This window comes from Pseudophryne corroboree, chromosome 1 (genome assembly GCF_028390025.1).
Source record: "Pseudophryne corroboree isolate aPseCor3 chromosome 1, aPseCor3.hap2, whole genome shotgun sequence".
NCBI classification, from domain to species: Eukaryota; Metazoa; Chordata; class Amphibia; order Anura; family Myobatrachidae; genus Pseudophryne; species Pseudophryne corroboree.
In genome coordinates this window covers 461,874,592-462,018,770 of record NC_086444.1, presented here as the reverse complement: position 1 = coordinate 462,018,770, position 144,179 = coordinate 461,874,592, and the positions used below count along the sequence as shown (strand labels likewise).

Here is a 144,179-nt window from a genome sequence, read left to right as displayed (position 1 = left end):
ACGAGCTGACATAATAAGGAAGGATTTAGAATCCCGGGTAAGACTCTTACCAGCCACACCAATCACACAGTACAACTCGTGATACTATATCCAGTTTGACAGTATGAAAAACAACTGAGCCTCTCAACAGATGGCTCAACAATAACCCTTTAGTTAACAATAACTATTTACAAGTATTGCAGACAATCCGCACTTGGGATGGGCGCCCAGCATCCACTACGGACTACGAGAAATAGAATTACCGGTGAGTAAATTCTTATTTTCTCTGACGTCCTAGTGGATGCTGGGAACTCCGTAAGGACCATGGGGATTATACCAAAGCTCCCAAACGGGCGGGAGAGTGCGGATGACTCTGTAGCACCGAATGAGAGAACTCCAGGGTATCAAATTTGTAGAATTTTGCAAACGTGTTTGCCCCTGACCAAGTAGCTGCTCGGCAAAGTTGTAAAGCCGAGACCCCTCGGGCAGCCGCCCAAGATGAGCCCACCTTCCTTGTGGAATGGGCATTTACAGATTTTGGCTGTGGTATGCCTGCCACAGAATGTGCAAGCTGAATTGTACTACAAATCCAGCGAGCAATAGACTGCTTAGAAGCAGGAGCACCCAGCTTGTTGGGTGCATACAGGATAAACAGCGAGTCAGATTTTCTGACTCCAGCCGTCCTGGAAACATATATTTTCAGGGCCCTGACAACGTCTAGCAACTTGGAGTCCTCCAATTCACTAGTAGCCGCCGGCACCACAATAGGCTGGTTCAGGTGAAATGCTGACACCACCTTAGGGAGAAATTGGGGACGAGTCCTCAACTCTGCCCTATCCATATGGAAAATCAGATAAGGGCTTTTACATGATAAAGCCGCCAATTCTGACACTCGCCTGGCTGAAGCCAAGGCTAATAACATGACCACTTTCCACGTGAGATATTTCAGATCCACGGTTTTTAGTGGCTCAAACCAATGTGATTTTAAGAAACTCAACATCACGTTGAGATCCCAAGGTGCCACAGGAGGCACAAATGGGGGCTGAATATGCAGCACTCCTTTCACAAATGTCTGAACTTCAGGTACTGAAGCTAGTTCTTTTTGAAAGAAAATCGACAGAGCCGAGATCTGTACTTTAATGGAGCCTAGTTTTAGGCCCATATCCACTCCTGCTTGCAGGAAATGCAGAAATCGACCTAGTTGAAATTCCTCTGTTGGGGCCTTATTGGCCTCGCACCATGCAACAAATTTCCGCCATATGCGGTGATAATGCGTTGCCGTAACATCTTTCCTGGCCTTAATAAGCGTAGGAATGACTTCTTCCGGAATACCCTTTTCCTTTAGGATCCGGTGTTCAACCGCCATGCCGTCAAACGCAGCCGCGGTAAGTCTTGGAACAGACAGGGCCCCTGCTGTAACAGGTCCTGTCTGAGCGGTAGAGGCCACGGGTCCTCTGAGAGCATCTCTTGAAGTTCCGGGTACCACGCTCGTCTTGGCCAATCCGGTACCACGAGAATTGTGTTTACTCCTCGCTTTCTTATTATTCTCAATACCTTTGGAATGAGAGGCAGAGGAGGGAACACATAAACCGACTGGTACACCCACGGTGTCACTAGAGCGTCCACAGCTATCGCCTGAGGGTCCTTTGACCTGGCGCAATATCTTTTTAACTTTTTGTTGAGACGGGACGCCATCATGTCCACCTGTGGTTTTTCCCAACGGTTTACCAGCATCTGGAAGACTTCTGGGTGAAGTCCCCACTCTCCCGGGTGGAGGTCGTGTCTGCTGAGGAAGTCTGCTTCCCAGTTGTCCACTCCCGGAATGAACACTGCTGACAGTGCTAGTACATGATTCTCCGCCCATCGGAGAATTCTTGTGGCTTCTGCCATCGCCATCCTGCTTCTTGTGCCGCCCTGTCGATTTACATGGGCGACTGCCGTGATGTTGTCTGACTGGATCAGCACCGGCTGGTGTAGGAGCAGGGATCTTGCTTGACTTAGGGCATTGTAGATGGCCCTTAGTTCCAGAATATTTATGTGAAGGGAAGTCTCCTGACTCGACCATAGTCCTTGGAAGTTTCTTCCCTGTATGACTGCCCCCCAGCCTCGAAGGCTGGCATCCGTGGTCACCAGGACCCAGTCCTGTATGTCGAACCTGCGGCCCTCTAGAAGATGGGCACTCTGCAGCCACCACAGTAGAGACACCCTGGATCTTGGAGACAGGGTTATTAAGCGATGCATCTGAAGATGCAATCCGGACCACTGGTCCAACAGGTCCCACTGAAAGATTCTGGCATGGAACCTGCCGAAGGGAATTGCTTCGTAAGAAGCCACCATCTTTCCCAGGACCCGTGTGCAGCGATGCACTGATACCTGTTTTGGTTTCAGGAGGTCTCTGACTAGAGATGACAACTCCCTGGCTTTCTCCTCCGGGAGAAACACTTTCTTCTGGACTGTATCCAGAATCATACCCAGGAACAGTAGCCGTGTCATCGGAACCAGCTGTGACTTTGGGATATTCAGAATCCAGCCGTGCTGGTGCAGCACCTCCTGAGATAGTGCTACTCCCACCAACAACTGTTCCTTGGACCTCGCTTTTATTAGGAGATCGTCCAAGTACGGGATAATTAAAACTCCCTTTTTTCGAAGGAGTATCATCATTTCCGCCATAACCTTGGTAAATACCCTCGGTGCCGTGGACAGGCCAAACGGCAGCGTCTGGAATTGGTAATGGCAATCCTGTACCACAAATCTGAGGTACTCCTGGTGAGGATGGTAAATGGGGACATGCAAGTAAGCATCCTTGATGTCCAGGGATACCATGTAATCCCCCTCGTCCAGGCTTGCAATAACCGCCCTGAGCGATTCCATCTTAAACTTGAATTTTTTTATGTACGTGTTCAAGGATTTTAAATTTAAAATGGGTCTCACCGAACCGTCCGGTTTCGGTACCACAAATAGTGTGGAATAATAACCCCGGCCTTGTTGAAGTAGGGGTACCTTGATTATCACCTGCTGGGAATACAGCTTGTGAATTGCCGCTAGCACCGCCTCCCTGTCTGAGGGAGCAATCGGCAAGGCAGATTTTTCTGGGTCCGAAAGGACTGAACCTGATAAAACGGCGCCTTCTTAGGCTGTGAGGGGACATGGGGTAAAAATGCTGACTTCCCAGACGTTGCTGTGGAAACTAGGTCCGAGAGACCATCCCCAAATAATTCCTCACCCTTATATGGCAACACTTCCATGTGCTTTTTAGAATCTGCATCTCCTGTCCACTGGCGAGTCCATAAGCCTCTCCTAGCAGAAATGGACAATGCACTTACTTTAGATGCCAGTCGGCAGATTTCCCTCTGTGCATCTCTCATATATAAGACTGAGTCTTTTATATGGTCTATGGTTAACAGGATCGTGTCTCTGTCTAATGTGTCAATATTTTCTGACAGTTTATCTGACCACGCAGCGGCAGCACTGCACATCCAAACTGACGCAATAGCTGGCCTAAGTATAATGCCTGAGTGTGTATATACAGACTTCAGGATCGCCTCCTGCTTTCTATCAGCAGGTTCCTTGAGGGCGGCCGTATCCGGAGACGGTAGTGCCACCTTTTTAGACAAACGTGTGAGCGCTTTATCCACCCTGGGGGGTGTTTCCCAACGTGACCTATCCTCTGGCGGGAAAGGGAACGCCATTAGTACCTTCTTAGGAATTACCAATTTTTTATCAGGGAAAGCCCACGCTTCTTCACACACTTCATTTAATTCATCTGATGGGGGAAAAACTACGGGTAGTTTTTTCTCCCCAAACATAATACCCTTTTTAGTGGTACCTGTAGTTATATCAGAAATGTGTAACACCTCTTTCATTGCCTCAATCATGCAGTGAATGGCCTTAGTGGGCATCAGGTTAGACTCATCGTCGTCGACACTGGTGTCAGTATCAGTGTCGACATCTGGGTCTGCTTGCGGTAGCGGGCGTTTTAGAGCCACTGACGACCCATGCGACGCCTGGGCAGGCACGAGCTGAGAAGTCGGCTGTCCCACATTTGGCATGTCGTCAATTTTCTTATGTAAGGAGTCTATACGTGCACTCATTACTTTCCATAAGCTCATCCACTCAGGTGTCTGCCCCGCAGGGGGTGACATCCCTTCTAAAGGCATCTGCTCCGCCTCCACATCATTATCCTCATCAAACATGTCGACACAGCCGTACCGACACACCGCACACACACAAGGAATGCTCCGAATGAGGACAGGACCCACAAAAGCCCTTTGGGGGGACAGAGTGAGAGTATGCCAGCACACACCAGAGCGCTATATAATGCAGGGACTAACTGAGTTATGTCCCCTATAGCTGCTTTTTCTATATATTATATACTGCGCCTAAATTTAGTGCCCCCCCCCTCTGTTTTTACCCTGTTCTGTAGTGTAGACTGCAGGGGAGAGCCAGGGAGCTTCCTTCCAGCGGATCTGTGAAGGAGAAATGGCGCCAGTGTGCTGTGAGAGATAGCTCCGCCCCTTTTCCGCGGACTATTCTCCCGCTTTTTTCCATATTATGGCAGGGGTATTTTCCACATATATAGCCTCTGGGACTATATATTGTGGAATTTTTGCCAGCCAAGGTGTTATTATTGCTTCTCAGGGCGCCCCCCCCCAGCGCCCTGCACCCTCAGTGACCGGAGTATGAAGTGTGTATGAGGAGCAATGGCGCACAGCTGCAGTGCTGTGCGCTACCTTGGTGAAGACTGATGTCTTCTGCCGGCGTTTTTCCGGACCTCTTCTTGCTTCTGGCTCTGTAAGGGGGACGGCGGCGCGGCTCCGGGACCGAACACCAAGGACTGGGCCTGCGGTCGATCCCTCTGGAGCTAATGGTGTCCAGTAGCCTAAGAAGCCCAATTCGGCTGCAAGCAGGCGAGTTCGCTTCTTCTCCCCTTAGTCCCTCGCTGCAGTGAGCCTGTTGCCAGCAGGTCTCACTGAAAATAAAAAACCTAAATCTATACTTTATTTCTAAGGGCTCAGGAGAGCCCCTAGTGTGCATCCAACCTCGGCCGGGCACAAAATCTAACTGAGGCTTGGAGGAGGGTCATAGTGGGAGGAGCCAGTGCAGACCAGGTAGTCATAAATCTTTCTAGAGTGCCCAGCCTCCTTCGGAGCCCGCTATTCCCCATGGTCCTTACGGAGTTCCCAGCATCCACTAGGACGTCAGAGAAAAGGTGTTTATGTAAAAGAGGTGGGTATTATATATTTATATATAATAAAGAGGGATTTACAAACTTGTCCATTTTGCAGGGACTACAGGGATGGGAAAAAATAATTATTCAAACTATCAAAGCCCTTGGGTCAGAAAGTACCCCAACTTTTTCATCACAGGTTTGATTGCCATTATGGAAATGATTGTGTGCAGGTTGTGGATGTTGCAGAGTTACATAGGCACACATCAGTGTATGACTCAAGCTATGAATAGTTACCTAATCAGTCGTGAGGGTTTATTGAAAGACAGCAGGTAAAGCTGTACTCACTGTTACATGTACACTGGTGATGGAGCACAGCTTGAGTGGAATGGGGTTCCATACAGCTCACAAGCCGTGCTCACTATTGTGTTTTCTGCAAGTGGCACTGGCATACCTATAATGCATGCAGTGTGTGCAGTGGCGTCAGCAGCGCTGTGGAATCAACGTGAAAATGGTGCGGTGGCAATTTTCACAGTGTACTGCACATGCGTAGTAGAGAAATCACTGGGAAAATGGCAGCTGTGCCATTTTTTCCGGTGATCTGCGCATGTGCTCAAACAAAGAGGAGGTGGCCCGAATGGAAAAGGCAGCACATGGGTCTCCGCCTTCCTTAAAGCGCCCCTGGCAAGAAGGTAGCGGTGCAGAGATGCTAAAACATCTTTTTATGCGGGTAATCAAAGGTCTCTCTGGAGCTAAGTGGAAGACGTGCCCCACTGGAAGCCCTGCTAAGCTAAAAAAAATTCAAGCAAAAGAAGACTAGTCCTATACCTACTTACCCTGTGCGACGATCCCTGCGATGCTGGAGCCGGCTTTAACGTCAGACATCCGCCCTCCGCTCTCAAGGAGATGCCTGCGTTTTCCTTACCACTCCCCGAAAACGGCAGCCAACGTCCGGATCCGCCTAGGAACGCCTTCTTCTTGTCAATCTTCTTGCGGTCGGCTCTGCGACCGCTTTCTTCGTAGGACGCGTCGCAACCCGGCGACCCTGGTGGCCGGGCAATGTCGCGCACGCGCATTGCGGCCGCCGCGCATGTGCATTCCAGACCCGTTCGCACAGCAGCGATAAACTGCTGCATGTGAATGGGTTGGAATGACCCCATAAATACGGTGATATTTTATTGCATCTTAAGGTGGTCATTAAAAAATATTATCACTGCAATTTATCATTAAATCTCGCTGTGGTGCTGAATGATAGTATGTAAATAACGAAATACTATGTAGCAGGGCTGTATTAAGGTTTGTAGTCCCCCACGGCAACTAACTTGTGGGGGCCCTACCAATAAAATTGTCAAATATATGCTGGTGATGTTATTAAAAAACAGTGGCGTGCGGTGAGGTCAGTGGCTGGTGAGGCACTGCAGCCATAATGTCCACCAAATCCTGCTGATGACCCCTACCACCACTGCCGCCAATGCCCGCTGCCTGCCTGCTCATTATACTTGTGATATATTGTACATTTTTAGAAAAAAAAAAATTAGTGTTTGGGACTGGGAAGGGGTGGGAGGAGGACATGAATGCAATTTTGTTGTCCAGGGCTTCCATTAACTTAATAGCACCGTGGATGCAGCGTTATTAAGTTAATAGAAGACAAACACTGCCGCGAAAGCATAGAATTTGTAAAAAAAAAAATGGAGCTTTCAAATAGACCTGCTTTTTGCTGGCTTGTTGTGATAGTCATGCACGGATCAGCGAGATCCGTGCATGCTTATCTGTGGAAAAGGCTATGAATTGGTTAAAATTTAAAAAAAGAAATGCGTGAGGTCCCCCCTCCTAAGTATAACTAGCTCCGGGCTCTTTGAGCCGGTCCTGGTTGTTTAAATACTGGGAAAAAATTGGACCGGGGTTCCCCGTATTTAGACAACCAGCACCGGGCTCTTAGTCCAGTCCTGGTTCCAAAAATACGGGGGACAAAAGACGTAGGGGTCCCCTGTATTTTTAAAACCAGCACCGGCTCCACTAGCCAGGGACATAATGCCACAGCCGGGGGATACATTTATGTAGGTCCCTGCGGCCGTGGCATTACCCCCCCAACTAGTCACCCCTAGCCGGGGTTCCCTGGAGGAGTGGTGACCCCTTTAATCAAGGGGTCCCCCCCTCAGGCCACCCAAGGGCCAGGGGTGAAGCCCGGGGCTGTCCCCCCCATCCGTGGGCGGTGGATGGGAGGCTGATAGCCATGTGTGTAAAAAAAGAATATTGTTTTTTGTTGTGGAACTACAAGGCCCAGCAAGCCTCCCCCGCTTGCTGGTACTTGGAGAACCTCAAGTACCAGCATTCGGGGAAATAACGGGGCCACTGGTACCTGTAATTCTACAACAACAAAAAATACCCAAATAAAAACACAACTCACACACCGTGACAGTAAAAGTTTATTAAAAACACACTTACACACTCACACATACTTACCTACATCCCACGCCGATCACGTCCACTTGTCCAGTAGAATCCAATAGGGCCGGTACCTGTAAAAATGAGAGACAGATTACTTACCTACATCCAACGCCGATCACGTCCACTTGTCCAGTAGAATCCAATAGGGCCGGTACCTGTAGAGGAGAGAGGGCACACAATTTGTTCTTCGGCAGACTTACTTACCTATACACTCAGGCATATGCATTTAGGAGTTTGGAAAGAGAGAGAGAGAGAGGGAGAGGAGAGAGAGGGGAGAGCAGGGGCAAACGCAGGATTCAGTGAGGGGGGTTTCCATGTGGGGGTGTGTGTATGTATGTATGTATGTATGTGTGTGTATGTGTGTATGTATGTATGTATGTGTGTGTGTATGTGTGTGTGTATGTATGTATGTATGTATGTATATATCGTACGCACATGTGTGTGTGTGTGTGTGTGTATGTGTATATATATATATATATATATATATCCTCCTTATATGTAATAGATGGCATGCCCCTCTCCGTGCAGTAGAAACCAGGCGGCACTCAGCGGTCTCTGTGAGTAAATCAATGTATTAAAGTACAAAAGGCATAGTGTACCGACGTTTCAACGCCACACAAAGCGTTTTTTTTTCTTCAAGCCTATAGTAACGCACCTTGAAAAAAACAGCCATTGAAACGTCAGTACACTATGCCTTTTGTACTTTAATACATTGATTTACTCACAAAGACTACTAAGTGCCACCTGGTTTTCACTGCACGGAGGGGTGCATGCCAGTCTTCACCCAGGGAACTATTGCACCATATACACACACACATATACACAAACACACACCCGAACATACATACATACATACATACATACACACATACAAAAATTACTACAAATGCAAACATACACACAGTTACAGTATGTGCATACATTTCCACCAGGCGCTAGCAGCAGTTTGCGGACGGAGGGAACTTGCGCAGCCAGCAGCTCCCCCATTCACTCCAGACTGTCTGTAGTAGAGAGCTATGGTAGCTCTCTGTTACTGCTGCAGTGCAGCGGCTCCGCGGTCGCGATCGCGAACGCGTCTTTTACCTGAGATGGAGACAACTGTGTCTCCGTCTCAAAAACAGAAGATTCAGCTCATCGGGGGGGGGGGTTCCAGGTAGTTGGAAACCCCCCCTGCGTGCGCCACTGGAGAGGGGAGAGGGAGAGAGAGAGAGAGAGACACAAACCTGGATTGAATCTGTTTGCGCCCTCCAGCTGCACTTGCCGGCGGAGGGAGCAGCTCTGACACTGACAGCGGGGGATCTTCTCAGCGGACCTGCCACTGATAGCGGCTCTTCTCTGTGACGCCCGGCGTGGACAGACTAGGAGGGGGGACATGCGGCAGCACGAACCTCGGCTAACTCATTTCCGCCCTCCAACTGCTCCTGCTGAGCAGGTCTGACAGCGGCTCTGCTCAGCGGCGACAGCGGCTCTTCTTAGCGGCGCCCGGCGCGGACAGAGAAGGAGGGGAACATGCGCCAGGAGGGGGACTGTGCCTGACAAGGAAGCGGCCATGCTGGGGAAGGTGAGCACTCATTTTTTAGCTTATAGGTGATTGGACCAGCGGATCCAGCCCTGGATCCGCTGTCCAATCACATCTAGCCCTATCGTCGCGGCACTTCTATTAGTGCCGCTTCCTCGTTGATTTTCTATGGGCTTTTACAGCCCAGTGCTTGGCCACGCCCCCTGCTTTCTCCTCCGTCCCATTCACAACGGGAGGCACTGTTATCGGTGCCTCCTAACCTGCTACTTCCATTTCTTACAATGGTTAAAATAATATTACGAAGTTACTTATGACACAGAACATGTCATAAGTATCTTCCTTCTATTATTTTACTAAATAATGACAGGGGAGGCACTGCCTCCCCTGACTGCACGTCCCTGTTAAAAAGTGCGGTATTATGTGTAAGTACTCTCAGAACCACAAATATGTTAAACACACTGTAGTAGCCCCAGTTCACATAATGCCACACAGATACCCCAGTTCATACCACGGTGCCCCTCATGCTGGTGGCTATATGTGAGGACCCTGGGGAAACTGCCCCTGATGCCCTGTTGTTTATCCATCTCTGCAAAGGAGTCAGTGTCAATTCAGTGATTATCACCAAGCCATTGAGACACTGCTGAATTTTACTGCAACCATACTGTATACTGGATGTGTTCAATAAAAAAGTTGATTTTACCAAGAGATATTGAGGTGCCCATTACAGAGCCACAACTAGACATTTTGGTGCCTTGTGGAAAAAAGAGTGTTGCCCCCCCCCCCCCCCCCCCCCCCACACACACACATTTTTTTTAAAAAAAGGCCATTAGGTGCATACCGAACTGCATACTGAAAAATGTGAGTGGCTTTGTGGAGAAAGTGGCTTTGTGGAGAAAGGGGCATGGTCTTTTTATGGGTACTAAGCCTTGGAGAGAGATAAAGTGGATGGAGATAAAGTACCAAACAATCAGCTCCTAACTGTCTTGTTACAGGCTGTGTTTGACAATTATAGGTAGGAGCTGGGTGGTTGATACTTTGGGCTAGATGCATCATCGCTTGGAAAGTGATAAAATGGAGAGTGAAAAAGTACCAGCCAATCAGGTCCCACCTGCCATGTAACAGGCTGTGTTTGAAAATGGCAGTTAGGAGGTGATTGGCTGGTACTTTTTCACTCTCCATTTTATCTCTCTCCAAGGCTCAGTATAAAGGAGAGAGAGCAAAATTAGGCATGAAAGCATACAAGGGTCTTTGATTTTTGTGATTGGTTAGTTTAGGCTTGTTGCTAGGCAGCTCAAGGGTATTTAGTGTGTTATCATTGGTTGAGGTTGGGCCTATCAGTAGAGATGAGCGGGTTCGGTTCTCCGAGATCCGAAACCCCCCCCCCCACCACCACCAACTTCACCTATATTACACGGGTCCGAGGCAGCCTCGGATCTTCCCGCCTTGCTCGGTTGACACGAACGTCATCATCCCGCTGTCGGATTCTCGCGAGATTCGTATTCTACATAAAGAGCTGCGCGTCGCCGCCATTTTCACTCGTGCATTGGAGATTGAACGGAGAGGACGTGGCTACGTTCTCTGCCTGAAAGCTCCATATCTGTGCTCAGTGTGCTGCAAATATCTGTGCTCAGTGTGCTGAAAATATCTGTGCTCAGTGTGCTACAAATATCTACGTTCTCTGCCTGAAAAGCTCCATATCTGTGCTTAGTGTGCTGCAAATATCTGTGCTCAGTGTGCTGCATTTTGGTGACCAACAGTATATGTTTGTACAGTACAGTGGGCCATTGCTGTATCTTGCAGCTCCGAGTCACTGCAAGTATCCATTCCATATCTGTGCTGCATTTTTGTGAGCAGAATATATAGTAGTACAGTGCAGCATTTTGGTGACCAACAGTATATAGTTGTACAGTACAGTAGGCCATTGCTGTATCTTGCAGCTCTGTGTCACTGCAAGTATCCATTCCATATCTGTGCTGCATTTTTGTGAGCAGAATATATAGTAGTACAGTGCAGCATTTTGGTGACCAACAGTGTATAGTTGTACAGTACAGTAGGCCATTGCTGTATCTTGCAGCTCTGTGTCACTGCAAGTATCCATTCCATATCTGTGCTGCATTTTTGTGAGCAGAATATATAGTAGTACAGTGCAGCATTTTGGTGACCAACAGTATATAGTTGTACAGTACAGTAGGCCATTGCTGTATCTTGCAGCTCCGTGTCACTGCAAGTATCCATTCCATATCTGTGCTGCATTTTTGTGAGCAGTAAATATAGTAGTACAGTGCAGCATCTTGGTGACCAACGGTATATAGTTGTACAGTACAGTAGGCCATTGCTGTATTTTGCAGCTCTGTGTCACTGCAAGTATCCATTCCATATCTGTGCTGCATTTTTGTGAGCAGTATATATAGTAGTACAGTGCAGCATTTTGGTGATCAGCAGTATATAGTTATACAGTACAGTAGGCCATTGCTGTATCTTGCAGCTCCGTGTCACTGCAAGTATCCATTCCATATCTGTGCTGCAATTTTGTGAGCAGTATATATAGTAGTACAGTGCAGCATTTTGGTGACCAACAGTATATAGTTGTACAGTACAGTAGGCCATTGCTGTATCTTGCAGCTCTGTGTCACTGCAAGTATCCATTCCATATATGTGCTGCATTTTTGTGAGCAGTATATATAGTAAATAGTGCAGCATTTTGGTGACCAACAGTATATAGTTGTACAGTACAGTAGGCCATTGCTGTATCTTGCAGCTCCATCTCACTGCAAGTATCCATTCCATATATGTGCTGCATTTTTGTGAGCAGTATATATAGTAGTACAGTGCAGCATCTTGGAGACCAACAGTATATAGTTGTACAGTACAGTATGCCATTGCTGTATCTTGCAGCTCTGTGTCACTGCAAGTCTCCATTCCATATCTGTGCTGCATTTTTGTGAGCAGTATATATAGTAGTACAGTGCAGCATTTTGGTGATCAACAGTATATAGTTGTACAGTACAATAGGTCTTTGCTGTATCTTGCAGCTCCGTGTCACTGCAAGTATCCATTCCATATCTGTGCTGCATTTTTGTGAGCAGTATATATAGTAGTACAGTGCAGCATTTTGGTGACCAACAGTATATAGTTGTACTGTACAGTAGGCCATTGCTGTATCTTGCAGCTCTGTGTCACTGCAAGTATCCATTCCATATCTGTGCTGCATTTTTGTGAGCAGTATATATAGTAGTACAGTGCAGGATTTTGGTGACCAACAGTATATAGTTGTACAGTACAGTAGGCCATTGCTGTATCTTGCAGGAGGATTCTGATGGTGAGGTGGTTTGTTTGTCAAGCACCCGGGAGACACCTGTTGTCCGTGGGATGAATATGGCCATTGACATGCCTGGTCAAATTACAAAAAAAAATCACTTCTTCGGTGTGGAATTATTTCAACAGAAATGCGGACAACTGGTGTCAAGCCGTGTGCTGCCTTTGTCAAGCTGTAATAAGTAGGGGTAAGGACGTTAACCACCTAGGAACATCCTCTCTTATACGTCACCTGGAGCGCATTCATCAGAAGTCATTGACAATTCAAAAACTTTGGGTGACAGCGGAAGCAGTCCACTGACAACTAAATCCCTTCCTCTTGTACCCAAGCTCCTGCAAACCACACCACCAACTCCCTCAGTGTCAATTTCCTCCTTAGACAGGAACGCCAATAGTCCTGCAAGCCATGTCACTGGCAAGTCTGACGAGTCCTCTCCTAACCTGGATTCCTCCGATGGATCCTTGAGTGTAACGCCTACTGCTGCTGGTGCTGCTGTTGTTGCTGCTGGGAGTCGATCGTCATCCCAGAGGGGAAGTCAGAAGACCACTTGTACTACTTCCAGTAAGCAATTGACTGTCCAACAGTCCTTTGCGAGGAAGATGAAATATCACAGCAGTCATCCTGCTGCAAAGCGGATAACTCAGGCCTTGGCAGCTGTGTTGGTGTTAGACGTGTGTCCGGTATCCACCGTTAATTCACAGGGACTTAGAGAATTTCTTGAGGTACTGTGTCCCCGGTACCAAATCCCATCTAGGTTCCACTTCTCTAGGCAGGCGATACCGAGAATGTACACAGATGTCAGAAAAAAACTCACCAGTGTCCTAAAAAATGCAGTTGTACCCAATGTCCACTTAACCATGGACATGTGGACAAGTGGAGCAGGGCAGACTCAGGACTATATGACTGTGACAGCCCACTGGGTAGATGTATTGCCTCCCGCAGCAACAACAGCAGCAGCAGCGGCACCAGTAGCAGCATCTCGCAAACGCCAACTTGTTCCTAGGAAGGCTACTCTTTGTATCACCGCTTTCCATAAGAGGCACACAGCTGACAACCTCTTACAGAAACTGAGGAACATCATCGCAGATTGGCTTACCTCAATTGGACTCCCCTGGGGATTTGTGACATCGGACAACGCCACCAATATTGTGCGTGCGTTACATGTGGGCAAATTCCAGCACGTCCCATGTTTTGCACATACAATTAATTTAGTGGTGCAGAATTTTAAAAAAAATGACAGGGGCGTGCAAGAGATGCTGTCGGTGGCCCTAAAAATTGCGGGCCACTTTCGGCATTCAGCTACCGCGTGCCGAAGACTGGAGCACCAGCAAACACTCCTGAACCTGCCCCTCCATCAGCTGAAGCAAGAGGTGGTAACGAGGTAGAATTCAACCCTCTATATGCTTCAGAGGATGGAGGAGCAGCAAAAGGCCATTCAAGCCTATACATCTGCCTATGATATAGGCAAAGGAGGGGGAATGCACCTGACTCAAGCGCAGTGGAGAATGACTTCAACGTTGTGCAAGGTTCTGCAACCCTTTGAACTTGCCACACGTGAATTCAGTTCAGACACTGTCAGCCTGAGTCAGGTCATTCCCCTCATAAGGCTTTTGCAGAAGCAGCTGGAGAGATTGAAGGAGGAGCTAAAACGGAGCAATTCCGCTAGGCATGTGGGATTTGTGAATGGAGCCCTTAATTCGCTTAACCAGGATTCACGGGTGGTCAATCTGTTGAAATCAGAGCACTACATTTTGGCCACCGTGCTCGATCCTAGGTTCAAAGCCTACGTTGTATATCTCTTTCCGGCAGACACAAGTCTGCAGATGTTCAAAGACCTGCTGGATAGACACTAGTCAACTCAAGCGGAACGTGACCCGTCAACAGCTCCTCCTTCACATTCTCCCGCAACTGGGGCTGCGAGGAAAAGGCTAAGAATTCCGAGCCCACCCGCTGGCGGTGATGCAGGGCAGTCTGGAGCGAGTGCTGACATCTGGTCCGGACTGAAGGACTAGCCAACGATTACTGACATGTCGTCTACTGTCACTGCATATGATTCTGTCACAATTGAAAGAATGGTGGAGGATTATATGAGTGACAGCATTCAAGTAGGCATGTCAGACAGTCTGTACGTATAATGGCAGTAAAAAGGCAATTTGGAGGCCCTTGCATAAACTGGCTTTATTTTACCTAAGTTGCCCCCCTCAGTGTGTACTCCGAAAGAGTGTTTAGTGCAGCCGGTCACCTTGTCAGCGATTGGCGTACAAGGTTACTTCCACAAAATGTGGAGAAGATGATGTTCATCAAAATGAATTATAATCAATTCCTCCGTGGAGACATTCACCAGCAATTGCCTCCAGAAAGTACACAGGGATCTGAGATGGTGGATTCCAGTGGGGACGAATTAATAATCTGTGAGGAGGGGGATGTACACAGTGAAAGGGGTGAGGAATCGGAGGATGATGATGAGGTGGACATCTTACCTCTGTAGAGCCAGTTTGAGCAAGGAGAGATTGATTGCTTCTTTTTTTGGTGGGGGCCCAAACCAACCAGTCATTTCAGCCACAGTCGTGTGGCAGACCCTGTGGCTGAAATTATGGGTTTGTTAAAGTGTGCATGTCCTGTTTATACAACATAAGGGTGGGTGGGAGCACCTCTTTCTTTTATCTTTGCATCATGTGATGTTTGGGGCCAATTTTTTTAAGTGCCATCCTGTCTGACACTGCAGTGCCATTCCTAGATAGGCCAGGTGTTTGTGCCACCCACTTGGGTCGCTTAGCTTAGTCATCCAGCGACCTCGGTGCACATTTTAGGACTAAAAATAATATTGTGAGGTGTTCAGAATAGACTGGAAATGAGTGGAAATTATGGTTTTTGTGGTTAATAATACTATAGGATCAAAATGACCCCCAAATTCTATGATTTAAACTGTTTTTGAGGTTTTTTTTTAAAAAAAACACCCGAATCCAAACCACACCCGAATCTGACAAAAAAAATTTCATGGAGGTTTTGCCAAAACGCGTCTGAATCCAAAACACGGCTGCAGAACCGAATCCAAAACCAAAACACAAAACCCGAAAAATTTCCGGTGCACATCTCTACCTATCAGTAGGGTGAAGATGGGAGGATTTTTAGCAGCCTTTATAGGGAGTATTCTGAGAGAAAATAACCCTCTTGTAGTTTGGAAGGCTGAGTACCATTGTGTCTTGCTACTGCATACTGTGCCTCTTCCTTCCTTTAAGTGCCTCTATATATCAGATTATTTCTGGTCCTTATACCTATTCTGCCTTTTCTTTCAAATCTGGCTCCCTCCACACCAGCTGTTAGGCGGGGTGTGCTGAGTGCCACGGCTGGGGAACAGGTGACAGGCACGGCTGCGCTTCCTGGGCCGGCTGCGGTATTAGCCACCCAGGTTCCAAGCACATCGGACAGCTCGGCGGGTCCTGTAGTCAGCGGGACCCGCCATGCTTCTTCCGGTGGAGGTGGTGGTGACGCAGCTGATGCTACAGGGCAGAGGGTGCAGGCTTCCCGTCCGTCCATGTGGTGGCTGCGGCACCTGCACCCGCCAGTGCCGGTATTATTGCGGCGGCCGCGGCTCATGTTAATGGTCCCCTGGGGTTCTGGGGGCCAGGAAGCGGGCCTGGTGATCAGGTGGGGGCTTCTTGCCCAGCTACAGTCACTTCCCCTGCGGCCACCATTTTAGGCCCTCTCTCCCAGCAGCATGGACAGCAGATGGCAGGCACCATTTTAGGTGGTGTTACTGCGCTACCTGCTGTTCATCCTGGTAGTTTGCAGCTGACACACACTGATACCTCGGTGGCAGCTGCTCTTGCTTTGCCGATTCAGCCGTGGCTGCATATGGGCACATGGCCAGTAGTGGTCACCTGATGTCCGGTTCAGGTTTACAGACGTCCACCACGACCAGTAGCGTGAGTCAGCATTACTATCAGCTGCCTTTGTTGCATACTGGTGCACCTATGTTGTCCCCATTCCGGGTGCTCAACAACTTGGATGTTAGCAGGCAATTCTCTAAATGCCTGGGGACAACCATCATGAAATTGAAGTGGATTTATTTTCGATAGATCATATATTGATAAGTAAACTAGGCACGGTTTCCATTTCTACTACAATAGCTGTAGTTGTTATGTGCATCATCTTACATGGTGTTACATCATCTTACATGGTGTTAGATTATTTATGAAAGTACTGCAGTTCAGTGTGGTTTGGGATGGAATCAATTGAGATGGAGAGGACAATATATAGCAATATAATAACTAAGCAGAGGTAAATTAGTAACAAATAAATCTATGGAGGAAACTGCAGAACAAATGCAGCAACTATGGAAAGACCTCGTGCTCACTGTACCTGTAATAGGCGTGTGGTTCTGGGGTGACAACAAGCCATGTTGTGAATCATCCTGCGCTGTAATCACTTACTGTGGTGGGGCACAATCCTCGTTCCAATTCAGAGAGTACTGGAGGCTCCATGCTGCTGTAGAAGGGAGAAGTTGCAGCACAGGGAGGATAAGAAGGGGACAGCTGGGGGAGAAGGAGGTGGCATTGGGAGAGGGAGAAGGAGGCGTCAAAGGATGAAGAAGGAAGTGGCATGTGGTGAAGGAGATGACATGGGGAGAGGGAGGAGGCAGCCAGAGGGAAGGAGGTGGCATGAGGAGAAGGAGGCAGCATGGGGAGGAGGAGAAGGAGGCAGGCTGGTAAAAAGCCACTTGAAAGCAGAGGAGGAGTCAAGATAAAGTAGGGGAGGCTGCAGGGCAGCTACGTTGTGCCACCCCAAGGGCTCTGAGTTTGTGCAACAGTACTTTTTTCACACCCCTAGTTATGGCGCTGGCCCATTTAAATACTGTGATGTGAGCTGAATTGATACACATGGAGGTGATTCAACTGAGTGCAAATTATCTTGCATATGCTTTTAACATGGGTAAAGGGGCGTGCAAAATTCAATTACAAGTCCTGCTATCAGCATTGCTCCCTGGAAGAGGACTTAATAATGCTCATTTTAAACATTAAAACACCGCAAAATAACATAGCAACAAAGCTTACAGTAAGTGCAATACACAACAGCTATCCATAGTACTTACATACATTTCCTTCAAAACTACAGCCTGGATAGGATAAATAACAGGGGAGCACATATGAAACATTATTATGTATAATAATTAGTGATGTGCACCGGACATTTTTCGGGTTTTGTGTTTTGGTTTTGGGTTCGGTTCCGCGGCCGTGTTTTGGGTTCGAACGCGTTTTGGCAAAACCTCACCGAATTTTTTTTGTCGGATTCGGGTGTGTTTTGGATTCAGGTGTTTTTTTCAAAAAACCCTAAAAAACAGCTTAAATCATAGAATTTGGGGGTCATTTTGATCCCATAGTATTATTATCCTCAATAACCATAATTTCCACTCATTTTCAGTCTATTCTGAACACCTCACACCTCACAATATTATTTTTAGTCCTAAGATTTGCACCGAGGTCGCTGGATGGCTAAGCTAAGCGACACAAGTGGCCGACACAAACACCTGGCCCATCTAGGAGTGGCACTGCAGTGTCACGCAGGATGGCCCTTCAAAAAAATACTCCCCAAACAGCACATGACGCAAAGAAAAAAAGAGGCGCAATGAGGTAGCTGTGTGACTAAGCTCAGCGACCCAAGTGGCCGACACAAACACCTGGCGCAGCGAGAGGATGAGTGCTTCCATCCTCATCTGAAGCTAAACCACTAGCCATGAACATAGGCCAGGGCCTCAGCCGTTCCTTGCCACTCCGTGTCGTAAATGGCATATTGGCAAGTTTACGCTTCTCCTCAGATGCTTTTAATTTAGATTTTTGGGTCATTTTTTTACTGATCTTTTGTGTTTTGGATTTTACATGCTCTGTACTATGACATTGAGCATCGGCCTTGGCAGACGACGTTGATGGCATTTCATCGTCTCGGCCATGACTAGTGGCAGCAGCTTCAGCACGAGGTGGAAGTGGATCTTGATCTTTCCCTATTTTTTTAACCTCCACATTTTTGTTCTCCATATATTAATGCGCACAACTAAAAGCCACCACAGGTATACAATGTAGATGGATGGATAGTATAGTATTATATTACTTATGGAGGACGACTGACGACACAGAGGTAGGTACAGCCGTGGCCTACCGTACTGCTATATATATATATATATATATATATATATAAAATATACTGTATAATAATAACGGACCTGGTGGACACTGTCAGCAGACTGCTAAACTAGTATGAAGAAAAAAAAAGCCACCACAGGTATACAATGTAGATGGATGGATAGTATAGTATTATATTACTTATGGACGACGAGTGACTGACGACACAGAGGTAGGTACAGCCGTGGCCTACCGTACTGCTATATATATATATTATACTGTATAATATAATAACGGACCTGGTGGACACTGTCAGCAGACTGCTAAACTAGTATGAAGAAAAAAAAAGCCACCACAGGTATACAATGTAGATGGATGGATAGTATAGTATTATATTACTTATGGACGACGACTGACGACACAGAGGTAGGTACAGCCGTGGCCTACCGTACTGCTATATATATATATAATATACTGTATAATATAATAACGGACCTGGTGGACACTGTCAGCAGACTGCTAAACTAGTATGAAGAAAAAAAAAGCCACCACAGGTATACAATGTAGATGGATGGATAGTGTCAAAGTCAGAAAAATATCACGATGCACACTGCCATATTTGCACCTTATATGTGTCCCTGCTGCGCGTGCGTGCGCTCTCCCGTGCGTGCGCATACTCGCTGTTGCGGGCACCCGCAGGCGCACGGTATGCGCATTTACGGTAGAGATTGTATGCGTCTAGCGGGCGACTCTTTCGTTACATACTTCCACTATATAATGTATTTTGTAGATCATGGTCCCTTTGATAGATTCTGAAAGTTTGGTTAATGTAGCATGTTCATGGACAGAGAAATCCCTCTTTGTTTGATACGAAGGGTCAGACAGGAGTAATACTGTGGTGTTTAGTATCCATCGGAAGAGTATTTAATTAGCAATATTCCGGTGTTGGTTTGAAGCGGATTAATCGCTCGTGCGAATAGTTATGGACATAAGAAGTTTATGTCCATTTACTATTATTTGCACTTACTTATCCATGCGGCGGGAAACCCAGTTTCCCACCCACCTGAGCAGTTGGAAATCGTCACAGCCCACCTGTATGAATCAACCTATGACCTTTTGTTATAATGCGAGGAGGAATTCCTGTGTCCAATGAACAATGAGATTGTAGGGACCATTGAATTGTATTGTGTGTGGGGCATAAATAGACAAGCCGATCACATCCAACTCACTCTTCAACGGTTCTCATTGCTGAAAATCGGGAGCTGGATGTCCAGAGGCGCATGCGATCGTTCCCCTTTGTGCGTAAGTTTTCTCCGCAATCATATTGTCTTTCTTGTTATTATGGGCCATATCTCTCTCTATCTCTCTTCTCTTTCTCTCATTTTCCCTTAAACGTAATTGTATTGTATTTCATGTGTAGTTACCTGGTTAGTTAGTCTATGTTATATTGTAGTGTGTGACTTGTATTGTATTATTCTTTTTGCAAGTATAACATTCCTATAAGGCGTTAGACCCTAAGCACGGTATCTGTGTATTTCTTATAGTGTTAAGTATTCACAGAGCGTCGGTGACGCTCAAACAGCTTTTAAGTTAATAAGGTTACACTGTGTTGCATCTACACCCTATCTCTACACTAAGGTTTTACAGCATATTACATTGTTTATGGTTTAGATATAAAGGTTTAACATTGTGAGCGTCTGCGCCGCTCGTGATCTCCTTGTGGTCTCGAGCGTCTGCTACGCTGATAGCGTAGCATTAAGGTAGTCGCTCACCTATAGTGTTTCCGATACCAACAGCGTATTATCGCGAGCGTATGTATCACTCGAGCGGCCCGCTCCCGATACAGCGTCCGCTACGCTATAGCGAACCATTATGTTAGTCGGCAGCCAATAGTGTGCCTGCCTGTGATCTCTTGGCCGTGAGCGAACGTGACGCTTGAGCGTCTCGACCTCGGCTAAGCGATCGCTACACAACGTGCGTACCCTTACGGTACTCCATACGTCAATAGCGTACAGTGTTCTTAGGCCTCTTAAAGGGTTTTAAATAAGATAAATATTTAGCTTTATCAATTGGCGGCTCGTCCTGTCCTTCACATATCTCTGCTAGGTAATTTCAGCAGACATTATCCAGCAGCAAAGGGCGGGAGGTCATATTCCTCGTAGTGCTGTTTGGATAAGTGTCTGCTTCGCTTAGTAAAGGGTGCTGAAGGAATCCGGAACCGGAGGTAAGAACAAAACGCTAGTGTCTTTTAAAACTGTTTATTTCTATCTTGCGTACGCACGCACATATCTGCATTTCTTTTCATTCGTGTATTTTCATATATCACTCTCCTGTTTGCCATTTTATAATTGATAAAACGTGCTAAGAGAGATTTGTCGCTATTTCATAGTTAAAGTGTAAATGTAATATATAAAGGGATAAAGTGTAAAACCCACACGCAACTCTACCTAAGGTATAAGGAGAGATTGGTGTGTTGCGCGGTAGACGATCGAGGATCATCTACATTGATAAAACGTGTTAGTTGTGTTACGGTGGATATTTGCTTTGCGTACACGTGTCTCTAACAAAGGGTGAGACTCGCGTACGCAACTCAAAGGCCGACGCACGCAGCGTAAATTACGCAACGGAGCGTCCGGGTACGCCCACGTAACTCAAATCACACGATAGTGTTATTGCAACAGGCGGAAAGGTGGCAACGTGGTAAGTAGCGCAAGTCTATTTTTAGTGTCCGAAATTTAGATTAACAGATCCTTCTCCAAATTCACAACACATCTGGTTTAAAGAAAATTTCTGCGCAGAAATAGAAATAGAAACAAAAGTGTACATGTGGTGAGTGAGTGTTTTGTATATATAAGTTTATACAATTTTCCAGGTTGAACCACAAGAAGTCGAGTTCTCGCAGGAGTACATACATGTAAGTGACGTGCATGGTGGCTAGGGAGGCACCTCTGGTTAAACATAAAATTTGAGCAGTAGAGTATAGTAGACCAGGAGGTCATACTACAGACCAGGAGGTCCAGGTACAGCAGACTAAGAAGTCTGCCATAAATAAGAGAAAAGGGCACAACCCAGGGGGTTGGTGCAAAACCCATATAGGCCAATAAAGCTCTGGCTGAAGGAATTCGCAGCCGAAATTTTCGATTCCACTGGTCGCTCAGCACATAAGATTAGTTGCTTATGTACTGAACGATTGTACCGCACGTAATTGTGTACATTAGTTAATCTGACCAGTACCATTTGTGTACGAACCCGGTCATAAAACTATTTCTCTATCGTCCTAGTGGATGCTGGGGTTCCTGAAAGGACCATGGGGAATAGCGGCTCCGCAGGAGACAGGGCACAAAAAGTAAAGCTTTTCCAGATCAGGTGGTGTGCACTGGCTCCTCCCCCTATGACCCTCCTCCAGACTCCAGTTAGATTTTTGTGCCCGGCCGAGAAGGGTGCAATCTAGGTGGCTCTCCTAAAGAGCTGCTTAGAAAAAGTTTAGCTAGGTTTTTTATTTTACAGTGATTCCTGCTGGCAACAGGATCACTGCAGCGAGGAGATACAATAATGTGGGCGCTCTGAAAAATACAATTACCGACAACTGCTGGTTTTATAAAATATAAAGATATTTTTATTATTAATATAACTCCTGGTTTCTATATCTCATGTGTATCATAATAAAACATTTATCCCGTTATTAAAACATTCAGAGAGAACTAATGTCCCAATACTCAAGACTTGCTGACAGTCCTGCAGGTAAGCTGGTGATTAATAGAGTTAGTACATGAATGCCAGCTGTTAGTAATTAGTAATATTTAGCATGCAATTTTGGCTTGGTGCCAAATTAGTATAGGCAGTTCGTTATATGTATAGCTTTCAATACTTCACCAAGTCCGGACTGGTTGGTTGGATCCAATATTAAGTGGCATATATTGCAAACAGTTCTGCGTCTGTGTTGTATCTGGATTTAAATCTCACTCATATTTCAGACAGATCGCTCGGTGTTTCCCCAATGCTGGGGTGTTGTTTCAAGAGGTATTGGTGTTTTTGTACCTTCTTGCACCGCTTGGCCGTCTGATGGAGTGGTGGGGCAGCAAGCCCTGGATTGCAGAGGACGCCGTGCTTAGCCGCGGTTCGCGGCTTCCGGGTTCGGTGCTTCCGGCTTCCGGTTTTTGCGTTCCAACTGCGTTCCACGTCCGAAGATCAGTCACCTGAATTACCGGTGAGTAAATTCTTATTTTAGTTCCCTATTCCTCCCCCCCCCAAAAAAAATATTTATATTTAAAACATTGCATATTTTAAGAAAAAGGCTGGTCCTTTTTTCTTGATCTAATGTGCTTGGTGCTGTACGTAAATGTATGTAATTCCAAGAAGCAAAATTGGTATTACAAATTTTCACAAGACAAGTTATTTTTATGTGTAATGTTTGAGTGTAAAAAGATAAATGTCTGTCTCATTTGTGTCACCTTATGGAGCATATTTCTTTTTTTATTATCATATAATTTCTCTATCGTCCTAGTGGATGCTGGGGTTCCTGAAAGGACCATGGGGATAGCGGCTCCGCAGGAGACAGGGCACAAAAAGTAAAGCTTTTCCAGATCAGGTGGTGTGCACTGGCTCCTCCCCCTATGACCCTCCTCCAGACTCCAGTTAGATTTTTGTGCCCGGCCGAGAAGGGTGCAATCTAGGTGGCTCTCCTAAAGAGCTGCTTAGAAAAAGTTTAGCTAGGTTTTTTATTTTACAGTGATTCCTGCTGGCAACAGGATCACTGCAGCGAGGGACTGAGGGGAGAAGGAGTCAACTCACCTGCGTGCAGGATGGATTGGCTTCTTGGCTACTGGACATCAAGCTCCAGAGGGACGATCACAGGTACAGCCTGGATGGTCACCGGAGCCGCGCCGCCGGCCCCCTTGCAGATGCTGAAGTCAGAAGAGGTCCAGAATCGGCGGCTGAAGACTCCTGCAGTCTTCTAAAGGTAGCGCACAGCACTGCAGCTGTGCGCCATTTTCCTCTCAGCACACTTCACACGCGGTCACTGAGGGTGCAGGGCGCTGGGGGGGGGCGCCCTGGGAGGCAAATGTAACCTATATAAAGGCTAAAAATACCTCACATATAGCCCCTAGAGGCTATATGGAGATATTTAACCCCTGCCTGATTTCTCTAAATAGCGGGAGACGAGCCCGCCAGAAAAGGGGCGGGGCCTATCTCCTCAGCACACGGCGCCATTTCCTCTCACAGCTCCGCTGGTCAGGACGGCTCCCAAGTCTCTCCCCTGCACTGCACTACAGAAACAGGGTAAAACAGAGAGGGGGGGGCAAATTTATGGCGATATTTTGATATAACAAAGCAGCTATAAGGGAGCACTTATTATAAGGCTATCCCTGATATATATATAGCGCTTTTGGTGTGTGCTGGCAAACTCTCCCTCTGTCTCCCCAAAGGGCTAGTGGGTCCTGTCTTCGTTAGGAGCATTCCCTGTGTGTCTGCTGTGTGTCGGTACGTGTGTGTCGACATGTATGAGGACGATATTGGTGTGGAGGCGGAGCAATTGCCAAATATGAGGATGTCACCCCCTAGGGAGTCGACACCAGAATGGATGCCTTTATTTATGGAACTACGGGATAGTGTCAACACGCTAAAGCAGTCGTTTGACGACATGAGGCGGCCGGACAATCAATTAGTGCCTGTCCAGGCGACTCAAACACCGTCAGGGGCTGTGAAACGCCCTTTGCCTCAGTCGGTCGACACAGACCCAGACGCAGGCACTGACTCCAGTGGTGACGGTGACGAATCAACCGTATTTTCCAGTAGGGCCACACGTTATATGATTTTGGCAATGAAGGAGGCGTTACATTTAGCTGATACTACAGGTACCACTAAACAGGGTATTATGTGGGGTGTGAAAAAACTACCTATAGTTTTTCCTGAATCAGAAGAATTAAATGACGTGTGTAATGAAGCGTGGGTTGCCCCTGATAAAAAGCTGATAATTTCAAAGAAATTATTGGCATTATACCCTTTCCCGCCAGAGGTTAGGGAGCGCTGGGAAACACCTCCTAGGGTGGACAAGGCGCTAACACGCTTATCTAAACAAGTGGCGTTACCCTCTCCTGAGACGGCCGCACTTAAAGATCCATCAGATAGGAGGATGGAAAATATCCAAAAAAGTATATACACACATGCAGGTGTTATACTACGACCAGCTGTAGCGACTGCCTGGATGGGCAGTGCTGGGGTGGTTTGGTCAGAGTCCCTGATTGAAAATATTGATACCCTGGACAGGGACAATATTTTACTGTCGTTAGAACAAATAAAGGATGCATTTCTTTATATGCGTGATGCACAGAGGGATATCTGCACACTGGCATCACGGGTAAGTGCTATGTCCATTTCGGCCAGAAGAGCTTTATGGACGCGACAGTGGACAGGCGATGCGGATTCAAAACGGCATATGGAAGTTTTGCCGTATAAAGGGGAGGAGTTATTTGGAGTCGGTCTATCAGATTTGGTGGCCACGGCTACAGCCGGGAAATCCACCTTTCTACCTCAAGTCACTCCCCAACAGAAAAAGGCACCGACTTTTCAACCGCAGCCCTTTCGTTCCTTTAAAAATAAGAGAGCAAAGGGCTATTCATATCTGCCACGAGGCAGAGGTCGAGGGAAGAGACAGCAACACGCAGCTCCTTCCCAGGAACAGAAGCCCTCCCCGGCTTCTACAAAAGCCTCAGCATGACGCTGGGGCTTCTCAAGCGGACTCGGGGACGGTGGGCGGTCGTCTCAAAAATTACAGCGCGCAGTGGGCTCACTCGCAGGTAGATCCCTGGATCCTGCAGATAATATCTCAAGGGTACAGGTTGGAATTAGAGACAGATCCACCTCGCCGTTTCCTGAAGTCTGCTTTACCAACGTCCCCCTCCGAAAGGGAGACGGTTTTGGAAGCCATTCACAAGCTGTACTCTCAGCAGGTGATAGTCAAGGTACCTCTTCTACAACAAGGGAAGGGGTATTATTCCACTCTTTTTGTGGTACCGAAGCCGGATGGCTCGGTAAGGCCTATTCTAAATCTGAAGTCCTTGAACCTGTACATAAAGAAGTTCAAGTTCAAGATGGAGTCACTCAGAGCAGTGATAGCGAACCTGGAAGAGGGGGACTTTATGGTATCCTTGGACATCAAGGATGCGTATCTCCACGTTCCAATTTACCCCTCACACCAGGGGTACCTCAGGTTCGTTGTACAAAACTGTCACTATCAGTTTCAGACGCTGCCGTTCGGATTGTCCACGGCACCTCGGATCTTTACAAAGGTAATGGCCGAGATGATGATTCTTCTTCGAAGAAAAGGCATATTAATTATCCCATACTTGGACGATCTCCTAATAAGGGCAAGGTCCAGAGAACAGCTAGAGATGGGATTAGCACTGTCTCAAGAAGTGCTAAAACAGCACGGGTGGATTCTGAATATTCCAAAATCCCAGTTAATGCCGACAACTCGTCTGCTGTTCCTAGGGATGATTCTGGACACGGTTCAGAAAAAGGTTTTTCTCCCGGAGGAAAAAGCCAAGGAGTTATCCGAGCTTGTCAGGAACCTCCTAAAACCAGGAAAGGTGTCTGTACATCAATGCACAAGAGTCCTGGGAAAAATGGTGGCTTCTTACGAAGCAATTCCATTCGGCAGATTCCACGCAAGAATTTTCCAAAGGGATCTGTTGGACAAATGGTCAGGGTCGCATCTTCAGATGCACCTACGGATAACCCTGTCTCCAAGGACAAGGGTGTCTCTTCTGTGGTGGTTGCAGAGTCCTCATCTATTGGAGGGCCGCAGATTCGGCATACAGGATTGGATCCTGGTGACCACGGACGCCAGCCTGAGAGGCTGGGGAGCAGTCACACAAGGAAGAAACTTCCAGGGAGTATGGACGAGTCTGGAAACGTCTCTTCACATAAACATTCTGGAACTAAGAGCAATATACAATGCTCTAAGCCAGTCAGAACCTCTGCTTCAGGGAAAACCGGTGTTGATCCAGTCGGACAACATCACGGCAGTCGCCCATGTGAACAGACAGGGCGGCACAAGAAGCAGGAGTGCAATGGCAGAAGCTGCAAGGATTCTTCGCTGGGCAGAGAATCATGTGATAGCACTGTCAGCAGTGTTCATCCCGGGAGTGGACAACTGGGAAGCAGACTTCCTCAGCAGACACGATCTTCACCCGGGAGAGTGGGGACTTCATCCAGAAGTCTTCCACATGCTGGTAACCCGTTGGGAAAGACCAATGGTGGACATGATGGCGTCTCGCCTCAACAAAAAACTGGACAGGTATTGCGCCAGGTCAAGAGATCCGCAGGCAATAGCTGTGGACGCGCTGGTAACGCCTTGGGTGTACCAGTCGGTGTATGTGTTTCCTCCTCTGCCTCTCATACCAAAAGTATTGAGAATTATACGGCAAAGAGGCGTAAGAACGATACTAGTGGTTCCGGATTGGCCACGAAGGACTTGGTACCCGGAACTTCAAGAGATGATCACGGAAGATCCGTGGCCTCTACCTCTAAGGAGGGACTTGCTTCAGCAGGGTCCCTGTCTGTTTCAAGACTTACCGCGGCTGCGTTTGACGGCATGGCGGTTGAACGCCGGATCCTAAAGGAAAAAGGCATGCCGGAAGAAGTCATTCCTACTTTGATTAAAGCAAGGAAGGAAGTAACCGTGCAACATTATCACCGAATTTGGCGAAAATATGTTGCGTGGTGCGAAGATCGGAGTGCTCCGACGGAGGAATTTCAACTGGGTCGATTCCTACATTTCCTGCAATCAGGATTGTCTATGGGTCTCAAATTGGGATCTATTAAGGTTCAAATTTCGGCCCTGTCGATTTTCTTTCAAAAAGAATTGGCTTCAGTCCCTGAAGTCCAGACCTTTGTTAAGGGAGTGCTGCATATACAGCCTCCTGTGGTGCCTCCAGTGGCACCGTGGGATCTCAATGTGGTTTTGGACTTTCTAAAATCTCATTGGTTTGAACCACTAAATAAGGTGGATTTGAAATATCTCACTTGGAAAGTGACCATGCTTCTAGCCCTGGCTTCTGCCAGGAGAGTATCAGAATTGGCAGCTTTATCTTACAAAAGCCCATATCTGATTTTCCATTCGGACAGGGCAGAACTGCGGACTCGTCCGCATTTTCTCCCTAAGGTGGTGTCAGCATTTCATCTGAACCAGCCTATTGTAGTGCCTGCGGCTACAAGTGACTTGGAGGACTCCAAGTTACTGGACGTTGTCAGAGCATTAAAAATATATATTGCAAGGACAGCTGGAGTCAGAAAATCTGACTCGTTGTTTATATTGTATGCACCCAACAAGATGGGTGCTCCTGCGTCTAAGCAGACGATTGCTCGTTGGATCTGTAGCACAATCCAACTTGCACATTCTGTGGCAGGCCTGCCACAGCCTAAATCTGTAAAGGCCCACTCCACAAGGAAGGTGGGCTCATCTTGGGCGGCTGCCCGAGGGGTCTCGGCATTACAACTTTGCCGAGCAGCTACGTGGTCAGGGGAGAACACGTTTGTAAAATTTTACAAATTTGATACTCTGGCTAAGGAGGACCTGGAGTTCTCTCATTCGGTGCTGCAGAGTCATCCGCACTCTCCCGCCCGTTTGGGAGCTTTGGTATAATCCCCATGGTCCTTTCAGGAACCCCAGCATCCACTAGGACGATAGAGAAAATAAGATTTTACTTACCGATAAATCTATTTCTCGGAGTCCGTAGTGGATGCTGGGCGCCCATCCCAAGTGCGGATTATCTGCATAAATTATACATAGTTATTGTTAACTAATTCGGGTTATTGTTGAAGGAAGCCATCTTTCAGAGGCTCCGCTGTTATCATACTGTTAACTGGGTTTAGATCACAGGTTGTACGGTGTGATTGGTGTGGCTGGTATGAGTCTTACCCGGGATTCAAAATCCTCCCTTATTGTGTACGCTCGTCCGGGCACAGTACCTAACTGGAGTCTGGAGGAGGGTCATAGGGGGAGGAGCCAGTGCACACCACCTGATCTGGAAAAGCTTTACTTTTTGTGCCCTGTCTCCTGCGGAGCCGCTATTCCCCATGGTCCTTTCAGGAACCCCAGCATCCACTACGGACTCCGAGAAATAGATTTATCGGTAAGTAAAATCTTATTTTGTACACTCTGATGTGATTTGTGTAATTTTTTATTTTCTGAAGGGAAGTTCGCTGGTCACTCAGGAATTGTCCAACAACCAATAGTTACTCGAAAGAGTAAGTGTTCTGCGGATATCCCTCGCATGTTCCAGTAAACAGAGGTTCATAGGGGCCCTGGGTCGAGTACGCCAGCGCTAAGGCAGTGTGTGGGTCGTATTGGTCGGCGTGGGCGGGTGAGTGGGGTACTCGGTAAACCGCCACCGTCAGCCTATCGTGAACATTTTGGTTTTTGTAAGGGTTCGCTGAAGACCCTGATTGAAGGTCAGAGGTGGTGAAAGCAACGCCTGCAAGTTATGGGGGCCAATTGTTCAGGAAGGGGGCGATCAACCTCGGTTCGGGTTGATTCAGTAAACCGACCAGTCGGGTCGGCAAGGTACGTAATGTGTGAAAAATATGGTTCACATACAGAGGTTTTATGTGATGAATGGGAGAGAATGACAGTGCATGACGGGGAGAAATTCCCAAGAGTAGGTAGCTTTAGCCCAGAAGTGTTGCAAAATTTAAGGAGGAGGATATGTCTCATTAAATCAACAAAGAGACGAATCCAACATTATGATTATTTGCAGCTATGGCAACAGGAGGGTGAAATACAGAGAGGATTGGCTCTGGCGGCGGGATCTAATCCTATCAAGAAATTGATAGCGACGGCCCCGCCGCCACCATACATATCAGGAGAGAAATTGGTTGCGGAGAATGACGCATTAGGGTGTAACAAACAAACACTTAGCAACTGTGTAAATGTTAATAAGTTAACTAATGCAAGTATTAACCCGTGCAAGTTGTACCCTGTTTTGAACTTTCCCCAGGAGTGTGATCAAGAGGACGAATCGGCAACAATATCGGCGCACTCTCTAGCAGCCACCATAGCAGAGACAACAGTAGGCACGGCTCCACCCACGAGATTAGTAACAAAAGCCCCTAGCGGAGGGATAGGTGAGGTCGTATCTACAGGTAAGTACGGCACTATACACTATGCTGAAACCATTTCACCACAGGCTGTAGAACCTACACAGAGTGATGTTAGTAGACTTAATCCTGTTAGGGTAATAGCAGTGCCAAATAGGAAAACTGACACGACAGGAATCACACCTGTTAGGAACATTGCCATGTACAGCCCATTTTCCCGAATGGAATTAAGAACCATAGTGTCTGAATTCCCTGATCCTAGAAAAGATTTAGTTGCTAGCCAGAAATACATCAGAGACCTAGGAAACACTTTAGAGCCCAATAACAAAGACTGGCAGGTATTGCTGAGGGCATGTTTACCCTCCAATGTCGACGCAGCTCAATTTTTAGCTGACTGTGGATTAGATCAGGATGTACCTCTTACAGATGTGTACAACAAAGATAACGTAAAAAGAATAAGTTTACAGTTAAAGGAGTATTTTCCAGCGGTAGTTAAGTGGAACAAGATTTTCTCCATTAGACAGAAAGAGTCAGAAACTGCTGCAGAATATTTTCACAGGGCATTACTAGAAATGGCAAAATACACAGGTATAGAAGACATTAAAACAAACATAAACCATCGAGAAGTAGCAGTATCTGTACTAATGGACGGTTTAAAAGAGACATTAAAGACAAGGGTACAGACCACGCAACCATGTTGGCGAGGTCTGTCGGTGGCTACTTTGAGAGAGGCTGCAATTGATCACGACCGGAATATCACCCGACACAGGGAGTCACAAGGTGATAAGTTAATGGCCGTAAGTATACAGGCCCTGACCACAAGGCAGCCTTTGTATAAATCACCAAACCCTGTGGGTAAGTCAAATGTGGTAACTTGTTTTTCATGTCATAGACAGGGACACATGGCACGAGACTGTAGAGTGAAAAATTCACAAAACTCATATCAACCCCCTAGACAACGACACGACACACGACATTGGGAGCAGGGTCCGCAGAAACGGAGTTATGAGCCACATGCAGGGGAAACAAAAAGATACCCCCCGAACAGAGACTGGCAAACTCCTGGCAGTTCCCATTTAGCCCCTTCACAAGTAGTTGCTGCCAGCGGGATTCAGGGAGGTCACCATACCCAGTAGGGGTGTGGCCATACCTGTAATCTGCAGCCAGTAAAATTGATTGCAAGTCTTGGGAGTGAACCTGAAATTGCAATCAATGTAGCTGGTAAATCATTAAACTTTCTTGTAGACACAGGGGCGGCCAAATCAGTGATAAATTCGACAGTGGGCATGAGAACCACTGGTAAGACAATTCCAGCCATAGGGGTAACAGGAGTAGTCCAGCACTACCCTGTTAGCAAACCAGCCGAGATTACAATAGGGCCTTTACATACCAAGCATTCCTTTTTGCTGGCTGCATCGGCACCGACTAATCTCCTGGGAAGAGACTTATTGTGTAAAATGGGGTGCGTCATTTATTGTACTCCTGAAGGTGTATTCTTGGACATACCTGAGAATCACGCTCAGGAAGTGCGAGACATGTTAGACTCCCCATCAAAATTAATGTCACATACCATTATGACAAATAGGACTCCATCCCAAGTAGAAGAAATGACATCCCAGATACCAGAGTCACTTTGGACTAAAGACGGACAAGACACTGGATTGATGGCAAACGTAGCTCCAGTAGTTGTACAAGTAAAAGATGGTAGGATAGCTCCAAAAATCCCACAGTACCCTCTGAAGCCAGAGGTGGAGTTAGGAGTGTATCCCGTAATAGAGCGCTTGCTACAACAGGGCATTCTGGTAAGAACGTCCAGCACTGCCAATAGTCCCATCTTCCCTGTGAAAAAGAGTGGGGGGAGGGGTTACCGGCTAGTGCAGGATCTAAGGGGGATTAACAAAATAGTTGAGAGTCAGTTCCCCGTAGTGCCAAATCCAGCTGTCATCCTTATGCAAATCCCTCCCACTGCGAAATTTTTCACTGTTATTGACCTCTGCTCCGCTTTCTTTTCGGTACCTCTGCACCCTGACAGCCAATATTTGTTTGCATTCACATACAGAGGAGTCCAATACACATGGACTCGATTTCCACAAGGTTTCATAGACAGTCCAAGTATATTTTCCCAGGCTTTGCATGATTGTTTACAGTCTTTCCAACCAGAGAGTGGATCAGTATTAATACAGTACGTGGATGATCTACTACTGTGTTCTGATTCATTGGAAGCATCCCTGAAGGATACGAAACAGCTCCTGTTTCATCTTTCGGACACAGGACACAAGGTTTCCAAAGACAAGTTGCAATTATGCCGAACTAAGGTAAAATATTTGGGACACTGTCTAACACAAGGACTGAGACACCTGACCGCTGATAGAATTCAAGCAATTAGAGACATGACTCTGCCACAAACCCAGCAACAGATCAGAACATTTTTAGGAATGTGTGGGTATTGCCGTAACTGGATCCCAGGGTTTTCCATTCTAGCGTTACCTTTGCAGGAGATGGTTTCCTCAAACAAACCTGACCGGATTTTGCATACAGACGAGTCCGAGATGGCATTTGAGAGACTTAAACAGTGCCTAACGCAGGCACCAGCATTAGGTATGCCAGACTATGGGAAACCCTTTGAGCTGTACGGAACAGAAAGTGCTGGTTGCGCGGCAGGCGTCTTAACCCAAAAGCACGGTGATGCCAGCAGGCCAGTAGCATACTACAGCGCTCAGCTAGACACGGTAGCGCGATCCCTCCCCACATGCTTGCGAAGCGTTGCTGCGATAGCATTGCTAGTAACGAAAAGCGAAGATGTAGTGCTAGGTCACAACCTCACAATTCATACACCACATGCAGTGTCAGCCTTGCTAAATTCTGCCCAAACCAGGCACGTCTCATCAGCGCGGTTTACAAGATGGGAATTGGCACTAATGGCCCCCGTAAACATCACCATAAGGAGATGCAGTGCATTAAATCCTGCAACATATCTCCCAGGTGTGCCTGGACAGGCACAAAGGGTGGAGGATGAGAGTGGTGGGGAAGGAGAATTTAATACAAAGGAGGACACACATGATTGTATGGAATATTTGACCCAAAATTTTACCGCAAGGCCTGACATCAGTGACAACCCACTGGAAGATGTAGATCTAACTTTCTACACGGACGGTAGTTGTCACAGACAGTCAGACTCAGGAGACTTGTGTACTGGATACGCAGTCGTAGATGACCAAGGCACCATAGAAGCAGAACCGCTAGGCCCACCTCACTCAGCCCAGGTTGCTGAACTGGTCGCCCTAACCAGAGCATGTGAATTGGCTAAGGGCAAATCAGCCAATATCTACACCGATTCTAGATACGCATTCGGGGTAGTCCATGATTTCGGAGCCCTATGGCGCCTCAGAAATTTCATGACGGCAGCTGGTACACCGGTAGCGCATGCAGCTCACATCAAAAGGCTTCTAACAGCGATACAGGAACCCGACAGAGTGGCTGTTATCAAGTGTAAAGCACACACATATAGCCAAGACCCAGTATCACTTGGTAACAGCCGAGCAGACGAAGCAGCTAAGTTAGCAGCTGGGACCCCCAGACAGACAGACACCACACAACTGATGGTATTTAATACCATCAACACACAGAAGTTGTGTGAGATGCAAAATTTGTGTTCCACACAGGAAAAGGCAGTCTGGAAGGCAAAGGGATATGGCCAGGAGTCCTCAGGACTCTGGACAGATGGACAAGGTAAACCGGTGGCCCCCAGAGCATATCTCCCATGTTTAGCTGAGGCAGCTCACGGGCTGACTCATCTGGGCAAGGAAGGAATGTGCAAGCTGGTAAGAGCATATTGGTGCGCCCCAGGATTTTCATCTCATGCAAGTAAGAGAGCAATGTCATGCCTTACATGCTTGAGAAAGAATATCGGAAAGGCAATACCAACAGAACCATCTCATATCCCACCTACAGGCGGTCCTTTTCAGGTAATACAGATTGACTTTATTCAATTACCCCCTTGTCGAAATTTGAAATATGTACTTGTTTGTATAGATGTATTCTCAAATTGGGTCGAAGCATTTCCTGCGGCCACAAATACCGCCACGTTTACTGCTAAGAAAATTGTGCAGGAATTTGTATGTAGATATGGTATCCCTAGAATAATTGAAAGTGACAGGGGTACCCATTTTACAGGTGATGTCTTTCAAGGAATGTGTAAGTTGATGGGAATTGATAGCAAGCTGCACACTCCATACCGTCCACAGGCGAGTGCGAAGGTGGAAAGAGTGAACAGCACTATTAAAAATAAACTGAGCAAAGTTATGGCAGAAACTGGATTGACATGGCCAGAAGCTCTACCCATTGTACTGTACAGCATCAGAACCACTCCCAGGTCCCCTCTTAATCTGTCTCCCTTTGAAATCTTGTTTGGTCAACAACCGCATGTTATGATTAACCCTCAGGATGATTTGAAGTGTAACAATGAAGTGACTGTAAAGTACCTGGTTAATATGAGTAAACAGCTAAGGAATCAAAATGATAATTTGAAGTTAGTGATTCCTGATTTACCAGATAGTAATTGTCATGACATCGAACCTGGGGATTATGTAATGATACGGAATTTTCTACGCTCAGGTTGCCTTATTGACAGATGGGAAGGACCATACCAAGTCTTATTGACTAGCACTACAGCATTGAAAGTTGCCGAGAGAGAGACTTGGGTTCATTCGTCCCATTTTAAGAAGGTTGCTGATCCAGAGAGGTCCCGTGATAAGGAACAGACGGTAGAGGAAGTTGTATCACTGGAGTGTCTGTTCCAGGAGGACTGAGGCGGCACCTGAGCATCGAGAATCACAAGATCAAAAGCAGTTGTCGATCCCCATTTCCCTTTTATTGTTTTTCTCCACTTCCCATCCCCTCTCCCTCAAATTATTTTTTCCCCCTTCTCATTCTTCTTCGTTTCCTCCTAAGATGGACTTGCCTCAAGAGACTGTGATCCGGATTTTCCTGTTGACCATGATGTTGACCAGAGCAGTCTGTTCCGGCGAGAGTATCATGGAGGTCGAGAGAGGTTCTGGAATGGGTTCTGATGACAGAGATGGAGGCGTAGTTTTCCGAGAACAACATAATCAACAAGCAAAGGCGAGTATCAGAAAACGATCCGATAGCATTGACCATAGAAGGAATTGTGAAGGATTGTTAGCTGAAGAAAACTGTATCTGTAGGCTCTGTGACAATGTAGTTGAGGATGGATGCATCAAGAAATGCCAATCCAGTTTTAATATCCACATGGACCGGCATCCCTTGAGTGACTATCACTCCTTAGTGGGTAGTGTGCTAAATCAAACAGATTGTTGGGTATGCTCTCAAGTACCTCAAGGTCATAGCAAATCAGGACTAGTACCATTTCCTTTAACGATAGGGGAGGTACTTGAGCTAAGTGGTGGGAGGCCGGTGGACAGGAGGTTTAATATCTCCAGTCCTCCTAGTTTGAAGCTCCACCAATATCATGTGGATAGATCCCTCATATGTTTTAACATTTCCAATCCCCGAAAGCCGGGAAATTGGGAAGTGTCATGGAGTAACCAAACCATGACCTTTTCATATAGAGCAGATAGAATGCCGACAGATACAGAGCTTATACGCCACATAGCCAGTAGAGGAAAATCTTTCCGATATAGGTATACCCTAGGAAATAGGATTACGAGAGTTGGAGAGGTATCACCAGGATACTGTGCACATATCGTACAAGCTGATACGTGTACTAGACAGATGGGAGAATTAGGGTTAGGAGATTTCACATGGAAGATGTGTAATATGGTTATGTCCTACTCCGTCCCATATGTTCTCCCCGATGATGCATATTTCATATGCGGGAGGAAGGCGTATAAGTGGCTTGCCCCAAACTCTGAAGGATTGTGTTATATTGGAAAAGTATTGCCTGAAGTAATGACTGTATCACATGCCAAAATGAAAGATATACACCGTGTTGCCCAAGCTCCTTATACTCACACCCATTACGAGCACGTAGTTAAACGGCACCTGATAGAAAGAACAGAGCATCCGGCCTCTGACATGATCCATGAATCCACCGGGATTCAGTTTCTAATCGCGTTAGACATCACTCGCACCGCTAGAGGAGTGTTGAATTATAAATACATATCTGCGCTCGCAAATTTTTTAGACAATATCACAGAAATGTATGATGACACATTTAGGTATACTGGAAGAGAGCTTCAAGCTTATAAAACAGAACTGGTTCAGCATAGAATGGTTCTCAATTATCTCACGGCAGTGACAGGTGGATATTGTGTCACACTGGCAACACAATACGGCGTGAAATGTTGCACATATATTACAAATAGTACCGAGGACCCGGTCGAGGTCATAGACCAAAAGATGGACGATATTCTCTAACTGAAGTGGGAATTTCGCAGGAGACACAATCTCACTCTTGCTGCTGTAGGTAATGAGCTGACTGGTTGGGTGTCATGGTTGAACCCGCGAAATTGGTTCTCTGGTTTAGGAGAATGGGCTCAAGGAGTCATAATGGATGTTGGGAAGTTTCTCCTATGTATCTTAGGTGTTATCATAACGATTGGCTTGATATTTAGATGCGGTCAGGCTTTAACGAAGTGTAAACGAAGTACCAGGGTGATGAGTTTAAGGAGTGAGGGAATTGTAATTCCAATGGATCTGATTTATGACCCAACAGTAGAAACAATGATGTGATGAAAATGCGATTTCTACGGTCCGTTTCTTTCACCTGTTTTTCCGGTTTCTCCAAGGTAACAAGACCTACGTTTGACGAGGAATTTGATGATCCTGTATACAGACAACTGATGGATTAAAGAAGAAGTTTTGACAACCTTATACACAGATATTTGATGAACTTTGCCATAGACCCCCAGTTTCCCTAGAAATTTTAAAATTACGCTAGCCCAACACTTTTGTAAGTCTATGGACATTGACAAAGCATTTTGCCCACACGCCTTTTGGCAAAAGCACAAAGAAGACTGCATTCAACAGACACCGAACAAGACTTCAACCGACAAATGTTCATTTACCTGACATAGAATACCACTGCATTTACCGTAATTATGTATTTTCTTCATCTCTACAACCTTCAGGTAATTACACACATAGTCGATAGGGAATACAGGCACAGATATCAGCAATCACATATTCCCCCATTCATGTATCATCAACTAAAATGTGCTCCCCATTTTGTTACAACCACAGCCGAAAAGAGCTCGGTAAAGTTTGACAGCCCATCCACAGACCCGTACCATGGGATAAGAAGGAATTCAAATGTATACTTCGCAATGCCTCGAAGCTTGATTTAAAACACGTACGGCACGATGATACATGACCCCCAAACACGGATTCATACACACATGCTTCTGCTATCTCACTAGGTCATACCCTTTTCCTACCTTCTCCTCTCCTCCCCTACCCAACCATGTAAATGTATTAACCCCTGACATATATTTTTCTCTTTTTGAAATGTTTTAGGAAGTGGCAGTTATTGTTGACTGCCAAAGGGTGGACTGTCAAAGTCAGAAAAATATCACGATGCACACTGCCATATTTGCACCTCATATGTGTCCCTGCTGCGCGTGCGTGCGCTCTCCCGTGCGTGCGCATACTCGCTGTTGCGGGCACCCGCAGGCGCACGGTATGCGCATTTACGGTAGAGATTGTATGCGTCTAGCGGGCGACTCTTTCGTTACATACTTCCACTATATAATGTATTTTGTAGATCATGGTCCCTTTGATAGATTCTGAAAGTTTGGTTAATGTAGCATGTTCATGGACAGAGAAATCCCTCTTTGTTTGATACGAAGGGTCAGACAGGAGTAATACTGTGGTGTTTAGTATCCATCGGAAGAGTATTTAATTAGCAATATTCCGGTGTTGGTTTGAAGCGGATTAATCGCTCGTGCGAATAGTTATGGACATAAGAAGTTTATGTCCATTTACTATTATTTGCACTTACTTATCCATGCGGCGGGAAACCCAGTTTCCCACCCACCTGAGCAGTTGGAAATCGTCACAGCCCACCTGTATGAATCAACCTATGACCTTTTGTTATAATGCGAGGAGGAATTCCTGTGTCCAATGAACAATGAGATTGTAGGGACCATTGAATTGTATTGTGTGTGGGGCATAAATAGACAAGCCGATCACATCCAACTCACTCTTCAACGGTTCTCATTGCTGAAAATCGGGAGCTGGATGTCCAGAGGCGCATGCGATCGTTCCCCTTTGTGCGTAAGTTTTCTCCGCAATCATATTGTCTTTCTTGTTATTATGGGCCATATCTCTCTCTATCTCTCTTCTCTTTCTCTCATTTTCCCTTAAACGTAATTGTATTGTATTTCATGTGTAGTTACCTGGTTAGTTAGTCTATGTTATATTGTAGTGTGTGACTTGTATTGTATTATTCTTTTTGCAAGTATAACATTCCTATAAGGCGTTAGACCCTAAGCACGGTATCTGTGTATTTCTTATAGTGTTAAGTATTCACAGAGCGTCGGTGACGCTCAAACAGCTTTTAAGTTAATAAGGTTACACTGTGTTGCATCTACACCCTATCTCTACACTAAGGTTTTACAGCATATTACATTGTTTATGGTTTAGATATAAAGGTTTAACATTGTGAGCGTCTGCGCCGCTCGTGATCTCCTTGTGGTCTCGAGCGTCTGCTACGCTGATAGCGTAGCATTAAGGTAGTCGCTCACCTATAGTGTTTCCGATACCAACAGCGTATTATCGCGAGCGTATGTATCACTCGAGCGGCCCGCTCCCGATACAGCGTCCGCTACGCTATAGCGAACCATTATGTTAGTCGGCAGCCAATAGTGTGCCTGCCTGTGATCTCTTGGCCGTGAGCGAACGTGACGCTTGAGCGTCTCGACCTCGGCTAAGCGATCGCTACGCAACGTGCGTACCCTTACGGTACTCCATACGTCAATAGCGTACAGTGTTCTTAGGCCTCTTAAAGGGTTTTAAATAAGATAAATATTTAGCTTTATCAATAGTATAGTATTATATTACTTATGGAGGATGAGTGACGACACAGAGGTAGGTACAGCCGTGGCCTACCGTACTACTATATATATATATATATATATATATATATATAATATACTGTATAATAATAACGGACCTGGTGGACACTGTCAGCAGACTGCTAAACTAGTATGAAGAAAAAAAAAGCCACCACAGGTATACAATGTAGATGGTTGGATAGTATAGTTTTATATTACTTATGGACGACGAGTGACTGACGACACAGAGGTAGGTACAGCCGTGGCCTACCGTACTGCTATATATATATATTATACTGTATAATATAATAACGGACCTGGTGGACACTGTCAGCAGACTGCTAAACTAGTATGAAGAAAAAAGAAGCCACCACAGGTATACAATGTAGATGGATGGATAGTATAGTATTATATTACTTATGGACGACGACTGACGACACAGAGGTAGGTACAGCCGTGGCCTACCGTACTACTATATATATATATAATATACTGTATAATATAATAACGGACCTGGTGGACACTGTCAGCAGACTGCTAAACTAGTATGAAGAAAAAAAAAGCCACCACAGGTATACAATGTAGATGGTTGGATAGTATAGTATTATATTACTTATGGACGACGAGTGAATGACGACACAGAGGTAGGTACAGCCGTGGCCTACCGTACTGCTATATATATATATTATACTGTATAATATAATAACGGACCTGGTGGACACTGTCAGCAGACTGCTAAACTAGTATGAAGAAAAAAGAAGCCACCACAGGTATACAATGTAGATGGATGGATAGTATAGTATTATATTACTTATGGAGGATGAGTGACTGACGACACAGAGGTAGGTACAGCCGTGGCCTACCGTACTGCTATATATATATATAATATACTGTATAATAATAACGGACCTGGTGGACACTGTCAGCAGACTGCTAAACTAGTATGAAGAAAAAAAAAGCCACCACAGGTATACAATGTAGATGGATGGATAGTATAGTATTATATTACTTATGGACGACGAGTGACTGACGACACAGAGGTAGGTACGGCCGTGGCCTACCGTACTGCTATATATATATATATTATACTGTATAATATAATAACGGACCTGGCGGACACTGTCAGCAGACTGCTAAACAAGTATGAAGAAAAAAAAAGCCACCACAGGTATACAATGTAGATGGATGGATAGTATTATATTACTTATGGAGGACGAGTGACGACACAGAGGTAGGTACAGCCATGGCCTACCGTACTGCTATATATATATAATATACTGTATAATAATAACGGACCTGGTGGACACTGTCAGCAGACTGCTAAACTAGTATGAAGAAAAAAAAAGCCACCACAGGTATACAATGTAGATGGATGGATAGTATAGTATTATATTACTTATGGACGACGACTGACGACACAGAGGTAGGTACAGCCGTGGCCTACCGTACTGCTATATATATATAATATACTGTATAATAATAACGGACCTGGTGGACACTGTCAGCAGACTGCTAAACTATTATGAAGAAAAAAAAAGCCACCACAGGTATACAATGTAGATGGATGGATAGTATAGTATTATATTACTTATGGACGACGACTGACGACACAGAGGTAGGTACAGCCGTGGCCTACCGTACTGCTATATATATATAATATACTGTATAATAATAACGGACCTGGTGGACACTGTCAGCAGACTGCTAAACTAGTATGAAGGGAAAAAAAGCCACCACAGGAGTGTTTTTCAGGCAGACAAACGTATACTGGACTGGTGGTCACTGTCAGCAAAACTGTGCACTGTACTCCTGCTATAACTGCTCCCCAGTCCCCACAATTAGGCAGTGTGAGCAGCAGTGCACTCAGCACAGATATATCATGCAGCAGTGCAGCACACTGAGCACAGATATGGTGGAGCGTTTTTTTCAGGCAGAGAAACAACGAATTAAACTCACTGGTGGTATTATAATCAAAACCCTGCACTGTACTCCCTAACAGCTGCTCCCCGTCCCCAATCCTCCCCACAATTATAACTAAGTCACTCTTTTCTACTATAACGGAGAGGACGCCAGCCACGTCCTCTCCCTATCAATCTCAATGCACGTGTGAAAATGGCGGCGACGCGCGGCTGCTTATATAGAATCCGAGTCTCGCGAGAATCCGACAGCGGGATGATGACGTTCGGGCGCGCTCGGTTTACCCGAGCCACACGGGAGAATCCGAGCACGGCTCGGACCCGTGTAAAAAGGCTGAAGTTCGGGGGGGTTCGGTTTCCGAGAAACCGAACCCGCTTATCACTAATAATAATATAGCGCTTTTCTCCTAATCATCTACAGTAGACAGAATTAGATGTAGAAAGTGATATTCTGGAAAGACAAGAGAGTGTAATGATTATAAAATGAGAAGCGCTTTAGCAGACATTAATTTCTTTGAGTAGTCTACTAAGAAAGCAGATGAACAGGCGAGCTGTCATTAAACACCTTGTGACTCTTTGTATGGCCTACATTTAGCATTTATTAGCATATCTATCATTAGATTACCCAGATTAACTGGCCTGCAGAACAGTCTGTTTTATCTGTTGAAGAACTGTGTCACTAGATTCAGGGTCACTCAGTGACGTTTCTTACTTTCTTGTTACAGTTTCATTGCAAATTCCAAATGTACGCAGTACCGTGCATGGGAAACACATAGTAACACTGTTACTTGACACATCATACAAATGCAATACAAGGTAAACTGATAAATCTAGGAAACACACATAGATTAGGTAGGGCAATAATACAGGACGAAGATAGGGCAACTCACTGTATCTTGTGGTAAGTCGCACGGAGAGCAGTTTGGCATAAAAATACCCTGTACACAATGGTGAGCATACAGTATCATATACTTGGAGATAAAAGACAAGGTGGAAAAGGTGAGAGATTACATATATAGTGTTTTTATGCACTAAAGGGAAGGGTGAACAGAGCATGGGTTTACTGAGAAGAAGAGCAGATCAAACACTGCGATATACTGTAAAGTAGTAATTTAGGAGGAGACTGGCAGAAAGTCTGATTTGGTGAGGGATTGAGGGGCAGATTTATTAAGCTTGGTGAAGTGATAAATTGGAAGGTGATAAAGGACCAGCCAGTCAGCTCCTAACTGTAATTTTTAAACCCAGCCTGTGACATGGTAGTTAGGATCTGATTGGCTGGTGCTTTATCACCTTCCACTTTATCACTTCACCGAGCTTAATAAATCTGCCCCTGAGTTCCAGAGGAAAGAGACAGAGTGGTAGAAATTTTGGAGGGGAAAGGAGATAACCAGTTGGAGGTAAGTTAGTAATAGTGGAAAAGCAGAGTGGATGGGAGAGAGTGAGGACAGAAATTAAGGATGCAGGAAGAAGATTATATATGTGAGGGTGATGAATGTAAACTGGATTCTGTGGGAGATAGGGAGGCAGTGAAGCAGCTTTCAGAAGAGATACTGTATCCCTCCATTTGTTAGCAATAGAAATGATTCCCAAATGCCATAATTTTCTAAAGGTTATGGAGTGTGAGTGCTGCAAGCAATATGAAAATTGGCAAAATGCAAAGTGAAGAAACTATTTCAGAACGCATGTGTACACTGCACACGTCCAGTCGCTTACATCATTTTACATTTGGTCAGCAGGAAACATTAACACAAAACATATTTTAGTCATAAATACAAATCAGCACAGTTCACAATTAGTACAGAGCATTGTATTCTTTCACAGATCTCTTACATTATTAGCAGCTGACATAACAGCAGTACTAAAAGTGAAAGGATGTCCTTATACATTAAGCTAAATGACAAAAACAATCCAAGTCAATGTGTACTTGTTCTAGCTCGGTTGCTTCTTGTTCAGTCTACTGAACTATTAAAAGGGACAAGAATCACAAAGCTCTCTTTTATTACTCCTGTAATGAAATACACAGCACATTCTGGAAATACATTGCCTTCTAAATAAAACAAGCTGTTCCTAGAAGAACCCTCTAGCCACTGTGAACACAAACGTTATGTTTAATCTAACACAGGGGCAGATGTATTAAGCCTGGAGAAGTGATAAAGCAGTGATAAGTGTACAGTGATAACGCACAAGGCAGTCAGCTCCTGTCATTTTTTGAATGTGTAACAATTGGCTGGTACGTTATCACTTTCCACTTATCACTGCTTTTAGTGGCAAATGCAGGATTTCTAGAGGGGGGGGGGGTTTCCAAATGCAGTCCACAACCTCCCACTCTGTGGAACACTGGAGTAAGTGCAGGAGTGGCAGAAGAACCTAGTAATAACTCTGGACATTAATGTAAACACTGGTCTATTTATAAACTGGATACTGTATAGCATACAGTATTAATATTTAACACCATAGGTGGTCTATAGTATAGGCTGTATCAAACATATTTAAATAATATAAATAAATGGTCAGGAAAGGTTAAACATACCATAGTAAATAAATGCACCAACATAACAGAACCTGTAGGAGACAGAACTGTATTTCTCTTACGTCCTAGAGGATGCTGGGGACTACGTAAGGACCATGGGGTATAGACGGGCTCCGCAGGAGATATGGGCACTCTAAAGAACTTTTAGTATGGGTGTGCACTGGCTCCTCCCTCTATGCCCCTCCTCCAGACCTCAGTTAGATTCTGTGCCCAGAGGAGAATGGGTGCACTACAGGGGAGCTCTACTGAGTTTCTCTGATAAAAGAATTTTGTTAAGTTTTTTATTTTCAGGGAGCACTGCTGGCAACAGGCTCCCTGCATCGTGGGACTGAGGGGAGAGAAGCAGACCTACTTAAATGATAGGCTCTGTTTCTTAGGCTACTGGACACCATTAACTCCAGAGGGATCGGAACGCAGGTCTCCCCCTGCCGTTCGTCTCAGAGCCGCGCCGCCGTCCTCCTCGCAGAGCCGGAAGATAGAAGCCGGGTGAGTATAAGTAGAAAAGAAGACTTCAAGGCGGCAGAAGACTTCAGATCTTCCCTGAGGTAAGCGTGCAGCGGTAACGCTGCACGCCATTGCTCCCACACGTTACACACACGGACAGGCACTGATGGGTGCAGGGCGCTGGGGGGGCGCCCTGGGCAGCAATATATACTTCTGTTTTGGCATGTTATTACACATATGGGCTGCGGAGTCAGTGGATATGTTCATCCCCCGCCATTAATTGTGAATTTGAGCGGGACCGAAGCCCGCCACTAGAGGGGGCGGAGCTTGGTCGCACAGCACTAACCAGCGCCATTTTCTCCACAGTGTGCTGAAGAGAAGCTGGCTCCCCGGACTCTCCCCTGCAGAACGGTGATACAGGGCTGAAAAAGAGGGGGGGGGGGGCACATTTTGGCGCAGTGAGTGTATTACACGATTGAATATAAAAGCGCTATATCTGGGAATTGTTTCCAGTGTCAGTTGGCGCTGGGTGTGTGCTGGCATACTCTCTCTCTCTCTGTCTCTCCAAAGGACCTTGTTGGGGAACTGTCCCCTTATAGATATATCCTTGTGTTTGTGTGTACGGGTGTCGGTACGCGTGTGTCGACATGTCTGAAGCGGAAGGCTCGTCCAAGGAGGAGGTGGAGCAGATGATTGTGGTGTCTCCGTCGGCAACGCCGACTCATGATTGGTATGATATGTGGAAAATTGTAACTGCTAATGTGACCTTATTACATAGGAGAATGGACAAAGCTGAGTCCAAGGAAACAGCAGGGAGTCAAACCGCGGATTTGACTGGGTCACAGGGACTGTCAGGGTCTCAAAAGCGTCCCTTATCACAACTAGTAGACACTGATACCGACACGGATTCTGACTCCAGTGTCGACTATGATGAGGCAAGGTTGCACCCTAAGGTGACCAAAAGTATTCATTATATGATTATGGCAATAAAAGATGTTTTGCATATCACAGATGACCCCTCTGTTCCTGACACGAGGGTACACATGTTTAAGGGGAAGAAACCTGAAGTAACGTTTCCTCCATCTCATGAACTGAACGAATTATTTGAAAAAGCTTGGGAAACTCCAGACAAAAAACTGCAGATTCCCAAGAGGATCCTTATGGCGTATCCTTTCCCAGCAAAGGACTGGGTATGTTGGGAATCCTTGCCCAGGGTTGACAAGGCATTAACGTGTCTGTCCAAGAAGGTGGCACTACCGTCTCCAGACACAGCAACCCTTAAGGATCCTGCGGATCGTAGACAGGAGACTACCTTAAAGTCTATTTATGCACATACGGGGGCTTTACTCAGACCGGCAATAGCATCGGCATGGGTCTTTAGCGCTGTTGCAGCATGGACATATATCTTGTTGGCTGACATGGATACCCTGGACAAGGATACCATTGTCCTGACTTTAGGTCACATTAAGGACGCAGTCTTGTATATGAGAGACGCTCAAAGAGACGTGGGGCTGCTTGGTTCCAGAGCCAATGCCATGGCAGTTTCGGCAAGACGAGCTCTGTGGACCCGCCACATACTCAAAAAAGCATATAGAGGTTTTACCTTACAAGGGTGAAGTTTTGTTTGGGGATGGTCTCGCGGACCTGGTTTCCACAGCTACCGCGGGTAAATCTAAATTTTTGCCTTTTGTGCCCCCACAGCAAAAGAAAACCCCACAATATCAGATGCAGTCCTTTCGGTCGCATAAGTCCAGAAGAGGTCGGGGCTCCTCTTTCTTCGCCAGAGGTAAGAGAACACCTGCTTCGGCTAGTTCCCAGGAGCAGAAGTCCTCCCCGGCTTCTGCTAAATCCACCGCATGGCGCTGGGGCTCCACGGAGGGAGTCCGCACCGGTGGGGGCACGTCTTCGACTCTTCAGCCAGGTCTGGGTCCTATCAGGCATGGATCCTTGGGAGTTGGAAATTGTATCCCAAGGTTACAAACTGGAGTACGAAGAGGTGCCCCCTCGCCGATTTCTCAAGTCGGCCTTGCCAACCTCTTCCCCGGAGAGGGGAGTGGTATTAGATGCAATTCAAAAGCTGTGTCAACAGCAAGTGATTGTCAAGGTTCCCCTAGGCCAACAGGGAAAAGGGTACTATTCAACACTGTCTGTGGTCCCGAAGTCGGATGGTTCGGTCAGACCAATTTTGAATCTAAAATCCCTAAACCTATACTTGAAAAAGTTCAAATTCAAGAAGGAATCACTCCGGACTGTGATATCCAGTCTGGAAGCAGGGGATTTTATGGTGTCGCTGGACGTGAAGGATGCCTACCTTCATGTCCCCATGTTTCCTCTTCATCAAGAATACCTGCGTTTCGCGGTACAGGACTGTCATTACCAGTTTCAGACGTTGCCATTTGGGCTTTCCACAGCCCAGAGGATTTTCACCAAGGTAATGGCGGAAATGATGGTGCTCCTGCGCAAGCAGGGTGTCACAATTATCCCGTACTTGGATGATCTCCTGATAAAGGCGAGATCAAGGGATCAATTGCTGAAAAGCGTGTCACTCTCCCTGAGAGTGTTACATCAACACGGTTGGATTCTCAATCGGCCAAAGTCTCAGTTGCTTCCAACGACTCGACTATCATTCCTAGGCATGATTCTGGACACGGAACAGAAGGGGGTTTTTCTACCAATAGAAAAAGCCCAGGACATCCAGAACATGGTCAGGGACCTGCTAAAACCAAAAAGAGTGTCTGTTCATCAATGCACTCGAGTTCTGGGAAAAACTCGAGTGCAGGTTCCATGCGAGGACGTTTCAGTGGGACCTTCTCGACAAATGGTCGGGGTCCCATCTACACCTTCATCAAAAGATAAGCCTGTCCCCCAGGGCCAGGGTGTCTCTCCTGTGGTGGCTGTAGAGTGCTCACCTTCTAGAGGGTCGCAGGTTCGGCATTCAAGACTGGGTTCTGGTGACCACGGACGCGAGCCTCCGAGGATGGGGAGCAGTCACAAAAGGAAGAAATTTTCAGGGGATATGGTCAAGCCAGGAGGCTTGTCTACACATCAACGTACTGGAATTGAGGGCCATATACAACGGCCTACGACAAGCGGAGTATCTTCTTCGCGACCTACCGGTTCTGATTCAATCAGACAACGTCACAGCAGTGGCTCATGTAAACCGCCAAGGTGGGACAAGGAGCAGAGTGGCAATGGCGGAAGCCACCAGAATTCTGCGCTGGGCAGAAAAACACGTAAGTGTTCTGTCAGCAGTCTTCATACCGGGAGTGGACAACTGGGAAGCAGACTTCCTCAGCAGACACGATCTCCATCCAGGAGAGTGGGGACTTCATCAAGAGGTCTTTGCAGAGATAGCAAGTCTTTAGGGACTTCCTCAAATAGACATAATGGCGTCACGCCTCAACAAAAAGCTTCGGAGGTATTGTGCCAGGTCAAGGGACCCTCAGGCAGTAGCGGTAGACGCCCTAGTGACACCATGGGTGTTTCAGTCGGCCTATGTGTTCCCTCCTCTACCTCTCATCTCAAAAGTGTTGAGAATCATAAGACGAAACAGAGTTCAAACAATACTCGTGGTTCCAGATTGGCCTCGAAGGGCCTGGTATTCGGATCTTCAGGAAATGTTTACAGAAGATCCATGGCCTCTTCCTCTCAGGGAAGATCTGTTACAGCAGGGACCTTGCATGTTCCAAGACTTATCGCGGTTGCGTTTGACGGCATGGCGGTTGAACACCGAATCCTAGCAGAGAGAGGTATTCCGGAGGAAGTTATCCCTACTCTGATAAAGGCTAGGAAGGAAGTAACGGTGAAGCATTATCACCGTATCTGGAGGAAGTATGTATCTTGGTGTGAATCCAAGAATGCTCCTACGGAAGATTTCCATCTGGGCCGTTTTCTCCACTTCCTACAGACGGGAGTGGATATGGGCCTAAAATTAGGCTCCATTAAGGTACAGATTTCGTCCCTATCTATATTTTTTCAAAAGGAATTGGCTTCTCTCCCAGAAGTCCAAACTTTCGTAAAGGGAGTGCTGCACATCCATCCTCCTTTTGTGCCACCAGTGTCACCATGGGACCTTAACATGGTGTTACAGTTCCTTAAATCACAGTCGTTTGAACCTCTTCAAACGGTGGAATTAAAATTTCTCACCTGGAAGGTGGTTATGTTATTAGCCTTGGCATCTGCACGGCGGGTGTCAGAGTTGGCGGCCTTGTCTCACAAGAGCCCCTACTTGATTTTTCATGTGGATAGAGCAGAGTTGAGGACTCGTCCTCAATTTCTGCCTAAGGTAGTCTCTTCTTTTCATATGAACCAACCTATTGTGGTGCCTGCGGCTACGGGTGACTTGGAGGACTCCAAGTCCCTGGATGTGGTCAGGGCCTTAAAAATGTACGTAGCCAGGATGGCTAGGGTTAGGAAAACAGAGGCTCTGTTTGTCCTGTATGCAGCCAACAAGATTGGCGCGCCTGCTTCTAAACAGACTATTGCTCGCTGGATCTGTAACACGATTCAGCAGGCTCATTCTGGATTGCCGGTACCGAATTCGGTAAAGGCCCATTCCACTAGGAAGGTGGGCTCTTCTTGGGCGGTTGCCCGAGGCGTCTCGGCATTAAAGTTGTGCCGAGCAGCTACTTGGTTGGGTTCAAACACTTTTGCAAAATTCTAGAAGTTTGATACCCTGGCTGATGAGGACCTCGCGTTTGCTCAATCGGTGCTGCAGAGTCATCCGCACTCTCCCGCCCGGTTTGGAGCTTTCGTATAAACCCCATGGTCCTTACGGAGTCCCCAGCATCCTCTAGGACGTAAGAGAAAATAAGATTTTAAACCTACCGGTAAATCTTTTTCTCCTAGTCCGTAGAGGATGCTGGGCGCCCGTCACAGTGCGGACTAAATCTGCAAGACTTGTATATAGTTGTTGCTTACATAAGGGTTATGTTACAGTTGGAATCGGTCTTTGACTGATACTGTTTTTTCGTTCATACTGTTAATTGGTTGCGTATATTCTACGTTATATGGTATGATTGGTGTGGGCTGGTATGAATCTTGCCCTTAGATTTACAAAATCCTTTCCTCATATTGTCCATCTCCTCTGGGCACAGTTTCTCTAACTGAGGTCTGGAGGAGGGGCATAGAGGGAGGAGCCAGTGCACACCCATACTAAAAGTTCTTTAGAGTGCCCATATCTCCTGCGGAGCCCGTCTATACCCCATGGTCCTTACGGAGTCCCCAGCATCCTCTACGGACTAGGAGAAAAAGATTTACCGGTAGGTTTAAAATATTATTTTTCTAAGCACACATTCTCCCACCTCATGGTAAGGCTCCTGTCTCTTCTTCCTGGTAGCTACTCTCTGGTGCAGAGCACTGATTGAGGACTCAGATCCACACACACAGCAAACTGGGCATGTGCAGCAGCTCTTCTCTGTCCTTTAAACTGCATGATGTGGTGGCAGCTAGTAATCGTATTATATACCATTGCTATAATTGTCAAAATTTGAGCCACTTTCAAAGAGGAGGGGGGTTTTCGTGCAACAAGAACTCCTCCCCCTTCTGCATTTGCCTATGGCTTTATCGCTTCTTTATCCCTTCTCCAGGCTTAATACATCGGCCCCACAGTTCTGCCCCAAAGCTACAGCTCAAGCTCCATCAAAGTGAACCAATTCTAAATCAAAATAAAACATAATGGGGGGAATGTAATAGGGTTTGAGAATCAGAAAGTGAGAGATTTTGGGAGAGTTAACCTGTTTTTTTTTAAAGAGGCAATCGTTTATATTGCAAAATCAGCCTGGTTTTGCCATGACAATGATTGCCTCTTTAAAAAAATCACAACTCTCCCAAACTCTCTCTTTCTAATTTTCACACCCTATTACATTCCCCCCATTATGTTCACATTGCAGTACGTTCTAACTCAAAGTATATGTTCTAACCCAAAATAAAACATTATAGTTCACATTATATATTATGGTAGATTGACAGGTCTTCAGCTGTGCCAGGCATTTGCACAGGCTTATGTCACAAGGCAGTAAGCAACAAGTTATTCAGTGCTTTTATAGTTGCCTATCTCTGTACAATTATTACTATTCTAATTTCCATTACCGACCATGGCTCATTAAAGTGACAACCTTTGATTGCGAGCTTCCATGAACTTTGAACTAGTGCAAATTACTAGTGGCAAAGAGGTGTGTTTGACAACGAGACCATTCTGATGACTAGTGTGTAAATTAGAGCACCTTCCTATAAATAGTATGTAACACCTACTCATCTGTAGATGGAGTTTGGTTGACAGGCTATACCAGGAAGATCAGTTTCTTCTCTATTACTGATTGTGCCTCCACCTGAGTTGTTGATTGAAGAAGAAAATCCACTAGAGGTCTACTCGGGAAACCCCTTTGCTTTGATGCATCTGTGTGGTAGACTATGTCCTGAGCCTCTTGACTTATCAATAGTTAACAGTGAATGGAAAGAAACAGTGAATGGAAAGAACGTACCTAATACAGTAAGAGTATTTTATTCAAGTATGTCAAAAGGGTTCATGTTTAAGACAACAACCATAATATTACAATTAACAATTTGAATTTTCACTTGAATAGATGGACAGATACGTAAAGCTCTTTATATTAAAACTGGTACACCATTTAAACTACACCTTTAAACAAAATATGGTAAAGTATCACTTGTTAGTCTTATTAATTAATTAACAATTCCCTATGGGGGTATTCAACAGTTGATACTGTAGTTACCCAATACACACATTCACATAACTCCATCCCTCACCCAAAGCAGTAAATAGTTACTTCTAGAAACTGATACCTTTATAATGTAAATGTAAAAGTCAATTAGTTCAACCTGGCCAAATAGGTTTGTTAGTGCACATAGAACAACTCAGCATCACCCGGGAATTGAACCTGTTCTGAAGGTGTCATTAGACTGGTTGATGTTCAGTCTTTCCTTGCAAATTACCACTTATTGATGAGCCTAAATACCGTTTTTAGTTGTATCTCCTTGGAGGGTGTAGAAGGCTCTTTGGATTAGTCCTTATAAAGTAACTGGAAATAAACTCCACTGTTTCTGTGCGATCCAGTTAGAGTTTCGGTGGTCAGGATCCTGGCTGTCAAAATACCGATGCCGGAATCCCGACACGTAACAGAGTGCCAGGGCTGAAATCCCAACAGGGATCACCGGAGAGGTAACCTCTGGGGGGGGAGTTAGGTTTAAGCTGTGGGGGGAGGGTTAGAGTTAGGCTGCAGGCTGGGGTGGGTAGGGTTAGGTGGCCAGGAAGGGGGGGAGGGTTAGGCACCACTGGAGAGGGTTAGGGTTAGGCTGTGGGGAAGGGGGGTAGGGATAGGGACCACAGGGGAGGATAGGGTTAGGCTGCAGGGAGGGGGGGTTTAGGTTTAGGCTGCAAACAGGGATGGTTAGGGGGCCATTGTTGAGATTTTGATCATCGGGATGCAGCGGTCGGTATTCTGACCATTGGCATCAAATCCGCCGGGATATCAATTACAACCTATTTCTGTGGCTTTGTGTTATATACTGTAACTGCACTGCAACTACAATCAAAATCTCACTAGCTTTAAGTACAGTATATTGCATATTGGACTTGCAATAATGACACCATTTATTATATAATGACAAAGTCTTGCTGAGGTGATAACATGTAAGAAGAAGAATATATTTATAAATGGAGCATCCTACTCTCAGAGATTTTGCCTCATCAAATGTTAGCAAGTTGTTACTAGCTTGAGGGAACTAAATTTATGCTAACTGAGGTACAGTACCTGTACTTAGTCTCAAGGAAATACAAACTCATATACATGCAGTATGTATATCTTTTGCTTCAAAATGATTTACTCCATTAAACACCACTTTCTCCAAAATAAATATACATGTACTGACAGGCTCTCTTATAGTTCTTCTCCTGTTTCTGCCACTTTCTCTTTCACTCTCTTCCCTTTATACTGATTGACCTCTCTGACTGACATGACAGCTATCACTCACTGTACTGAATGACATGACATCTCACTGCTGATTACTCCCCTCTTCCCTCTCAAATTTCCTTCTGTTTTTAATAAGGGGGACATTTACTAAGCAGTGATAAGAGCGTAGAAGTGAGCCAGTGGAGAAGTTGCCCCATCAACCAATCAGCAGCTCTGTTCTATAGTATGCAAATTATAGATGTTACTTCAGTGCTGATTGGTTGCAATGGGCAACTTCTCCACTGGCTCACTTCTCTGGTCTTATCACTGCTTAATAAATGTCCCCCTTAGTCAATTTCCTTGTAGGAATATGATTGTGGCCACTGCTCTTTTACCACAGAACTCTGGGGAAACTACAATATGCCACTTATTTTTTCTCACAGATACCTTCATTCCTTCATATTATTCCCAGTAGCAGACAGTGGCGCCGAGAGAGTGGGGGGGGAGGGTACAGATGACCTGGGCCCAGGTCTGATGGGGGGGCCCAGTGAGGGTCCAGGTCTCCCCCACCCCCCTTACCTGGAAGCAGCAGCTGCAGCTTTTCTTCTCAGCCCAGCACACGCTGCAGTGTGGCCAGGGAAGTGCTTAAAATACAATTTCTTCTGTATTTTTTTCTAAGGGTGCATGGCTATGCCTCCTGTGATTAGGCCACGCCCCTTGAAAAGTACCTGGTCCCAGCCAGGCTCCCTACTACCCTGTCTGGGAGGCATGCCATGCTCCTGTGAGTGGATACTTCTCATGTGCTAGACACGCCCCCAAAGACACGCCCCCTTCCCATGTGCTGTGGTCACACCCCCTCCAGGGAGGGCCCAGGAAGTTGTTGTACCAAGGCTCAGGATTTCTCTTTTTTGAGATCTCTCTCAGCAGCTATCTCCTCCACTGTCTTGTTAATTCTCCACCAGGACTCCCCCTTTAGTCACCTCAGTCTCTCCTCATAACTGTCTGCAGTGGGCTGTATGTAAACACAGTTTCTCTTACGTCCTAGAGGATGCTGGGGTCCACATTAGTACCATGGGGGTATAGACGGGTCCACTAGGAGCCGTTGGCACTTTAAGAGTTTAACAGTGTGGGCTGGCTCCTCCCTCTATGCCCCTCCTGCCAGACTCAGTTTAGAAAATGTGACCGAAGGAGCCGGTCACATCTAGGGGTGCTCCATAGGAGTTTTTCTAGTTTTGTTGTTTTCATTAGAGTTAAGGACAGGGAGGCTGCTGGCAACAGCCTCCCTGCTTTGTGGGACTTAGGGGGGGAGTAGTGTCCAACCCTGAGAGGTTAATGGCCACTATCTCCGCTGACAGGACACTGAGCTCCTGAGGGTTATGATCGTTAGCCGCCCCAGGCGACCGCTCGCTTCCACAGCATGCCGCCACCCCCTAACAGAGCCAGAAGATTCCGGTGGAGAGTGAGTCAACAGCGCCCCAGCAAACTGGGAGCTGGTGTGAAGATGGCGGCAACAGGGTGGGAGCGCAGTACTGACTGCGCTCTGGAGGCTCATCAGTACATAGTGCGGCGCTATGAGTGGCGCCCTGAACCAGCGCCTATACCCTACACTGGTCACCAAGGCTGTCAGGGACCTTTGTAACGCTGCCAGCACTATTCCTAAGGCCAGTATAAAGATGTGAAGTGCGGGAAGCAGTGCCATGTTCAGGGGGCGGAGCTTCTCCTCAGAGCGGACCCAGCAGCGTTCAGCGCCATTTTCCTGCCTGCAGATCCAACTACAGAGACGCTGACAGGGAGTGCTGTCCATCGACGCAACTCCAGCTATCCTGTGCGGTACCAGGGGTTTGTAGATGGGGGGAGGCTGTGTAATTACTGTGTAGTCTATTAAGGTACACAGTCAGCACCAGGTAGTTGTATTATATCTACCTAGCGAAGCGCTGTGTGTGTGCTGGCTCCAAGCTCTGTGTTTCCCTGTGGCATACTTGGGGGAAACTGTGTCTGACATTTTACTGTGTGTGTGGGTGTATGTTTTCTCACATAGCCATGTCAAGGGATTCAGTGTCTTATGCTGCAAAGGAAATTTCTTCTCCAAAGGAATCAATTCCATGTACCCAGGAATGTAATGTCTTGTCTCAGATTCCCATTACTGAGCCGCAATGGCTAACTTCTATTGAGGGAATGATCTCTCATATATCTACTAGGGTAGCTCATACTGAATCTGAAACTCAAGTTTTAAAGAATTCTATGGCTGTTTGGTCAGGTTCTGTTCCTATTTCTTCCAAATCCTCTTAAATACACATAGAAACGTGCTCTTGCCCAGATTATGCAAAATGACACGGATACCGACTCTGACAGTAGACGTTTATGGGGATGTGCTGAGGGGGGCGGCATCCCTGGCAAAGGGGGCGCAGCTCATGATTGAGGCCATGAGAGATGTGTTAAACATTGCGGACTCACCACCTGAGTAGGTTGAGGAGGCTTACTTCACAGATAATAAGAAAGCCTCGCTAACCTTCCCTGCATCAAAAGAATTAAACCCTTTATATGAAAAATCCTGGGAAACCCCAGAGAAAAAATTCCAGATCTCCAAAAGGGTTTTGGTTGCTTTTCCCTTCCCTGAGGAGGATAGAAAAAAATGGGAAAACCCACCCATAGTTGACGCATCTTTGTCCAGACTGTCAAAAAAGGTGGTTTTACCTGTCCCTGGATCTACCGCGTTAAAAGAACTGGCTAATTGTAAGATTAACACTGCGCTCAAATCCATATACACTGCTTCAGGGGTGGTGTTAAGGCCTACTATTGCCTTTGCATGGATTTCTAAAGCTATAGTAAGGTGGTCAGGCATGTTACTGGAGGAGTTAGATACAATAGATAGAAGTGACATTGAACTGTATTTACGTAATATACAGGTTTCTGCGGTGTTCATGATGGAGTCCATAAAGGACCTGGGTACGCTGAATGCAAGGATATCTTCCATGTCTGTCTAAGCTCGCAGGGGACTCTGGCTACGCCAATGGTCTGCAGATGCGGAATCCAGGAGAAGTGTGGAGAACCTACCCTACACAGGTCAGGCTCTATTTGGGGAGTGTGGATGCGTGGATTTCCACGGCAACCGCGGGTAAGTCACTTTTTCTTCCCACAGCTGCTACTCCTACGAAGAAACCCTTTTCTTCATCTGCATCGCAGTCCTTTCGGACCGCTAAGACAAAAAAGTCCAAACCTACTACCACTTTCTTTAGAGGTGGTCATGCAAAATCCAAAAAACCTACACCTGCAGGCTCCCAGGATCAGAAGCCTGCTTCTGGCACCTCAAAATCCTCAGCATGACGGTGGACCACGAAGCCTGGAAGACGGACTGGTGGGTGCGAGATTCAGATGTTTCAGCCACGTCTGGGTGTCGTCCGGCCTGGATCCCTGGGTCCCAGGGGTACAGACTAGAGTTTCAAGAACTTCCGCCTCACCGATTCTTCAAATCAGGCTTGCCAGCTTTACTGACAGACAGGGTTATCCTACAGGAAGCCATCCAAAAATTGGAAAAGTCACATGTCATTGTCCCAATTCCACCTCATATGCAAAATAAGGGTTATTGGGGGTAATTCTGAGTTGATCGCAGCAGCAAGTTTGTTAGCAATTTGGCAAAACCATATGCACTGCACGGGGGGAAGATATAACATTTGCAGAGAGAGTTAGATTTGGGTGGGTTATTTTGTTTCTGTGCAGGGTAAATACTGGCTGCTTTATTTTTACACTGCAAATTAGATTGCAGATTGAACACACCACACCCAAATCTAACTCTCTCTGCACATGTTAAATCTGCCTCTCCTGCAGTGCACATGGTTTTGCCCAACTGCTAAAAAATTTCCTGCTGCGATCAACTTGGAATTACCCCCATTATTCAAACCTTTTCATTGTATCGAAACCGGGTGGTTCGGTCAGACCGATTTTGAACTTGAAATCGGTAAACCCTTACCTGAGGGAGTTCAAATTCAAAATGGAATCTCTGAGAGCGGTGATCTCAGGGCTGGAGTAGGGAGAGTTTCTGGTGTCCTTGGACATCAAGGATGAGTACCTTCACATTCCGATTTGGCCGCCGCATCAGGCTTATCTCAGATTTGCACTGTTAGACAGTCACTATCAGTTCCAGGCACTGCCATTCGGTCTCTTCACGGCACTGAGGGTGTACACCATGGTGATGGCAGAGATGATGGTCCTCCTCCGCAGACAGGGAGTGAACATAATTCCATATCTGGACGATCTGCTGATAAAGGCATCGTCCAGGGAGAAGTTGTTGCAGTTCATTGCTCTCTTGACTCATCTGCTCAAGGAACATGGTTGGATCCTGAATCTTCCAAAGTCACTGTTGGAGCCGACAAGGAGATTGTCTTTCCTGTAGATGATCCTCGATACAGATGTGCACAGGGTGTTTCTACCGGTGGAGAAAGCGTTGGTGATACACACAATGGTCTGGGATGTCCTGAAGCCAACCCGGGTATCGGTTCATCAGTGCATTTGCCTTCTGGGGAAGATGGTTGCCGCCTACGAGGCTCTTCAGTACAGAAGATTTCATGCAAGGTCCTTCCAACTGGATCTCCTAGACAAGTGGTCGGGATCTCACCTACACATGTACCAGAGGATACGTCTGTCACCGAAATCAAGGATTTCACTTCCCTGGTGGCTGCAAATGCGTCACCTTCTGTAAGGGCGCAGGTTCGGAGTTCAGAACTGGATCCTTCTAACCACGGATGCAAGCCTCAGTGGTTGGGGCGAAGTCACTCAGGGGGAAACCTTCCAAGGAAGGTGGTCAAGTCTGGAATCTATTCTTCCAATAAACATTCTGGAACTATGAGCCGTATACAACGGTCTTCTTCAAGCGGAACGCCTTCTGCGAAATTGGGCCATTAAAGTACAGTTGGACAATGTAACGACGGTGGCCTACATAAACCAACAGGGAGGAACAAAGAGCAGAGCTGCTATGTCAGAGGTAACAAGAATCCTTCTATGGGCGGAAAAGCACGCAGTGGCATTGTGTCACAACTGAGGGCCTGAGCTGACGGGAGGCAGCCTCAGTTGTAGGGGCTGAGATGTACCGGAACCTGGGATGTTGTATCAGACCCCTGGACATGTAAGTAACATGAATAATAACTGCCCGAAGGCGTGACCACGACAACTTGGATAAAAGTCAATGATGTTTATTATGACAACTCCGCAACACAGCAGCAGTAAAAGAAAACGTAAAAGTCAGCAAAGAATAAATACAGTTCCTGGGTACTACAGGATGGCAGGAGCCACAGGGCACTGGTAGTGTGAGATAGTTCTTATAATCTTCTAGATGGAAAGTCCTTACCAGGCCCGACTGTAGCAATGGAGATAACCCAGGATTGTACCAGCTGGTGTTCCAGGAAAAGCTGGGTTGCTGAAGATAAAACGGCTGCTGTGGATACTGGCTGGAACCAGACTGTTGTTAGCACGGAGTGGATACTGGCTGGAACCAGTTAAATAATAAATGAACTTGGGAGCGATGAAATATGAGCTGAAATGTAGAACTTGAGAGCGGAGAAATAATAATACCGGTGGAGAGTGGTAAAGTGTAGAAAGGACACCGGCCCTTTAAGAGAAGCTGTACTCTGCTGGAAGCTGGGCTGGAAGCAGGTAATGTTGTAGCTGGAAACAGATGAATCCACAATGGATTGGAGAGTCAGGCTACACCGCAGGTGGAATGCTGGTGCGGGTCTCTATGGTGGAAGTCTTGAGACAGGAGCTGGAACCTGGAAGACAATCACAGGAGAGAGACAAACAGGAACTAGGTTTGACAACCAAAGCACTGACGCCTTCCTTGCTCAGGCACAGTGTATTTATACCTGCAGCAAGGAAGGGATTGGCTAGGCAATTATGCAGATTATCAATACTGAGAACAGATTGGTGGAAATGATCAACTGACAGAATCCAAGATGGCTGCGCCCATGCAGACACTTGGAGGGAAGTTTGGTTTGTAATCCATGTGGTAATGAAAACAGTAATGGCGGCGCCGGCCACCGGAGACAGGAGGCGCCAGGCTGACAGATGCACATCCAACCACGCGGACACAGCGGAGGCCGCGGCTGACGTAATCGCCACTCAGACACTCTGCATGCAGAAGTTCAGGGACGGCGGCGGAGGCCGCGGGAGACGCCATGCCAGGTGTAATATGGCGTTTACTGTGACAGCGTCCCAGAGTGACAGGAGAGGATACAGGAATGTACACATCAGGATAACAGATGGGATCCGGTCCTGGAGCGCTGAGCCAGCCTTAGGAGGCATCTGATGGGTAAGAAATGGCGTCCAGATACCCGGATCGTGACAGCACCCCCCCTTTAGGAGTGGCCCCAGGACACTTCTTTGGCTTTTGAGGAAACTTGGAATGGAATCTCCGGACTAAGGCAGGAGCATGGACATCAGAAGCATTGGTCCATGAACGTTCCTCAGGACCATAACCCTTCCAGTCAATAAGATATTGTAGTTGACCATAACGGTGACGTGAGTCCAGGATCTTGGCCACTTCATACTCAACGCCTCGTTGAGTTTGGACTTTCGGAGTTGGAGGAAGTGAGGAATGAAACCGATTCAAGATCAGCGGTTTCAACAGGGAAACATGGAATGTCCTGGGTATTTTTAAGAAGGGAGGCAACTGGAGTCTGTAAGCAACAGGATTGATGACTTGTTCAATCTTGAAAGGACCGATATAGCGAGGTGCAAACTTCATACTGGGAACTCTTAACCTCAAATTCTTCGTGGATAACCATACCCGATCACCCACCTTGAGAGCAGGAACTGCTCGACGCTTCTTATCCGCAAACTTCTTGTACCTGAACGATGCCTTGAGCAGAGCTGATCGTACGCTCTTCCAGATATTGGCAAACTGATGCAAGGTGATATCCACTGCGGGAACAGAAGTTGCTGGAAGCGGTTGGAACTCAGGGACTTTAGGGTGGAATCCAAAGTTAGTGAAGAATGGTGTTGAAGCAGATGAAGAATGATACTGGTTGTTATGACAGAACTCGGCCCAGGGAAGTAATTGAACCCAGTCATCTTGAGAGGAGGACACATAGATGCGGAGGAAGGCCTCCAAGTCCTGATTCACCCTCTCGGTTTGACCATTGGTCTGAGGATGGTAAGCCGTGGAAAACTTTAGCTTGACTTGGAGGACTTGACATAAACTTCGCCAGAATTTGGCTGTGAATTGAACTCCTCGATCTGAGATAATTTCTTCAGGAAGACCGTGGAGTCGGAAGATCTCTTGTATGAATACTTGAGCCAACTTGGAAGCTGACGGAAGACCGGTGAGAGGAATGAAGTGTGCCATCTTGGTGAACCGGTCAACTACCACCCAGATGGTATTGAACTTGTTGCACATGGGTAAATCTGTAATAAAATCCATCGACAAATGGGTCCAAGGTCGACGGGGAACAGATAGTGGAACCAGTTGCCCCGCAGGCGACTGGCGGGATACCTTATGTTGAGCACACTTTGGGCAAGATGCAATAAACTCCAAGACGTCCTTTTTCAGAGTTGGCCACCAATAGGACCTAGAGATAAACTCCAGGGTTTTTTGGATACCTGTATGTCCGGCAAAACGGGAAGCATGGGCCCAATGCATGAGCTTCTTCCTTAGCATCGGTTTCACAAAACTTTTCCCTGATGGGGGCGTAGAGTCCATCCCTACCGTGGAGAATGCCAACGGATTTATAATAGGATGCTTGTCTGAAGACTCTGACTCATTTTCTTGCTCCCATGAGCGGGAAAGGGCATCGGCCTTGCGATTCTGAGAGCCCGGACAGAACTGGAGTTTAAAGTCGAACCTGGAAAAGAAAAGTGCCCATCTGGCCTGACGAGGGTTGAGACATTGTGCGCCTTTCAGATATAAAAGGTTCTTGTGGTCTGTAAGTATGGTGATTGAATGAGAAGCTCCCTCCAACAGATACCTCCACTCTTCTAGAGCGAGCTTGATGGCTAGCAACTCCTGGTCGCCAATGGCATAGTTGCGCTCAGCTGGGGAGAACTTCCGGGAGAAGAAACTGCAAGGGTGTAAATGGCCATCTTTAGCCCTCTGAGATAACACCGCTCCTACTCCAACGGAGGAGGCATCCACCTCTAAGATGAAAGGAGAGTCGATGTCAGGCTGTTTCAGAACAGGCGCAGAGATTAACCTTTGTTTTAAAAGATGAAATGCTTGCATGGCTTCTTCAGACCACTTGGACGGGTTAGCACCCTTCTTAGTGAAAGCAGTAATAGGCGCCACAATGGTGGAAAAGTCTCGTATAAACTTTCGGTAATAGTTGGCGAACCCTAAGAACCTCTGGACCCCTTTGAGGGTTAAGGGTACCGGCCAATTTTGGATTGCTTGTAGTTTCTCAGGATCCATCTCTAGTCCGGAACCGGACACAATGTACCCTAGAAACGGAATGGACTTGACTTCAAAGACGCATTTCTCTAATTTGCAATAGAGATGATTGACACGGAGACGGGACAGAACCTCTTTAACCCAAAAACGATGTTCCTCTAAATCGTTGGCAAAAATGAGAATATCGTCTAGATAGACCACGACATGACGGTATAGAATGTCTCTGAAGATCTCATTGACAAAATGCTGGAAGACAGCTGGAGCATTGCTCAATCCGAAGGGCATGACGAGGTACTCATAATGTCCGTCACGGGTGTTAAAGGCGGTCTTCCACTCGTCACCCTCACGGATCCGGATGAGATTGTATGCACCTCTCAAGTCCAGCTTTGTAAAGATGGTAGCTCCGCTAACTCTGTCAAAGAGCTCAGTAATCAGGGGTAAAGGATAACGGTTCTTGATGGTAATGTCGTTCAAACCTCTGTAGTCGATGCACGGCCGCAGACCACCATCTTTCTTTTTTACAAAAAAGAAGCCTGCGCCGGCTGGAGAAGAAGAAGGTCGAATGAACCCCTTTGCTAGGTTCTCTTTAATATATTCCTCCATAGAATGCGTCTCAGGCAGAGACAACAGATAAGTTCGGCCTCGAGGTGGAACCTTCCCTGGAACGAGATCAATCGGGCAGTCCCATTCTCTATGAGGAGGAAGGATATCAGCAGAAGCTTTACTGAACACATCTGTGAAATCTTGATATGGAGGAGGTGGAACATCAGACGACCTGGGGGAGGAAGAACAGACAGGCAATACTTTAAACAAACATGTCTCAGCACAGGAGGAACCCCATGCCAGGATTTGCGTAGTCGTCCAATCAATTGTAGGATTGTGAAGACGGAGCCATGGAAGGCCCAGGACCACAGGATGTGTGGCTCTTGGAATCACTAAAAAAGAAATAAGTTCGGAATGAAGAACTCCCACTCTCAGACGAACTGGTAGAGTCCTTAAAGAAATAACTGCATCAAAAATTTTGCTGCCATCCACGGCAGTTAAAGAAATGGACGAAGGAAGTCTCTCGGTGGGTAGGGACCACCGTTTAACATAGGCTTCGGTAATAAAGTTCCCAGCTGCTCCGGAATCAAGGAGGGCAATGACGTTCCGATAACGTTGAGCAACTTGAAGCGAGACTGGGAGATTACAATCTTGAGGAGATGGAGAGGAGATCATTACTCCTAGCCGGCCCTCTCCTTGGCGAGCTAGGATTTGGAGTTTCCCGGACATTTGGGACAGGCATTAATGGTGTGAGACGGAGCTGCACAATACAGACAGAGAGACTCGGAGAGACGTCTTCGGCGCTCAGCAGGAGTTAAACGGGAACGGCCAATTTGCATGGGCTCATCTTTAGTTGGTGACAGTTGGCGAGGAGGAGGAGCAGATGATCTGGAGCAGATGATCTTCCACGCTCAGTTGCTCTCTCTCTGAAACTTAAATCAACTTTCGTGCAGAGTGAGATTAGCTCATCTAACTTAGAGGGTAAGTCTCTGGTAGCTAACTCATCTTTAATACGCTCAGATAAGCCATGCCAGAATGCAGCATACAGGGCCTCGTCGTTCCATGCCAGTTCGGATGCCAGGATCTGGAACTGTATCAGATATTGTCCTACAGTACATGACCCCTGGCGTAAACGGAGAATCTCGGATGAAGCTGAGGTTACCCGGCCTGGCTCGTCGAAGATGCGCCTGAATGTTGAGACGAATGCAGTGTAAGAAGATAGCAGGGTGTCGGACCTCTCCCATAACGGTGATGCCCAATCAAGGGCTGAGCCACTGAGAAGAGAAATAATGTAGGCAATTTTTGTACGGTCACTAGGAAAATTGCCAGGTTGTAGCTCAAACTGAATTTCACACTGGTTGAGAAATCCCCTGCAGAATCTTGGAGATCCGTCAAATTTTGCTGGCGTTGGAAGATGAAGACGTGGAGCAGAAATGGGTAAGGTGGGTGGGGTTATAACTGGAGTCACTGTGGTTGACGCACCAGAAGCGCCTGATCCACGGAGAGTTGTCTGAATCCCATCCAGCCGAGTAGAGAGATCCTGGAGACAGCGGATGATGTGGCCCTGTGCAGCCTCCTGATGTTCTAGTCGGGCTGCCAGTTCTTGCATCGGCCTGGCCGCTTGATCCTGGTCTCCGGCTGGATTCATTAGGTCAGTGCTTACTGTCACAACTGAGGGCCTGAGCTGACGGGAGGCAGCCTCAGTTGTAGGGGCTGAGATGTACCGGAACCTGGGATGTTGTATCAGACCCCTGGACATGTAAGTAACATGAATAATAACTGCCCGAAGGCGTGACCATGACAACTTGGATAAAAGTCAATGATGTTTATTATGACAACTCCGCAACACAGCAGCAGTAAAAGAAAACGTAAAAGTCAGCAAAGAATAAATACAGTTCCTGGGTACTACAGGATGGCAGGAGCCACAGGGCACTGGTAGTGTGAGATAGTTCTTATAATCTTCTAGATGGAAAGTCCTTACCAGGCCCGACTGTAGCAATGGAGATAACCCAGGATTGTACCAGCTGGTGTTCCAGGAAAAGCTGGGTTGCTGAAGATAAAACGGCTGCTGTGGATACTGGCTGGAACCAGACTGTTGTTAGCACGGAGTGGATACTGGCTGGAACCAGTTAAATAATAAATGAACTTGGGAGCGATGAAATATGAGCTGAAATGTAGAACTTGAGAGCGGAGAAATAATAATACCGGTGGAGAGTGGTAAAGTGTAGAAAGGATACCGGCCCTTTAAGAGAAGCTGTACTCTGCTGGAAGCTGGGCTGGAAGCAGGTAATGTTGTAGCTGGAAACAGATGAATCCACAATGGATTGGAGAGTCAGGCTACACCGCAGGTGGAATGCTGGTGCGGGTCTCTAAGGTGGAAGTCTTGAGACAGGAGCTGGAACCTGGAAGACAATCACAGGACAGAGACAAACAGGAACTAGGTTTGACAACCAAAGCACTGACGCCTTCCTTGCTCAGGCACAGTGTATTTATACCTGCAGCAAGGAAGGGATTGGCTAGGCAATTATGCAGATTATCAATACTGAGAACAGATTGGTGGAAATGATCAGCTGACAGAATCCAAGATGGCTGCGCCCATGCAGACACTTGGAGGGAAGTTTGGTTTGTAATCCATGTGGTAATGAAAACAGTAATGGCGGCGCCGGCCACCGGAGACAGGAGGCGCCAGGCTGACAGATGCACATCCAACCACGCGGACACAGCGGAGGCCGCGGCTGACGTAATCGCCACTCAGACACTCTGCATGCAGAAGTTCAGGGACGGCGGCGGAGGCCGCGGGAGATGCCATGCCAGGTGTAATATGGCGTTTACTGTGACAGCGTCCCAGAGTGACAGGAGAGGATACAGGAATGTACACATCAGGATAACAGATGGGATCCGGTCCTGGAGCGCTGAGCCAGCCTTAGGAGGCATCTGATGGGTAAGAAATGGCGTCCAGATACCCGGATCGTGACACATTGTCAGCAATATTCCTTCCAGTAGTGGACAACTGGGAAGCAGACTTCCTCAGCAGACACAATCTCCATCCGGAAGAGTGGGGCCTCCATCCAGAGGTGTTCACAGAGGTGACAAGTCTTTGGAGCGTACCTCAAATAGACATGATGGCCTCCTGTCTCAACAAGAAACTTCGGAGGTACTGTTCCAGGTCGAGATATCCACATGCAGTGGTGGTGGACGCTCTGGTAACTCTGTGGGTGTTCAAGTCTGTGTATGTGTTCCCTCCACTTCCACTCATCCCATGAATTCTAAAACTCATAAAGAGAACAAGAGTTCAGGCGATCCTCATTGCTATGGACTGGTCAAGAAGGGCTTGGTACGCGGATCTTCTGGAGTTACTGCTGGAAGATCCGAGGCCTCTTCATCTACGAGAGGACCTTCTGCAACAGGGGCCGTTCGCCTATCAAGACTTACCATGGCTACGTTTGATGGCATGGAGGTTGAGCGCCAGATATTAGCTCGGAAGGGCATTCCGAATAAGGTTATTCCTACCCTGATACGGGCTAGGAAAGGAGTAACGTCTAAACATTACTATCGCATTTGGAAAAAGTATGTATCTCGGTGTGAGTCCAAAAAGTTTCCTACGGTGGAGTTTCAACTGGGACGGTTTCTCCTCTTCCTGCAAGCAGGTGTGGATATGGGCCTGAGGTTGGGATCCGTAAAGGTCCAGATTTTGGCCCTATCCATTTTCTTCCAGAAACAATTGGGCTTCCCTCCCTGAGATTCAGACTTTCTTGAAAAGGGTTCTGCACATCCAGCCTCCCTTTGTGCCACTTACGGCACCCTGGGATCTTAACGTGGTGTTACAGTTCCTCCAATCGGATTGGTTTAAGCCTATACAGAAGGTTGAGGTCAAGTTTCTCACGTTGAAGGCTGTCACTTTGTAGGCCTTAGCTTCTGCTAGACGTGTGTCGGAGTTGGAGGCTTTGTCTTGTAAAAGTCCCTACTTGATCTTCATAAAGATAGGGTTGAGCTCCGGACACGTCAGCAGTTCCTTCCGAAAATTGTGTTGGCATTTCATATCAACCAACCTATAGTGGTGCCAGTGTCCACTGACTCTTCAATTACATTAAATTACAAGGATGTTATAAGGGCTCTGAAAATCTATGTGACGAGGACTGCTCGTCACAGAAAATCAGACTCTCTGTTTGTCCTGTATGAGCCAAAGAAACTTGGGTGTCCTGCTTCTAAGCAGACGATCTCTCACTGGATCAGGTTCACTATCCAGCATGCATATTCTACGGCAGGATTGTTGTGTCCAAAATCCGTAAAGGCCCACTCCACTCGTAAAGGTGGATTCTTCCTGGGCGGCTGCCCATGGTGACTCGCCTTTACAGCTTTGCTGAGCGGCTACTTGGTCTGGGTCAAACATGTTTGCGAAGTTTTACAAGTTCGATTCTTTGGCCTCTGAGAACCTGAAGTTTGGTCAATCAGTTCTGCAGGAGCCTCCGCACTCTCCCTCCCGTTCTGGGAGCTATGGTACATTCCCATGGTACTAATGTGGACCCCAGCATCCTCTAGGACATAAGAGAAAATAGGATTCTAAATTACCTACCGGTAAATCCTTTTCTCGTAGTCCGTAGAGGATGCTGGGTGCCCGCCCAGAGCTTCGTGATCCTGTAGTGGTTACTTAGTTCAGTACTGCTTGGTTCTTGGTTAAGTACTGTTTTGTTACTTGGTTAAGTAATTTGCTCAGCTGTTGCTGAGTTTTCAAGCTGGTTAGCTTGGTTTGCCTTGTACAGTGGGGCAAAATAGTATTTGGACAGACACCGATTGTGCAAGTGGACCCACTTAAAAAGATGAGAGAGGTCTGTAATTTCCATCATAGGTACACTTCAACTGTGAGATACCGAATCTGAAGAAAACCAGGAAATCACATTGTATGATTTTTAAACTATTTATTTTTATATTCTTGCAGAAAATAAATATTTGGACAATTAAAACTCAATACTTTGTAATATTACCTCGGTTGGCAATTACAGAGGTCAAACGTTTCCTGTAGTTCCTGACCAGGTTTGCACACACTGTAGCAGGTATTTTGGCCCACTCTTCCATGCAGATCTTCTTTAGATCTGTCATGTTTTGGGGCTGTCGCCGGGCAACACTGACTTTTAACTCCCTCCACAGATTTTCTATTGGGTTGAGGTCTGGAGACTGGCTAGGCCACTCCATTCATAATTCTTCTCCCTCCAAACACGGCGAGTGGAGTTTATACCAAAAAGTTAGATTTTGCTCTCATCTGACCTCATTACATTCTCCCAATCCTCCTCTGGATCATCCAGATGGTCACTGGCAAATTTTAGATTTGCCTGGACATGTGCTGGCTTAAGCAGGGGATCCTTTCGGGCGCTGCAGGATTACAATCCATGACGACGTAGTGTGTTACTAATGGTAACCTTTGTGACTGTGGTCCCAGCTCTCTTTAGGTCATTGACCAGGTCCCCCCATGTAGTTCTGGGCTGATTCCTCACCATTCTCAAGATCATTGATACCCCACGAGGTGAGATCTTGCATGGAGACCCAGGTCGAAGGAGATTGTCAGTGAGCTTGTATTTCTTCCATTTTTTAATAATTGCACCAACAGTTGATCTCTTCTCACCAAGCTGCTTGGTTATTGTCGAGTAGCTCATCCTAGCCTTGTGCAGCTCTACAATTTTGTCCCTGGTGTCCTTAGATAGCTCTCTGGTCTTGGCCATGGTGGAGAGGTAGAAGTCTGACTGTTTGAGGGTGTGGACAGGTGTCTTTTATACAGATAACCAGTTCAAACAGGTGCCATTAATACAGGTAACGAGTGGAGGATAGAAGAGCTTCTTAAAGAAGAAGTAACAGGTCTGCGAGAGCCAGAAATCTTGCTGCTTGATAGGTGTCCAAATAATTATTTTCCACAAGAATATACAAGTAAATTGTTTAAATATCATACATAGTGATTTCCTGTTTTTGTTTCAGATTCTGTCTCTCACAGTTGAAGTGTACCTATGATGGAAATTACAGACCTCTCTTTTTAAGTGGGTGAACTTGCACAATCGGTGGCTGTCCAAATACTTTTTTGCCCCACTGTATGTGTGAGCTGGTATGAATCTCGCCACTATCTGTGTAAAATCCTTCTCTAAAAGTTGTCTGTCTCCTCGGGCACAGTTTCTAGACTGAGTCTGGTAGGAGGGGCATGGAGGGAGGAGCCAGCCCACACTGTTAAACTCTTAAAGTGCCAATAGCTCCTAGTGGACCCGTCTATACCACCATGGTACTAATGTGTACCCCAGCATCCTCTACGGACTACGAGAAAAGAATTTACCGGTAGGTAATTAAAATACTATTTCTCTTACATCCTAGAGGATGCTGGGGTCCATTTTAGTACCATGGGGTATAGACGGTTCCACAGGAGACTTTGGCTCTTTAAGACTTTTCAAGGGTGTGAACTGGCTCCTCCCTCTATGCCCCTCCTCCAGACCTCAGTTTAGAAAATGTGCCCAGGAGACTGGATGCACACTAGTGGAGCTCTACAGAGCTTTGCTGGAAAAAGACTTTCTTAGGTTTTTTATTTTACAGGGAAGCTGCTGGCAACAGCTTCCCTGCTTCGTGGGACTTGGGAACCAACTTTTCAATTAGTTAATGGTTCTGCTTCCGCTGACAGGACACCATTATCTCCTGAAGGGTACTGAACACAGCCCAAGCCTGGCCAGTGTTCACTCCCACAGCACTGCAGCCACCCCCTAACAGAGCCAGAAGTTAGAAGGCTGGTGAGTATATTACCAGAGTCCTGCAGAGAGGGTTCCTCCGGTCATCATTGGCGGCATACAGGTACACGCGCAAGCGGGACGCTGCGAGCCATGTCTCTCAGCACAAGGGTGCAGAGCACAGGGGGGGGGGGGGAGGGCGCTCTGAGGGCATGTATTAAAACCTTACTCTCACTGGCAAAAAGGGTACATACATGTACAGCTGCTGATGTGCCATCCCCAGCCAGTATAAATATTACATTGCTGAGGCTGAAGGGCGGGGCTTCTCCTCAGACTTGCTAGAACACTCACTGGGTGCTATTTTCTCCTGCAGAAACTCCAGTGTGAAGCTCCTGAACGCTGTTTCTCCTCATGACAACGCTGATACAAGTACAGGGAGTTATAGAAGGGGCAGAGAGTGTTCATTATAATTAGGTCTGTGGGCCTATTATTGGTATATGCGCTGTAAGTGGGTAATATTTCCACAATTCACAATAAGGCGCAGTGTGTGGACTGGCAAATCCCTCTGTGTCTCTCTGACAGACTTTAGTGTGGGTCTGTCCCCAATAGCTCCCCTGTGTGATAGGTGTGTGTGTGTGTGTGTGTGTGTGTGTGTGTGTGTGTGTACAAGTGTGTACGTGACAGACATTGGGGAGGGTTCTTTCCAGGACGAACCCATTATAGATGCACAAGAGGGTAATGTGGTCGCCCTTCCCTCTCAGAAGGAGCCGGAGTGGGTGAGAATGTTGCAAAAGAATATGTCAATGTTTGCAAAGAAATTCTCTGAGTCTGAACAACAGACTAAATATTGGAGGCAGTCTGTGGAGGATGCACTGTTTACTGACCCCTCCATATCATCCACTCGGATCCCATCCAGTTCCCAGAAAAGGTCTCTGGCCCAGATAATGCAAGGGGACACAGTCACAGATTCCGACTCTGACGTCGACACTGGGGATTTGAGAGGGGTAGACCCCAAATTAGCCAAAAGCATACAATGTATGATAGTTGCTATAAAGGAAGTGTTGGAGTTTCCTGAAACATCTGGTCCCAGTGGAAAAGGATTATTTTAAATTAAATAAAAAGCAGGTTGTGACTTTTCTTCCTTCAAAGGATTTGAATGCGTTCTTTGAAGAATCCTGGGCTAACCCTGAGAATAAATTTACCCTTCCCAGAAGGATACGTGTAGCGTACCCTTTCCCTGAGGAAGACAGGCACAAATGGGAGACACCCCCAATGATAGACACCTCAGTTTCTCGGCTGTCTAAGAAAATAGTTTTGCCTGCCCCTGGTTCAGCCTCTTAAAAAGATCCAGCTGACCGTAAATTAGAAACAACCCTAAAATCCATATATACGGCTAACGGAACGGTGCTCAGGCCCACTATTGCTTGTGCGTGGGTAGGTAACGCTGTGCAAAAATGGTCTGACAACTTGTTTGTTAACATAGATACAGTTGACAGGGATGAAATAGGCCTAACTCTCGGCCATATCAAAGATGCTGCAGGTTACTTAGTTGAAGCTATGAAGGATATTGGGTTGCTGAGTTCAAGATCCTCCGCTATGGCGATTTGAGCCCGCAGGGCGCTGTGGATCCGCCAATGTAATGCTGATGCGGAATCAAATAAGAATATTGAGGCACTCCCATACAATGGAGAAGCCCTCTTTGGAGACAAGCTGGATGCCATGATTTCAACAACTACATCAGGTAAGTCAGCATTTCTGCCTTCCGCAGCTGCTCCACCTAGGAAAGGATTTCATTCTCATACGATGCAATCCTTTCTGCTCAACTAGTCCAAAAAGGCAAAGGGTACCCCCTTCTTCGCAGGAAGAGGGCGAGGAAGAGGTAAAAAATCTACAATACCATCAGGCTCGCAGGAGCAGATGTCAAAGCTACTTCTTCTAAAACCTCAACATGAGGCTGGGACTCCCCTGCCGGAGTACGATCGGGTGGGGGCACGTCTACTGTCTTTCAGCCAGGTCTGGGTTCACTCAGATCTGGATCCTTGGGTATTGCAGATAGTATCCCAAGAGTACAAATTGGAATTTCAGGACCTTCCCCCATGCCGATTTTTCAAATCAGCCTTACCAGCTTTTGTTCAGGACAGAGCAAAAGTGCTGAACGCAATACAGAAATTATGTCAAGACAACGTAATTTCCTTAGTTCCTGTGTCACAACAGGAAAAAGGGTTTTATTCAAGCCTGTTTGTAGTGCCGAAACCGGATGGCTCGGTCAGACCGATTTTAAACCTAAAGACTCTGAACCTTTATTTGAAAAGGTTAAAATTCAAGATGGGAGCGGTGATCTCCAGCTTGGAGGAAAAGGAATTTCTGGTATCGATGGACAACAAAGATGCTTATTTACAAGTTCCCATCTACCCGACGCATCAGGCATACCTGAGGTTTGCGGTGCAGGACTGCCACTACCAAATCCAAACATTGCCTTTCGGGCTCTCCACGGCTCCGAGAATATTCACCAAGGTGATGGCGGAGATGATGGTTCTTCTTCGCAAGAAAAGAGTCAAAGTCATCCCATACTTGGACGATCTCATAAAAGCGAGATCCAGGGAGAAACTAGTGCAGAACATTGCCCTTTCCCTGATGGTGCTTCAACAGCACGGTTGGATCATAAACCTTCCAAAATCACAATTGGAACCCACAATGAGGTTATAAATTCTGGGAATGATATTGGACACGGAAGCACAGAAAGTATTCCCATCGGTGAAAAAGGCTCTGGAGATCCAGAGGATGGTCAAACAAGTTTTAAAACCAGCATGCGTATCGATTCATCAATGCATCCGCCTGCTGGGGAAGATGGTAGCGGCCTACGAGGCTCTACAATTTGCCCGATTCCATGCCAGGGTGTTCCAATGGGACCTACTGGACAAGTGGTCCAGATCGCACCTACACATGCACCGGAGGATAATCCTGTCAACAAAAGCCAGTATTTCACTCTTGTGGTGGCAGAGCCGGCCCTAACCAATATGATGCCCTAGGCAAGATTTAGGCTGGTGCCCCCAGCACCACCGCTGGTTCCGCCTCTGACCTTGCACCTCTTTCCCAGCGCCATCACCCCTCACCCATAGCAGTCCTTGTACCCCCTATATTTTAAATAGGAACAGTTCGCACATTTGACGCACAGCCCAAAAAGGGGGATCTTCTTGCTGGGAAAGGGCATGGCCACACAATAGTAACCCCAATTCCAATTACACCACACAGTACTGCAACTTTATTCACATTTTATCTTGCGATAGTGTCCATAATTCATATTACATCCCACAGTAGTATAATTTTACCTTATAAACGTTACTCCTCACAGTAGAGCCCCTTATTCACATTACATCACACTGAATTGCTCCTTATTCACATTACACCACACCTTATTGCTCTTTATTCACATTAGACGACACAGTAGTGCCCTTTCTATATGCAACGCCACATAGTAGAGCACCTTATACACATAATGCCACACATTAGTAATGCATTTATACACAATTCCACACAGTAATGCCCCTTACACATATGAGACACATTAATGTCCTTATAAACATAATGCACCTTACACATTATGACAACCTTTATTAATGCCCTTTTACACATAATGTCCATAATGACACACATAGTGCCCCCTACACATTTGCTGCACATTATTAGTGCCCCTATACACATAATGACACACATACAGTAGTACCCTGTTACACATATGCCGCACATTATTAATGCCCTTATACACATAATGACACACATAGTGGCCCTTTACACATATGTTGCACATTATTAATGCATTTTTACATGACACACATAATGCTCCTTACACATATTCCGAACACTACTGCACAACCAACCCACTAACATGCACACAGCACTCACACTGCCACTAACACTGTGACCTCTGTCTCTGCTCGGATACAGATGTGTCCTCACAAATCTTGCATCAATGCTAACGTCGGGCACCTTTTTTTTTTAATGAAAATGCATCTTATTTGCATTTCTATGTGGCTAGGATGCACAAGCAGCTTCTGCTGAATAAACTGATATGCAGCATGCCTATATACTGTGTGAGACTGTGGCTGTATCTGCATATGAAATGCTACATACAGAATATAGGCATGCCGCATATCATTTTAATCATCAGAAGCTGCTGATGCCCCTAGGCATATCAAATGCCCTAGGCAATTGCCTAGTTTGCCTATGCCTATGGCCGGCTCTGTGTGGTGGCTTCAAAGTTCTCATCTCCTTGAGGGACGCGGGTTCCGGATTCAGATGCAAGCCTCTGAGGTTGGGGAGCAGTCACGCAAGGGGAAAGCTTCCAAGGACGATGGTCAAGTCAAGAAGTACTCCTTCACATAAACATTCTGGAATTGAGAGCTTTGTACAACAACCTTCATCAAGCGGCACACCTTCTTCAAGGTCATCCCATACAGATCCAGTCAGACAATGTAACGGCAGTAGCTTACATAAACCGCCAGGGCGGAACAAAAAGCAGAGCGGCAATGGCAGAGGTGACAAAGATACTCCTCTAAACAGAAAGACATGCAAAAGCTATGTCGGACATTTTTATTCCGGGAGTGGACAATGGAAAGCAGACTTCCTCACCAGACACGATCTCCATCCAGGAGAATGGGGCCTCCACCCAAAAGTCTTTGCAGAGGTAGCAGATCGTTGGGGCATTCCTCAAGTAGATATGATGGCATCACGTCTCAACAAGAAGCTTCAGAAATATTGTTCCAGGTCGAGAGACCCACAAGCAATAGCAGTGGATGCACTAGTGACCCAGTGGGTGTTTCAATCGGTGTATCTGTTCCCTCCACTTCCACTAATACCAAATGTTCTCAAGATCATCAGAATAAAAAGGGTTCGAGCAATTCTCATTGCTCCAGACTGGCCAAGGAGGGCATGGTATCCAGATCTTCAGGCGTTATTACTGGAAGATCCTCAGCCTCTTCCTCTTCGCGAGGACCTGCTTCAGCAGGGGCCGTTTGTTTATCAAGACTTACCGCAGCTGCATTTGACGGCATGGCTGTTGAGCGCCAGATCCTAGCCCACTTATTCTGGCCAGGAAAGGGGTAACGTCCAAACATAACCATTGTGTTTGGAGAAAATATGTATCTTGGTGTGAATCCAAGTAGTCTCCAGCGGTGGAGTTTAAATTAGGACGTCTTCTCCTATTTCTACAGGCGGGTGTGGATGTTGGCTTGAGATTAGGGTCTATCAAGGTCCAAATTTCGGCATTGTCCATTTTCTTTCAGAAACAGTTGGCTTCCCTTCCTGAGGTCCAGACGTTCGTGAAGGGGGTTCTGCGCATCCAACCTCCCTTTGTGCCTCCTGCGGCGCCATGGGATCTTAATGTTGTGTTGCAGTTCCTTAAATCGGACTGGTTTGAGCCTCTACAAGAGGTAGAGTTGAAGTTTCTCACTTGGAAAGTGGTCATGCTGTTGGCCTTGGCCTCTGGCAGATGAGTGTCTGAATTAGGGGCTCTGTCACACAAGAGTCCTTATTTGATTTTTTATGAAGATAGAGCTGAACTGCGGACGGGTCAGCATTTTCTTCCAAAGGTTGTGTCTTATTTCCATATCAACCAACCTGTGGTGGTGCCCCGAGCGTTGAGGGCTTATGTTGCAAGAACAGCTCAGATATGGAAAACAGAAACTTTGTTTGTCCTCTATGACCCCAACAAGATTGGGGGTCCTGCTTCTAAGCAGACTATTACGCGCTGGATCAGAGGTACCATTCAGCACGTTTATTCCATGGCAGGATTGCCGTTACAGAGTTCGGTAAAGGCCCACTCTACAATGAAAGCGGGTTCTTCCTGGGCGGCTGCCCGGGGTGTCTCGGCGTTGCAAATTTGCCGAGCAGCTACTTGGTCAGGGGCAAACACGTTTACTAAGTTTTACAGGTTTGACACCTTGGCTGCTGACGACCTTCAGTTTGGTCAGTCAGTTCTACAGGAACCTTAGCACTTTCCCGCCCATACTGGGAGCTTTGGTACATCCCCATGGTACTAAAATAGACCCCAGCATCCTCTAGGACGTAAGAGAAAATAGGATTTTAATTACCTACCGGTAAATCCTTTTCTCGTAGTCCGTAAAGGATGCTGGGCACCCACCCAGTGCTCATTTTTCATGCAGAATTACGTTTTATACAGGTTCTTATGTGTTAAGATGTTCACAGCTGTTGCTGATGCGTTATGCATGCACGTTAGCATGGGTTATGTTGAAAGCCATGTTAGGCGGCATGTTTTGTATGGTGTGAGCTGGTGTGAATCTCACCACTAGTTTAATGTAAATTCTTCTCTCGAAGTTGTCCGTCTCCTCGGGCATAGTTCCTATACTGAGGTCAGGAGGAGGGACATAGAGGGAGGAGCCAGTTCACACTGTTGAAAAGTCTTAAAGTGCCGAAGTCTCCTGCGCAATCGTCTAAAATGGACCCCAGCATCCTCTACGGACTACGAGAAAATCCTATTTTTTTTAAATCCTATTTTTTTGTGCTACCACGAGCTAGCCTCTTTGTTCCCCTTTGGCTGCTTCAGAGCTCTCTTTCTGGTCACCTGTGCCCAAATGTATTTAGCCTTAAAAAGTGTTAAAGTATAGACTCATAAAGAGTAAGAAAAGTGCCAGCCAATCAGCTCCTAACTGTCATGTTTCAAACGCAGGCTCAGATTTATCAAATCTTGGACAGTGATAAATTGCACAGTGATAAAGTACCAACCAACCAGCTCATAACTGCTGTGTTACAGGCTGAGGGCCAGATGTACTATGCCTTGAAAAGTAATAAATTTCAGTGATAAAGTACCAGTCAATCAGCTCATAACTGTCATTTTTCAAACCCAGCCTGTAACATGGCAGTTACGAGATGATTGACTGGTACTTTGTGGTCTATTCATGAAGCAGTGAAAAGGTTGGAGTAGTGAGCCAGTGGAGAAGTTGCCCATGGCAACCAATCAGCATTGAAGTAACATTTATAATTTGCATACTATGCAATTGTACGGAGCTGCTGATTGGTTTCCATGGGCAACTTCTCCACAGGCTCACTTCTCCACTCTTTTCATTGCTTCATGAATAGACCCCTGTATTACCATGAAATGTATCACTTTTCAAGGCTTAGTACATCACCCCCTGTGCTTGAAAAATGACAGTTACATGCTGATTGGCTGGTACTTTATCACCACACAATTTGAGGCTTGATAAATCTGGGCCACAGCCTGTAACCATGGCAGTTAGGAAGCAGATTTTCTGGTACTTTATCACTAATTATGAGCATACTTGACTCCTGGAATGGCCGGGAGGCTTCCGAAAATCGTGTGGCTCTCCCGGACCCCAGAAAGGTGGGCACGTCCAGGGCCGAAACTAGGATTTACGTCACTCGGGGCAAGGCATTAACTTGGCAACCACCCCCACCCGCGCATGGAACTATGTGTGCATATATATATATATATATATATATATATAGTATATATATAGAGAGAGAAATTCAATATCTCAGCAGAGACAAGGCGGCACTCGAAGTCTTATTCAAACGAAACTTACTGTATTGTTCTCTACGTTTCAGGGGACGTACCCCTTTCATCTCCTGACGAAAGGGGTTCATCCCCTGAAATGTGGAGAACAATAAACTTTGTTTGAATAAAGGCCAGTACTCACCGGCAGATGTGGGGAGAGATGTGTGCTGAGCGAACCGCTCAGCACACATCTCTCCCCCCGCTAAGCACAGCGCGATGTGTGCTGAGCGTGCGGGGGAGCGGGGGGGCGCTCATTTCACCCAGCAGGCCAATCTAGCACCAGCGATAGCGATGCGCGGGGCTGCGCATCACTATCGCTGTGAGGGGTACACACGGAGTGATCGCTGCTTAAAATCTACGCAATCTAGTCAGGTTGCTTAGATTTTAAGCAGCGATCGCTCCGTGAGTACCCCCCTTTAGACTTCGAGTGCCGCCTTGTCTCTGCTGAGATATTGGATTTCTATATGCTTTGGAGGAAGGCAATAAACAAGGGAATAACAAGACATTGATACATACATAAAATCACTCACCTAATTACATACACACTCGCATGCATACATACATACACACACACACACACACACACACACACACACACACACACACACACACACACTCACATATATACATCTAGCCACACACCTGTATACATACATATATAGAGTCACACATATACACACAGTGACATACAAGCACACATACAGATATGTATGTGACCCGGCAAATTCCTTGGTCACATGTCTGAAAGCGGCATAACCCTCCCCACGTCCTACAAGTAATACCGCACTGACCTTCAAATTGCTGCAATTCAGTTATATGTATATATATATATATATATATATATATAGAAGCATATCCTTCCCCACCTGTGGCTCAGGTGTATGCGGCACTCCAAAGGAAACGAGGCGGCACTCCAAGGTCTTTGTAAAAGATTGTATTCAAATCATGGTGCAAACAAGGCAAATGTGTTAATAACAATAAAAAGACATGGCAGGCTTACGACGTTTCAAGGCATCAAGCCTTTTCCTCAGGTATGAATACCCATGTACAGTGAAAGCAAAAAATAGTGAACAAACCAAAACCCGAACGTGAAACACTCACCTTTTAAGCAGTGTGCAGAAGCAGGTGTTCCCGGCGTCTGTGTCCGGGACTTCCGGGTACGTCACACGGGCGGCGCATAGATGACGTGTCAGTTGCCAAGCAACGGTTGCGCTAACAGGCGCCGGGGAAACCCGACAGTGAACTGTGAACAGATAGAAGCCTGTGAAATCAGGCATGCAGGAGACATGCATATGACACCTAAAGACGGGCGACTAATGTGTAAAAAGTGCAAAGAATTAAGAACATAGAGATTAAAAGTTACTTTTAGTCAGCTGAAGAGTGACCAATGTGTGAAAAAAGAGCCCAAAAGCATTACCATAGCAACATAGAGCAATAAACCAAACAACATAAGATCAGATGAACTCATAACTTAGATATTGTTTAGAAGTATATGGTATATTGGTGGGCTGAAACATAGTTACTGGGTTTAAATTGGATCCCAAATGGTTACATCACATCAAAAGAAGAGAGGGGTAAGACCAGCAGGAAAAAAGAGGGGAAGGGGATGGGAGGGGAAAGGGGGGGGGGGGGGAGGGGAGAAAAAAGGGGGAAAGAAAAGGGGAGGGGGGGGTGGTAGGAAGGGGGAGGAAAGAAGGAAGGGGGGAAGAGGGAAGGGGAAGAAACAAAAACTGAAAACTGGAGCAGAAGCGCTTAATATAATGGCAGGTATTAGAGAAATACATTCCAAGTGAATTTTTCATTCAATCCATTGGGTGACAATGTATCAAGTAAGAAGATCCATTTGGATTCACATCTAGATAGTGCAGTGTGTCGATTGCCATCTCTCACTGGGCTCGGGATGTGATCGATGATCTTATATCGTAAACTGGATAGCGGATGGCCCTTTTGTTTGAAGTGGCGTGCTACCGGTTGGTCTACCGGTTTGCCGTCGAGAGATGCTTTAATGGCCGATCGGTGTAACGCCATCCTGTCCCTGAGGTTTCTGATGGTCTGTCCCACATACAGTAAGCCACATGGGCAGAAGATGATATACACGATGAATGATGTCGTGCACGTAAGTACGTGTCTAATTTTGTATTGCTGACCAGTATGTGGATTATTAAAGTTATGGCCAATTTCAAGGTATATACACGCACATATATATACACACAAACACACATAAAATAGAAGTCTAAAATTATTATTAATAGAAAATTGTACTTACCTGCCATGTTTCAGACTATGTGGCGCTGTTCATGGTCTTGCTTCTATTGTTCTGTGCCTCTTCCGATGACAGCCGCCAGCCATGGAGGGGAAGGGTAGGTATAGGCACGCATGGGGAGGTAGCAGAGGAACAGATTGAGAAAGGTAAAGAGGCACACAGGGGGGGCGGGCAGAGGTTCTCAATGGATAGTGAGCAGAGGTACGGGAGGTGTATTAGAGACACAGATAGAGGGGACAGAGACATGGATGGGGAACATATCAAATATATATAGACTGTACAGTGTATAGGAAAGTGAGCAGAAGCACTGATGGGAAAGGGACTGAGGCATAGAAGGGGAGGAGCAGAGAAAGAGCATGCCCTCCAACATTTTACACATAAAAATCTGTACAAATTAGTAAAGGGTGTGTGGCCACGGGTAAAGGGGGCGTGGTCACTCCCCTTTTCCTATAATTTTGATGGAAGTTTGGAGAGCCAAAAATCGGTACAGACCATAAAAAAATGTACTGTACCTATTAAAAAGTTACAGTTGGAGGGTATGGAAGAGGTTCACATGAGGTGAGGAGCAGAGACACACAAGAGGATATAGGGAAAGAGGCACACATGGGGGTGTAGGAAAAGAGGCACACATGGGGATATAGGGAAAGAGGCACACATGGGGGTGTAGGAAAAGAGGCACACATGGGGATATAGGGAAAGAGGCACATATGGGTATATTGGGGTAAGAGGCACACCTGGGGATACAGGGGAGAGAGGCACAGCTGGAGAACTTCTGATGGCCTCTCTAGCTTAGCCTCAGCTAGAGGAAGCATGGGGAGAACGGAGGAGCAGCAGGAGACCTGGGGGCGGGGCAACATGCATTTAGGATAGAGGAGTGAAGAGGGGAAGCTGAGCTGCTGGGAGATTTAAGTGATTCCCCTGCGAGGCTTTGACTGAAGAGTGGGGAATGCTGGTAACTAGAAAGTGAATCTAATGATAAATACTGCTAGAGGAGGCCATTGGCACTGATGATACTAGCCCCAGCTGCTGCTTCATACTCACAGACAGATGCATGCAGCCGCGATCATCAGCACCAGCGGGCCTCTGGCCTGCACTGTACTTCCTGTAGTCCCCCCCCCCCCTTTCTTCACTTAACCCCTGTCAGCTGTACCTGCTACCTGCCTTTTCAATGCCCAGCCCCTCAGCTGGTTAACTTAGTAAACAGCTGCTCTCCTCCTGCCCCACATAGCACTGCCGCTGTCTGTCTCTGAAGGGAGGGGAGAGGAGACCTGGCCAGGGAGATCACGCTGAAACTGCTCCCTCATTCACTGCCGAACACTGCTTATGCTTGCCGCTGCCTGTCAGCTGTTTGACATGCTAAGCAAGTGGCAGAGTTCCCCACTCTGCTGTTGCTGCGCCTGTCAAACAGCTGACAGGCAGCGGCAAGCATAGGCAGTGCAGGAGGGAGCAGTTTCAGCGCAATCTCTTTGGCCAGGTCTTCTCTCCCCTCCCCTCCCTTCAGAGACAGACAGCGGCAGTGCTATGTGGGGCTGGTGCCTCCCTACATCGCGGACCATGCTCAGTGGGTAGTGCCGGCTCTGGTTAGGGGGTCTCGGCACCCCCCTCCAATCCGGCTCCCAGGTCGCCTGCCCCCCCTAGTCTCCCCCCTAGATGTGGCCATGGCACGTCTCCTGCTTTCCCTGCCAGGCCCCCCTTCCTCGGCAGAGAACAAGTGGTTGTTGGTCCAAGGGGATCCGATGACAAAATTTGCACTGAATCACATCATCGTAGCTCGACCCCCGCTCTACAGTGTCTGTTTTCTCAGCATTGTAGAGCAGGGGCGGAGCCACGATGACACTGGGCCGCCCAGACCTCCAGATTGCCTCTCTTTCTGCCGGCCCCCATGCACCTACCACGCTGCCACCTCCATGAGGAGAGGGCAGGAAAGTAGGGAAGCATGATTATGAGTCTCATATGAGAAAGAAAAAAAAAACTTTATAAAAGTAAAAGTGTAAAAAAAAAAAAAATGGAGCACTGTCTACTAACAATAAGGCACACTGCTAAAAGAGCACATAATGACCACATAAGGGTGGTCATTCTGAGTTGATCGCATCAGCAAGTTTGTTAGCAATTGGGCAAAACCAAATTGCAGGGGAAGCAGATATACCATTTGCAGAGAGAGTTAGATTTGGGTGGGTTATTTTGTTTCTGTGCAGGGTAAATACTGGCTGCTTTATTCTGCCTAATTCTGAGTTGATCACAGCAGCAAATTTGTTAGCAGTTGGGCAAAACCATGGCCCTCATTCCGAGTTGTTCGTTCGCTAGCTGCTTTTAGCAGCATTGCACACGCTAAGCCGCCGCCCTCTGGGAGTGTATCTTAGCTTAGCAGAATTGCGAACGAAGGATTCGCAAAATTGCGAATAGAAATTTCTTAGCAGTTTCTGAGTAGCTCGACACTTACTCTGCCACTGCGATCAGTTCAGTCAGTTTCGTTCCTAGTTTGACGTCACAAACACACCCAGCGTTCGCCCAGGCACTCCCCCGTTTCTCCAGCCACTCCCGTGTTTTTCCCAGAAACGGCAGCGTTTTTTCACACACACCCATAAAACGGCCAGTTTCCGCCCAGAAACACCCACTTCCTGTCAATCACACTCCGATCACCAGAACGAAGAAAAATCCTCGTAATGCCGTGAGTAAAATACCTAACTTTTGAGTAAAATAGCTAAGTGCATGCGCTCTGCGAACATTGTGCATGCGCAGTAAGCGACTAATCGCAATATAGCGAAATTTGGCAACGAGCGAACAACTCGGAATGAGGGCCCATGTGCACTGCAGGGGGACAGATATAACATGTGCAGAGAGAGTTAGATTTGGGTGGGGTGTGTTCAAACTGAAATCTAAATTGCAGTGTAAAAATAAAACAGCCAGTATTTACCCCGCACAGAAACGAAATAATCCACCCATATCTAACTCTCTCTGCAAATGTTATATCTGCCCCCCTGCAGTGCACATGGGCCCTCATTCCGAGTTGTTCGCTCGCTAGCTGCTTTTAGCAGCATTGCACATGCTAAGCCGCCGCCTACTGGGAGTGAATCTTAGCTTAGCAGAATTGCAAACGAAAGATTCTCAAAATTGCGAATAAAAATTTCTTAGCAGTTTCTGAGTAACTCGACACTTACTCTGCCACTGCGATCAGTTCAGTCAGTTTCGTTCCTGGTTTGACGTCACAAACACACCCAGCGTTCGCCCAGACACTCCCCCGTTTCTCCAGCCACTCCCGCGTTTTTCCCAGAAACTGCAGCGTTTTTTCACACACACCCATAAAACGGCCAGTTTCCACCCAGAAACACCCACTTCCTGTCAATCACACTACGTTCACCAGAACGAAGAAAAATCCTCGTAATGCCGTGAGTAAAATACCTAACTGTTGAGTAAAATAACTAAGCGCATGCGCTCTGCGAACATTGTGCATGCGCAGTAAGCGACTAATCGCAATATAGAGAAAATCGGCAACGAGCGAACAACTCGGAATGAGGGCCATGGTTTTGCCCAATTGCTAACAAACTTGCTGCTGCGATCAACTCAGAATTACCCCCAATGTTTTAGCAGTCATGAGGAGGATTTGTGGTAATGGAAGTGCTGTGTGTCACCCAAACATCAACAATGTCCTGCAATATTCCCTTTACAGCACCTTCACACTCTGGGTCTAATAACAAAAAGACACAATTTGTCTCAATAGAATGGGCCTTATTCAGAGATTGACACTATTGCACAGTTGCTGTGACTTTCATGCAGGGGCTGTGTAATCTTGTGTACATAGACACCTCCTGATGTCTTCTCTGATCCTCTGCTGAGTCCGAAGATGCATCATTGGTTCATCTACGTGCAAATTTGATCATCTGAGTAAAGATGTGTGTGTACACACGATGAGATTTTTACTTGCGATTTTGTCTATGGGGGTCATTCCGAGTTGATCGCTAGCTGCCGTTGTTCGCAGCATAGCAATCAGGCTAATAATCGGCATTTCTGTGCATGCGTATGGGCCGCAGTGCGCACGCGCAAAGTGCTTTCACAAAAAGCAATGCAGTTTTACACAAGGTCGAGCGACGCTTTTCAGTCGCTCTGCTGATCGGTGAGTGATTGACAGGAAGTGGGTGTTTCTGGGTGGTAACTGAGCATTTTCCGGGAGTGTGCTAAAAAACGCAGGCGTGCCTGGGGAAACGAGGGAGTGGCGTGTTTGTGATGTCAAAGCAGGAACTAAACTGCAGTGATCGCAAGGTAGGAGTAGGTTTGGAGCTACTCAGAAACGGCATGAACATTTTTTCGAGCAGTTCTGCTAACCTTTCGTTCGCACTTCTGCTAAGCTAAGATACACTCCCAGAGGGCGGCGGCGGCTTAGCGTTTGCACTGCTGCTAAAAGCAGCTAGCGAGCGATCAACTCGGAATGAGGGCCCATATAGTCAAAATCGCAAGGAAAGTTAGTGCAGATCGCTAGGTGAAAGTCACATCGCACATAGGTGGTCATTCTGAGTTGATCGCAGCCAGCAACTTTTAGCTGCTGCTGCGATCAATAGTCTACGCCTATGGGGGAGTGTATTTTAGCTTAGCAGGGCTGCGATCGCTTGTGCAGCCCAGTTAAGCTAAAAAAAATTCAAGCAGTATCAGAGTAGCCGTGGACATACTTACTCTGTGCGATGCTCCCTGCGATGCTGAAGCTGCTTCTGACGTCAGACATCCGCCCTCCGTTGGTCTGGACACGCCTGCATTTTCCGATCCACTCCCCGAAAGCGGCCGCCAATGCTGTGGAGACGCCCAGGACCGCCTTCTTCCTGTCAATCTTCTTAGCGGTTCGCTCTGCGACCGCTTTGTTCTTTGGACGCGTCGTAACCCGGCAACGTCGCACACGCGCAATGCGGCCACCGCGCATGTGTGTTCCGCTCCCGTTCGCACCGCAGCGAAAAACCGTAATGACCCCATTAGTCAGTATCGCAAGCACAGTCATCTATGCTTGAGATACCGACCACAGTCCCTATAGCATAGTGAGAATGGGGGTTAGCCCGAATCTCACCGTGTGTATGCACCTTTACTCTGATTCAGGACAGCGTGTTTACATGCTGTGGGTTGACATGCCCCTGTTTTCTGAAACCCTGACCTTTGGTGTCTCTTCTCTTTCCCCAAACATGCACCGCTTCTGTGCTCCAGTCCTTACAGAGCCTGCACATACGCAGATTGCATAACATCGGAGATGTACATAAACCATTGTGTTTTCGTACATCTCTGAATTAGGCCCCGTGTACGTAATTATGCTTCAGTCAGGAGAATGTCTTTAAACATTTCTCCTCTGAGGGGGACTGCTCTCACATATATTTCTTTAGCTCTAATCGATAAGTAGAGACTTTATTCTGAGGGCAATATCTTGATTACAAATGGTATAAGTGTAATTTTTCTCATCCTATGGTTACAAATTAAATTGTATTATTCTGGTATATTGCACAACATGCTCTTTGAAATATATTGTCATTGTCAATCATGTGAGTGCATTCAGAACATGACACAAGTAAATAAATGAAATCAGATGACTGTCAGGTATTACTCTTCTCCTCTTCCAGGAATTTGTCTCCCACACATCTAGAACAGCTGTCAGAATATTTGACTTTGTAAACTGTTAAACCATGTTCCTCCTCTCCCTCTTCTGATTAAGGGTGATCAATAACATGACCTTAAGTTGAATGTCCCTGGCTTGTGACACTACTATGTTGATTTCTCTTTGGCACAAATCTGTGTGTTCAGTTCTAAAGCCTATGTAGTAAGACAAACAATAACACATATCTGTGAGAAGCTGTTCACATATACCTACCATGGCACTGACTAACAGCAGTGAGCTGTCATTTGTATGCACCATTACAGAGGCTAAGTGATATATTATGCCAAATCATTGCATGATATTTCACATTTAGTTAAATGTGGCATACACCTGGATAAGTAAAACATAGACCTTTTGATAACGATAGCAAACATTTCATTTTTAGTATTTTCATTATGCCTATATTTGGAGCTTATTTGTCTTAGCACGGCAGCAAGAGGCCAGAGGAGTAACCAATTATAAAGGAATTATTGAGGGAGGCCAGAAATGTATCAGTTAGTCATTAGGTCTCCATTAGTGGATCATTGGGAGGAAAGTTGATGACCTTCACAAAAACATGGAGGCGTTTTATCTGTCTGCGTGTGTAATTTGTATTGTATGAAATCTGAGCACTCAGGAAAACAATGCTATGCCTGTGTTATTTTATTGCCAGTGGTGCAAAACATTACACATTGAAGCACTTAAGGTCAGGTGTTTATCACATGTTTAGTGCAGTAATATGTAGTGCAGAGGTTCCCAAACACCGTCCTCAAGGCACCCCAACAGTCCAGGTTTTAGGTATATCCATGACTCAGCACAGATGGTTAAATCAAATTGACTGAGGTGCTAATTAAGTCACCTGTGGCCAAGCATGTATATATTTAAAACCAGGACCGTTGGGGTGCCTTGAGGAGAGCGTTTGGGAACCTCTGATGTAGTGTAATAACTTCTTTCCACCAATTACAAAACAACAACTTTGTGACTTGCTCAATTATTCCCTTCTTTTTTGCTTACTTTTATAAAAGTGAGTGGATTGAAAAAGACGTGTTGTTGTGTTGTGTTTTGTATTGTGTAGTTTATAATCTCTATTATATTTGTTGGCTGGAATAGATTATGGGGGTATCCAATTATCTCCAAGAAGATGGCCCGAACAGCGGCTTATCAGGGATTTAGTTTCACCTGCCTCAGGCAGGTGAAACAAAATCCTTTAAAAAGCAGCTTTGTTTTCAGAGTTTGCGGTCGCAAAAACACAAAGGTTTCACTGAGACTGTGTGTTTTTGTGGGAAAATTTATTTTTTTATGGGCGTATATCCTGTAAAAAACAAATTGGTTAAACATTGGGAAAAATTGCGAAAACTGGGCGTTTTCGCACCCAATGTTTTATCATGCCTAATTAGATACCCCCCCTTAGAATCACATACATGTCAGAATTCGTATATATATATATATATATATATATAGCTTTAGCTGCTTAACTGGTATATAGGGATGCAGTCAATATACCGGCTGTCGGGATTACCGCGTTCAGGAAACTGACTCCGGAATCCAGACAGCGGGTGAAATACCAATACACAGAATCCCGACACATGTTGGGTATTCCTACTCGGTTGGTGTGCCCGCCCCATCAAGCAAGTGGAAATAGAACCTGTGGCGAGCAAAGCGATCCACCGGGTTTGATGCCTGGCGAGCGTGGCGAGCCTGCGAAGGGACTTGCACCACTGATGGGATTTGGGCAGACGGTCGCAGTCGGTATAGTGACAGCTGGCATCCTGTCTGCCGGGATATCATATGTATCCCGTTATATACTGTATTCTGTTAACCTTAGCAGACCAAAAACTAATACTGCAACCACCAGCAAAGCGGGCACTCTTAGGAATATGCAAGATGGCAGCTGATCACTTACCTTCTAATTAGCAACACATTTTCTCTACTTTTTTCAGTCAAGTGCTAAAGGCAATTTTGGAACATTTCACAATTTTATTTTCTTCCTGTTCATCATGATACGTACACTCGCGAGTACATGGAAAGGACATAACGAGTACACTATGGTAAGTACACAGTAAGGACAATACGTGAGGCATACCTTGGGCTGAACCCACATTTTGCCCACTATCTGATTCCCATGCCTTCCACTCCTGACTCTAATTTGGAAAATGTCTGCCTCCGCTACTCGCTGCAGAGTGTTAAAGTGGGTGCTGGACCCTCCCAATTGTACTTTACCAATCTTTTCTTACAGCAAAGTAACAATTTTGCCATTTCCCAGATGAAAACTGATTGGACTCGGGTGTGATCACTTTATTACCCCAAATAATGACTTATCATTTATGAGGGGATATGCAAATGTGAAATGACCCCAAATTGGAAGCTGACATTTATCTTGTCAATAGGTGCTAAATACTATTAAATGGTACATTATTGTTAACTTTGCTTCTTGGCATAAATGGCCATGTTTGTGTTTGTACGGAGAATCATTATAAAAAGTGATATATGTGAAAGTAAAACATTGGCAACTGACCAAATAAGCGTTTTGTTGTACAAACAAATCAGGGTGGTCTGCGGGAGCTGGAGGAGCTTTTACTGCTAGATGCCTCAGATAATGTGACAGTGTCCTGTGGTGGCTTCCCACACTCACACTGCCTTTTGCTGCTTTCCTCCTATCATGTCACCTGTTGCCTGTGAACTCACTGTGCCCCAAAGTTACATTCATAAATTACTAGTAGAATTCATTTCCTTCTGCTATGGCTTTGGAGTAGCAATACAAAATGACCTCCTTAGCTTTGCACAGGTGCATAGTAAAAAGACTGAAATGATTTGTTATAACCACTGTAGCAGGTATTGAGCTCATGTAGAACCGAAACTAGACTTCTCGGTGAACTGTGCCAGAGAGAAAATTGGCGACCCCCCCCCCCCCCCCGCCCTTCACACCACACCACATTTTTCCAAGAGGGATATAAGGCGCATCTTATCTTGCCCCTTCATGGGGAAGGGGCAAGATAAGATTGATCAGATAGAAAGCTCATGCTATCATGCTCCTTCCCATATATTTATATATTTGGGTTTGGACACGAATCCTCTTTATACCACATTCATACACATAACTTGAGAGCTCATTGTTATTCAGTTACAATACCCTTTATTAAATAACACATTTGTATATACTGCCATACTCAAGATTTAAACCTGTAACCTTCTGAATTCTAACCAAACACCCTACATAAAAAGTATGAACACTATATGAAGCTACTGGTACTTTGTAAAAAAAAAAAAACCAGCATTGCAGTTGAGCAGATCTATGTAGTGTGCAGCCACAAATCCAATCTCTTGCAGCTACACACTACATAGTTCTGCTCAGCCATAATGCTGATCATTTTTTCACAAAGTACAAGGTAAGCTTCAAATAGTTAGAATTCTCTAGCTTAGAATTATCTACCTTTCTATGCAAGGGCAGATACAGGGGTTAAAGTGAGCCGAAACAGAGCGGAACCGCATTCCGTCAGTTTCATTTGGAGATGGAACGCAGTTCTGCCTCCGACTCACCTAACCCGACGTCAGTCCGGAACCACAGGGAATAGTCTCCTTCCCTACAGCGGCAGCTGGAGGCAAAAGCTCACTATTGAGCTCCGGCTCCCGAGTCCCGTAGGGTAACTATGGGAAAGACGTCACTACCATGGGGGAATTCTAAAGGGGGCACTACCAAGGGGGAATACTAAAGGGGGCACTACCAAGGGGGCAATATTAAAGGGGGCATTACCAAGGGGGCAATATTAAAGGGGGCATTACCAATGGCGCAATACTAAAGGGGGCACTATCAAGGGAGCAATACTAAAGGGGGCACTACTAAAGGGGCACTACCAAAGGGGCAATACTAAAGGGGGCACTACCAAAAGGGGCAATACTAAAGGGGGCACTACCAAAGGGCAATACTACAGGGGGCATTACTATGGCCACTACAAAAGAGGCAATACTACAGGGGGCATTGCTAGGGGCACTACTACAGGGGCCATTACCAAAGGGGCATTAATACTGGGGGCACTACTAATGGGGGCAGGAGTGATGCCAGTTATGCAGTGGGGCATGGGGCATTACCACTGAGGGTTTTACTACAGGGGGCATTACTGCTGGAAGCACTACTACAGGAGGCATTACTACTGGGGGCACTACTAATAGGGGCACTGCATAACTGGCATCACTCCTGGGGGCATAAGGGGCACTGCATAAGGGGCACCACTACTATGGGCTCTACATAAGGGGCACTACCACTGTGGGCATTGCATAAGGGGCACTACCACTACAGTGGGCATTGCATAAGGGGCACTACTGCTCTGGGTATTATGTGATTAGTGGCATTAATACTGTGGGCATTGTGTATAAGGGGCACTACTGTGTGTCATAACATGAATAATGTGGTGTAATGTGAATAAGATTGTGCTACTGAGCATCGTAATGTGAATTGGGGATACTATTGCATGACCACGCCCATTTCTTTTTGAGACCACGCCCCTTTTTGCAGCAAGGGGTGGGGCTGAGTTCCACCACCTCTCTAGGACCACTTTAAGCACTGGTAAGATAGCTCAATGAATAGGTTGTCTGACTGCAATGGGTTAGAATCCTGGGTGTGTCAGCAAATTGAAATGTAATAAAGGACAGTGTGACTGAATAACAAAGAAATCTCAAGCTGTGTTCATGAATGTTGCATAGGTATTAGCGACAGTAGGGGTCAGGGTTGGTGACAGAAGCAGTCAGGAGATTCTGGGCTGCACGTGAAAGTAATTAAAACAGATTATTGACAAGTGCCGTCAACAGCGCCCCCTACCTTGCAGCGCTATTTGTGGTGCCCCCTTCGCACACACCTAGTTACGGCCCTAAGCTCATGAAAGGAATTTTGCAGTTATTAGTAAAAATAGTGCAACCAAACACTATTTCTACCTCTAATCACTAGTTTAGGTAATGAGGGGTATGATTCCATTCCAGGCAATGTATATCAAGAGCCTCCGGAGCGGTTATGAAGAGCACTACACAATCATCTATCTTCGCTGGTTTTCTTTCGCACCCAAAAAAGCCGCCAAAATCTGCAAATATTTACTACTGCAATAGACCTTAATGTGCGCAATGGTGATGATCGATGTCATATTGGCAAGAATTGTATCAGCCACACATAGATAAACTAATATGGCTGTTGCACCTTTTCAGGAGGCACATTCATATCGTGTTTTAGGCACAATATCTATAATTTCTTATCGTCGCATTAAAGATCACCTGGTTTTACCAAAACAACACATGCTCGGTCCCTGCAGTGTGTAAGAATAAAGTGATCCCTGATGGTCTATGTCCAGGTTTGGCTCTGGGAGGAACCCACTCCCCGAGAGGAAATCTGTTCTAGAGCGCCATCATGGCAACATGTCTCTACTAGTGCAAATGCAACCTGGAATATCAGAATAGTGACTATAAAACTCTGATAGTACAGGACAGCAGATTGCTAGCAGAACAACAAAAAATATACATGAAACAAAAACACATCAGTAACACTGCTTGCTGAGTACATGCGCATGTTATCTGCATTTTTCTTTAAATCTTTCATAAACCGATACATTATCTTTTTGGAAGCTGTTCAATAAAACAATATTTAAACTGCATGATATTTGAACTTGTATTGGAATGCACTTACCTTTAACTTCCTCCTTACATGCTGAACTCATCATTGAAGACAATGTAAAGCAATACATATATTTATAATGAGGTAAAAAGTAAATCGAACAAAATAAATATTTCTTTAGTATTGCCATTGTTAGCTTTGACATTCTTTTTTTTTTAATAATATGTTTATTGAAATTTTTCATTTACATATAAGTATATATGAAGAGACATATAGAATAAACTAAAATGTTGAAGATTGCATGGAAATACAGAACATAATATACAAACAGAGGTATCCTAGTGTAAATCGGCCTGATGTGAAAACATCGTCGTATATAAAGAAGCTTTTTACATACACCGAGCCATAATGCAACTGGAAAAACTAGAGGTATGAAACCGCATCAATTGTAACCGGTTGCTACCGAAATCTAACCAATCACACCCCATGACTAAAAAGGGGTGGTAAACCGTATATAACCGCATAATGCATCAGCATTTCCATACAGTATTAACTGATACTAAAAAAGAGAGAAGATCAAAGAGACAGAAAAAACAAGAAATAAGAAATAAAATATAAAAGTATTTGTGGGGGTGGAACACACGAGGGAAGAGGGGGGAGGGAAGTGATGGGATGAAGATGAGTGTGAGGGCCAGCCCATAACACTCATTATAACCATGTAGAGTGCCAGATAGAGGAGAAAGGCAGATACATACTCTAAAAGAAAACAGTGAGGCTATTTAAACATTTGTATATGATCCATAGGAGGACAAGGAGCAATCTAGAGTTTTCAAAATATGTTGTTTGGTAGAGGGGGGTAAAGTATCCAGGAAAGGGCTCCATTTGAGGCAGAATTTCCGTGTGGCAAAGGAAGGCGAAGTCAAAACCGTTTTTCTATCATAGTTCAACAGTTGCAATAATTTTTGCTGAATTTCTGAAATGGAAGGGGCAGAACGTTTAACCCATTTAATCAGTATACATTTTTTGCCAAGCGTGAGAATTACACTGAGGAGAGCAAAGCTTCTTGGATTAATCTGCCAGTTTGTAAAATTGAAAGTAAGACAGGCTAACTGATCCGGTATAACATTCGAGGAGAATAATCTATTAACATAAGCACTAAGTTTACAACAAAAACATCTAATTTTTCTACATTCCCATACGCAGTGTAAAAATGTTGCTAAGGACTTTCCACACTTAAGGCAATCACCTGATTCCGAGGGTAGCATATGAGATCGTTGTGAGGGTGAGATGTATGCTCTATGTAAAAATCTCAAGTGAACTTCCTGAAAATATACTGAAGATAAAAATTTTAGGGACCTCTCACAAGGACGTGTAATATCAGTAATGCTGGACAAAGTGGGTATATCAGTTTTCCATTTAGAGAGTAAGTTATCCCATTGTACAGTAGGCAAACAAGAAAGCAAAATAGAATACGCATATTTCACTTTATATGGACGCACCTGGGAAGATTGCAGGAGATTATCAATGGCATGAGAAGCAGGGTTTACGCTATGGGGGTCACTCAGTTGAGCTTTAGAAACACAAGAAAGTACAAAGTGACGCACCTGGAAGTACATATACATGTGGCGTGGAGATAAGTCAAATTTTTGGCAAAGATCCGAATAGGAGTAAAGAACTCCTCCAGGATCAAATACTTTGTGGAAGGAATCTAGACCCTTCTCTTTCCAGAGGAAGTACGTGGCATTATGTAGCGAGGGTGGGAATGCCGGGTTGCCCCACAACGGGATATATTGAGAGAAACGAGGATCACGTTGACAGTGTTTATTAATAGCAACCCATGCGGAAAAAGTGTCCCTGAATAAGATATGGCTCTTTATTTGAGAAGGTATCTAAGTTGGATGCAAGTGTATCAATGCGCTAGGAGCAAATGGGGAAAATATCGCTAACTCCAAGTCATGATCGATATATTGTGTAGTGTAATAGAGCCAGTCAACAATGTATCGAAAATGGACTGCTAGGGAATATGCCTGTATATCAGGAGCCACAAAACCACCATTCGCTTTAGGAGATTTTGATTTCTGCCTGGCTATGCGTGGTCTTTTACCTTGCCAAAGAAACCTTGAAAAAAGTGCCTCAAGCTTGAGTGTATCAGAATGCGTCAATGAAATGGGGAGCATTTGCATTAAATAAAATAATTTGGGGAAGATAATACACTTAATCACCTCAAGTCTTCCTAAAAGAAACAAGGGTAAGTCCTTTCAAGATTCCAATTTTAGGGCTAAATTGTCTATAGTATGGGAATAATTAATTTTATAGAGATTTGTAAGATCGGAGCAGACATTAATACCTAAATATTTGAAGTGGGACTGCGTCATTTTAAAGGTAGGAATGTCAGGGTGGGAGATTATAGAAGAAAATAAATTACCCAATAATAAAAGTTCCGATTTATTAACATTAATTCTATAACCGGCAATTTTTCCAAAAGAATAAATCATCTGTAATAAGGATGGCAATGATTGCTCTGGATTTGCTAAAAATTAAAGAGTGTTATCAGCAAACAGTGCAATTTTCAAAACCTGCGATCCAATGGTAATTCCATGGATATGGGGTGATTTACGAACAGCTATTGCTGAGGGTTCAATCGATAGATCAAAAAGGAGAGGGGAAAGTGGGCAGCCTTGTCTCGTCCCCCTCTGTAATATGAAGGGGGAGGATAGAAGACCGTTACAGGAAATAGAAGAAGGGGAAGAATATAAGGTGCGAATAATGGATACAAAAGAATCAGGGAAGCCAAATCTGTGTAGGGTTTTAAAGAGATAGGGCCAAAGTAAAAGGTCAAAGGCCTTTTCCGCATCTATAGATAAAATGAGTGCAGGGGGAGAATTTGCAGAGGAGGTCGAGTTAGCATGCTGGATGACCGAGGGGACCCGTCTGAGATTTACAACCGAATGCCGACCAGATATGAATCCTGTTTGATCTTTATGAATAATTAGCGGCATAATTGGTTTCAGTCTCTGTGCTAGGATAGAGGTAAAAATGTAAAAGTCAACATTTAATAATGATGAATCCTGTTTGATCTTTATGAATAATTAGCGGCATAATTGGTTTCAGTCTCTGTGCTAGGATAGAGGTAAAAATTTAAAAGTCAACATTTAATAATGAGATAGGCCTATAGGAGCCCGGTAAGGAAAGGTTCCTGCCGGTTTTAGGGAGGACTTTGATCATGGCGTCTGTAAATCTATCGGGAAGAATCCCTTCGGTCAGAATTTTGTTGAAAACAGCCTGCAAAGTCAAGCTTATCTTATGAGACATTAGTTTATAAAATTCATTTGTGAATCCATCTGGCCCTGGGGCTTTACATGGCTTAAGTCGTTTTATAGTCCCTAAGATTTCAGTAAGGGTAATGGGGGATGTTAAAGAAGATATTAACTCAGCAGGCACTTGGGGTAAGGGTAGGTTGTCCCAGAATTGGGGGGGTAAACATCATGAGAAGAAAAAGTGTCTTTCGGATCAGGAGAAGAATATAAAGAGACATAATAATCACGCATAATGGCTGCAATTTGAGTATTAGAAGAGGAGAGGGAACCATCCGAAGTTTGTAGGGGATGAACCACCATTGGTTTTCTAGATCCCTGCAGTAATGAAGTAAGAAGTTTACCCGCCTTGTTCCCAAAGCGGTGAAACTTATAACTTACATTAAACTGGTATTTATCTCCTGCTAATTGCAGAAGATCGTTAAAAGTAGATTTAGCCAGGAGATAAGCTGTTTTATTTTCAATTGAGGGATGTAATTTAAAAGCCTGATAGGCTGTGGATAGGGTGGTTTGTGTTTCCAGATATGCCTGGTTAGGAGTAGTGATGAGCGTGTTCGGTTCGGCGGAATCCGAACCCCCCCGAACTTCACCCATTTTACACGGTTCTGAGGCAGATTCGAATCTTCCCGCCTTGCTCGGTTAACCCGAGCGCGCCCGAACGTCATCATCCCGCTATCGGATTCTCGCAAGATTCGGATTCTATATAAGGAGCCGCGCGTCGCCGCCATTTTTCACTCGTGCATTGAAAATGATAGTGAGAGGACGTGGCTGGCGTCCTCTCAGTTTTATTCAGGTGGCTGCAAATATCTGTGCTCACTGCTTTATTGTGGGGACTGGGGACCAGCAGTATTATATAGGAGGAGTACAGTGCAGAGTTTTGCTGACCAGTGACCACCAGTATTATACGTTCTCTGCCTGAAAAACGCTCCATATCTGTGCTCAGTGTGCTGCATATATCTGTGCTCACACTGCTTTATTGTGGGGATTGGGGACCAGCAGTATTATATAGGAGGAGTACAGTGCAGAGTTTTGCTGACCAGTGACCACCAGTATTATACGTTCTCTGCCTGAAAAACGCTCCATATCTGTGCTCAGTGTGCTGCATATATCTGTGCTCACACTGCTTTATTGTGGGGACTGGGGACCAGCAGTATTATATAGAAGGAGTACAGTGCAGAGTTTTGCTGACCAGTGACCACCAGTATTATACGTTCTCTGCCTGAAAAACGCTCCATATCTGTGCTCAGTGTGCTGCATATATCTGTGCTCACACTGCTTTATTGTGGGGACTGGGGACCACCAGTATTATATAGGAGGAGTACAGTACAGAGTTTTGCTGACCAGTGACCAGTGACCACCAGTATTATACGTTCTCTGCCTGAAAAACGCTCCATATCTGTGCTGCATTGTAGTATATAGTAGGAGTACAGTGCATAATTTTGCTGACCACCAGTATATAATATATAGCAGTACGGTACAGTAGGCCACTGCTCTACCTACCTCTGTGTCGTCAAGTATACTATCCATCCATACCTGTGGTGCATTTCAGTTTTGCACAGTTTGCTGACCACCAGTATATAATATATAGCAGTACGGTACGGTAGGCCACTGCTCTACCTACCTCTGTGTCGTCAAGTATACTATCCATCCATACCTGTGGTGCATTTCAGTTTTGCACAGTTTGCTGACCACCAGTATATAATATATAGCAGTACGGTACAGAAGGCCACTGCTCTACCTACCTCTGTGTCATCAAGTATACTATCCATCCATACCTGTGTTGCATTTCAGTTTTGCACAGTTTGCTGACCACCAGTATATAATATATAGCAGTACGGTACAGTAGGCCACTGCTCTACCTACCTCTGTGTCGTCAAGTATACTATCCATCCATACCTGTGGTGCATTTCAGTTGTGCGCAGTATATATAGTAGTAGGCCATTGCTATTGATACTGGCATATAATTCCACACATTAAAAAATGGAGAGAAAAAATGTGGAGGGTAAAATAGGGAAAGATCAAGATCCACTTCTACCTCGTGCTGAAGCTGCTGCCACTAGTCATGGCCGAGACGATGAAATGCCATCAACGTCGTCTGCCAAGGCCGATGCCCAATGTCATAGTAGAGAGCATGTAAAATCAAAAAAACAAAAGTTCAGTAAAATGACGCAAAAATCAAAATTAAAAGCATCTGAGGAGAAGCGTAAACTTGCCAATATGCCATTTATGACACGGAGTGGCAAGGAACGGCTGAGGCCCTGGCCTATGTTCATGGCTAGTGGTTCAGCTTCACATGAGGATGGAAGCACTCATCCTCTCGCTAGAAAACTGCAGTGCCACTCCTAGATGGGCCAGGTGTTTGTGTCGGCCACTTGGGTCGCTTAGCTTAATCACACAGCTACCTCATTGCGCCTCTTTTTTTCTTTGCATCATGTGCTGTTTGGGGACTATTTTTTTTAAGTCCCATCTTGTCTGACACTGCAGTGCCACTCCTAGATGGGCCAGGTGTTTGTGTCGGCCACTTGGGTCGCTTATCTTAGTCACACAGCTACCTCATTGCGCCTCTTTTTTTCTTTGCATCATGTGCTGTTTGGGGACTATTTTTTTGAAGTGCCATCCTGTCTGACACTGCAGTGCCACTCCTAGATGGGCCAGGTGTTTGTGTCGGCCACTTGGGTCGCTTAGCTTAGTCACACAGCTACCTCATTGTGCCTCTTTTTTTCTTTGCATCATGTGCTGTTTGGGGACTATTTTTTTGAAGTGCCATCCTGTCTGACACTGCAGTGCCACTCCTAGATGGGCCAGGTGTTTGTGTCGGCCACTTGGGTCGCTTAGCTTAGTCACACAGCTACCTCATTGCGCCTCTTTTTTTCTTTGCATCATGTGCTGTTTGGGGACTATATTTTTGAAGTGCCATCCTGTCTGACACTGCAGTGCCACTCCTAGATGGGCCAGATGTTTGTGTCGGCCACTTGGGTCGCTTAGCTTAGTCATCCAGCGACCTCGGTGCAAATTTTAGGACTAAAAATAATATTGTGAGGTGTTCAGAATAGACTGGAAATGAGTAAAAATTATGGTTATTGAGGTTAATAATACTATGGGATCAAAATGACCCCCAAATTCTATGATTTAAGCTGTTTTTGAGGGGTTTTTGTAAAAAAACACCCGAATCCAAAACACACCCGAATCCGACAAAAAATTTTCAGGGAGGTTTTGCCAAAACGCGTCCGAATCCAAAACACGGCCGCGGAACCGAATCCAAAACCAAAACACAAAACCCGAAAAATGTCCGGTGCACATCACTAGTTAGGAGATTTCTTAAGATGTGAGTTATAGGAGATCACTTCCCCCCTCAAAACCGTCTTAGCAGTTTGCCAAAAAAGGGAAGGGTTATCCAATGCATGAGCAGAGTTATCCAATCGAAAATTCTCCCAAATATCATCACATTTATGTTTGAAACCATCCGATTTTGCTAAATGTGAAGGAAATTTCCATAAAGGAGGAGAAGTTTTTTCCGTTGCATAAGTCAATTCAATCCACACCATTTCATGATTTGAGATAGAAATCGGTTCAATGGTGGCTTGGCGAATATTAGGGAAGAGTAGGGAAGCAACCAGGATATAGTCTATATGAAACCAAGTGTAATGGGCCATAGAAATGCAGGAATACTGTTTTTCGATTGGATTCAATGCTTGCCAGACATCTACGAGGTTAAGTCTTTTGGCAAGCCAGGGAACACCTAGTTTGGGGAGGGGCCGAGATCGACTAGTATCATGGGATTTATCCATATATAGAGAGGAGACTAAATTAAAATCTCCACAGAGAAAGAACACGGAGGGAATTGATATATGACAGAAGTGTCATAAACCTCCTGGCCAGTGAACTCATACTCTTATCAGGCACACAAAGGGTTAGCAATTTTGTTGGGAGGGCTTAAAAAGTGTTGACAGGTTTATGATTGGTTTAAGTGTATAGGGGAAGGGGTTTAGGGTTGCTAAGTAGGGAATGTTCTAGTAAATCAGCCTCTCTTCGTTTGGACGTTGGACAGAGAAGTACAGTATTAAATAAGTGTATTTTCTCTGGTGCTTATTCTCTCATTAAACTTTCTCCTTTTTCTATTCCTTTTCTACTCCTTTTCCTACTGTTCAGTATCTTATATCATCTTTTTTCTTCATTTTCCTGTCTTTTCTTTCCTCTAAATATCTAATAAAATGTCTGTGGTGCGCGGTAGAAACAGCGCTGCTAGGCCGCGCAGGGCCGTAGTCCCCCCCCCCCCCGCCCATTACCTCATGCGCTCTGATAGCGGTCCTGCGCAGGGAGCCGAGGATGGCGACGGAGCGGGCCGTGGGCGCTCACAGAGGCGGGCGATCGGTGCGGCTGGTGTGCCCGGAGGAAGCCGGCCGGCGCAGAGATGGTAGCTACCGGGAGGTCGCGGTCGCTCGCGGAGGCGGGCGGCTGCATCTCCTCCTGGGGCTGCAGGATGCATACAGCATGTGCGCGGCAGAGGTCATCCCAGGGACCGGGCGGCTGTACGCGGCCTCTCCGGTTCCCTGGGACGCGGTGCGGCCGTGGCCTCCGCCGGCGGGTCTCGAGTACTGGGACGGGCCCGCGGGGGTCTTGTGGCTGAGGCACATAATTATGTGGTGTCTGGGGGGCAGCGACTTGTGGGGGCTCGCGCTGTTAGGCAACGGTTGCCCAGGAGGGGGGATCAGGTCGTTAGTATAATTTCATGCTCTGCGAGGTGTGCGCAGGGGGCACGTTTTCCTCACGATGGATGGCGTGCCGCCGGTTGGCAATGCTAGGGACCGTCGCCGTGTTAGGCGTCAGAGGCAGCGTGAAAGCGGGAGTGAGTCAAGCGACGGCACCCCTTCCGTGGCAGGGCGGTCGTCGCAGAGCGGCTCGGTCGTGGATGCTGCTCCCACCTCCAGGAATAGAGGTGGGGCGGGTCCCTCTTGGCGTGACGAAGGTCATATGCGGCAGTAGTAAGGGGTTCTGACGGGGCGCAGCTCTGGCAGACAGAGGTCAGCAGCGACAGGGCAGGTAACGGCTGCGCAAGGAGTGGCTGCGGATGCAGCGGGTGTGTCGGCCATATGTGCCGCAGTGGTGGCAGCCTTGGTCCCCCTGCTTACCACCGGACCCGGTGGGTTGCTGGGGGGCGGGGCATTAGACGCTGGGGCAGTTTCGTCCCGATTGGCACAGGCGCTGGGAACGGCAGTGGCGTCAGCTGTAACTAGCGCGGCTAGTTCAGGTCAGGTCACGGCTCCTAGTGTCAGTAATGTACCTGGCAGGTCTGGAGTATTCTCTTCTCTCACATCTGCAGCTGAAGCGAATTGAGCTGACGACGGGATGGATCAAGTTCCAACTGTGAGATCAAGAAGGAGCGAGGCTGTGACGGAGCGTGTGGTAGACGCATTAGGTGAGTCCGCATCTGATCCGGATTGAGCTGGCTCGGGGACAAGTGCCGCTGGTTCGTCTGCGTCGGCAACGGAGGGGTCTTCTTCTTCCTCTGCGCGTTATAGAAGGCGTAGGCATAGAGGGCATAGACGGAGTCATGAAGAGGATAGTTTGTCTTCCACATCCTCAGGGTCCTCGGGATCGGCTCGGGAGCACAGGAGGCACTCTAGGCGTAGAGGTAAGAAGAGGCGCAGGCGATCGTCCACTTCAAGTATGTCCGTGGAATCAGGACAGTCAGATGAGGTCCGCTGCGCTAACACGGCAGTGCTTAGAGGTTTAAGGCCGCATGTGAAGGATCAGATTAGGAAGGGCCGCTATGTAAACATCTTCGCCCTAGCAGGCAAGTACAAAAAAGCGCTTGCAGCGGCCAGGCAGAAAGGAGAAGCGGCTGAGGAAGCATACATGTCATACCAGAATTGGTTAAACGGTATGTGTATGTTTACAACTTGCTATTTGGGAACGCGACCGAATGAACATATCGACGCACAGTAATACGTTATATGTTCTTGATGCATAGGCTATCCACAAAGGGCTCGGCCGGGCGGTATTATGACGAATAGTTTAGTCGTGAACAGCGCGGTCGTGAGGTGATGGACCTCTGGAAGAAAAATGTAGAGCTTTATTTGGCTGTGACTAATAATGATGAGTCACCTACGGAGGCGGTTCCGATACGGCGGAGAAGTCGCGGTTTCTGGAACCCCCCCCGCAAAAGGCATTTGCAGGTAGTGCAGGTGGCGCGAGAACGGGACATGGAAAATGTTTCACTTTCAACAACTGGCAGTGTTCCTTGGGAACAAAGTGTGTGTTTATGTTAGGGTCTCCTGCTCTGTGCTGCCACGTCGTCATGGCAACCGGGAGACAAGTGCTAGCGGAGTAACCTGAGCGTAGCTGATACTCCGGTTCGGGTCTTTTGCTGTGCAGTGGTTACAGGCTCTGTGCACGGCAGGGGATCCGGTGCTGGTTTTTGTGCTCACAGTCTGTGAGGTCTGAGTGGGGCGTGGACAGCACCTGCTATATAAACCCTCTTCTCAGGTTAGGCAGATGCTGCTGAATCTTTGTTGGTTAGTCAGTTCCTGAAAGCTAGCTAGTACTGTGTAAACTTTGTATTTGTTTGTTGCTTACTGCAAATAGGCCTTGGGATTTGGTATTACACTCTGCCAATCCAGACCTAGCAGTAAGACTGGAGTCAGTCGTTTAACCTGCTGGGGTTCTTTTGCTACTCTGTGAACCTAGCAAGTTTGCGGCTGTATTCTCAGACTTGCCTGCCAAAATCCTTTCTCACTGTGCAAGGTGTTCAGGTGTCAGTTTAGTGGCAGTAAGCTGAACCAGTGCACTGCAAGTGAGGACTAGGATTGTGGAGACTCTCCTTGTGTCTATTATTCCATCTCTGACCAAGGAGTTTACTGCCACACCCGTTGGTAACCCTTTAGGGTTTTGCTGTTGCCCTTAGCAACAGCATTTCGGGTTTTCTACGTATTAAATCACTACATCTCGCTTCTTTCCATCTGAGCATTCCTAATACTAGGGAGACACCCAGTTTCTTAGCCTTTGGGCTTCTCTGTTCACTTTGTGTTTATTTTGTTACCCTATCACCTTCTGTGTATGTAATGTCATATTCCCCAGTCTGTCTGTGAGTTCATTTGTTTTGCATCCCTCACCGTTCAGACACCAGTACATTCCTGCTGGCACTGGTGTGCATAACATATTCAGCAGCCTTATACTCCTGTTGAAATTTTGTGGGAATATGGAGCATACCCCTCAAAATATTTTGCAACAGGTGGTCGATCAGGTGCAGGTCCTGACTCGACAATTTAATGATTTGTCCATTAAAATGCACACCTCGCAGGCCGCTGGCGGAGCTCCCGCAGCAGCAGTACCTTCAGGGGTTAAGGAGCCGAAAGTAAATCTCCCGGATCGTTTTTCTGGAGATCGCTCGCAGTTCTTTCAAGGAGAGCTGCAAGCTATATTTCCAGCTTAGGCCTCAGTCTTCTGGGTCGGAGATTCAGCGGGTGGGCATAGTGATTTCCTTGCTACAAGGAGACCCACAGGTCTGGGCATATGGGTTGCAGCCTGACTGTCCGTCGCTTAAAAGTGTTGATGTTTTTTTTACGGCACTGGGCATGTTGTATGATGACCCTGACAAGACAGCCTCAGCCGAGGCTCAGATTTCGATCCTTAAGCAAGGGCGAAGGCCAGTTGAGGTTTATTGTACGGAGTTTCGGAAGTTGGCCCATGATACCCAGTGGAATGACCCAGCCCTGAGACACCAGTACCGAAGAGGTCTTTCTAACCAGTTAAAAGACCAACTGGTACAATATCCCTTGCCTGATAGCTTGGATCAGCTCATGCAGTTATCCATTCGGGTGGATAGACGGCTGAGAGAGCGCAGGCTTGAAAGGGAGACCGAGGTTTCCTTCTTTCCCAAGGGAACCTCAGACTCTGAGGAATTTTCCGAGGAGCCTATGCAGATTGGGGCTACCCGCCTCTCCTCGCGTGAGAAGACGCGGAGGAGACAGCAGGGGTTATGTTTGTACTGTGGGAATAAAGGTCATGTGGTAGTATCATGCCCAGAAAAGCCGGAAAACTTCAGGGCCTGAGGGTGATGGGAAATATCCTGTCAGGTCAGAAGTCGGAATTTCCCAAGAAGACTTTTATCATTCCGGTGACCTTGAAGATCCTCGGTCAAACTGTCAAGACTGAGGCCTTTGTGGACAGTGGGGCCGACGGGGTTTTTATGGACCGCCAATTCGCCCTGAAACACTCTGTTCCCTTAGTACCCTTGGCATCGGAAATTGAGATTTGTGGGTTAAACGGGGAACCATTATCCCAGGGTAAAATTACCTCTTGCACTAGCCAGATTTCTTTGTTTATTGGAGCCACACACTCTGAAAAATTGTCCTTTTATGTGACTGTCTGTACTTTTGCCCCATTGGTGTTGGGGTTACCCTGGTTAAGGGCCCACAATCCTCAATTTGACTGGGTCTCTGGGGAGATTCTTAGTTGGGGTACTGATTGTTTCAGGAGTTGCTTGAGCCTTCCAGTCAGGCTTTCGCAGCTAAGTTTGCCAGGATTGCCAGGATGTTATGCAGATTTTGTGGACGTGTTCTCCAAAAGAGTTGCAGAGGTACTACCTCCCCATCGCCCCTATGACTGTGCCATTGATTTGTTGCCGAGTGCTAAGCTTCCTAAGAGCAGGTTGTACTCCCTGTCACGTCCTGAGACTCAGGCTATGGCAGAGTACATTCAGGAGAACTTGGCTAAGGGATTTATCAGACCTTCACAGTCTCCAGTTGGGTCGGGGTTCTTCTTCGTGGGTAAAAAGGACGGTTCGTTGCGACCCTGCATCGACTTCAGGGAATTGAACCGTATCACGATTAAAAACTCATACCCACTGCCTCTCATTTCGGTCTTGTTTGACCAGCTTCGTACTGCCACCATTTTTTCTAAGATTGACCTACGCGGTGCGTACAATCTAATCCGAATAAGAGAGGGGGATGAATGGAAGACTGCCTTTAATACCCGCTCAGGGCATTATGAATATTTGGTGATGCCTTTTGGGCTCTGTAATGCCCCGGCAGTCTTCTAGGACTTCATGAACGATGTGCTCAGGGAATATTTGGATAGATTCTTAGTTGTATACTTAGATGACATCCTAATCTTCTCCCATTCCCTGGAGGAACATCGGAAGCATGTACGCTTAGTCCTCCAGAAACTCAGAGACCACCGGCTTGGGGCGAAGCTGGAGAAGTGCGAATTTGAAGTTTAGCAAATTGCATTTCTAGGATATATTATCTCCCCAGAAGGTTTCCAAATGGAGGGTTCCAAGGTACAGGCAGTCCTGGATTGGGTGCAGCCCACTAGTTTGAAGGCGCTTCAGCGTTTTCTGGGCTTTGTGAATTTTTATAGACGATTTATCGCTGGATTTTCGTCTATAGTGGCGCCCTTGGTGGCACTCACTAAGAAAGGGGCGGATGAGGACTTCCTGTTCCGGCTGCATGGAGTGAGCAGCTCGTCTCACTGCTCCCCTCCGTATGAAGCTTATCTGACACTTTTACAAGGCTTATTTAGCCTCCAACCTCCCCCTAATACATCACCCTCTTGTCAGCAGCCACTGTGAGAAATTCAGCCCGAATCTCTCCCCCCTCCTCCTTCAACACACAACGAGGAGAGACACGCTGCAGGCACCAGGCATCAGACGGAGTCACAGCTCACCTCTACGAAGCCCACCAACGTATACACACAGTGCTAGCAGGCGCTTCACTGCACATAATTAAGGCTCCCCTTCCTGAGTAAAGGGTGCAAGGGCACATTAAGAAGAGAGACACACGCTGCTGTTACGGATCACGTGTCACACACCACTGAGCTCCGTGCTGAGACAACAACAGACGGAGAGATAAACAGCTCCCAGGAGGTAAGACACATACCCTGTTCTACTTAAGACTGCACACTGGCTAGTGAAATGGAAAAATACATCACATACTCACAACCTGCCAGATCACAACAACAGTCACTAAGACAAATTAAAAGGAGTCCTGACCCAGTTATGAGGCCAGATACAGAAACACTGGCAGTTTCCCCAGCCTCAAAGAAAAAAATTGCACCTGCCCCATTGGATGAAGAACAGGTCTCCCAGCTCAGGGAACGCAATACTCCTCTCACATATGGAGATCTGGTTGATGCTATAGCCTCTACAGTGGGCCCAATGCTTTCCAAAGCAGTCAGCGACATCTCTACCCAATTGAACCAACTCTCAATTAGAGTCACCACTGCTGAAAACACGATTGGCACAGTGGCTCACCATTTAGCAGACTTGCAAGGTGAAGTTAAAAGGCTAGAGAAAGAGAACTACCATATAATTAATAAACTAGAAGAAATAGAGAATCGATTACGGAGGAACAATATACGCGTAGTGGGACTACCTGAAACATTCAAAGGGCCAACTCTAGAGGATTTTGTCAAAACCACCCTACCCCAAATCTTAGGGATTCAGGAAATCTGCAAAGACTTAGTAATCGAAAGAGTACACAGGATAGGCCCTCTCCCAAGACCGAACGACTCCCGCCCTAGAGTTAAGTGCCTCAGTTATACCCACAAAGTGGAATTGTGGAAAGCCTCCCGAAAACAACCCATACTGAAATGGGAAGGACTGACGCTACGACTATTTCAAGACTTCTCAGTCGAATTGACCAAAGCCCGCAGAGCTTTCTCCCCCATCTGCTCACGCCTTATTGCTGATAAACAAAAATTCGCTATAATCTACCCAGCTAAGCTACGCATCTTTTATAAGGACAAACACTATGACTTTAATTCTCCTAATGATGCTACTGAATTTCTCAAAGATTCAACCAACTCCTTGGAATCAGACATCGCCGACCATGACTAACAGAGACTCACAATAGACAATCCCACCTCAATAAGAACTCTCCACTCCCAGGAAAAACGTATCCAGATCCATGCCAACACTAGGGGGGCAGGGAAAGTTACCTTAGATTAGGCTGATTACGGAGTCAGCATGCTCCGGGTTATTGATGGGATTTTTCCCACGACAATTGCACTGTTTATTTTTATTTTTTTCTCTATGGTTACGGAAGTTACATGACTGTTTATTACTTCGATCTGATATGTTTTTCAGATCTCGTTCTGAGACAAATTTCTCACCCAATTATGTCTGTCTCCCCCCCCCCTTCAATGTTCTCTTCCTCCCCCCAAACTTCCCTTTCCCCCTTCCCCCACGTATCTGGTTTAGGATACTTGACGATGTTAGGCTTGACCGAAGTTATGAAGCATGGCGACACTTAAGATAGGATCATTAAATGTGGGCGGGTTTAATTCCCCTGCTAAACGCAGGAAGATTCTGGTATACTGTAATAAACTAAAACTGGATATAATCTTCATTCAAGAAGCACACCTGATTCATTCTGAAATGCTAAAGCTCCAGATGATAGGCTGGAAACTAGTAGCTTGTGCCCCCTACTCATCAAAGGCAAGGGGTGTTGTAACCTTGATACAACGTTCCCTCCCTCTTGAAATATTTAATACAACTTCAGATCCTGAGGGCAGGTTTTCTGTAGCTCATGTCTCCATTTACGCTAAACCATATAGCCTGTGCAATGTCTATGCTCCCACAATTTACAAAAAATACTTTTTCATGCATCTCATCTCTGAACTTTCACAATACTCACACTGCTCCTTAATAATCGGAGGAGATTTCAATCTAATCTCGGACAAAACCCTAGACAGATCAGCCACCCCCAGAAGAGGCTTCTCTCTACCCAAACTAGGAATACCACAATTCACTGAACAACTGAACTTGGTAGACGTGTGGAGAGCCTCCAACCCCACCACAAAAGACTTTACTTGTCTCTCGGCGGCCTATCACACTCTATCAAGAATAGATTACATACTGATTTCTCAGACCCTGTTCACAAGGGCATCCTCCCCCACTATCGAACCAATCACGATTTCAGACCATGCACTGCTATGGCTTGTCCTACATGTCTCTGAAGAGCAATCCTCCCAAATCATCTGGCGATTCCCATCACACCTAACATCTTCCTCCGATTTTAAATCGATGTTGACAGACAGTTGGAAAACCTACCTTTCCAACAACCAGTCTCAGGCGATCTCCAACCCCTCCTTGTTCTGGCAGGCGGCTAAAACTGTCATGAGGGGTGACATAATTTCATACACTGCAAAATTGAAAATAAATTACACAAAAACATTTCTTAAACTACAACAGGATGTATCTAAAACCTATACTGACTTTCGCATTACACCTACTCTACATAACAAACAACAATATCTGACATCTAAAACGCATTTTAACGGATATCTTAATAAACAAGGGAATAGACAATTATATAATATCAATTATAGATACCACAAATTTGGCAACAAATCTGGGAAACTGCTCACTAATATACTTAATGGGGATAGATCCTCTGCGACAGTTTACCCTCTGAGACGCCCAGATGGTTCACTCACCTCCTCCAATAAACAAGCAGTAACAATTAGAGATGAGCGGGTTCGGTTTCTCTGAATCCGAACCCGCCAGAACTTCATGGTTTTTTTCACGGGTCCGAGCAGACTCGGATCTTCCCGCCTTGCTCGGTTAACCCGAGCGCGCCCGAACGTCATCATGACGCTGTCGGATTCTCGCGAGACTCGGATTCTATATAAGGAGCCGCGCGTCGCCGCCATTTTCACACGTGCATTGAGATTGATAGGGAGAGGACGTGGCTGGCGTCCTCTCCATTTAGATTATAAGAGACTGAGAGAGATTTACTGGAGCTGACTAGGAGGAGTACTGTTACTGTAGAAGTGTAGAGACTGAGTGGAGAGAGTTTACTAGTGAGGACAGTGCAGTTTACTTTATAATCCGTTCTCTGCCTGAAAAAAGCGATACACAGCACACAGTGACTCAGTCACATACCATATCTGTGTGCACTGCTCAGGCTCAGGCCAGTGTGCTGCATCATCTATTATCTATATATAATATTATATATATCTGTCTGACTGCTCAGCTCACACAGCTTATAATTGTGGGGGAGACTGGGGAGCACTACTGCAGTGCCAGTTATAGGTTATAGCAGGAGCCAGGAGTACATAATATATTATATAGTGAGTGACCACCAGACACACAGTGCAGTTTATTTAATATATCCGTTCTCTGCCTGAAAAAAGCGATACACACAGTGACTCAGTCAGTCACATACCATATCTGTGTGCACTGCTCAGGCTTAGGCCAGTGTGCTGCATCATCTATTATCTATATATAATATTATATATATCTGTCTGACTGCTCAGCTCACACAGCTTATAATTGTGGGGGAGACTGGGGAGCACTACTGCAGTGCCAGTTATAGGTTATAGCAGGAGCCAGGAGTACATAATATATTATATAGTGAGTGACCACCAGACACACAGTGCAGTTTATTTAATATATCCGTTCTCTGCCTGAAAAAAGCGATACACACAGTGACTCAGTCAGTCACATACCATATCTGTGTGCACTGTGCAGTGCACTGCTCAGGCTCAGGCCAGTGTGCTGCATCATCTATATATATTATATATCTGTCTGACTGCTCAGCTCACACAGCTTATAATTGTGGGGGAGACTGGGGAGCACTACTGCAGTGCCAGTTATAGGTTATAGCAGGAGCCAGGAGTACATATTATATTAAAATTAAACAGTGCACACTTTTGCTGCAGGAGTGCCACTGCCAGTGTGACTGACCAGTGACCTGACCACACTGACCACCAGTATAGTTAGTAGTATACTTATATTGTGATTGCCTGAAAAAGTTAAACACTCGTCGTGTGACTTCACTTGTGTGTGTTTTTTTTTTTTTATTCTATAAAAATAAAACTCATTCTGCTGACAGACAGTGTCCAGCAGGTCCGTCATTATATAATATATAATATATACCTGTCCGGCTGCAGTAGTGATATATATATATTTTTTATATCATTTATCATCCAGTCGCAGCAGACACAGTACGGTAGTTCACGGCTGTGGCTACCTCTGTGTCTCTGCACTCGGCAGGCAGTCCGTCCATAATTGTAATACCACCTAACCGTGGATTTTTTTCATTCTTCTTTATACATACATAGTTACATAGACATCTTCTCTTTATCAACCAGTCTATATTAGCTGCAGACACAGTACAGTACGGTAGTTCACGGCTGTGGCTACCTCTGTGTCTGCACTCGGCAGGCAGTCCGTCCATAATTGTATACCACCTAACCGTGGTTTTTTTTCATTCTTCTTTATACATACATAGTTACATAGACATCTTCTCTTTATCAACCAGTCTATATTAGCTGCAGACACAGTACAGTACGGTAGTTCACGGCTGTGGCTACCTCTGTGTCTGCACTCGGCAGGCAGTCCGTCCATAATTGTATACCACCTAACCGTGGTTTTTTTTCATTCTTCTTTATACATACATAGTTACATAGACATCTTCTCTTTATCAACCAGTCTATATTAGCTGCAGACACAGTACAGTACGGTAGTTCACGGCTGTGGCTACCTCTGTGTCTGCACTCGGCAGGCAGTCCGTCCATAATTGTATACCACCTAACCGTGGATTTTTTTCATTCTTCTTTATGCATACATAGTTACATAGACATCTTCTCTTTATCAACCAGTCTATATTAGCTGCAGACACAGTACAGTACGGTAGTTCACGGCTGTGGCTACCTCTGTGTCTGCACTCGGCAGGCAGTCCGTCCATAATTGTATACCACCTAACCGTGGATTTTTTTCAGTCTTCTTTATACATACATAGTTACATAGACATCTTCTCTTTATCAACCAGTCTATATTAGCTGCAGACACAGTACAGTACGGTAGTTCACGGCTGTGGCTACCTCTGTGTCTGCAGTCGGCAGGCAGTCCATAATTGTATACTAGTATCCATCTCCATTGTTTACCTGAGGTGCCTTTTAGTTGTGCCTATTAAAATATGGAGAACAAAAATGTTGAGGTTCCAAAATTAGGGAAAGATCAAGATCCACTTCCACCTCGTGCTGAAGCTGCTGCCACTAGTCATGGCCGAGACGATGAAATGCCAGCAACGTCGTCTGCCAAGGCCGATGCCCAATGTCATAGTACAGAGCATGTCAAATCCAAAACACCAAATATCAGAAAAAAAAGGACTCCAAAACCTAAAATAAAATTGTCGGAGGAGAAGCGTAAACTTGCCAATATGCCATTTACCACACGGAGTGGCAAGGAACGGCTGAGGCCTTGGCCTATGTTCATGGCTAGTGGTTCAGCTTCACATGAGGATGGAAGCACTCAGCCTCTCGCTAGAAAAATGAAAAGACTCAAGCTGGCAAAAGCAGCACAGCAAAGAACTGTGCATTCTTCGAAATCCCAAATCCACAAGGAGAGTCCAATTGTGTCGGTTGCGATGCCTGACCTTCCCAACACTGGACATGAAGAGCATGCGCCTTCCACCATTTGCACGCCCCCTGCAAGTGCTGGAAGGAGCACCCGCAGTCCAGTTCCTGATAGTCAGATTGAAGATGTCAGTGTTGAAGTACACCAGGATGAGGAGGATATGGGTGTTGCTGGCGCTGGGGAGGAAATTGACCAGGAGGATTCTGATGGTGAGGTGGTTTGTTTAAGTCAGGCACCCGGGGAGACACCTGTTGTCCGTGGGAGGAATATGGCCGTTGACATGCCAGGTGAAAATACCAAAAAAATCAGCTCTTCGGTGTGGAGGTATTTCACCAGAAATGCGGACAACAGGTGTCAAGCCGTGTGTTCCCTTTGTCAAGCTGTAATAAGTAGGGGTAAGGACGTTAACCACCTCGGAACATCCTCCCTTATACGTCACCTGCAGCGCATTCATAATAAGTCAGTGACAAGTTCAAAAACTTTGGGTGACAGCGGAAGCAGTCCACTGACCAGTAAATCCCTTCCTCTTGTAACCAAGCTCACGCAAACCACCCCACCAACTCCCTCAGTGTCAATTTCCTCCTTCCCCAGGAATGCCAATAGTCCTGCAGGCCATGTCACTGGCAATTCTGATGAGTCCTCTCCTGCCTGGGATTCCTCCGATGCATCCTTGCGTATAACGCCTACTGCTGCTGGCGCTGCTGTTGTTGCCGCTGGGAGTCGATGGTCATCCCAGAGGGGAAGTCGTAAGCCCACTTGTACTACTTCCAGTAAGCAATTGACTGTTCAACAGTCCTTTGCGAGGAAGATGAAATATCACAGCAGTCATCCTACTGCAAAGCGGATAACTGAGGCCTTGACAACTATGTTGGTGTTAGACGTGCGTCCGGTATCCGCCGTTAGTTCACAGGGAACTAGACAATTTATTGAGGCAGTGTGCCCCCGTTACCAAATACCATCTAGGTTCCACTTCTCTAGGCAGGCGATACCGAGAATGTACACGGACCTCAGAAAAAGACTCACCAGTGTCCTAAAAAATGCAGTTGTACCCAATTTCCACTTAACCACGGACATGTGGACAAGTGGAGCAGGGCAGGGTCAGGACTATATGACTGTGACAGCCCACTGGGTAGATGTATGGACTCCCGCCGCAAGAACAGCAGCGGCGGCACCAGTAGCAGCATCTCGCAAACGCCAACTCTTTCCTAGGCAGGCTACGCTTTGTATCACCGCTTTCCAGAATACGCACACAGCTGAAAACCTCTTACGGCAACTGAGGAAGATCATCGCGGAATGGCTTACCCCAATTGGACTCTCCTGTGGATTTGTGGCATCGGACAACGCCAGCAATATTGTGTGTGCATTAAATATGGGCAAATTCCAGCACGTCCCATGTTTTGCACATACCTTGAATTTGGTGGTGCAGAATTTTTTAAAAAACGACAGGGGCGTGCAAGAGATGCTGTCGGTGGCCAGAAGAATTGCGGGACACTTTCGGCGTACAGGCACCACGTACAGAAGACTGGAGCACCACCAAAAACTACTGAACCTGCCCTGCCATCATCTGAAGCAAGAAGTGGTAACGAGGTGGAATTCAACCCTCTATATGCTTCAGAGGTTGGAGGAGCAGCAAAAGGCCATTCAAGCCTATACAATTGAGCACGATATAGTAGGTGGAATGCACCTGTCTCAAGCGCAGTGGAGAATGATTTCAACGTTGTGCAAGGTTCTGATGCCCTTTGAACTTGCCACACGTGAAGTCAGTTCAGACACTGCCAGCCTGAGTCAGGTCATTCCCCTCATCAGGCTATTGCAGAAGAAGCTGGAGACATTGAAGGAGGAGCTAACACGGAGCGATTCCGCTAGGCATGTGGGACTTGTGGATGGAGCCCTTAATTCGCTTAACAAGGATTCACGGGTGGTCAATCTGTTGAAATCAGAGCACTACATTTTGGCCACCGTGCTCGATCCTAGATTTAAAGCCTACCTTGGATCTCTCTTTCCGGCAGACACAAGTCTGCTGGGGTTGAAAGACCTGCTGGTGACAAAATTGTCAAGTCAAGCGGAACGCGACCTGTCAACATCTCCTCCTTCACATTCTCCCGCAACTGGGGGTGCGAGGAAAAGGCTCAGAATTCCGAGCCCACCCGCTGGCGGTGATGCAGGGCAGTCTGGAGCGACTGCTGATGCTGACATCTGGTTCGGACTGAAGGACCTGACAACGATTACGGACATGTCGTCTACTGTCACTGCATATGATTCTCTCAACATTGATAGAATGGTGGAGGATTATATGAGTGACCGCATCCAAGTAGGCACGTCACACAGTCCGTACTTATACTGGCAGGAAAAAGAGGCAATTTGGAGGCCCTTGCACAAACTGGCTTTATTCTACCTAAGTTGCCCTCCCACAAGTGTGTACTCCGAAAGAGTGTTTAGTGCCGCCGCTCACCTTGTCAGCAATCGGCGTACGAGGTTACATCCAGAAAATGTGGAGAAGATGATGTTCATTAAAATGAATTATAATCAATTCCTCCGCGGAGACATTGACCAGCAGCAATTGCCTCCACAAAGTACACAGGGAGCTGAGATGGTGGATTCCAGTGGGGACGAATTGATAATCTGTGAGGAGGGGGATGTACACGGTGATACATCGGAGGGTGATGATGAGGTGGACATCTTGCCTCTGTAGAGCCAGTTTGTGCAAGGAGAGATTAATTGCTTCTTTTTTGGGGGGGTCCAAACCAACCCGTCATATCAGTCACAGTCGTGTGGCAGACCCTGTCACTGAAATGATGGGTTGGTTAAAGTGTGCATGTCCTGTTTTGTTTATACAACATAAGGGTGGGTGGGAGGGCCCAAGGACAATTCCATCTTGCACCTCTTTTTTCTTTTCTTTTTCTTTGCATCATGTGCTGATTGGGGAGGGTTTTTTGGAAGGGACATCCTGCGTGACACTGCAGTGCCACTCCTAAATGGGCCCGGTGTTTGTGTCGGCCACTAGGGTCGCTAATCTTACTCACACAGTCAGCTACCTCATTGCGCCTCTTTTTTTCTTTGCGTCATGTGCTGTTTGGGGAGGGTTTTTTGGAAGGGACATCCTGCGTGACACTGCAGTGCCACTCCTAGATGGGCCCGGTGTTTGTGTCGGCCACTAGGGTCGCTAATCTTACTCACACAGCTACCTCATTGCGCCTCTTTTTTTCTTTGCGTCATGTGCTGTTTGGGGAGGGTTTTTTGGAAGGGACATCCTGCGTGACACTGCAGTGCCACTCCTAGATGGGCCCGGTGTTTGTGTCGGCCACTAGGGTCGCTAATCTTACTCACACAGCTACCTCATTGCGCCTCTTTTTTTCTTTGCGTCATGTGCTGTTTGGGGAGGGTTTTTTGGAAGGGCCATCCTGCGTGACACTGCAGTGCCACTCCTAGATGGGCCCGGTGTTTGTGTCGGCCACTAGGGTCGCTAATCTTACTCACACAGCTACCTCATTGCGCCTCTTTTTTTCTTTGCGTCATGTGCTGTTTGGGGAGGGTTTTTTGGAAGGGACATCCTGCGTGACACTGCAGTGCCACTCCTAGATGGGCCCGGTGTTTGTGTCGGCCACTAGGGTCGCTTATCTTACTCACACAGCGACCTCGGTGCAAATTTTAGGACTAAAAATAATATTGTGAGGTGTGAGGTATTCAGAATAGACTGAAAATGAGTGTAAATTATGGTTTTTGAGGTTAATAATACTTTGGGATCAAAATGACCCCCAAATTCTATGATTTAAGCTGTTTTTTAGTGTTTTTTGAAAAAAACACCCGAATCCAAAACACACCCGAATCCGACAAAAAAAATTCGGTGAGGTTTTGCCAAAACGCGTTCGAACCCAAAACACGGCCGCGGAACCGAACCCAAAACCAAAACACAAAACCCGAAAAATTTCAGGCGCTCATCTCTAGTAACAATCTTGCAAGATTTTTATTCTAACCTCTATACACCGACCCCCTCAGTGAATAAGGACATTGATCACAATTCTGAACCTCCCAATCCTACTTTGCCACCTATCTCCTACCCAACTCTTACGGCTGACATGAGAGAAGAATTAGAGAAACCAATAACATCAGAGGAAATAACAAAAATAATTAAATCATTACAGTCACATAAAGCACCGGGCCCAGACGGATTTGGTGGAAATTTTTATAAATTAATGATCTCAGATATACTGGAAACACTAGTAAATGCGCTCAATCACATATTAGAACTCGAAACTCCTCCCCTTTACTTTAACGCAGCTTATATTAAAATATTACCCAAACCGGGAAAAGACCTATCGCTACCAGGGTCCTATCGACCCATATCACTACTAAATTCCGATTATAAGATCCTAGCTAGAGTTATAGCGAACAGACTCAAACATATCATGCCTAAGATTATACACCCAGACCAAACCGGCTTCATTTCAGGCAGACACTCGGTTTTAAACATTAGAAAGGTCATCTCCGCTGTACAGCACCTTCAATCATCCTCCAATAATATCCCCCCAGGCATAATCATGTCATTAGACGCAGAAAAAGGCTTTGACCTTGTCCTCTGGCCCCATTTATATGAAACATTGAACAATTTCGGGTTCACCCCCCGCTTTATCACCTTCATAAAAAAATTGTACACCAATCCACAATCTCAAGTTATGTGTAATGGCCAATTTTCAGACCGCTTCGAGCTCTTCAGAGGTACAAGGCAAGGATGCCCCTTATCTCCCATTTTGTTCGCCATAGCCATAGAACCCCTAGCAATCCTTCTTCGAGATTCCCCCCATTATACCGGCATTAAGATATCCACTTATGAATTAAAAATTTCTCTATTCGCAGATGACATGCTTCTCTTTGTTTCCAACCCCTTGACTTCTATCCCTTATATAATGAATATGATTAACAATTTTGGTAACAAATCAGGTTATAAATTCAACTTTGACAAATCTGAAATTCTACCTCTGGGCTCATATTCCCTTGATTTACACTCCTCACCGATATATAATAAATTTAAAATCAATCTATCCCACATAAAATATCTAGGAGTCTTCATTACACGAACCATAGACAAATTATATACCACTAATTTCACCCCTTTGATAAAAAAGATCACAACATTAATGGCCTCATGGCACTCTCTACCTCTTTCTCTCCTCGGTAGAGCTGCAGCAGTGAAAACAATAATATTTCCCAAAATATTCTACGCTATACAGATGCTACCCATAGCTCTAAACAACAGAGACATTATTACTATAAATTCTTCTATAAACACCTTTCTCTGGAAGGGCAAGAGGGCTAGAATATCACTCTCCAAATTGGTGCTTCCCAAATCCTTGGGATGACTCGATATACCCGACTTTAAATCATACTCCATTGCTGTCTTCTTCAGATACGCCAAAGACTGGCTACTGGAATCCTCCATATATACCGATGCCACACTGGATCTAGCACTATTCGAACCTTACTCCCCTTCAGCTCTATTACATTCTGCGACACCAAATATACCCAGAAATATATACACACATGTAATCTTTCATGATACCTACGTAAACTGGCTAAGCCTACATAAAAAATTAAAAAGGAATTTTAGATTCTCCCCATTTCTCCCTCTCTGGGGCAACCCTGAATTTCAGCCATCTCTTCACAACCCTGCCTTCCAGATGTGGAAACAAAAAGGGATAGCTCTTGTGAACAGGGTCTTTGACCCGGGAGGACACTTACACTCCTTTCAGGATTTACAACAGAAATTCTCGCTCCCAAACAACCTCTTTTACATATATCTCCAGATCAGACACTACATACAAGCTCTACCAATATCATTTCCCCTAATCCAAGAACAGCATGTTATCATTAAAATATTACAGGAAAAAGCTCACAAACCATACAAATTACGACAATTATACCCCTCTCTGACGGAAATGAATGTGAACGCATCCCTCCACTCCGTCAAATTCCTTGCCAGCTGGAAGACAGATATTCCCTCTTTGGCAGGCTCAGAAGACACCATACTCTCAACATACACCAAATCTAACAAATATCTACAATCAGCCTATCTTCAAGAAACCCATATTAGATGCTTACACAGGGCCTATATATCCCCAGCACAAAGAAAATATATGAACACTAGTGAGACTGGGAAATGTATTAAATGCTCCATGGCAAATGCAAAATTATTCCACTGTTTTTGGGATTGCTCTAAAGTTAGACGCTTCTGGGCCAAAACAATGGCTCACATTAATTCTATGCTTAACCTTTCTCTGATTCTCTCCCCTGACGCCTGCCTTTTATTCCATTTTGATAATTGGAACTTAGGCTCCCCAAAATATAGATTCATTCCTATCATCGTTATTATTCTCACAATTGCCAAAAAACTTATCTTGATTCATTGGATCAAGAAATCTGCTCCTACGATACTTGAGCTTAAAAGTAGATTACTACAAATATTATATTTTGATATTCGTTCTTCTGTGCTCAGTGATTCTGGAAATACCAGGACCCTTCACAACAGATGGGATCCATACATAAATTCCCTTGATGAAAGCGACATGAATAAATTATCTAAATATTTTGGAAATATAGAATGGCATAAGGCCCAGATTCTATTTAATACTCCTAACTAACAAATCTACATCACTAGGGTGTGCTGGTGTCCCCAGAATCACCATACTTATTAAGATGTACTATTTATTAGGGTAAATTACCTTACAGTGTCATAACTCCTTGCTCTCCCCCACACCTGGAATCCGTCCTTTTGTCCTCAGGAAGATACAACCAACAAACATGGAGTGATGACCCATATTAATCCTCAAGACTCTCTCTCCTCCCCCTCTTCCACTACAATGGATTCATTTTCTAACAATGACTCCCGCTGAAATACCATCACCAATTTGAATATTGCACCTTAGCATCCGTCATAATGTACTCTTCTCGACATCTCTATAACTCTCAACCCCCACCCCCCTCTTCCCTAATGTGTGTGTCTTGTCTGGTTTACATAGTTTTGATTTTAGATGTTTAGCGATACGATATGCCATGAAACTAGAATTTTAAGTTTCATTCTAAACTCTAATATTACACAGAAGTAAAATGTATTAAGAAATATAATGCACATCCCAGGACCCTGTATTTGATTATCTCTGCATCGCATGTTCTCACGCATATTGAATATCTGCTTATTGAATATTTCTATATAGACTTGTTATTGAAATTAATGTACCACTGAAAACTCCAATAAAAATGTTTTTGAAAAAAAAAAAAAAAAAAAAAGAAAGGGGCGGATGTTGCTCACTGGTCTTGTGAGGCCAAAGCGGCTTTTGCCCGTCTCAAAAGGGCATTTGTCTCGGCCAAGGTGCTGCGACACCCAGATCCAGAGCGTCCTTTTGTGATGGAGGTGGATGCCTCTGAGATGGGTATTGGGGCAGTGCTCTCTCAGATGGGGGTGTCTGATAATCGCCTTCATCCCTGTGCTTACTTTTCCCGTAAATTTTCGCCTGCCGAGATGAATTATGACGTGGGTAACCGGGAATTGTTGGCTATTAAGGATGCACTCGAGGAGTGGAGACACTGGCTTGAGGGGGCTAAGTTTGTGGTCTCAATTCTCACCGACCATAAAAATTTGGCATATTTAGAGCAAGCGAAGCGCCTCAATGCCAGGCAGGCACGATGGGCTTTGTTTTTCGCTCGCTTTAATTTTTTGATAACATATCGCCCTGGGTCAAAAAACATCAAGGCTGATGCGCTCTCGCGGAGTTTTGCTCCAATCCAGGAGACCACCGAGGAGCCATTGCCCATTGTGTCCCCATCATGTATTAAAGTGGGCATTACTCAGGACCTCTTGTCATTAGTCCTTAGAGCACAGGAGCAGGCTCCTCCAGACCTTCCGGTAGGTCTTTTGTTTGTGCCTCCTAGGTTAAGACAGCGAGTGTTCCTGGAATTCCATGCCAAGAAGTCGGCAGGTCACCCGGGTATTGCCAGAACTCGGGAGTTGCTATCTAGGGCGGTGTGGTGGCTTTCGGTTGCTAGGGATGTGGATCAGTGGGTTCGGGCATGTGACATCTGTGCCCAAAATAAGACTCCTAGAGGGGTTCCTGTTGGCCCATTACATCCACTCTCTATTCCATCTAAGCCATGGACCCACATTTCAATGGATTTTGTGGTGGACTTGCCCAAATCCTCGGGGATGACAGCCATCTGGGTTGTCGTTGACAGGTTTTCGAAGATGGCGCACTTCGTTCCATTGGTTGGGCTGCCATCGGCCAGATGCCTGTCTGAATTATTTATGCTGCATGTTGTGCGCCTCCACGGGTTGCCACTTGATGTGGTCTCTGACCGCGGATCCCAGTTTGTGGCCAAATTCTGGAGGGCATTTTGTTCCGATCTCCAGATTTCTGTCAGCTTGTCGTCAGGCTACCATCCGCAGTCTAATGGGCAGACTGAAAGGGTGAACCAGTCCTTGGAGCAGTTCCTCAGGTGTTATGTCTCCAAGTGTCAGACTGACTGGGTGGCTCATCTGTCCATGGCGGAGTTTGCCTATAACAACGCGGCTCACTCTGCTACAGGGATCTCTCCCTTCCTTTGTGTGTATGGGCATCATCCTAAGGCCAATTCTTTTGACCCGCTGGATTCCACGCCTGGTGGTTTCTCTGTGGTTTCGGTCCTTAGAGGTATTTGGAGGAAAGTGAAGAAAGCCCTTGTGTCTGTGTCATTAGTGACCAAAAGGGTTTTTGATAAGCGGAAAAGACCCTGCAGCTTCAAATTAGGAGACTTCGTCTGGTTGTCTACCAAGAATTTGAAGTTGAGACAGCCATCTCATAAGTTAGGCCCCCGGTTCATCGGTCCTTATAAGATCACTAGGGTTATCAATCCGGTGGCATTTCAGTTAGATCTACCCCGTTCTTTGGGTATCAATAAAACATTTCATTGTTCCCTTTTAAAACGGGCGATTAGTAATCCTTCTTCCAGTGGAAGACCTTCCCCTCTTCTGATACGTGGCCAGAGGGAGTTTGTTGTTGAAAGGATTCTTGACTCCAAGATGGTTCGGGGTCGGCTGTCATTTTTGGTGCACTGGAAGGGATATGGCCCGGAGGAGCGGTCGTGGGTGCGCAGTTGTGATCTTCATGCCCCCAGACTGTTACGCTCTTTCTTCTCGCAGTTCCCCGATAAACCCGGTGGTAGGGGTTCTTTGACCCCTCGTCAGAGGGGGGGTACTGTTAGGGTCTCCTGCTCTGTGCTGCCACGTCGTCATGGCAACCGGGAGACAAGTGCTAGCGGAGTAACCTGAGCGTAGCTGATACTCCGGTTCGGGTCTTTTGCTGTGCAGTGGTTACAGGCTCTGTGCACGGCAGGGGATCCGGTGCTGGTTTTTGTGCTCACAGTCTGTGAGGTCTGAGTGGGGCGTGGACAGCACCTGCTATATAAACCCTCTTCTCAGGTTAGGCAGATGCTGCTGAATCTTTGTTGGTTAGTCAGTTCCTGAAAGCTAGCTAGTACTGTGTAAACTTTGTATTTGTTTGTTGCTTACTGCAAATAGGCCTTGGGATTTGGTATTACACTCTGCCAATCCAGACCTAGCAGTAAGACTGGAGTCAGTCGTTTAACCTGCTGGGGTTCTTTTGCTACTCTGTGAACCTAGCAAGTTTGCGGCTGTATTCTCAGACTTGCCTGCCAAAATCCTTTCTCACTGTGCAAGGTGTTCAGGTGTCAGTTTAGTGGCAGTAAGCTGAACCAGTGCACTGCAAGTGAGGACTAGGATTGTGGAGACTCTCCTTGTGTCTATTATTCCATCTCTGACCAAGGAGTTTACTGCCACACCCGTTGGTAACCCTTTAGGGTTTTGCTGTTGCCCTTAGCAACAGCATTTCGGGTTTTCTACGTATTAAATCACTACATCTCGCTTCTTTCCATCTGAGCATTCCTAATACTAGGGAGACACCCAGTTTCTTAGCCTTTGGGCTTCTCTGTTCACTTTGTGTTTATTTTGTTACCCTATCACCTTCTGTGTATGTAATTTCATATTCCCCAGTCTGTCTGTGAGTTCATTTGTTTTGCATCCCTCACCGTTCAGACACCAGTACATTCCTGCTGGCACTGGTGTGCATAACAGTTTAAGCATCTTTGTATCCGGTGTGGCGGTCCACACCCGATCACAGATTGCACACGTGTGGTCGGTGGGGGAGGAGGGGGAGAAGCAGGCCAGCAACACCGTGGTCCCGCGGTGGCCAACGCTGAATAGAACCCCCACACCGATCTGTTTGGAGGCGTTGTCGGGATGGCGTGGTGCCTACCCCGATCGTGAAACGGCAGGATTAATAAGGGCTGGTTTCTCTGAAGGTTTCGGCCTGCCAATAACTGGGGAAGTTAAGTCGGGAACAGGCCGAAATTTGCGCTCGGTAAAAGAGTTTCCTCTGATTGCGGGAGAAGGTGAAGAGGGAAGTGGCGTTGGGACGTAGGTCGGGTCCATTCGCATACCCCCCCCCCCCCCGGTCGAAGGCCTATTGCTGTCACCCGTGGGGGTAGTTCCTAAGAAGGCCTCGGGGAAATTTAGGCTTATTCAGCATCTATCATCTCCTGAGGGTTTTTCTGGGAATGTTGCCATAGAGAGCGGCCTCTGCAGCGTTAATTATCAATCATTCGAGTCCGCATTGGACGTGGTTCGTGCGTTCGGATCGGGAGCCCTCATGTGTAAGTTAGGTGGGGAGTCAGCAATTTGGTTATTGCCGTTACATCCGTCGGCATTTAGGTACATGGGCTTTTTGCTGGACGACGGGTACTATGTCGAGAAGTGCCTTCCGAAGGGTTGCTTCATTTCCTGTGCATATTTTGGACGATTTCGTTCATTTCTGCATTGGTGTGTGGTAAAGAACTCGGGAGAGGAGGGAGTGGCGCATTACTTGGCAGACTTCCTCATGATGGGTCCAGCAGGTTCCCCGCGTTGAGCGGGGCTTCTGGAGAATGCAGAAACAACGTTTCGGTCTCGTGGGGTCCCCATTGCGGACGACAAAACGGAAGGTCCCTCGGAGGTCATAACCTATTTGGGTATCGAAATTGATGCCTTGGTCGGTTTGTGTCGGCTTCCTCGGGATAAGGTAGCGATGAGGGTTTTCTGCTGGCCTTGGCGGGGGTAAGGTTATACTTCGATAGGCCCAAACGCTGTTGGGTTGGTTTAACTTTGCCTGCCGTGTTATTCCATTGGGTAGAATAATTTGCAGAAAGCTTGATAGAGCGACGGTGGGAGTGCGACGTGCCCATCACTATATTCGGTTATCCATGAAGATTCGTAGGGATCTTCTGATTTGGGACATGTTTCTAGCTAACTTTAACGCGGTTTGTATTTGGCTGTCACCCCCCATCGCCAGTCCGGTTCTCCAGCTCTTCACAGATGCGGCTGGCCCCCGCAGGGTTTCGTGCGGTATTTCATGGTACTTGGTTGCAGCTCCCTGGCCTGCGGAATGGGTGACGCGAGGGCTGACGGTGAACATGCTGCTGCTCGAGGTTTTTTCCTATAATGGTTGCACTTGAGATGTGGGCCCCAGAGCTGGAGGGCGGGCAGGTGGTGTTCTGATACGATGACCCCGGAGTGGTGCAGGCCATTATTAGACAGCGCCCTACGTCTCTTCCAGTTATACGGGTGTTGATGCAGATAGTATTGCGTTGCCTGGAGAGCAATATCATGCTTAGAGCACAACATGTCCCAGGGGTGGATAACTGCATTGCCGTTCCTTGGCCCGGCGACCTATGCAGCTTACCTGTCCGCGTGGGACCAGTGGACTAAAATTTTGATCCGCAATTTCGTTGGGGAGTTGTACGCGTCAGGAAGAGTCAGGACATACGTCGTCAAGCTAATGGCGGGGATATCCTACTTCCTCCGCTTACGGGGGAACGGGATGTCACCTAATCTTTCTTCTAATCGCGGGTCCTACAGGGTTGGGCTCGCTCGGCGCCTACTCCTCCGGACACGCGATTGCCGGTAGACGGGCCTCTGCTTTGCAAGCTACTGAGGGTGATGCCATCGATTTGAGCTTCACGCTTTGAAGCGGCATTATTCAGACTGGCATTCGCCGTGGCGTTCCATGGGGTGTTGAGGGTGGGGGAGTTGGTTGCCTCTTCGAGGCGATCGCTTTCCCCGCTTATCACGTCTCATGTGATCCTTCAAACCAATACGTTATGGTGCCGGGTGCAGCGGTCCGGGATGGGTCGGAGTGGTAGAGGACATTGGACTTCCATGGGTTCATGGATTTAAATCATGGGATTTATCCAGATATAGAGAGGAGACTAAATTAAAATCTCCACAGAGAATTAAGGAAGAAAGGTCACAGTTATAGAGTTTAGACATTAGTGAGGTGAAAAAGGTTTTTTTATAAGCATTAGGGGCATAGGCATTACATATGTAATAAGGTTTACAACCCAAATTAAAATTAATAATCACGTATCTGACGTCTGGATCAGCATCCACCGACAAAACTTCAATGGAAAGAGAACGTCTCGCTAAAATTGCCACTCCGCAGGACTTTGAATTAAGAGAAGCTGCTCCTAATAAGGACCAATTCAGCATCTGTAATTTTCTGGTTTCCTGTAGAACCAGGTGTGTCTCCTGTAAACATGCAATATCAATATGGTTTTTATTCAAATAAGACAATATCTTCCGCCTCTTAGCTGGTGTGTTAATACCTCCTACATTAAAAGTACATATCTTAAGTGTAGCCATACCACAGAAAAGAAAAATGCATCATCTGGCAAAGGGAAAGCATGGTATGATAACACATCCCTATAAGAGTAAGAAGGAAGTGGGGGGGGGACAAAACATGAGGAAAGAAGACCACGACAGGGAGTACAAACAAAAAGAAATTGAGAGAGAGAAAATCAGACAGCAGAGAGAGGAGTAATGAGACAAACATTACACAAAAATGTAAATAGTAATAAACAGACTTCGGGTGAAGCAAAAACAGTTGGTGCTTATAACCATATAATACCAACATAAGGGCGGGACTACTCCGTTACCGCCTGCAATATTGAAATAACATAACTATGAAGAAAACATTTAGTCAAGCTCATTAAATGATCACTATAACAAAAGAATTGAAACAAAGTGGTACATCTTTGCCTAGATCAGACAGCCATAGCGTAATTAAACCCACAAGGGGCATGGCAGGAATCTGAAAAGAAACAAGTGGAAGGAATCATCCCTCTGGGTCGTCAGAAATATCTCATGCAAGAGAGTCAGCCTCCACTATTAGAAAGGTTTCAGCGTCTCCGGGGGTGGTAAAGTCAATGAAGGAGGATCCCTGAAATATTCTGAGTCGTGCTGGATACATCATAGCGAATTTACGTTTGTTTTTAACCAGGAAGGCACAAATGGGGTTAAAGGCTTTGCGTAGGCGAGAGAGTTCTGCTGAGTAGTCTTGAAAAATCCGCAAAGCGGAACCTTCCCACTGGAGATCTATTTTGCGAGAAGCCTTCCATATGGCATTTTTGTGAAGAAAGTTCAGGGTTTTTAAAATAACCACCCGTGGCTTATTAGAACCCGCTTGTGCCTGGTCTCCCATCCTGTGTACACGCTCAATTACCATGCCTGCACAATCAGCCTCAATGTTGAGCAATTTCGGTAAGGTGTGACGAACAAAATTTTCCAAACCCGGGCCTTTAAATGATTCTGGTAAACCTATTATGTGTAAGTTACACCTGCGTGTGTGATTTTCAATATTGTCCATTTTATCAAGGAGATGTTTATTGTCTTTCTCCAAGCGACCCACAGTGTACTTCAATCTATCTACATCGTCCATAGTGACCCCTAAATTTCTCTCGGTATCTGATACCCTGCTAGAAAGATGCTGCAGTTGTACAGTGATGTCCCCAACTGCTTTCTGCAGCAGAGGGGCCATAGTATCATGAATGGCTGCCACCATATCTCTATATGTCAGGGAGGCATTGGGGGAGTCAATATCATCACGCACCTGGAATTGTGAGTCGTCAGAGGCTGCCTTAACTGGTTTCTTTGCAGCAGGTTTCACAGGGCTGGAATCGGCTACTGGTTGTTGAGGACTGATCAGCGCAGCGTTTTTCCTGCCTGGGAGGCAGCGCAGGTGGCGGGATTTTGGACAGGGCCGGCGGGCCCAGAAACTTCTCCATAGTGCGCTGAGAGAGTGCAGTGTCAGCAACCTGGCCTGCACCAAAGATTTCACTGAGGCCTAGGGTGGGATGATGGCGCAGGTCTCACCAATATGAAGGGCCACACGTGCAGAGAGGTACAGCTGTTAGCGGCACTGGCCGGGGCTAAGGTGCACTCCGGTGATGATCCTCAGTGGGGTCAGAGTGAAGCGGAGCGAGCGGCGGGTGCTGATTCCAGTGTCAGCCAAAGCCGCCGGGTCACGGAGCACGGCCGTCCGCAGCAGCACAGGCCGTATCCGAAGTGCACTGTGTTAGCGTGTCACAGTACGAGCGGCTTGCGGGGCGGGAGGGAGGGGATCGGGTAGCGGGCAATAACCCAAGCAGCGGTCTATGATTTAGGGGCAAAGCGACCCTTAAATGAGCTGGGATGCTGGCCACAACGGAGGAGCGCATAGGAGCTGCTGCTTACTCCGCCATGCCGGAACCGGAAGTCCGATAGCTTTGACATTCTTACCGTCATTTAATTTTTAACGTGTGTTTGAGCTAGTCTTTATTGTTTTCAAATTTCACAGCAGCTCAGAGTATTTAAGTTAATTTACTGATCTCTTGTGGGAAGCAATGACTTCCTCACTCGTGCAGTTAGAGAGTACAGAGCTTCATGGGACCAGGGCAGTTTCTTTATGTGAGGAGTGGATATGGAGAAAAGCTGGAAGACTAAGGCTGGGATATAATTAAGTCCGAGTTCAGAGGCCCCGCGGGATGCCGGCCGGATTTGGACGCTTTTTTTTTTTAAAGGGGCAAGGCTGTGACCTGCTACAGATTATGCACATGTTGTGTCTCTTCCTTTATATTGTGACCAGTCGAGCCTGTCATAGCCTGTGGTAGTTTGCTGATTGTGCACAGGGTTGCAGTTCATCCCATGTATTATCTGTAAGAAGCCCAGGATATGAGCACTCACATTCCCCCCCAGGTGGCTAACCCTAACCCCAGTACTATCGTGATCCATTGGGATTCTCTTGGGATTCCACAGACTGCTGGGATCCTGACTGCAGCCCCCTCTTGGAGCTACATACTATTTGGAGTTGCATGCAACTTCATATATTTCCAACTCAAACACGACGTTTTTGCACCAAGCATTTTATCTGTATGTTTTAAAAGCAAATGTGTCCAACTTTACATGAATCCTCATTTCACTACCAAAATGGAACACCAACAAAAAGTGTACTGATAACCCTTGTGCTATCATGATTCTTTTGAATGTCTAAATTATACATTGATACAACTTCTCCTATTATCTGTAACTTTGTGGAGTCTGGGACTCCAGGTCGACAAAAAAAAAGGTTAACACACCTTAGGTCGACGCCAATTGGTCGACACACCTTAGGTCGACATGGACAAAATGTCGACAGGAACAAGGTCGACATGGAAAAAGGTCGACATGAGTTATTTATGTTTTTTTGGTGTCGTTTTCTTCGTAGAGTGACCGGGAACCCCATTTAGTGCACCGCGTTCCCTCGCATGGCTCGCTTCGCTCGCCATGCTTCGGGCATGGTGCCTTCGCTCCGCTACCTCTTCGCTCGGCACAGATTACCGTTCCAATCGTAGTCCACGTGGATCGTTAAGTATGAAAAGGTTCCAAAAAAGAAAAAAAATTGTGAAAAACCCATGTCGACCTTTTTCCATGTCGACCTTGTTCATGTCGACATTTTGTCCATGGCGACCTAAGGTGTGTCGACCAATTGGCGTCGACCTAAGGTGTGTCGACCTTTGTGTTGTCGACCTGGAGTCCGGATACCAACTTTGTGTAGGTGTCATGCCTTTCTCTGAGAAGTTTCATGTTCATTTATGGTCAATAGTGACTGGAAACGCTACCTCAGGGGACACTCTACAGTCTCCTGTGTCAATGTTAACCATTAGGGGATGTTGTCTTTTGCCCAGACTTTCATTACACATCAGCTTAGCTGCTGTTCATCTGACAAACTGGTTTAAGTTTTGGTGGCCAAAAGAGTCCTACAAGGTAAAAGGTGGTCTCACTGGACCAGGTCCGGCGACAGGGGGGTCAAAGGGGACACCTTTACTGGGTCCCAGGGATCAGAGAGGCCCCAAGGATAAACCACTTAGTGCCCAGCAAGAATGTGAGCCGTCTTGTCCAAATAGGGCAGCGAGCTGTAGGCTGTATGGGTGCAGCCTCAGAGTGACAGGAGCCTCTCACACAGAGCTGTCTTAACAGCAGTGTAGGCCCCTGGGCACAGCAATGCACTGGGGCCCCTCTACTCACCCATCAGCGGTAGGGGTGGGGGGTGCTGTCAGCGGCAGCTTTGGGGGTAGGGGGGTTCTATCTTTTGCTCATCATGTAGGACCTGGAGAAATAATTTCTGCTAATTTCTCCTTTACTGCACAAATGGGGCGGGAAGGAGAACACTAAACTGTAGAAGGGGACATTGTGCTGAATGAAGGGGCCCTGGTACATGGCTTCCAGGGTGGTAGGGGGGTGTTTAATACACAGGGGAGGGGTGATTAGTGGAGAGGGCTTAATATTTATCATTTCTGGGAGTTAGGGCAGCTTGCTTTACTGCAGATATCTCCAGTTCCTGGAATTAGATTTCTTAGCTTTAATGGGATAAAAAAAAACGAGAGAGTGCCACCTTTCAGGAGGTACTGGGGACTTGGGGATCAGACTTCAGGAGCCAGAACAATCCACCAACAAAAATATAAAAGTGCATACCAGGCGTGTGGAGCTGGAGCAGAGACCAGCTGCTTGAAGGCTGATATCTCTGGTTCTGGGCATACTAGAGACAAGCGGTCAGTGTCCACTGAAAGGGGAGAGTCCCAGCTTTTGGAGAGTACCTCAGAAAAACTGTAAGTCAGACAGAACCCTAGATATCTGGCTGGGAAGAATAATTAACAGGCTTGGATGGGGACCACTGCTTTGAAGTCGGATATCTCCGGTTCCCCAGGGCCGATTTTCAAAAATCTGGTACCCCTGGAAAGAGGGGACCCTCAGCTATCAGCCTAGGGCCCTTTTACTCCTAGGGCCCTTGGGCAAGAGCCCATTGAGCCCATACGAAAAGACGGCCCTGCTCTCACACACAGTGACTGTGCGTCGTGAGTGTTCACTCGCTCTTCCGGGTTCAGCTCTGTTGCAGGCAGTTACGGACATGACAGCAGCTCCGCTGGCCAGGATTCCTGTGCCTCTTCTGGTGGGGTCTGCTGTGCGGTGTTCGGGTCTGGGTACTGAGGAGTGCAGCACAGGTGAGTCTCTCACCAGGGCTTGGTGAGGGGATACAGGGCTTTGGGATGAGGTGGGAGAGCTGGGAATGCAGCATGGAGTCATTGGGGAGAGACAGACAGTGAGGTGTGTGGGAGAAAAAAAGGAGAGAGGGAGACACAGACTGTGGTGTGTATCGGGGAGTAAGGAGAGATATATACGCATGTATTTATTTATTAACAGTTTCTTATATAGCGCAGCAAATTTTGTTGCGCTTTAACATATACCTGAGGGTGCCCCAGAGATATCACTGTACTGGGCCCCAAGATTTCTGTTGCTGACCCTTCACTGGACATAGTAATAGTAATATGGGTTAATAAGTATTTGAGCTGGAGAGCTCTGATTTTCCATTCTGCATTGTTGGGAGGTATGCTTATAAAACATCAGCAAGATGAGCAGTTTATCTGCCAATGATGAAGCACCCCTGTCTCAACCACATTAAGGTCTCTTACTCTGGGACTGAGAGAGAATTACAGATATTTGATATAAATGTAAATCTCTGATGTTTGTAGATCTGCGCATGTGCAGGAGCCGCATTATACACGTGCCGATCTGTTTCTGTGATGTCGGTCGCAGTGCCCCAAAAATCACAGTTTGACTGAAAAGCTGCTGGCATTTGGGGGCGGTGATGGGTAGCATTTCAGGGATGTGTCAGCTCCATTTTCTGGGTGTGTGGAAGCTAGTGACTGCGTCCTTGGATGTGTCCTTCCCTGGATCTGGCAGTGTGATTTCCCCGGACATCCTGAATAACCCGAATTTTACTCAGATGTCCAGTGTTCACGCAGATGATCCGATGCTGCATTCTCTGACGCAGCAGCAGATCTATTTACACAAGGCGCCTCCTGCAGCATTTACATATTGTCACAGCCACTGCGCACAAAGAGACAGCAGCGGTAACAATAGCGCCAACTTCTGAATCAGCCCATCTATTCAAGATAGCCAAAATAGTGGGCGTCTGGACAGCAGCAGCATTTTATATATGGCCCTAAACATGATGGGATTTTCACTGCATTCAGGTGCCTTGTTTCAGTATACTTTACATTCTTCGTTTACTCTAGTGTTTCTGTGATGTTTTCAGGTGTATTGACAATTTCAACCTTGATATAAACAGTTATTAAATAAAAGCTATTTCTAGGAATTGCTTAGTTCCTAAATACTTATATATTTAAATAACAAACTTTCTTGTTGTCAGCTGGCTTTAGTTTCAGTCTGCAAAATAAATAGCAACTCCTGTCTTGTAAATCCTGGAAAACTGGATGCTTTCTAATCATACCCCTTTCACACCGCGCATATAACCTGGCATCGACCCAGTATATTGGCAGGTTAACACTAGAGATGAGCGCCTGAAATTTTTCGGGTTTTGTGTTTTGGTTTTGGGTTCGGTTCCGCGGCCGTGTTTTGGGTTCGAACGCGTTTTGGCAAAACCTCACCGAATTATTTTTGTCGGATTCGGGTGTGTTTTGGATTCGGGTGTTTTTTTCCAAAAACACTAAAAAACAGCTTAAATCATAGAATTTGGGGGTCATTTTGATCCCAAAGTATTATTAACCTCAAAAACCATAATTTACACTCATTTTCAGTCTATTCTGAATACCTCACACCTCACAATATTATTTTTAGTCCTAAAATTTGCACCGAGGTCGCTGTGTGAGTAAGATAAGCGACCCTAGTGGCCGACACAAACACCGGGCCCATCTAGGAGTGGCACTGCAGTGTCACGCAGGATGTCCCTTCCAAAAAACCCTCCCCAAACAGCACATGACGCAAAGAAAAAAAGAGGCGCAATGAGGTAGCTGTGTGAGTAAGATTAGCGACCCTAGTGGCCGACACAAACACCGGGCCCATCTAGGAGTGGCACTGCAGTGTCACGCAGGATGGCCCTTCCAAAAAACCCACCCCAAACAGCACATGACGCAAAGAAAAAAAGAGGCGCAATGAGGTAGCTGACTGTGTGAGTAAGATTAGCGACCCTAGTGGCCGACACAAACACCGGGCCCATCTAGGAGTGGCACTGCAGTATGTATGTATAAAGAAAGAAAAAAAAACCACGGTTAGGTGGTATATACAATTATGGACGGGCTGCCGAGTGCCGACACAGAGGTAGCCACAGCCGTGAACTACCGCACTGTACTGTGTCTGCTGCTAATATATAGACTGGTTGATAAAGAGATAGTATACTCGTAACTAGTATGTATGTATAAAGAAAGAAAAAAAAACCACGGTTAGGTCACTGGTATATACAATTATGGACGGGCTGCCGAGTGCCGACACAGAGGTAGCCACAGCCGTGAACTACCGCACTGTACACTGGTTGATAAAGAGATAGTAGTATACTCGTAACAACTAGTATGACGACGGTATAAAGAATGAAAAAAAAACCACGGTTAGGTTGTATATAATACAATTATGGTTGGACGGACTGCCTGCCGAGTGCCGACACAGAGGTAGCCACAGCCGTGAACTACCGCACTGTACACTGGTTGATAAAGAGATAGTAGTATACTCGTAACAACTAGTATGACGACGGTATAAAGAATGAAAAAAAAACCACGGTTAGGTGGTATATAATACAATTATGGTTGGACGGACTGCCTGCCGAGTGCCGACACAGAGGTAGCCACAGCCGTGAACTACCGCACTGTACACTGGTTGATAAAGAGATAGTAGTATACTCGTAACAACTAGTATGACGACGGTATAAAGAACGAAAAAAAAAACCACGGTTAGGTGGTATATATTATAATACAATTATGGATGGACGGACTGCCTGCCGAGTTCCGACACAGAGGTAGCCACAGCCGTGAACTACCGCACTGTACACTGGTTGATAAAGAGATAGTAGTATACTCGTAACAACTAGTATGACGACGGTATAAAGAACGGAAAAAAAAACACGGTTAGGTGGTATATATTATAATACAATTATGGATGGACGGACTGCCTGCCGAGTTCCGACACAGAGGTAGCCACAGCCGTGAACTACCGCACTGTACACTGGTTGATAAAGAGATAGTAGTATACTCGTAACAACTAGTATGACTGACTATGACGGTATAAAGAATGAAAAAAAAACCACGGTTAGGTGGTATATATTATAATAATACAATTATGGATGGACGGACTGCCTGCCGAGTTCCGACACAGAGGTAGCCACAGCCGTGAACTACCGCACTGTACACTGGTTGATAAAGAGATAGTAGTATACTCGTAACAACTAGTATGACTGACTATGACGGTATAAAGAATGAAAAAAAAACCACGGTTAGGTGGTATATATTATAATACAATTATGGATGGACGGACTGCCTGCCGACTGCCGACACAGAGGTAGCCACAGCCGTGAACTACCGCACTGTACACTGGTTGATAAAGAGATAGTAGTATACTCGTAACAACTAGTATGACACTATGACGGTATAAAGAATGAAAAAAAAACCACGGTTAGGTGGTATATATTATAATACAATTATGGATGGACGGACTGCCTGCCGACAGCCGACACAGAGGTAGCCACAGCCGTGAACTACCGCACTGTACACTGGTTGATAAAGAGATAGTAGTATACTCGTAACAACTAGTATGACTGACTATGACGGTATAAAGAATGAAAAAAAAACCACGGTTAGGTGGTATATATTATAATAATACAATTATGGATGGACGGACTGCCTGCCGAGTTCCGACACAGAGGTAGCCACAGCCGTGAACTACCGCACTGTACACTGGTTGATAAAGAGATAGTAGTATACTCGTAACAACTAGTATGACTATGACGACGGTATAAAGAAAGAAAAAAAAATACCACGGTTAGGTGGTATATAATTATACAATTATGGATGGACGGACTGCCTGCCGAGTGCCGACTGCCGACACAGAGGTAGCCACAGCCGTGAACTACCGCACTGTACTGTGTCTGCTGCTAATATAGACTGGTTGATAAAGAGATAGTATACAACAATATACTACTATACTGGTGGTCAGGCACTGGTCACCACTAGTCACACTGGCAGTGGCACTCCTGCAGCAAAAGTGTGCACTGTTTAATTTTAAATTAATATAATATTATGTACTCCTGGCTCCTGCTATAACAACCTGCAGTGCTCCCCAGTCTCCCCCACAATTATTATAAGCTTTTATACATTGATGTGCAGCACACTGGGCTGAGCTGAGTGCACACAGACTGAGTCACACTGTGTGACTGCTGTGTATCGTTTTTTTCAGGCAGAGAACGGATATAGCAGAGAACGGATATATTAAATAAAAGTTAACTTAACAACAACTGCACTGGTCACTGTGGTAAACTCTGTCTGCACAATCTCTCTCTCTCTCTCTCTCTTCTAATCTATTCTAATGGAGAGGACGCCAGCCACGTCCTCTCCCTATCAATCTCAATGCACGTGTGAAAATGGCGGCGACGCGCGGCTCCTTATATAGAATCCGAGTCTCGCGAGAATCCGACAGCGTCATGATGACGTTCGGGCGCGCTCGGGTTAACCGAGCAAGGCGGGAAGATCCGAGTCGCTCGGACCCGTGAAAAAAAAAGTGAAGTTCGTGCGGGTTCGGATTCAAAGAAACCGAACCCGCTCATCTCTAGTTAACACAGGTCGCAGTGCGGCGTGAAAGGGTCACGCCAGAAATCCCGGATCGCCTGACCCTGTAATTCAACCCGGGTTATAAGAAGGGTTATTCCCAGGTAATTACCAGGTCAGGCGCAGTGTTAATGGGTTACCCCGCGGGTTACTCTGACGCGTAGATTATGTCATCTAGCAGCACCGCCTCCATCCCCGCCCCTAATGCCGGCTCCATCCCCGCCCCCAGATGGCGGTGTGTTAGGGACCAATTCCGGATTCCACTCGGGAAGGACCCGTTTAAAATTCCCCGGTGGAACCCGACACTGCTATCTGAAAGCGGCATAAGGTAGCAATATGCTATTTCAGATATGTCATTAACCTTACTCTTATTATAATGACATAAACAAATTCTGAACATTAGCATAATGAAATTATTTCAGAAGTTTATAACAGAATTGCATAAAATATACTTTATTAAAGCTTAATAGGGTTATCTTATTTAGATTAAGAGGTTGATAATGCATATGTGTTAGAGAATCTCTCTATTAGGTGCAGTTAAACACAAACAATACAAGTATGTTACACAGCAGTAGGAAGGAGGCTGCTGGGAGAAAACACCTGAGGTATGTAGGCTAATCAGGTCTTAACCCACCTCAGAGTATCCTGTTGCAAATCCAGCAAAGGACATCTGCTGCATTCACTGTATTCAGTGTCACTGATGTACCGACATAAAGTATTAATATGAAGACACAGCTTTAATGGTATCACTGAGTAAGAGTGGGCAAGACCTCTGCTATAATGTAAAATAGTATTACACATGAACTCAGATCTCAGCCCTGAATGTATCTCCAGGAAAGCAGCCTTATTTCAGAATAGTTTTTTGTACCATATACACCTTGAGTAATAGATGTGTTATTTGTAATACTTTCTATTGCTATAGCCAACTCAACAGACAACAACATTTCAATGATTTATATGGCCTACACATTTAAAATAAAATTACATCCCAATAATTTCATGGTTACAAGTAATACCCCATCCAAAACATTATACCAGTTTTTCACTGCTGCAATAACCTAGGTTAACCCGTGTCACGCTTCAGTGGAAAAGGGTCTCTGAAAAATAACCCAAGTTCAGTGACCCAGGAATGCAACTGAGGTACCTACCGGGTAACAGGGCAGTTTAAAAGGGTAAATTGGGTCCCAATAAAAGCACAGGGAGAGCCGTATGACTGGCACTTGGAGTCTTGTGTGGAGTCTGGATCACGTGTCTTGCTGCACTGTGCATGCACTGCAAAGGTCCTGTGCAGTGCTGTTTAGTAGCAGTTGGATTAATAGCCACTGACTATTTTAGAAGATAACAGGGAGAGTGATGTCTAAAATGCAGAAGAGTCACAACTGTTTTGGGAGGTGTCGCAGCTAGTGACTGCGTCTTCTTATGCAGTGCTTCTGGCCCCAGCATCTCAGTTGCAATGGACATACTGAGCATTAACAGGATTGCAAGAGGTCCGATGGTGCGACCAATGTTCTCAATGTGCGAGTGAAGCTATGCCTTAGGACACAAGCGGCGGATATATATATATATATATATGTGTATATATATATATATATATATATATATACGCCAGTGGGTGTCTCTATACAAAGAGACGGCTCCTGCGACATTAGCGTATCCTCTCAGATCCACTATGACAGAAGACGCAGCACTGAGCCGATTTGCACCGACCTCTGATCAGACCCAGTGAGAGCCCACACAATATCTGTGATGGGGTTTTCTACCCAAATATAAATTTTCTTTCTTTATCATTGGACCATTATTAATGGCCAGTCTGATGATGCAATATTTCTAAATGCCCGTCACTATAATGCTACAACCTGTGGTCTAGTGGCAGCCATAGAGGCAAGAGCTGTATCCAGTGCTTTGTGGATCCACGCTCACTGCAATAGTTCATACTAAACCATGTATGCCTGTAATGCATGATCATCGCTTCCACATAAGAAATGGCTAATGCTAGGCCATTATATTGTGGAATCAGTAGGACGTCCCTATATTGGCACACACACTATTCAGAAGCAGATAAGATGTGTATTAGGCTTCCTCTGCTGTTTTGTGCTAAAAGACCCAGAAAAACAATCCAGCATGAAACCCTTTGTACACAGAAAAAAAAAAAAAAACACAAAATGCACTGTAAATTTGTTACAATGGATTAGCCATTAATTTGCAAAATACCTCTGGTTACTATGGAGTTAACATTGGTCCTTCAGAGGTCTGAGGGCATCATTGACCTATATCCTGGATCTGTTTTTCTGGTTTTATTTACAACTGAAAATGGAGCACTTGTTGGCTGTTATGAAGTAAACAGACTTTAGATTACAATGTGTTCTTGTTTTCATCTATAAAATGATGGGATGTTTTCATTCTGCAGTACTGAAGTGTACATTTCTGTTTATCTCTGCTTATGCCCAAAGCAGGTTATGCAACATTTAGCCATAATAAGAAAGCATACCTTCCTGATGAGAACACTACACTACATGCCTCTAGTGACCTCTAGTGGTCTACATTGTTGCTTTGAGATCAATTAATTAGGTCAGGATTCTTGTTTGTTGTATTGTCTACTCTACATGCTTATTGATTCTACTTTTAAAAATATAAGAGTAGAAGTTCCTAAATAATGCTGAATGGCCAGATGTACTTAGATTGGTGATTATTTTCAAACATTGAGGTAAAATTTACCAATTGCCACAAACATTCTGATTGGCCTTTACTTCATCATAAACACATACAATGCTTATCAATCTATATACACTTTTCACAGTGGCTAAATTTAGATAGTAAGCTGCTATTTTTAATGTGATGTAATACATAGCAACCAAACATATCTGGCTGCAACAGACTATTATGGTGCCCATACACTTGTGAGATATTAGGTGCTATCCTTCGATTTCGACGGCATCTGTGAGAGAAATCGAAGAATTGTATGCCCATTTAAGGTACCATGAGACGTGATGCGTGGGCACGCCGCTCGAATGTCACGTCTCATGATAGTATGACTGCACATAATATTTCTCGCATCGCAGTGCGATCGCATGTGGTTTTTTTAACACATGCAGTATATCGCACTGCGATGTGCGATGGGCACCCCCACTCAGCGGTGACGTGCCCATCACATGATTACCATGCGATCTATCGCATGATCGCATGGTAATCACTTTGGCAGTTCATGTGTGATTTCATCGCACCTGAACTGCCGGTGCGAAGCCCCGAGATGTCGCGTCGCGGGGCATCGCACAAGTGTATGGGTACCATAAGAAAGATATGTGTCTCATGCTGCATTGGATGTCTATCTGTGTTATTTTGAATTAAAATTTAAAGTCAGTGGTCAATATACGTGATAATAAATAGCAATGGCATGCAGACAACAGTGCGATAATGCAAGACAGCACACAAGTGGGCAGATGTATTAACCTGGAGAAGGGATAAAGAAGTGATAAAGCAGTAATAAGTGCAAGGTGATAAAGGCACCAGCCAATCATTACAGATTTGAAAAATGACCGTTAGGAGCTGACTGGCTGGTGTGTTTATCACCTTGCACTTATCACTGCTTTATCACTTATCCAGGCTTAATACATCTGCCCCAGTGTGTGGCTACATGTAGTGTGTGGCTGTAGGCCTGAAACAGAGGTGAATGCAAGTTCCCAAACGGGTCTTTTCACGCACGAGCTCATTACTTTAGTCGGGTTTAGGTGCTTTGCACGCCAGCGTGATATAGTGGCATTTGAATATCGCCCTGTGATCTTCCGTCACTTAAGATGGGAGATCGGGGGTGCAATAACATTTGAATTCCCCCCTATGTTTTTATGGTACATGGACCTGCTTAGCTGTAATGGTTTAAACTGACCTATAGAAGATTATAGAAGTATGTTGTGTGCCATGGGCCCCATTTTCAGCAACATTTTTATTCAACAGTAAAATGTCCTCCAGACCCACTGTGAGGGGTGGATACGTGTGAAGGTTCACCTGTAATGTTTTGTGGTGATATCAAACTAGGAGATGTGGATCATATCAGTGTATATCATTTTCAAGTCTGTATGCTGCATCGTTGCTAACAAAAATATTGTCCCTTATGTAATAATCTGCAAGATGCAGGAACTGGCACAATTCCGGCAACTTAGCCTATACTGTAGATCAGGGGTATTCACAGGGCCGTCTTTTCGTATGGGCTCAATGGGCTCTTGCCCAAGGGCCCCATGAGTAAAAGGGCCCTAGGCTGATAGCTGAGGGTCCCCTCTTTCCAGGGGTATCAGATTTTTAAAAATCGGCACAGGGGAACCGGAGATATCCGACTTCAAAGCAGTGGTCCCCATCCAAGCCTGTTAATTGTTCTTCCCAGACAGATTTCTCGGGTTTTGTCTGTCTTAGAGTTTCTCGGAGGGTGCATTCCAAAAGCTGAGACTCTCCCCTTTCAATGGACACTAGCAGCTTGTCTCTACTATGCCCAGAACCAGAGATATCAGCCTTCAAGCAGCTGGTCTCTGCTCCAGCTCCAAACGCCTAATATGCAGTTTTATATATTTGTTGGTGGATTGCTCTGGCTCCTGAAGTCTGATCCCCAAGTCCCCAGTATCTCCTAAAAGGTGGGACACTCATTTTTTTAAAATCCTATTAAAGCTAAGAAATCTGTTTCCAGGAACTGGAGATATCTGCAGTAAAGCAAGCTGCCCTGACCCCCGGAAAATGATGAATATTAAGCCCAGTCCACTATCCGCCCCTCCCCTGTGTATTAAACACCCCCTACCACCCTGGAAGTCATGTACCAGGGCCACTTCATTCAGCACAATGTCCCCTTCTACAGTTTAGTGTTCTCCTTCCCGCCCCATTTGTGCAGTAAAGGAGTAATTAGCAGAAATTATTTCTCCAGGTCCTAAATGCTGAGTGAAAGATAGAATCCCCCTACCCCCTGCGGAACATCAAAGATGCCGCTGATAGCACCCCCCCAACCCAACCGCTGATGGGTGGGTAGGGGCCCCAGTGCAATGCTGTGCCCAGGGGCCTAAACTGCTGTTAAGACGGCCCTGGGCAGGGCCGTAACTACGTGTGTGCCAAGGGGGCTTGGCACACAGCGCAGTTGCCCTGAGGGCGCAACGGCCAGCAGCATGTAATGAGTCAAATTGACTCATTACATGCCGCCGAAGTCTGCGCCGTGCGCCCCGCTGTGTAGGGAGAAGAGGACCAGCGCCGGGCAGCGGAGAGAAGGAGGAGGAGGGAGGGGGAGCAGGGAGCCGCAGCAGCGCTATTTGATTGGTAGTAAGCGCCGCTGCAGCATCCCCCTCTCCTCCTGTATTGGCTGCCCGGCGCTGCTAAGGATGCTGGGATGCGGTTCCCCAGCATCCACAGCAGCGCCAGGCAACCAATACAGGAGGAGAGGGGGATGCTGCAGCGGCGCTTACTACCAATCAAATAGCGCTGCTGCTGCTCCCCCTCCCTCCTCCTCCTTCTCACCTCACACAGCCTGCACCGAGAGGAAGCTGCACGAGGAGCCTGTCAGCGGGGAGAAGGTAAGTATATCCCCCCCTCTCTCTCTCTCTCTCTCTCTCTCTCTCTCTCTCTCTGGGACACCGTCTGCCGCAATGTGTAAAATGGGGTCTCGTCTGCCGCAATGTGTAAAATGGGGTCTCGTCTGCCGCAATGTGTAAAATGGGGTCCCGGCTGCCGCAATGTGTAAAATGGGGTCTCGTCTGCCGCAATGTGTAAAATGGGGTCCCGGCTGCCGCAATGTGTAAAAAGGGGTCCCGGCTGCCGCAATGTGTAAAATGGGGTCCCGGCTGCCGCAATGTGTAAAATGGGGTCCCGTCTGCCGCAATGTGTAAAAAGGGGTCCTGGATGCCGCAATGTGTAAAAAGGGGGACTGGCTGCCGTAATGCATACCTCCCAACATGACCCTCTCCAGGAGGGACAGAATGCTCTGCTCCTGAACTTCCCTCTAAATGTATGATTGCCAGCACCTGTGCTGAAACACCTTTCTTATCCAACACAGGTGCTGGTAATCATAAATGATGAGGAAAGTCCAGGAGCAGAGCATTGTGTCCCTCCTGGAGAGGGTCATGTTGGGAGGTATGCGTAATGTGTAAAAAGGGGGCCTGGATGCCGCAATGTGTAAAAAGGTGGACTGGCTGCCGCAATGTGTAAAAAGGGGGACTGGCTGCCGTAATGTGTAAAAAGGGGGCCTGGATGCCGCAATGTGTAAAAAGGTGGACTGGCTGCCGTAATGTGTAAAAAGGGGTCCCGTCTGCCGCAATGTGTAAAAAGTGGTCCTGTCTGCCGCAATGTGTAAAAAGGGGGACTGGCTGCCGCAATGTGTAAAAAGGGGTCCCGGCTGCCGCAATGCGTAAAAAGTGGTCCCATCTGCCGCAATGTGTAAAAAGGGGTCCCGTCTGCCGCAATGTGTAAAAAGGGGGCCTGGCTGCCGCAATGTGTAAAAAAGGGGACTAGCTGCCGCAATGTGTAAAAAGGGGGACTGGCTGCCGTAATGTGTAAAAAGGGGGCCTGGATGCCGCAATGTGTAAAAAGGGGGACTGGCTGCCGCAATGTGTAAAAAGGGGGACTGGCTGCCGTAATGTGTAAAAAGGGGGCCTGGATGCCGCAATGTGTAAAAAGGTGGACTGGCTGCCGTAATGTGTAAAAAGGGGGCCTGGATGCCGCAATGTGTAAAAAGGGGGCCTGGCTGCCGCAATGTGTAAAAAGGGGGACTAGCTGCCGCAATGTGTAAAAAGGGGGACTAGCTGCCGCAATGTGTAAAAAGGGGGACTGGCTGCTGTAATGTGTAAAAAGGGGGACGCTGTCTATTGTAATGTATAAAAGGGGCGCTACTGTGCAGCGTAATTTGAATAATGTAGACTACTGTACACCGTAGTATGAATTGCTATTATTTTGTGGCCACGCCCCTTCCCCATTAAGCCACGCCCCTATACATTTTTTGCGCGCCTACGGCGCGCACTGCCCCTATCTTACATTGGGGGGGGGGGCGCCACTATCGTTTCTTGCACACAGCGCTAAAATGCCTAGTTACGGCACTGCCCTGGGTATTCAACATGCGTCCCCAAGCTGCTGTAGAACTAGACATTCCAGCATGTCACAGATTTGCTAATAGGGCATGCTACAATTGGCATGGCCAGGGCCGGACTGGCCATCTGGCACTTCTGGCAAATGCCAGAAGGGCCGATGGCCACTTGGGCCGGTCCAGCGGTCACTGAGACACGCTGCCGCTCAGTCCGGCGGCAGCATGTCTCAGCTGTCAGGAGAGGAGAGCAGAGCGCCCGCCAGCGCGGCTGTGTCTGGTGCTGCGGCGGCTTCGTTCAAACCAGCCGCCGGTTCGTGAGCCAATCAGAGCTCGCGGACCGGCAGCCAATCAGAAGCCGCCGGTCCGCGAGCTCTGATTGGCTCACGAACTGGCGGCTAGTTTGAACGAAGCCGCCGCAGCACCAGACACAGCCGCGCTGGCGGGCGCTCTGCTCTCCTGATTCACCCCCGTCCCTCACAGCCCGGAGGAGCAGCAGCAGCAGCAGCAGTAGCAGTGCAGCAGCGGTAAGTAGCTGCAGCACTGACTGCTATGGGGACAATTGTATATCTGGCACTGTGGGGGCAATTGGCTGGCACTGTGGGGCATTTGTATACCTGGCACTGTGGGGGCATTTGTATACCTGGCACTGTGGGGGCATTTGTATACCAGGCACTGTGGGGGCAATTGTTTACCTGGCACTGTGGGGGCATTTGTATACCTAGCACTGTGGGGGCATTTGTATACCTGGCACTGTGGGGGCAATTGTTTACCTGGCACTGTGGGGGCATTTGTATACCTGGCACTGTGGGGGCATTTGTATACCTGGCACTGTGGGGGCAATTGTGGATCTGGCACTGCACTATTGGGGGCATATAATGTAAATTTCGGCTCATACTGGGTGCTATAATGTAAATTTCGGCTCATACTGTGTGATATAATGTGAAAGAGGCACCAGTACTAGATAGTATAAGGGGTCCTACTATTGTGGTGCATAATGCGTATAAGGGGTGTATGGTGTGATAAACTACACTGAAGGACACGCCCCCTTTTGAGTGGTCACGCCCCCTTTTCCGGAGCGCGAGCGCCGAAGGCGCGCGCTTATTTACAAACTTCACATTTACATACCCCCACTTAAAAATTTCCACTTCAACCACAGGTTGTGTGTATTTTAATAGAAAATGATGTACGCTTGTATGTTGTTAGAATATTAATTATATTTGTAAGAGCATAGACTAATAAGTGGGAGGAGTCAGGAATAGTAAGGGGAGGAGTCACAGAGGTAGGCCTGTGTGCTTCAAAAATGCCAGGGCCTATTTTTAGTCCCAGTCCGGCCCTGGGCATGGCATACTGGTTGTGCAGGGGAGGATTTAGGGGTGAGGGCGCACCTAGGCACAACAGTGACATCCACTCACGCCTGCCTAATTTTATTATTTATTGATTGGTTATAAGCCCTCATTTTAGGATACCAATTTAAAAAAATAATTAAAAAAAGCCACTGACATTTTTTATTTTTAATGATCTATACATATTTATTGAGTGGGACAGCTTACAGGGGCAGTGTGTGCATGTCATACCTGTTTACTCTCCATTCAAGATGCCATATGGTACAGCACAGTGGAAATATTTTGAAGTTACGGATACTTTTTGGACTGAAAGTACCAACACAAGCATCCAAGTGCCGCCCCCAAACAAATGCCTCCCCTAGGAACATGCCGCCCATGCCTAATGGGAAATTCGCCACTGGGTATGTGTAATTCTACAGTATTTGGGGGCTAATTCAGACCTGATTGGTGCTGTGCGTGTTCACACAGCAGCGATCAGGTCTGAAGTGCACATGCGCCCGTGCCGCAGTGCGCTGGCGCATGGCAAACAGCCGACTGCTGTCTTAGCCCTGGGATCGCCTCTGCCTGATTGACAGGCAGAGGCGGTCGCTGGGTGGGAGGGGGTGGGCCGGCGCCGTTTGCCCGCCGTTTAGGGGTTGCAGTCCGGGCAACACAGGTGTGCCCGGACTGCTGATGGGGGTGGGCCGCGGCTGCTGCATGACATCACACGCAGCCGCTGCGACCCAGGCAGCGATGAGTAGCTCCCTCCCAGCACGCAGGAGCTGTGCTAGTGGGGAGCTACTCCTACAGTACAAAAGCATCGCCGCTGTGCAATGCTTTTGTACTTGTACGACGGGATAGGGCCTGTGCTGGGCGTCCCCCCCTGCATGTCAGGGAAGCTGATCGTAGATGTGCTAAATTTAGCACATCTACTATCAGGCCTGAATCATCCACTAGGAGCGGTGCGTGTTGAATACCCCTGCTATAGATTTAAAGTGGTAATTATTTAAAAGGCAAAATCAGGTTGGATTCGACTTTAGAGTGCAGTTTGTGTACAGCAGAAAAAGTATGTGTACATTATCCCATACTTACCTACATTGTTTTTCTCCTCTCCGGGAGAAGCCCGGAGAAGAGACGCTGCAGGTGCCTTCGGGGGGCGGGGCCGGGCTGTGACATCACTAAGCCCCGCCCCCGCATCAGGAAATGCCGCGATTTGCGGGTCCGCGGGAAGGGGCGGGGCTAAAATGACGCGATTAGCGTCATTTTAACCCCTTCTCCACCCGACGGACCCGCGGGAGGTTATCTCTCCATCCTGCTCGCATCACTAGGGTGCGAGCAGGATGCGGGAGACCTGCCCACTCTTCCGGGGGTGCGGGGGGCTGCGCAAAAAAACGGGAGCCTCCCGCAGCTTCCGGGAGAGTAGGTAAGTATGCATTATGCCTTGGATGAAAAAACTGTGTGAAACAAGTGAGCAGGAAATGTAGTTTGCCACTGGTGGATGTGAGTACATGGGGGATCCTCATAGTCTGGGATCCAGGGGTTTATTAAAGTCCACACTCTGGGTTACATATTTGTAAATTCGATAACATTTTATAAAAAACATTGTTGATAAGCATTCGGGGTAAACTGTAAATGTGTACCAGAGTGACTTTCAGTTTGTTGAGGGAGCCACACACTATAATAAATCGCCCATCCTTGTCTGCAACAGTTTTAAGTAACAGCATAAATCTGCATATAAGGATTCCAATCTGATCTTTTTTACTTGCTGCAGAGGGCTAAGGGCCCGATTCAGACCTGATCGCTGGTGTGCAAAATCGCACAGCGGGCGATTATCGAATGACTGCGCATGCATATGCACCGCAGTGCGCAGGCGCATCACCAAACAGCGACAGGATGGTGCAAAAATGTCAATCGCACGGGCGTTTGCAAGGTGATTAACAGGATGAAGACATTTGTGGGTGGTAACTGGCTGTTTTCAGGGAGTGTCAGGAAAAACGCAGGCACTCCCAGGCATATTCAGTGCGGGTGTGTGACATCAGCTCTGGACCCTATTAGCCTGTTTGTATCGCACTGTAGGTGTTAGTCTTGGGCTACGCACAGACTGCACAGACAGGAAAAATCATTAGATGGTGAATGAGTTGCGAACAGATTTTCAGATGTCCGCTGTCTCGCAGAAATTTCTCACACCATACACTTGCACGGGGCAGGTTTTCATTCTCTATGGACAGCGCCTATTTGATCGCAGACTGCTGCAAAAATGCACAGTAGCGATCAGGTCTGAATAGGGCCATAAGATCAGACAAAAAAGATCAGGTTACATCATTTTCCTTGTAAGAAGGAATGTGTACTGCAAAAGTGAGTTTTCTTTCAATTGTCTTCTTTGTGAGCAAATTTAAGCCACTTTGTGGGCAAATTTAGGCCACTGACGTTAAGTGAATATAGGCGGTTGCAGAACTGGACTGGCCATCTGGCAAATGCCAGAAGGGCCAATGGCCTGATGGGCTGAACCGGCCGCATGACACATATAGAGACCGGGGCCCAGTTGCTCGGCAGCCCAGCATATAGAGAGACCAGGCACCCGTGACTAGTGGCACACCTCCTTTTGTCTTGACCAAGCTCTGATGTTGTACGCGCACAGTTTACTGCTAAGGATGTTTAAGAGTTCTAGTCAATCCCTGGGAGGTTGAATGATAAAAGCGCTATTCACAGGTGGGGGAGGGATGTAAGAGGCAGTGCACAACAGGAAAGGGCAGAAAATATGAGGGAAGACCATACGGTTCTGGTAGAAAAACAGTAAGAGTCTTAAGCAACAGGGTTTAGAGGGGGCAAATGGATGGACGTACAAAGTCCATTCCTCTATCTACAACCTTCATTGTAATCATTTTGCCATTCTTAATGACCAAAAGTTGAAATGGAAATCCCAGCAAGAATGTATATTCTTATTATGGAGGGCTTTGGTGATGTACTGTAGATCATGTCCCAGTGCTTCTTGACAGTCGACAGTGACAGGTCAGAAAAGTTATGCAGGTTCCATAATGATAATTATCTTTTTAACTAAGTTTGCAGTAGTGAAAGCATATGAGGACATCTCACACAAATTGCAAATTAGTTGTTTGGGGGTGAACAGTATGATACATTGTGTCAGCATTGGCATCAGAGTATTTGATAGAAAGGAAAGTACAAGTATGTAGGAAGAGCACTTATGTTGACGGACTCTTGTACAGTATGTAACAGCTACGCACGCCGAACCTCCACATCCTCAAATCTGTCTTCCATCCAAGTGATGTCCATTTTCATCGAGAAGACATCTTGTTCTATAGCTTCTTGAATATTTTAAATCTCAATGATCTTAGCTTCCAGAGTATCAGTACATGAGCCAATGGAAGCTAGTTTGGATTTCTGAACAAATTTCCTGGTGAAAGGATTTTTTCATTGTGCATGGGATGTCCTCCTTGGGGGGGGTGGGGGTGGAAAACTGATGGGCAGGGCTGGCCTCTACTTACTGGAGAGGTCTGCTTATTCTTTGTACATAACAAAATTGTCGGTGAAGAGCTGCTTCTTATATTTGGAGACCATGAGTCCAACGACAGCCATGTTGGAGACCAAGTTTGAGGCATAGTTTTGGCTTCCTGTTTCTTCCAGCCAATCCAGTGCGAGTTCTCCTTATAAAAGTGGGCTGGTTTATGACAGGGAGGCCAGTGCTTCAAGTTACAACCCTGTTGTAGGTGCTTTAGCCCTGTGCTCCCAGGATTCTTGCCGTATTCTGGTTATTCCTAACCCTGTTTAGCCGGTTCTTAGTTGCTGCTGCTGCCCTGCCGTTCCTAACCTACTGCTGCCTGTGGAAGCACTCCTGGAAACCCCGGTCCAGTAAGACCCCTTGGGCACGGACGGCCCCGGGCTTTCTGCCTCGTCTTTCAAGTCACAGTCCACAGTTCTTTGTCTCCAGCCACGTCTTTGAACCACCGTCCACAGACTGCAGTTCATTATCTACAGCCTCGTCTTTCAAATCACAGTCCACAGTTCTTTGTATCCAGCCACGTCTTTTGAACCACCGTCCACAGTCCGCAGTTCATTATCTACAGCCTCGTCTTTCAAGTCATAGTCCACAGTTCTTTGTCTCCAGCCACGTCTTTAACCACCATTCACAGTTCCGCAGTTCATTATCTACAGCCTTGTCTTTCAAGCCACAACCCACAGTTCTTTGTCTACAACTACGTCTTTAAGTCATCGTTCACAAGCCACAGTTCTCTACCTCAGCCTCATTTTCAGGGACTACAACTCACTGACTCTTAGCTCCACCTACGTTCTTCATTGCCCCTTGTCCCATGAGAAGGAACTATATCCAACCCCCTCATCTTATTCATCTGCAGACAACTTCTTCCTTGGGCAAGTCTCAGCTGCCGGATCCTCCAACCTTGCTAGGTGTGACAAAAAGAGCATAGGCAATACGTCAAGAGTAATATAAGGCATATATAGCAGTGTTACTAGAACTGAAAAGTGTCAAATATATCTCCAGCTATTATATAAGTCAAGTATCAAGTCCAGATGATCCGCAGAAGAGCTGACATTATTAAAATTCCAAAGCACTGAGGAAGTAGAGATAGGGAGAACAGGAGAGAAGCAAAGGGGTAGGAGAAATTAAAAATGGTGTGAGAGAGAAGGGAGAAAAAACATGCATAGGTAGTTAGGCTATATATATATATATACAGTATATATATAGAGTTCCACCCACAATGTAGTGAGGGCAAGGCACATGGCAGAGGTGCCACATGGTTTGGGGTCAACTAAGAAAAGGATATGTTAAAAAGGGAAGTATAAAGAAATGCAGACATCTGTATGTTTTATTTGCACAAGATACATGTGTGCGTACTGTTTATGCATATGCAGATTTTAGCACATCCTACAGGTCTGTCTTTAGATATGGGCTCAATGGGCAGTTGCCCAAGGGCACCAGAAGCATAAGGGCTCCAGTCTGATAGCTTATGATCCCCTTTTTCCAGGGGTACCAGGTTTTTAAAATCTGGCCCTGGCGAACCGAAGACAACCCATTTCAAAGCAATGGTCCCTATCCGAGCCTGTTAATTGTTCTTCTCAGACAGATATCTCTCGAGTTTTGTCTGACATAGAGAATTTCTGATGGTATACTCCAAAAGCTGGGACTCTCCCCTTTCGGTGGAAACTGAGAGCTTGTCTCTAGTATGGCCAGAACCAGAGATATCAGCCTTCAAGCAGCTGTTATGCAGTCTTATTTTTTCCTCTGTGAATTTTTCTGGCTCCTGAACTCTGATCCCCAAGAAGTCCCCAGTACCTCCTGAAAGCTAAGACTTCTATTTCCAGGAACTGGAGCTATCTGCAGTCAAGCAAGCTGCCCTCCCATCATAAAATGATGACTATTAAGCCTACTCCACTATTCTCCCGTCCAATGCGTATTAAACACCCCCTACCACAATGTAAGTTACAGGTATGTACCGGGGTCCCTTCATTCAGGCCAATGCCCTTTCTATAGTTTAGTGTTCTCCCTCCCCACCCATCTCCCACCATCTGTGCAGTAACGGAGTAATTAGAAGAAATGACTACTCCAGGTCCTGCCCGTGGGACATCAAAGCTTCTGCTGATAGCACCCCCACAACTACTGCTGGAGGATGGGTAGAGGCCCGAGTGCATTGCTATGCCCAGGGGCCTACACTGCTGTTAAGATGGCTCTGACCTCCTACATTCACAATTCATGATAAATGGAGTGGTGAACGTTAAGGGCATGTTGATGTAATTCATACTTGCCTACCTGACCCTCTCCATGAGGGAGAAAATGCTCTGTTCCTGGACTTTCCTGGTAATGTATGATTGCCATCACCTGTGGTGAAGCGCCTTTCTTATCAATTAACTAGCTCACCACAGGTGATGGCAATCATACATTACCAGGAAAGTCCAGGAACAGAGCATTTTCTCCCTCATGGAGAGGGTCAGGTAGGCAAGTATGATGTAATTGTGACTGATGTAGGCCTGGATTTAGATGTATACAACACCTTTTTTAAAGCAAATCTCTTGTAGCTGCTGTAGTGATGTTGCAACAAGAGGTTACTATGACGATCAGCAGCACTAGCCAGCTACTTTTGATCAGCTGACTGCGGATTGATTGACTCTGATTATTGTGACTGCATTAGTGTGAAGTAGCATCCATCTATTTGAATATCTTAATTTATAATTCAATTAAATGTGAAGACAAAATAGCTTTGTATTTATTTGAGATTAGTTTGTATTTTGTATATCTCTTTGCATTTAACTAAATTTTTTTGTAATATTTTCCTTTTGATTTATTAATAACTGTCACACACTATTCTCTTATGTATCTGACATTTCATTCTGTTGTTATATTGTGTACAAATAGGCTAATGCGACTTTAGCAATTACTACTAACATTGCTCCTAATTCAGAGTTGATCGCAGCAGCAAATTTGTTAGCAGTTGGGCAAAACCATGTGCACTGCAGGGGGGCAGATATAACATGTGCAGAGAGAGTTAGATTCGGGTGGGGTGTGTTCAAACTGAGATCTAAATTGCAGTGTAAAAATAAAGCATCCTTTATTTACCCTGCACAGAAACAAAATAACCCACCCAAATCTAACTCTCTCTGCAAATGTTATATCTGCCCTCCCCTGCAGTGCACATGGTTTTGCCCAACTGCTAACAAATTTGCTGCTGCGATCAACTCTGAATTACCCCCATTGTCAAGCAAGTTTTCAACACTACTGTATCTTTATACTTTGGGGCTTATTGCTGGATAGCTCTAAATCTAGCTCTAAATCTCACTGCACATTTTAAATCTGCCCCATCTGCAGTGTAACACAGGGGGTGATTCAGACCTGATCGCTGGGCTGATAACATTGCTGTCCTGGGGAGTGTAAATTTACAGTGCAAGTGTGTGATCCCATATGTACGCCGAGATGCAAAAATACACTGTGTGCAGTCTCTGCCCAGCCCAGGACTTACTCCTACAGTGCGATCAAAACAGGCTGATCGGGGTCGGAGCTGACGTCACACACCCTCTCCTTGGGAATGCCTGCGTTTTTCCGGACACTCCCAGAAAATGGTCA

The 144,179-nt window shown here is 46.3% G+C and overlaps 1 long non-coding RNA gene across 1 annotated transcript; it reads right to left on the bottom strand.

Annotated features, from left to right (window-relative positions):
* Nucleotides 1-88,381: 88,381 nt before the first annotated feature.
* Nucleotides 88,382-130,232, bottom strand: LOC134903281 (uncharacterized). The gene is made up of 3 exons (XR_010175747.1): nucleotides 129,877-130,232; nucleotides 103,442-103,532; nucleotides 88,382-89,048 (listed from the first exon to the last, which is right to left on the bottom strand). It is a non-coding gene; the product is annotated as an uncharacterized LOC134903281 (long non-coding RNA).
* Between the last annotated feature and the right edge of the window lie 13,947 nt (nucleotides 130,233-144,179).